The following is a 144179-nucleotide window of genomic DNA, read 5'->3' on the forward strand; positions in this document are numbered from 1 at the left end:
CACTTTGCTAGTATTTTATTAACAATTTTTGCATTTATCTTCCTAAGGGATATTGGTATACAGTTTTCTTTTCTTGTAGTGTCTTTGGCTTTGGATTAGGGTAATACTGAGTCATAGAATCCACTACTAGAGATTCTTCTTGTTTTGACTCTACATTTCTAGAAGCCAGTTTTAAATCTCCTTTGTTGATTCTACCTTCTGTGGCCCAACCCTAAATGACAGAGTCTTCCAGGGACAGTGACACATCAGGAATCCAGGATAAAGGAGGAGAAGAAAATTTGTAATCATTGAGGGTGAGAGGTCACTCAGAGAAGCCCTGGGAGTCATAGAATTTTTTTTTTTATACTTTTCTAGGAGTTTTTATATTCTTTCAAGTCAATAAATACTATAGATACTTCAGTAACTCCAAGTTAATATACCCAGTCAAGCATTTTAGATCAGCGTGAATCCATATTTCCACTTAGATATCTCATAGTATCTTAAAATAAACATACCTAAAATTGAACACTTAGTCTTTACTTTTGCAATCCCTTTTCTCCTTCAGTTCTTTCCATCTTACTAAACAACATTTCTATTCATCCAGTTGATTATTCTAGGAATTTTGGAATCATCTTTGACTCCCCACTCCTCTGGATCTCCAGATCCCATTACTTTTATATTTAATAAGTGGTATTTAATCCTATGCAAACTTTTTGAACATGGCCATTTCTTGCCCAGTCCACTCTTAGGCCCATGAAATGAGCTGCCCCGTTATATTTTGCTTGGATTACTTCAACAGCCTTCTACCTGTTTCTCAACTTCCAAGCTTGCTCGACTCAAACCATCCTGCAACTAGAGATAGTATTTAAAAATACCGCTGACTCAGAGTCACAATGGCTCACAGGGTCCTGCCCCACAGGGTCAGCCTTCCGCCCACCTATCTTCCCACTCTCTAGCCACGGTGGCCTTCCTGCAGTTACTTAATAAACTCTTTCCTGCCTTAGGGATTCTGTATGAAATAGTTTCCCCCGGTTGTTGTACTCTCCCTCCACCTCTGTCCTGGCCAGTCCCTTTAGCGTCCTTTTCCTTGGGGCAGGCTTCTCCAAGCTAGATTCTTTTTCCCGGCTCTCTCATAGCCTCTTAAACTTTTTGTTTATAGGTCTTATCACCTTTCTCATTGTTTCTGGGTTTCATATGATTATTTATTGTTGGTTCTCCTTTGGACCTCATGAGACCTTACCTTTTTACCTTTTTTGCTCATCATCTCTATCCATATTGCCTACAAAATGCCAAGCTAATAGTCATTGATCAACAAATATTTGTTGAATGGATAAATGAAGGACTCTGTGGACTAAGAACAATAGTAGTCCTTTTCTGGTTCTTCCCAAGGGATAATGAACACTAGGTATTTTCTGGTCATGTGCCCATATCCTAGCAATGAGAGTGAATCCCTATTTTTCTTGGTTCTTTTTTCTCTCATGTGTTGCTTTCCAAAGAGTATGCTCCAGGATGGAGGAACTGAATGCTGAGTTGAGCCAAGCACAAGAAAGAAGTCTGTTATGCTCAAGATGAATCAGGAATTACCAATAATGAAGGAGAGATGCTACATCCATTGGATTGTTTAAGAACTTTGAAAGGTCATAGACTCATATGAGGGATTCATCAGAAACGTTATGATGATATGAATGAAATAAATACAAGAGCAAAAACACCAAAGATAATATTAAATCTGACATTTGTGAAAATAACACAGCTGGATACCACTGGAAGAAGAATTTTTAAATTTACATTTAAAAAATATAAATTTATTTATTTTGCAGTACTGAGGATGGAGCCCAGGGGCATTCTACCTTCAAGCTACACCCCCAGCTCTATTTTTTTTATTCTTTATTTTGAAACAGGGTCTAACTGAGTTGCAAAGGGCCTCACTAAGTAGCTGAGGCTATCCACAAACCACAATCCTCCTGTCTCAGCTTCCTGAATGCTGGGATTACAAGCATGCACCACCATGCCCAGCCTAAAAAAAAGTGAATTTAAAAAATGTGGCACACGATTGCTTGAGAGGCTGAGACAGGAGGATTGCACGTTTGCAGCCAGCCTCAGCTACTTAGTGAGGCCCTCCCCAGCTTAGTGAGATCCTGTTTCAAAATAAAGAATAGAGTTGGGGATGTAGCTTGGAGGTAGAAAACCCCGGGTTCAATCCCCAGTACCGCAAAATAAATAAATAAATAAATAAATAAACAAACAAATAAAATGAGTTTGGTGGGAGTGTGAAGAAAAAAATAAAGTGCTTTCTTAGAGTTAGAAGAGATTTGGGGACTTAGAGATTCTGAAGGTGATGATTGAGAAGCATCATTGGAAATTATGAGGATGGATAGACAAATTTAGCATTGCTGTCAATTTTACTTTAGAATAAAAAGTTTAAATATAAATGTTTGGGACTTTAGGGTATAGAAAGAGATCCGAAGTGATATGAGGTTTATATATGAGGAAGGTTAGGTATTTTTTCATACATGGTCTTATTTTATTCAGATCAAGTTTTATCACATGTGGCTCAAGAACACTCAAATAATAAACTAAACATAACCAGATGTTAAGAATTGGCCTTTAAACCCAGTGAATGAGGCCATACTTATGATCTCACTGATACAAAGCCACGTCCATTCCTCGGTGAGCACCAAGGTGTTCAGCTCTGTTCCTTAATGGTGAGCTGTTTGAAGGTACCCATTTGATCTCTACTGATTATTTTCCCAGTTGCTGAGTAGCTGCAAGGATTGGAAGATCCACCTCCCCTTGGTGAGGGGCCAAACTGTAGTCAGCAGGTTTTGAGTAAGTAACAGCTCACTAGGACCAGAGCCTCCTCAGTGACGTTAGGGACACACTGGACCATAACTCTAGGGTGTTTTTTTTTACCATAACTGGCTGGTTGATATAGGAAAGGGATCCTGGAAGGAGAGGTGTGGAATAAAAATGCTTAAGGTTTTAACAATGGCTTGAATTGACAGTGACACATCAGGAATCCAGGATGAGGGAGGAGAGGGAAGTCCGAGTCATTGAGGCAAGGCGTCACTGAGAATCACTGGATAAAGATTTGAGCTGAGTCATTGAAGAGTCATTTAGTTGGACTGCTTCCTTCTTCTTTTTTTATTTTTATTTTTTATTTTGTGGTACTGGGGATGGAACCCAGGGGCATTCTACCTTCAAGCTACACCTCTGGCCCTATTTTTTTAGTCTTTATTTTTTGAAACAGGGTCTCACTAAGTTGTGGAGAGCCTCACTAAGTAGCCGGGGTTAACTAAGTACCTGTGATAGTCCTGTCTCAGCCTCCCAAGTACTGGGATTACAAGCATGCACTGACATACCCAGCTGAATTTTTGCCATTAAAATTGCATCTTTTCACTAGGAAGAACATATTTCCCAGAGGAGGTATTCTTATACTTCATTGCCCAGAACCAGGTCATATGTCTAACACATTGAAAGGAGAAGGGGACTTGAATAATCATGTCTGGTTTTAGATTTTGTAGCTGGGGCTGGACCTGAAGCTTGCCTTTTCGGAATGTCTGCCCTAAACCTACAGAAGCTTGGGTTTTGTTACTAAGGAAGGAAATACTAACACCAAATGGTGATTGCCAACAGGTGAGTTGAGGCTCTTGGTAAAGTTCTATAAGGAGCAACTTGGCCTTGTGAAGAGGAAATGAGTTTGGTGTGTAAAAGGCTTGTGCATAACCCCTACTTTCGTACGTGCATCTTTGGAAAAGAAAATTCTCTGGACCTCAAGGCTTTCATAATCTAGAGAGATGACTCATTACTTTGGCGGGATTAGATAAGTTAATATGAATGGAGTACCAGAGTAGGGTCTGGAAAACACACCTTACTTTTGTTGAGGTTATCACTATAGAATTTATCATTGGTAAGCACTGTGTGTTAAACACTGAGTGGTAAATAAGCAGAAGGATACCATTCTTTGAAGTTTGATTTGAAGGCAACTGGTACACTTAGAATATGATACATTGTGACCTTTGTTTCTGCTTGGCATATATGTATATATATGTATATGTATACGTCCATATTCATATTTTATGTTTATACATGCATATTTAGATATACTAAAAGTAAAATTATATATAATAATCAAGGAAAGAAAAAAGAACTAGTGACTACCATTAGCATGCACCCATAAGTAACATGCTAGGTACAGAAACAAGTTTCTGAGAAGGCAAGAAATCACCTTTCCAAGCTCAATAAAGAATCGTGTGAGGTGTGGGAAGTCAATCGGTGTGGTGGACTATAATCTAAAGATGAGGATGAAAGGCTCATCCTGGAATCCTAATGTGGGATCTGGTAAAACTTCTGGGCTAACCTGGGAGAGGGTCCTCAGTATTACAGCAGTCACCTCAACATTTCTATCAGGACCAGATGCAGATTGGACAAGGCTATGGGTCCTCTATTTTGCCTTACTTTAGTCTGAGGTTTGGAGTTCAAGGATAGGGTCTGCAGAGTTAATAACTATTGTTTAAAACCATGAGCTTCTCAAATGTTTGCCAAGATAAGGGTCAGCAAGAAGCAGTGAATTATGGAATCTGGTATAGGAAGCCCACTGGTGTAGAGCAGTTTCACAGTCCAAAATGCCTGGTTTCTAAAAAAGTCACTCAGAGTAAGGTAAACTAGAAAAGCTCTGAAGAGCCATTTGCAATTTAACAATAGAAATGTGTCTGACTTCATCTTTTTCTTTTTCCCAGTATTGCAAAAAAAAAAAAAAAAAAAGATTAGTAGAACTGGATCTTGATTTTAGGAGGCTATTGGATTACTGCCCAAAGACATGTTTGACTAATTTTGTCAGACTGGTATTAAGTATGAATTGCCTTGCTGTAAGCAAGGGAGTAGTAGACAACAAGCACCTTACTTCTTATAACCTCTTGGCATCGAGCGCTGTGACCTATGTCTGACTGTAAACAAGCGTCTACTTCTTACTATTTCCGCTTCCACCCCACAGGACTAGTTTCCAAGACTGACACATCGCTTTAAGAAGAGAAGTGTCCTGGATAAAGCCAAGATGTGACAACCCAGGCTGTCAAAGCCTCCGGCAGGCTTGCTTCTCTCCAGTGATCAAGGAATTCCTTCAACTGTTGTGATGACTACTGGACATCATAGGTCCAACTACTTACTGACTTTGTAGCAGATTCCCTCTGATTTCCCTTTTCTTTATTTTACCTATTCTGGTAATACTTAATTACATAATTACCAATGTACCCTCATAATATCTGTGTTAATGTGCAATAGTGAGTCATCTGGAAAGACAAGGACTACTCGAAAACAGAAGAAACAACAAGCCGGGCGTTGTGGTGCACGCTTGTAGTCCCAGCATTTGGGAGGCTGAGACAGGAGGATCGCAGTTCTTGGCCAGCCTCAGCTACTTAGTGAGGCCCTTTGCAACTCAGTGAGACCCTGTTTCAAAATAAAGAATAAAAATAGGACTGGGAGTGTAGCTCCAAAGGAGGTAGAAGGCCCCTGGATTCCAGCCTCAGTACCACAAGAAGAAATAGAAAAAACATTTTACTCATGAATGAAGCCTACGTTTTTGTGCTGATTTTCTTCATTAGCAGGAGAAACAACAACAACAAAAACCAGAACTTCTGACCAAGTTTCGAGTGTTGAAGATGATAAATAGCTGTGGAGATTCACGTAATTCATTTAGATAAATCGTAAATAACTTTCTCAGGTTTGTGATTAAACAGTCTTACTTGGTATTATTAATTCTACAAGGGGCACATAAAGCTTCTAAAAATGTGTTGAGGTTACTCAACTCACTATTTCCATCTTTCTCCCCAAGATTGTCTTAAAGTAAGCATGATTTGAAGATCGTAGCAAAGTGGTGTATACGTCCAGTGCTTTACTCTAAATGGCCAAGGAAGCTGGGTCTGGAGAAGTTCCTGCAGCCTCAGCCCAACACCAAGTCGGACAGACAGCTCACTGAGCCAAATGAGACCCCCCACCCAAGACTGCGTGTAGTGTAGAGAATCCCCTCCCCCTGACTTCCCCTCACTCCAGCCTAGTAGACTTTATATGAGGGAGAGATGAATAGTAAACATCATAAACTAAATTCTTAACTAAATTAACTCGACTAAAACCAATCTAACTAAAATTAATTTATCTAAAACCTTAACTAAGTGGTGGTGGTGCACACCTGGCATCCCAGTTCTTGGGAGGCTGATACAGGAGGATGTAAGGTTTGAGATCAGCCTCAGCAATTTACTAAGAATCTCAGCAATCTAGTAAGACTCTATTTCAAGACAAAAAATATAAGAGTCTGGGAGTGTAGCTTATAAGTACAATGCTTCTGGGTTCAATATCCAGTACCACAAAAGATAAAATAAAATAAAACCTTAACTCAATCACAGAGCAAGTTAGTGACAGAACCAGGCTCTGAGCCAGTTCTCTGTGACTCCACAAACCTGTGCCGTTTCACATGATCATCCCACTGCCCTCCACAGTGAATGAACTACAGCCATCATTTCCTTCCATGCAACTCACTTAAAAGCACAGAGCTAATTTCCAAGTCTTTGATTCATCTTGAATGGACTCTTGTGTAGGGTGAGAAAGTGGAATTAATTTCCAATTTTCTGCATATGATTAACCAGTTTTGTCAACACCATTCGTTGAAGAGGCTATCTTGGAAATTAGACCAAAGAGCTTAAGGCTCCTTGAAGAGGGCATAGGTCCAACACTGCAACACATAGGCACAGATAAAAACTTTCTCAACAAGACCCCAAAGGCACAATAAACCAAAAGGTGAATCAATGAGTGGGATTGCATAAAATTGAAGAGCTTCTGTTCAGCAAAGGAAACTGTCAAGAACCTCAATCAAGAGCCAACAGAATGGGAAAAGATTTTTGCCACCTACCCCTCTGATAGAGGACTAATATCTAGAATATATACAGAACTCAAGAAACTCAAGAAGAATGGGAACAAATCTGCCATTTGATCCAGCAATACCACTTCTGGGTATCTACCCAAAAGTAGATACCAAACTACCAAACTAATGCATGTGTATCTATGTTCATAGCTGCACAATTCACCATAGCCAAACTATGGAACCAGCCAAGATGTCCATCAACAGATGAATGGATTACAAAACTGTGGGATATGTACACAATGGAATTTTACTCAGCCATTAAAAATAACTCAATTACATCATTTTCAGTGAAATAGATGGAACTGGAAGACATTATGCTAAGTGAGATTAGTCAGTCACAAGAAATAAGAAATCAGATGCTTTCCCTAATATGTGAAAGCTAAGGAGAAATGGGTCATAGGAGGAACTCTAGATGAAAAAGGAAATCCTATAGAGCAGCAAACAAGACAACCTAAATGAGGGGATGGGAGGGGGGAAGAAGGAAATTCTGTAAAACACACAATGTACTTAAACATATCGAAATCAACCACTAAGCCAAGCAAGGGAAAGAGGGATGGGGAGGGAATGGGGTGGGAATTAGGTAGGGGTTAAATCGGTGATGTGTACATGTATGTACACACAAGTTTTTTTTACCCCAATATGATGTATGAATATAATGCACCAATTAAAAAATTAAAAAAAGAAACTCAACACTAAAAAAACAAAGCATCTAACCAAAAAATGGGCAAGTGAACTAAATAGATACTTCATGAAAGAAGAAATTCAAATGGCCAATAAATGCATGAAAAAATGCTCAACATCACTGGCAATCACAGAGATGCAAATCAAAACTACCCTGAGATTTCACCTAACTCCAACTAGAATGGCAATCATTCAAAACACAAACAACAACAGATGCTGGCGAGGATGTGGAGAAGTGGGAACTCTAAAACATTGTTCGTGGGATTGCAAATTAGTGCAACCACTTTGGAAAATAGTATGGAGAATCCTCAGAAGAATGAGAACAAATCTACCATTCAATCCAGCAATACCACTTCTGGGTATCTACCCAAAAGAAAGGAAACCAAACTATCAAACTAATGCATGTGTATCTATGTTCATAGCTGCACAATTCACCATAGCCAAACTGTGGAACCAACCAAGATGTCCATCAACAGATGAATGGATTACAAAACTGTGGGATATGTACACAATGGAATTTTACTCAGCCATAAAAAAATACAATTGCAGTATTTTCAGGGAAATGGATAGATCTTGAGGACATTATGCTAAGTGAGATTAGTCAGTCACAAAAAGTAAGGAATCGGATGCTTTCTCTAATATGTGAAAGCTAGGGTGAATGGGGTCATAGGAGGAACTCCAGGTGAAAATAGAGATCCTATAGAGGAGCAAATAAGGCAACCTAACTGTGGGGATGGGAGGTGGGGAGAGGGAAACGCTTTAAAGCGCATGATGTACTTATTCATATTGAAGTCAACTGCTAAACCAAGCATGGGAGGGACGGATGGGGAGGGAGCGATGTGTGCTTCTACGTCTACACAAGTTTTTTACCCCATTATGATGTATAAATACAATGCACCAATAAAAATAAATAAGTAAATAATAATAACACAGAGCTTTGCCAGGCGTGTTGGCACACATTTGCAATCCCAGGACTTGAGAAGCTGAGACAGGAGGATCGCAGGTTCGAGGACAGCCTCAGCAAATAGTGGGGCTCAAATCAAACTAGTGAGACCTTGTTTCCAAATTTAAAAAAAATAGGGCTGGGGGCATAGCTCAGAGGTAGAATGCTTCTGAGTTCAATCCCTAGTGTCTCCCCCACACACCCTACAACAAAAAGCAAAAACCAGAGCTACCCAAGGAAACTAATTTATACCTTTTTCTTTCTGCTGGTCTCCATGCTACAAAAACATAGCCATTTATATTGAGTTAGCTGACTCATGCTGATTTTTCACAATTTGTATTGATTTTTCAGGGTGGTAATCACCGAAGCAAAAGAATGACTGCTGGAGCCACCATACCCTGTTACACCTTATCTGGTGAACGTTGGCCCTACCGCCCTGGGCTAAAGTTCTAATCTTAGAGTGTCTGTAACTCCTGCTCTCACTGAAAGCCCTTCTTTGATTGTCTTCACCTACTCACACAACGTACAAGCCCTGTCTCTCACCAACCAGCCTCTTCTCTCAGCAGCCAGCTTCTTCTTTCCTGTGTTGCCGTGAGTGTTGGAGAACCAACATACTGTATTTACAGGCGTGTGCTCATGCTGTATATATGGCTAGGTTTTGCTCGTACTTGGCAGCATTGCTCAAATCCTTCCTCCTCTGAGAATTTTTCCCTGTTGATTCCTGTCCACACAGATGTGTCCCGTTTTGTGTGTGTGTGTGTGTGTGTGGTACTGGGGGTAGAACCCAGGGGCTTACTACCTCCAGGCTATACTCCCAGACCTATTTTCTATTTTATTTGGAAACAGGGTCTCACTAAGTTGCAGAAAGCCTCACTAAGTAGCTGAGGCTGGCTTCGAACCTGTATGATCCTCCTGTCTCAGCCTACCAAGCACAAGGATTACAGGCGTGCACCACCATGCCTGGCGACATTAATTCTTTAAGAGGTGGAACCGCATGAGTTCAATCAAAGTGGCTGTTGTGGTGCTTAGATTTGATTTGAGCTGTCCTCCGCAAACTGGGGGTCCTCCAAAGTTTCCTGGCTTGCAGACTATTCCCACCTGCTCACCAGATGGTTACTGTTACAGTGAACTTTTATATGATCATGCTCAGATCTTCATGTAGGCTAAGTATTGTACTTTTGGCCTCCCTTAGAAGAACTTTAATGGGCTTACTTGCTTCAGGTTTCCTAGGCAAGTCTTTGATTGGTTGAAAACTACCCAACAGGACAGATTTACTTTTTTTTACACTTTTTATTGGCGCATTGTAATCATGCATCTTAAGGGAGTACAAGATGGTGGAGGCATACATGCACGGATCACCTAATTAGCCCTTACCTGATTCCAGCCCCATTTCCTCACCCCTCTCTCCTTCTCATGTTTGGCTTAGTGATTGATATGTTTGTGAATGTACATCATGAACATTAGGGAATTTCCTTCTTCCCCCCCTCCCATTTTTGATGGAAAACCCTACTCAATTACTACTAGAAATATGACTTGTCTTCTTTGTAGCAGAATCAGTACTCTGGAAGAATTTCCAGTAGATTGAGGTTGTCACTTTCCTCTTCATCGGAAGACACTGGGCCCCTGGGTGCAAAGGGGCTCTCTGGTCTCCATGTTTAAGGAAGGCAGAAGGTGGCTGTGGATGGGAGAGTACAGAAGGAAGGTCTGGCCAAAGCTGGGACAAGTGATAGTTAGACTTTTCTTGTCGGCCCGAGTCAGGAGGTGACACAGATAAAGTAGAAAAGGAAGACATTCCCTCAAAGGAACTGGAAACCCAGTTGGTTGTGTCTTGATGTCTGCGTCCTGCATCACTGTTCACAGTGCTGGCCTGCTCTGGCTTCTCAAGGTCCTTGTTGATCAACATCTCCTTTGCTGGGTTAAGTGTTTTGATTGAGGGTCAGTTCTACAAAGGACTGGTTATAAAGGGCAGAAACTGATTTTGATATCCTCAAATTGAGGCTGATAAATTCTTCTTTACTTGATGACCACAATGCTGTTAAAGTTGTCAATGTTTCAAAACGTTTTGTGGTTTCCTGCTCCTCCTGAGGCTTTTGCAAAGGGTTTTCTGGCACAGTATTTGTAATGGTATTATTTGATCTCTTGTCCACACTCACATTTATCTGCAGAGATGGGCTTTTTTTCTGGGGGAATAGGTATAGCATCTGCATCCCAGAGGTTGCAGACTTTCCCTTCTTCTGACAAGCATGGAGTTGAAGAGGTGACCGGAAGGAAATACTGCTGGCAATAGTGGCCTTGGCTCTTCATTGTCAAATAGCATCGGGTCTCTGTTGACGTCCAAGCACTTACCTTGAGTGGAAGAATTCCTGGGACAACACAGTCCCAGCATGTGACTGAACATCGTGTTAACTGCTCTTGTTTCAAGCCTGCCTTGGAAGAGGGTTTTTTATTTATTTTTTATCACAAAGATTTGTAGCCTTAAGAAGCTTATGCTTCTTCTCTGAAGGAGGAATTTCTAGTGTTGGGGCAGATGCACATACTATTGGTAAATTACTTGTACCAGGTAGTCTTTTAGAAAATGTTATGGAAGAGATATGTCATCTAGTCCAGCATGCTATTTCCCTCTTTTTTTGTGTGTGTGGTACTGGGGATGGAACCCAGGGGCCTTCTACCTCTAAGCTACAGCTCCAGACCTATATTTTTATATTTTATTTGGAAACAGGGTCTCACTAAGTTGCTGCAAGCCTCATTAAGCTGCTGAAGCTGGCTTTGAACCTGCAACCCTCCTGTCTCAGCCTCCCAAGTACTAGGATTACAGGTGTGTGCCACCATGCCCAGATACTTCCCTCTCTTTATACAGCAACTGTTCCCCCATTAGCAGTGTTATGATGTGCTGAGACTATTCCCAGATATAACAACGGTTCAGTCCATGTGAGGCCAGGAGCTGCAGATCTCAGGACATGGTGGTGGGAGGCAGATAGAGGGAGAGGGAGAGCACATGGGCTGTGCTCCTCACTTCATGGAGGCCAGAACCAAGAGCTGTGTTGTATTTTTAGAATACTTATGATCTTGCCGGGCGTGGTGGCGCACGCTTGTAATCCCCGCGCTTGGGAGGCAGAGACAGGAGGATCGTGCAGGTTCAAAGCCAGCCATGCTGGCTTAAGAGACCCTGTTTCCAAATAAAAATATACATGTAAAAAAATAGGTCTGGGAGTGTAGCCCGGAGGTAGAAGGGCTTCCAGGAACGCTGGTAGCACTAAATAAGAATATTTATGATCTTCAGTGAGCGTTAGGACATTTAATGTTGTTCTATTTTGCTTGCTTTATATGTAGAATTTTACCTTCCCTTTAGGGGTTAAACTTTCTCAAGGACTCCAACTACAATGTATACTACTTAATATTCAGCATACCTGATACAGAGTCTTACAAGTAGAAGAGCCTTGATAACTGGATTCTGAGTACTTCAAGGAATGAAGTAATGGTGATTTCTTTTGTCTCTTCAATGGTGCCTAAAACAATACATTTTTTATGGTACTGGGCATTGAACCCAGGGGCATTCTACCTACAAGCTATATCACTAGCCCTTTTTGGGTTTTATTTTGAAACAGGGTCTCACTAAGTTGCTGAAGCCAACCTCAAATTTGTGATCCTCCTGTCTCAGCCTCCCAAATACTGGGATTACAGACATGTGCCACCATGCCTGGCTCAATATAGTTTTTAAAATGATTCCTGGCTGAATCCTGTGTTCATGGTTTGGAACCCTCCCTGATGCATTTTTGCTATGATTTCAAAATATGGTCCAAATGGGTCTGTGATGACTCCTAAGGTGCTACAGTGGTGGTTCTCAAGCTTTAGTTTGTTGGGCTCCACTCTGGTTCAGTCAGTCTGGAGTATGGCACAAGAATCTACATTTCTACTAGGCAGTAGTGATGCATCTGGTGTAGTTACCACACGGAGAAGAACTGCCCCACCAGATCACACCATGTCCCCATTCCACCACACCGACATCACCTACCACTCACCAGCTGCACTGGTTTTCCTGTTCCTTAAACATAGCAGGCAGCTCCTGCTCTGGGCCTTCGCGCTTGCTGTTTCTCCAGATGGCCGTGCACTGCTTGTCTCGTGTCCCTCAGGTCATCCCTAGACGTGGCCTTCTCAATGAGTCCTTCTTCTGTCACCCGACCTACAAAGGCAGCACCTTCCTCCCCACACACGCTCATGCCTGCCTTCCCTGGTACAGTAACCCTTTCCACAATGCTTGTCTCCTTGGCATGCAGCACTCTCTGATAATTTACTTGTCTAGTACCTATCTTCTCCTCCCTCCCCAACAAAATATAAGACGCTTGAGAGCAGAGATTCTCATTTGCTTTACTCATTTCTATAGCTTGGAGGTTAGATCAGTATCTGGCATATAATAAATAGCACACAGCCAGGCGTGGTGGTGCACGCTTGAATCCTAGCATTTGGGAGGCTGAGACAGGAGGATCAGCTACTTAGCGAGGCCTTTTGTAACTCAGTGAGACCCTGTTTCAAAAGAAAGAATAAAAAATAGGGCTGGGGTGTGGAGCTCAGAGGTAGAATGCCCCTGGGTTCCATCCAGAGTACCACAAAATAAATAAATAGAATAAATAAACAGCATACAAAAGGTAGGTGATGTTTTAATTGAATGCCGGCAGGAACTACACCGTACCTGTTTTAAGACCATAAATAATAAAGGAGACTAATTCACTGCTGAAGTGAGCTAGGGACGATGGACGGGGTGTTCACACTGCCCAGGTCTGCCTCGGCGGAGCAGAGGAGCAGAGAAGACGCTCTTGACCTGCCAGCTGTGTCTGAACAGTTGCCGCTCTGTCTCGCTGTTCTCTCCCACCAGACAAGGCAGTTGGAAATGCCATTCCCAGCTCTGGAACTCTAGGATTTATCATCCCCTAGGTCTTCGCACCATGTAAAGGGAGGTCCAGTGATACGAGGACCTGTGAGCAGCTCGCCTCTGCACCCAATTTGATGGTTTTCTCCTGAGCATTGTTTTGCTCTTTGGCTGTTGTCAATAACTTAAGTAGCAAAATGACAACTAGGGTCAACTCCCATCAAAGCCCACCCACGGCTGTGCTGTGTGAAGTCCTTTTTCCGAGTCCAAATTATTACTAAGCCAATATGATCATATTTGCGTTGTTTCAGAAGCCAACTGATTCCAGGGTTTCTTAAACCACTTCAGATAAGGGAACCTCTGGAAATTTTGCCCTTTTTTTTCTGATTTTCAAAAATTACAACTTTAATATGTAAATACAATAGCATACAAAATTTGGGGCTAGAACACTAACCATCTCATATATAGATTCTTGTAGAGAGAAACAGTAGTGGATACTGAGTTGTTTTATTTATTTTTTTTTTGTTGTTTTTGGTGCTAGGGATTGAACCCAGGGACATTCTACCTCCGAGCTACACCTCCAGTCTTATTTTATTCTTTATTTTGAAACAGTCTCACTAAGTTGCTGAGGGCCTCACTAAGTAGCTGTGGCTGATGGAGAACCTGTATTTTTCTGTCTCAGCCTCCCAAGTACTAGGATTACAGGCATGTGTCACTATGCCTGGCTCTGGATGCTGAGTTTTTTTTTAAATAACAGCAAAAAAACTCAAAATTGAGAAAATTTGATCTTACAGTTTAATTTATATTCTGCACACTGTGAAATGCTTGACTGCATTTCAGATCAGAGTGGAAGGAGACTAGCACAGAGTGGTCACTTGTCCTATACCTATGGCTGCCAGCCTTGGACAGGAGGTTTAACCTCTCTGTGCTTTGGTTGCCCTAGGTATAAGATGGGAACGATGAGGAGAGCGCCTAACTCCAAGGATTTTTGGGAAGCCCAAGCCGGGCACCGACAAGGGGATGACCAACACTGACTGCTGTTAGTTATCACTGAAAGCCATCACGTGGAGCACACAGAAAAGGTAGGGAGAGAAATTAAAAAAAAAAAAAAGCGTTTTGAGAAAAATGGAAAGATGAGTGATGAGAAGGGAAAAGAGAGGTGTGTGGGTGGCACAAGCAATTGGAAATGCTTTGTGTGTTTATTTGACTTGAGTTTGGGTTCATTTAAACTTTTTTTTAAAAAAATCACCAATTTAAATTTACATAGAGCTTCTGGTAGGCAGAGGCTGAGGTCACTGACTACTGTTCAGAACAGAGTGCAAGGGTCAGCTGTGCACTCAGTTTTGAGCAAAAGGCAGTCGCAGGTTATCATTCTCCACGAAACTTTGGAGCTGGGTCAGGAATATCAGGTGCCTGCAGCCTAAGGATTTCCCAAGGATCACCTTTTAAATTGAGGAGGAATGCTTAAAGGTATTTTTGTTTGTTCAATTTTTTGTTTAGAAAACTTCTGAAAAATATGAGCTTGTAAAAGGAAGAGTTGGGCATGGCCAGAATCACAGGGCTCTCGCCGGGTCCACTCTGCTCTTGCCCCAGCCTCTAAAGTGAACCTGCTCTCCCAAGCCTGCTGATTCCCTGGGGGGCTCCCAAGTTCGCTGTGGGTTAGGGTTGTTGCTTTGAGTATGTTCAACCTTTCCTCACATGTCACTGAACTGTGTTTTGTCTGGCCTTGGGGGCATTGACCTGTAAGCAAATCAATAATGTTTTCGGAAAAGTTCAAATTCTCTTCAATGCTTTATTGTGATGAAAATTGAAGTCAGAACAGGTTGTAAAACTCTGACTTTCCAAACTGGAGCTCACCCTTTCTTCTGGCTTTGCCTTCACATTTACAGGTGAGTGTTCTTGTCTATGGCATCTGGAGACTGTGCTCTTTCAATCCGTTCTCTTTACACTTATTTTATGGGCACTGTGTTTCTGATTTAACAAAGGCTGGCTTCTTATGGGAGAGACAAGCTAAAAGGTTTGGATAGAAGCTTGAAGAATTTATTGATGATTTCAGAATATTAAATACAGTGTAGATGACTTTTGGTTGCTGGCTCAGAGAGATACTATTTTGTGTATCAATCAATTCTCTTTAGAATGTGTGTGTGTGTGTGTGTGTGTGTGTGTGTGTGTGTGTGTGATGCTAATGGGTGATTAGATTAAATGTCTGTCCAAAGTAAAAATACCAGTGAGCTTTTTTTTATGGAGTAGTTTTTATAAAACCACAATATTGTCTGTAAAGATAATCATAGTTTCAAGCTTTATCAAAGTTTTTCTTTTTTTCTTTTTTTTTTTTTTGCGGGCATTCTACCTCCAAGCTATATCCCCAGTCCTATTTTTATTTTTATTTTGAAACAGGGTCTCACTAAGTTGCAGAGGGCCTCACTAAGTAGCTGAGGCTGTCTGCAAACCGTGATCCTCCAGGTCTCAGCCTCCCGAATGCTGGGATTACAAGCGTGTGCCACCAGGCCCGGCTTTTCATTTTTCCTTTTTATTTTATTTTTGCAGTACTAGGGATGGACCCCAGGAGTATTCTACCTCTGAGCTATGCCCCAAGCTCTATTTTTTATTCTTTTATTTTGAAACAGGGTCTCACTAAGTTGCGGAGTGCCTCACTAAGTAGCTGAGGTTGGCTGTAAACCTGCCATCTTCCTGTCTTGGCCTTCCCAATGCTGGGATTACAAGTATGCCCCACTACGCCCAGCTCTGGGAGACCTGTTCTCAATCCTGTCTTTCTCTTCCCTTCCCTCCAGTCTTCCCACTGAGCCATTGGTACTATTCAGCCCTTTCACCTGTGGTTCCAGGCTGATTTTTCCACCAAGTCACACAAGCAGCCTTGGCCATGATGAGGTGGATTTAGAACAGGGGGGGCACCAGCATTTTGCACTTCCAGGATCATTGCTTTGCACCTAGCATGGCTGGTAGGACCCTGTGTCTCCTCCAGCTTCAGTGACTCAAACCTAAGCTACTGTCATTTAGACACCCCCCCCCCCCCCGGAGGCTAATATCCCCAGTTCTCTCAGGTGATGTATCCAGATGCTGGTCTTGCCCTTTCTCTCTCCTATCTCGCTGTGGTCTTCTAGAACATTGTTGCTAATGTTCTAAGGTAGAGAAATCTTTGCCATGTCCTCCATAATCCAGGAGACTACTCTTCAAAATGTGTTTCTGTGCTGATAAGATTAATTCTTTTTTTTTGGGGGGGAGGTACTGGAAACCCTTCTACCTTCCGGGCTACACTCCCAGACCTATTTTATACTTTTTTATTTTAGAAACAGGGTCTCTTAAGCCAGCGCGGCTGGCTTCGAAACTGCGTGATCCTCCTGTCTCTGCCTCCCAAGCGTGGGGATTACAAGCTTGCACCACCATGTCCGGCTTAGATTAATTCCTTTAACAAGAGAAAAGTTCAACCCTGGATAGATAAACAGAAGCACATGTGGGCAGGTTACAGGCCATGTGTCATTTAGCAGAGAGGGACACTGGTGTTGGTATAGATAATTAAAAGAATGCTTGGGGGGTATTCCGTGATTAGGAGACCCAAGCCTACTAACTGGTACTTAGAAATCTATTTCCCACATTGAAATCTTAGATCTCCTGAAGCTGATTGGAAGACAGATTTTTCTGAAGGGCACTAAAAATTTCTAATCTGTTCCCAACAAGATTTGGGGAAGGTTAAAATGATTGGATGTAAAACTGCAGATGAAAAGGAAACACTATTAAATCTTATTTTCCAGCTCTGAGTTGTCTTGTTGGTTAGAGCAAAATGTTACTGCAAATTATGAAGAAATTCTGATTATATTTTCTTGCAATGGATGAGACTTAGATCAAATTGTTAGCTTAGATGCTGATAAAGTTATAAATATTAACTTAGAGAATCCAATTAGATGACATTACAACTGATTGTATTGATTAGGAAAAATACTGTGATAAAATATCATGGTATTCTTAAATCATAGAAAATACCAACCTGGGAGGGACACACTGCCAAGACTGTAAAACAAGTGTATATGACCAAAAAACTAGATTTCCACTATATTTACAGGGTTACAGATACTAACAGAGATATTCTCCAGTATCTGCTGTGTAAATTTCCCAGGATGTTGTCTAATGAGAAAGGAATTCACCAGTGTGTCAAAACCACTGGGTCAGGATTCAACTTTACATTCATAATGATATGAGGTAATTCATCTAACATCTAATCCTGAAAATAGTGCCTATTCTGGACAAAGATCACAAACAAGGCCTTCGTTTATTCTTTCTAGCAATTTTGGTTTTACATGTACTTTCCCAAACTTAGAGTGTCTTTGTGGCATGTAATTAACATTTTCTGCTCAGAAGTCTTCAAAAGTACTCAGTGTCATTACTGAGCTACCCAGAGGGAAGGGCACTAACTTTGATTTCTGACTGAACAAAGGGTGAACACCTTCAGCCCTGGATAACGATTTTTTTCCTTTCCTTTTTTTTTAACCTCTGTATACTCCAGCCATATTTTATCTTTTATTTTGAAGTGGGGTCTCTGTAAATTATTGCATGATAGCCTTGAACCTGCAATCCTCCTGCTTCAGCCTCCCAAGTACTGGGATAACAGGTGTGCCATCACGCCCAGCTAGAACACACAACTTTTGAAGTACAGCTTCTTTTTTTTTTTTTTTTTAATTGGTGCACTGTATTCATACATCATAGTGGGATACAAACTTTTGTAGACATACATGCACACATTGCCCAGTCAGCCCCCACTCGATCCCCACCCCATTCTATCCCCATCCCTCCCTCCCATGCTTGGTTTAGTGGTTGACATCTAGTATTATAGCAATTTATCCAAAATTAAAAATGATAATCTCACATAACAGTTTCATTTGTCTGATACCAAGCTTTTGATGACTTAAAGATAACATTTCAATATTTCTTTTTACTTTCTTTCTTACCACAGAATATTTTTTTTCTATTTTTTAGGTGAAACTATCATATATTTATATATTTATTTTTCAGAAAAAAAATCTATCCTAATATGGAATATGGACTCTAGATACCCAAAACGATCTTGAAAAAGAACAAAGCTAGAAGATATATATTTTCTGATTTCAAACCATATAAAGCTACAATAATTGAAACGGTGTAGTACTATTCTAAAGGCAGATATATAAACCATTGTAGTTAAAAAAAGCCTAGAGCTAAATTCTTCCCTATATTTTCAAGTTATTTTTGACAAGGTTTCCACGAACATTTGGTGGTGGAAATAATAATTTTTAACTAAATATTGTTGAAAAATAATAATTACATGGAAAAGAATAAAATTGGACCCTTACCTAATCCCATATACAAGTATTAACTCAAAATAGATAAAAGACCTACATATAAATCTTAAGACTATAAACTTTTAGAAGAAAATCTGGGTCATAAAACCTCACAACATTGAAATTGGCAGTGATTTCTTGGATATGATTTCAATGGCACAGGCAACAGAAGAGTATACAAACTCCCTAAAAAATAAAAAAAATATTGTATATCCAAAGACAATGTAAACAGAGTTAACAGTTACTAATAGAATGGGATAAAATATTTCCAAATGCTATATCTGTAGGTATATTAATATTCCAACTAGAAATCCTAAAAATTAACAACAATAAAGGCAAACAATACCATTTAGAGATAGGTAAAAGACTAACATAAATAATGAATCTCCTCAGATAACCAATCTTAGTTGTCTGTTGGATGGAAAATCTTGTTTCTCTGGTTCTGGTGTGTGTTACCTATTTCTTCTTTGTAGTTAATATTTTTGAGTATTTTCTCTAGTGCTGGTTTTGAAGACAAATTCCTTCAGTTTCTGTTTGTCATGGAAGCTTCTTATTTCTCCATCTAATTTGATAGACAGTTTTGCTGGGTAGGAAATTTTTGGCTGGAAGTTGTTTTCTTTCAGAGTTTGGAATATGTTACTCCAAGCCCTTCTGGCTCTCATGACTTGGTTTGGGAAGTCTGGAGTGATTCTAATTGGTTTGCCTCTGAATGTCACTTGGCCCTTTGTTTTTGTTGCCTTTAAGATTCTCTGCTTGGCTTCCACATTGGTCATTTTGACAATTATGTGGCGTGGGGATCCTCTTCTCCGATCCTGTCTAAAGGGAGTTCTATAAGTTTCCTGGACCTGTGTATCAACCTCTTGCTCTATGTTTGGAAAATTTTCTGCTATTACTTCCTTGAAGAAATTGTTGATCCCTTTGGTTTCACTTTCTTTTCCCTCCTCTATTCCAATTATTCTTAGGTTAGCTCTCTTAAAATGGGCCCATATTTCTTCAATATCAGATTCCTGCTGTCGGATATTTTTTTCTAGATTAGAAACTATGCGTTCATTTTTGGAATGATCATCTTCTAAGAGCGAGATTCTGTTCTCCATGTGGTCTAATCGGTTGTTTGTGCTTTGAATTGAGGCCTTTACTTCATTAATTGCATCCTTTATCTCTTTTTGGCTCTCTCTGAGTTCTTTTCGAAACACCTCTATTATTTCTACAGTTATTTTCCTGATTTGATCTTCTAGAAATCTCTGATTTTCTGTTTTATCGGGTTCTGATGTTGTGGGATTGTGGGCATTCATTGCTCCATTGTTATTCCTCTTTCCCATGATTTCAGGGGTTTGTGCCTTCTCTGGGTTCTTCCCTTGGGTCACTATGACTTCACTTAAGGTGTTCTGGATCTCGAGTCTGTAGTATCTCAGACCCCACTACTCCTTTACTGGTTTGTATCACAGAGTCTCCGACCCAGAGAGTCGATAGAGACTGCTTTAGACTGTGGGGGGTGCTAGGTTGCACGTTCTCCTATGGTGTGATATCTCTGCCACCACCCCTCCCCCACTGGGTCAAGTCCCAGGGAGTACCGTACTGGGATTTCTCCTCTGTGGCCCGCAATTTGACTCACTGTTCTTGAGTACGCAGATGTAGTTGTACTGGATTCGGTGAATTTGCTGCTGCTGCCGCCAGTGGCAATATGGTGCCGTTGCTACACCCTCGGCCGTGAGGCTGGCTTATTTCTTCTTGGTTTTGAGTTCCACTCTGAATCCCTGTAGCATGTGCTGAGCTCAGCCACTGGGAGCTTTAGATTTTACCTGCGGCGAGAAATCCCGCCTGGCTGTTCCTCAGCGGCTCACCTTGGCTTGCTGTAGCCGTCCGGTGAACTCGCCGCTGCCACCGGCAGTATGGTGCTGCTGCCACGTCCTCAGGCGTGAGGCCGGTGTATCTCCTCTGTGGCTCTGAGCTCTGTTCTCAGTCCGCTTTCTCTCTGGAGCCTAGTGATTTTTTTGTTTCTCTGGTGATGATGTTTTCTGGCTATGAAAGGTGCTGATTTTGTGGTAATGGAGATTGGTTGTTAGCAGGGCTCTTAAGCCCCGCTTTCCTCAGTCACCATCTTCCCCAAGTACAGCTTCTTGATATGTCAAAAGGGAATAGGTCTACAGAGTTCAGAGTGCTGCAAAAAAAGAAAGCAAACAAAAGACAGTCAGAGATATTTTGTAGGTTTTGTTTTGTTTTGTACTGGGGATTGAACTCAGGCATTCTACCTCTGAGCTACACCCCCAGTCCTATTTTTTTTTTTTTTTTGGTGGTACTGGGTTCCTGGAAGCCCTTCTACCTCCGGGCTACACTCCCAGGACCTATTTTTACATTTTTATTTTGGAAACAGGGTCTCCTAAGCCAGCGTGCTTGGCTGGCTTCGAACCTGCACGATCCTCTTGTCTCTGCCTCCCAAGCGTGGGGAATACAAGCGTGCGCCACCACGCCCGGCCCCAGTCCTATTTTTTATTCTTTAATTTGAAACAGGGTCTCACTAAGTAGTGGAGACTGGCGATGAACCTGAGATCCTCCTTTCTCAGCCTCCCAAGCACTGGGATTACAAGTGTGTGTCACCACGCTCAGCTCATTTTGTAGGTTTTTACAGCATCTAATCTAGAGCAAACTTCTACTTTCTTAGACTCTTTCTCAAATAGCCTAACTGAAGCTCAAGTCCTGTGAAAGGTTCTTTCTAACACCCTCCTACTGAGTCACCCCCTGCCACGCTGTATTCTTTCTCTTCACAATCAGCAATAAACCCAACCTTATTGCTGCACCTCTGTAATCCCAGTACTTAGAAGGCTGTGACAGGAAGACAGGAAAATTGCTGGTTCAAGGTCAGCCTCAGCAACTTTTAGAAAGACCCTATTTCAAAAAGAAAAAATGGAGGAGGGATGCTGGGTATGTAGCTGGGAGATAGGATGCCCCTGGGTTTAATCCTCAGTATGAGGGTATGGGGGAGTGGAGAATAAGTTCAACCTGTTGGGCTTCTTTGGCTGAAGAGTCTTGACCATACCATGTACATAGAAACCCATGCTTTGCCAGCTTTGCCATTTTTAAAAAAATATATATATATAAAATTTTTTTTTGTGGTGGTGGTATTGGGGTTCCTGGAAGCCCTTCTACCTCCGGGCTACACTCCCAGACCTATTCTATTTTTGGAAACAGGGTCTCTTAAGCCAGCGCGGCTGGCTTCGAACCTGAGCAATCCTCCTTGTCTCCGCCTCCCAAGTGCGGGAAATTACAAGCGTGTGTGCCACCACGCCCAGCTTTAAATGTTACTTTTAATACCCAAAGAGATTATCACAAAAATCATTTGTAAGGGTGCGGAAAGAAGCAAAATGTAAGCTGAGGGGTAGTGAGGGAGCGTGAGGGGTATGTGGGTGATCAGCGTTCCCCAGCCTTCCAGGAGGGTCCCAAAGGGTGGGGCAGGGGAGGGGCGAGGGACGCGGGTGTCCAAGAGCCAAGGGCAAGGAGCTCTGGCTGCCTTTCCTCCTGGGGCCGCTGCCGTGTAGGCAGTTTCATTTCATTTTCCCACTAGTCTAGGAAGAAGGAGTTTTACCACTCTCTCACTTGAGAGGTTTAGAAATCAGGATCTGGAGAAAAGTTTGAAAACACATCCAATAGTGTGGAATCAAGCAACAGGCAGCCTCAGAGTCTGTGAAACTCCAAAGTTCGTGGGCAGGCCACTACACATTGCAATACTGCAAAATATTTGCTCATCAGTGGAAAGAATCTTTTTTAAATACAGGGCTAAGCCAGGAAAAATGGGAGACTAATATATGTGTTTATCTATATCTATATGTATCTATCTATCTAATTTGCACTGAGGATTGAATCCAGTGGTATGCTACCTCTGAGCTACACCCCAGTCTCTTATTTATTTATTATTTATTTATTTATTGCGGTTCTAGGGATGGAACCCAGGGACATTCTACCTCAGAGCTACACCACCAGCCCTATTTTTTATTCTTTATTTTGAGACAGGATCTCACTGAGTTGCAAAGGGCCTCACTAAGTAGCTGAGGCTGTCCACAAACTGCGATCCTCCTGTCTCAGCTTCCCAAATGCGCCACCACGCCCAGCTTTATTTTATTTTATTTTATTTTATTTTATTTTATTTTATTTTATTTTATCTTGAAACAGGCTTGCCAAAAACTTGTGATCCTCCTGTCTCAGGCTTTCAAGTACTATAATTACAGGTGTGTGTCACTGTGCCCTCTGCTTTAAATATTTTATGAGCCATGCTGATAGTATGTTCCCTTGAAATGATATAATGAAGCTGGGTGTGGTGGCGCACACTTGTAATCCCAGTACTTGGGAGGCTGAGACAGGAAGTTCACAGGTTCACAGCGAGCCTCAGCTACTTAGTGAGGCCCTCTGCAATTTAGTAAGACCCTGTTTCAAAATAAAGAATAAAAAATAGGGCTGGGGGTGTAGCTCAGAGGTACAATGCCCCTGGGTTCCATCCCTGGTACCACAAACAAAACAAAATGATATAATGAGAAGGGTGTCTGCTTCTGGGGCCTTCTTCCCCCCAAAGCATAATCCTGTCTACTAGAGAGAGAGAAACATCAGGTAAATCCCAAGTAAGGGACATGAGGAAAATAAATGATCAGTATTTCTCAGAACTTCTAAGCCATCCAAAACAGGGCGATTGTCACAACCAAGGAGATAGGAAGACAATATAATGTGGACCTTTGTTATCCCAGATGAGATCTGCAAACTAAAAAAGGAAGTAGGGGGAAATTCAGGGAATTTGAATAAATAATGCACTTTAATTAATAACATACAAATATTGGTTTCATTAGTGGTAAAAAAAATATACCCTACTCATGTATGATGTTAAAGGTGCAACATATGTGCAAACTGTCTTCACCACTATATCTCAATTTTTTAATAACTCTAAAACTGCTCTAATATTTTAATTAAAAGATTACATCAGGGTTCTATAATACATCATTTTTTCTTGTGAAATATTTTTAAACCACTGAGAAAAATTTAATAAACTCTGTTAACTTCTCTCCAACTTCATCCTATCTTTTGTTTTGTTTTGGGTACTGGAGATTAAACCCAAGGACTTAGGAGCTATACTCCCAGCTCATTTTATTTTTAATTTTGGAATAAGCTTTCACTAAGTTGCCAACAGTCTAAGTTCCAGAGGCTTGCTTCAAACTGTGATATTTCTGTTTCAGCCTCTCAAGTATGGGGATGCAGGTGGAACTCCTTTTTTTGTGTGTGTGGTATTGGGAATGGAACCCAAGGGCATTCTACCTCTGAGCTACACTCCTATTCCCCCCCTTTTTAGTATTTTTATTTTTTTAATTTTTTTTCACTTTTTTATTTTTATTTTTTATTGGTGCACTGTATTCATACATCATAGTGGGATACAAAAAACTTTTGTAGACATACATGCACACATCGCCCAGTCAGCCCCCACCCGATCTCCACCCCATTTCCTCCCCATTACTCCTTCCCATGCTTGGCTTAGTGGTTGACATCTAGTATTATAGCAATTTATCCAAAATTAAAAATGATAATCTCACATAACAGTTTCATTTGTCTGATAACAAGCTTTTGATAACTTAAAGATAACATTTCAATATTTCTTTTTGCTTTCTTTCTTACCATAGAATATTTTTTTTTCTTTTTTTTAGGTGAAACTATCATATACTTATATATTTATTTTTCAGAAAAAAAAAATCTATCCTAATATGGAATATGGACTCTAGATACCCAAAACGATCTTGAAAAAGAACAAAGCTAAAAGATATATATTTTCTCATTTCAAACCATATAAAGCTACAATAATTGAAACAGTATAGTACTGTTCTAAAGGCAGATATATAAACCATTGGAATTAAATAAAAGCCTAGAGATATATTCTTCCCTATATTTTCAAGTTATTTTTGACAAGGTTTCCACAAACATTTGGTGGAGGAAATACTAATCTTTTAACTAAATATTGTTGAAAAATAATAATTACATGAAAAAGAATGAAATTAGACCCTTACCTAATCCCATATACAAATATTAACTCAAAATAGATAAAAGACCCAAATATAAATATTAATACTATAAACTTTTAGAAGAAAATCTGGGTCATAAAACCTCACAACATTGAAATTGGCAGTGATTTCTTGGATATGATTTCAATGGCACAGGCAACAAAAGGGTATACAAACTCCCTAAAAATAAAATATTGTATATCCAAAGACAATGTAAACAGAGTTAACAGTTACTGATAGAATGGGATAAAATATTTCCAAATGCTATATCTGAAGGTATATTAATATTCCAACTAGAAATCCTAAAAATTAACAATAAAAGCAAACAATACAATTTAGAGATAGGTAAAAGACTAACATAAATAATGAATCTCCACAGATAACTAATCTTAGTTGTCTGTTGGATGGAAACTCTTGTTTCTCTGGTTCTGGTGTGTGTTACCTATTTCTTCTTTGTAGTTAATCTCTTTGAGTATTTTCTCTAGTGCTGGTTTTGAAGACATAAATTCCTTTAGTTTCTGTTTGTCATGGAAGCTTCTTATTTCTCCATCTAATTTGATAGAAAGTTTTGCTGGGTAGTAAAATTTTGGCTGGAAGTTGTTTTCTTTCAGAGTTTGGAATATGTTACTCCAAGCCCTTCTGGCTCTCATGACTTGGTTTGGGAAGTCTGGAGTGATTCTAATTGGTTTGCCTCTGAATGTCACTTGGCCCTTTGTTTTTGTTGCCTTTAAGATTCTCTGCTTGGCTTCCACATTGGTCATTTTGATAATTATGTGGCGTGGGGATCCTCTTCTCCGATCCTGTCTAAAGGGAGTTCTATAAGTTTCCTGGACCTGTGTATCGACCTTTTGCTCTATGTTTGGAAAATTTTCTGCTATTACTTCCTTGAAGATATTGTTGATTCCTTTGGTTTCACCTTCTTTTCCTTCCTCTATTCCAATTATTCTTAGGTTAGCTCTCTTAAAATGGGCCCATATTTCTTCAATGTCAGATTCCTGCTGTCGGAATTTTTTTTTCTAGATTAGAAACTATGCGTTCATTTTTGGAATGATCATCTTCTAAGAGCGAGATTCTGTTCTCCATGTGGTCTAATTGGTTGTTTGTGCTTTGAATTGAGGTCTTTACTTCATTAATTGCATCCTTTATCTCTCTTTGGCTCTCTCTGAGTTCTTTTCAAAGCACCTCTATTATTTCTACAGTTATTTTCCTGATTTGATCTTCTAGAAATCTCTGATTTTCTGTTTTATCGGGTTCTGATGTTGTGGGATTGTGGGCATTCATTGCTCCATTGTTATTCCTCTTTCCCATGATTTCAGGGGTTTGTGCCTTCTCTGGGTTCTTCCCTTGGGTCACTACACTTCACTTAAGGTGCTCTGGATCTCGAGTCTGTGGTATCTCAGTCACCACTACTCCTTTACTGGGTTGTATCGCAAAGTCTCAGACCCTGGGAGTGAATAGAGGCTGCTTTAGACTATGGGCAGTGCCAGGTTGCGCGTTCTCCTATGGTGTGATATCTCTGCCACTGCCACTCCTCCACTGGGTCAAGTCCCTGGGAGTCAGTACTGGGATTTCTCCTCTGGGGCCCGCAGTTTGACTCACTGTTGTTGAATATGCAGATGGAGCTGTAGTGGACTCGGTGAATTCACTGCTGCTGCCGCTGGTGGCAATATGGTGCCGCTGCCACACCCTCGGCCGTGAGGCTGGCGTATTTTTTCTTCTCTGGTTTTGAGTTCCACTCTGAGTCCCTGCAGTGTGTGCTGAGCCCAGCCACTGGGAACTTTAGATTCTCCTTGCGCCGAAAAATCTGCCGAATCCCGACGGGCTCTTCTTCAGCGGTTCACCTCGGCTCGCTGTCCGCTGCTCCTCTCTGGAGCCTGGTGGGCTGTTGAGTGTGTTGGTCTGGAGCTGTCCGGTGAGCTCGCTGCTGCCGCTGGCAGTAAGGCGCTGCTGCTGCGTCCTCGGCCATGAGGCTGGCGTATCTCCTCTGTGGCTCTAAGCTCCGTTATGAGACCCCCTCCTCTCTGGGGCTGGTGATTTTTTTGTTTCTCTGGTGATGGTGTTTTCTGGCTATGAAAGGCGCTGATTTTGTGGTAATAGAGATTGGTTGTTAGCGGGGCTCTTAAGCCCCACTTTTCTTGGTCGCCATCTTCCTGGAAGTCAGTATTTTTATTTTTTGAAATAGGGTCTCACTGAGTTGTGAAGGGCTTCGCTAAGTAGCTGAGGCTGTCCTTCAACCATGATCCTCCAATCCTCCAGCTTCCTGAATGCTGGGATTACAAGCATGCACCTCCACACCTAGTCTTTTTTTTTTTTTTAAGAAATAAAAAATACAGAGGCTGCTCAAAGTCCTTTTGGAGTCTTCCTCAATCTCATTCCCTTTCTTTTCCTTGGAAGTGACCACTCTCATTAATTAAGTGATTATAATATTCAGGCAAGTCTTTATATTTTACTGCATATTCATAAATATTGTGAATATTGATTTGTAGGCAGAAAATACATGTAAATGAGATTATATATAATTATATATAATTCATGTAAATGAGGTTACTCTGTAACTTTCCTGTTTGCTTAAATTTGTGTCTGTTGAGATTTATTTATGCCAATTTGCTGACTTTTCCTAGCATAATTTTATTTTATTTTTATGTGGATCATATTGAAAATGGCATACATTCACCCAGTGCTTGATGCCATGCCCCACTTCCTCTTTCCTCCCCTTGCAATAATGAGTGTCCGGGTTGGCCATGATACAGCCACACTTATACACATATCTGGATGTAGCTAGCTCCTCCATTAATCAATCTCAGCCTTCTTCCTCTCCTACCCTTTCTAGCTTTGCTGAGGTTTCCTCTCCATTATTTGGAGACCCTCTGGTATCCTTGATACTCCCTAGTGTGGGCATATTAGAGAAAACATATATCCCTTCTCTTTCTGTGCTTGGCCAGTCTCACTTAACATGTTCTCCAGGTATTTCCATCTTCTTGCGAATGACATGATTTTCTTCTTTATTGCTGAGTAGAATTCCATTGTGTGTACTTCCCATAATTTTGCAATACATTCATCTGTTGATGGAGACCTAGGTTGGTTCCATGTTTGGCTATTATGATTTGTGCTGCTAGAGCTCAAAAGACTCTACACTAGCAAAACGAATAACCCAATCAAGAAATGGGCAACTGAAATGAATAGACACTTCACAAAAAACGAGATACAAATGGCCAATGGGTATGCATATGTTACTGTAGTTCTCTGTTTTCAACTCCTTTGGAAAGCTACCCAGGAGTGGTAGAGTTGGATCATATGGTGGATCCATTCCCAGTTTTCTAAGGGATCTCCACACTGTTCTCCATAGTGGCTGAACTAGTTTGCACTCCCACCAACAGTGTAAAAGAGTTCCTCTTTCCCCACATCCTCGCCAGCATTTGTTGTTGACTTCTTTATGCTTTCCACTCTGATTGGGATTAACAGAAACAAACCCACACACTTATAGTCAATTGATCTTTGACAAAGAGACGAAACTCATACACTGGAGATAAGACAACATTTTCAACAAACGGTGCTGAGAGAACTGGCTATCTATTTGTAGAAAGATGGAATTAAATCCTTACCTCTCACTGTGCATAGGGATCAACTCAAGATGGATCAAAGACTTAGAAATTAGACAAGAGACTGAGAAGTTATTAGAGGAAGGCATAGGCTCAATACTCCAACATATAGGCACAGGAAGCCATTAAGAACCTAAGGAGAAAGCCTACAGAATGGGAGATCTTTACTGGCCACCACTCTGATAAAGGGCTAATATCCAGAATATACAAAGAGCTCAAAAGACTCTACGGTAGCAAATCAAATAACCCAATCAAGAAATTGGCAACTGGAATGAATAGACCACAAAATAAGAGATACAAATGGCCAACAAATACATGAAAAATGTTCAACATCATTAGCCATCAGGAAGATGCAAATTAAAACCACACTGAGGCTGGGCGTGGTGGCTCCCGCTTGTAATCCCCGCACTTGGGAGGCAGAGACAGGAGGATCACGCAGGTTCGAAGCCAGCCGCGCGCGCTGGCTTAGGAGTGCTGTTTCCAAATTTTAAAAAATGTAAAAAGGTCTGGGAGTGTAGCCCGGAGGTAGAAGGGCTTCCAGGAACCCCAGTACCACCAAAACAAAAAAAAGCCACACCGAGATTCCATCTCACCCCAATTTGCTGACTTTAAGAGCCAGATAGTATTCCATTGGGTGTCTAGTCCTTAAGTTACTGTGTCATTCTCTTGTTCATTTAGATTTTCTACAGACATTTTGTTTCAAAGAAATGCTGCCATAAGGATGCACATATCTATCTCTTGGTGCATCCTAAGAGTTTAAATCCTATCTACCACTAACATGTACTCTTGAACACATGACCTAATTCTTCCATACCATAGTGCTTTTATCTGGAAAATGGGGATAGTAATAGTTCCCATTTCAGGAGGTTGTGAGGATTTAAAGGCAGAACACTTGTAAAGCATTTAGGACAGTTCCTGGTAAGTACTAAAGGCTGCTTCAGTGATAAATACTGTGTGTAGTGGTAGTGGTGGTGGGGCTACTGGGAATTAAACTCCAGAGGATCCCACCTCCAACCTACTTTTTGTTTTGAAACAGGGTCTGGATAGGTTGTTGAGAGTTTTGCTATATTGCTGAGGCTATCCTTGAACCTGTGATCGCCCTGTCTCAGTCTCCCAAGTCTTGGTACATCAGACATTTGCCACCACACTCAGCTCTAAGTTTTAAATTTAAAAACAAAAACAGAAGTCAGTTCCGGCAGAGAGGATGATAGAAAATGAATTGTGGTCTGCTCCTCCAAGCCGTCCCGGCGGGAAAGCTGGAGGGCTGGACCGCAGCAGCGTCTCCTCTGCAACCCGAGCCCTGCTGCGCTGCCCACAGGCCAGGCCAGCTAGAGAAGCGCTAGCGAGCCTCTCTCCCCCCACCTCCATGACTCGATGGCTGCGGCGACCTGTCGGAATCCCGACCCACCCTGCAGGCTGCTGGGTCCCATCCCAACCCTGTCGGGCCCAGGAGATCTCGCCTGGCCGTCCAGGACTTGGCCACCCTTGGGTGGCGGCGGGCATGGTGTGCAAGAAGAATTGGGATGCAGACATCGCGGAGGCCTGAGGGACTTGGAAAGCCCGAGGAGGCGAAAGCACTGCCATGGCCCTGGGGTGGCCAGTGCGCCAGTTGGAGGAAACCACCTGGTCTCTTAGACAACCACGGGAACAAAGGCCTTAGCCGTCCTGGAAAGTGGGCTCTACAAGGACACACGGAACGGTGAGCGGCCGGCAGGCGTTGGTCTTCGTTCTACCAAGAGAGAACCTGTAAAGTAACCAACCACAGCTGCCCATGGGGAATGGACATGGCCCTTGGGAAGATGACTGGGCTTTGTAGAAGGCCTGTGTACATAATATGAAGGAGCTGCTCTCAACTTCCCCCAAACCTTTTAAAAGAAAACTTCCACTACATCTGAACATTTTAGATGTAAAAACGTTGCTGATGTAAAGAAAAAAAAAAGCTAGAAAACAACATCTTGTAAATGCCCACTTAGTTTTTTAAAAAAAATCAGAAATGTTTTTTGGTAGTGACTTTTTAAAATGGAGCTGTTAGACCACCTCTAGGAGACACTTGTCCACGTTTATTCAGTGAGTCAGAGGCCATGGAGCAGAAGACCAGGAGAGGAAGAGAAGGTCTTATGCCAGACTGTTCAAGTGTAAAAAACGTTTATTGTAGTGTAACCATTGTTCTGTATGTGCATTTTATTCTTCAGTACTGTATAAATCCAACATCTATTTATGCTAAAAAGCACTACAGAGAATAAGAACAGAAGGAACAAACCTCAACATCATAAAGGCAATCTACAATAGGCCCACAGCCAACATCATATTAAATGGTGAAAACTTCTAGAGTTTCCCCTAAAACAAGAACAAGACAAGGATGTCCATTATCACCACTTCTTTTCAATATAGTACTTGAGACTCTAGCCAGAGCAATAAGGCAAAAAAAGGAAATCAAAGGAGTACAAATAGGAAAAGAAGAACTCAAACTTTCACTATTTGCAGATGAAATGATACTATACTTAGAAGACCCAACAAACTCAACCAAAAGGCTTATAGAACTTATCAACATATTTAGGATGGTGTCTGGATATAAAATCAATCTTAAATAATCAAAAGTTTCTGTATGATAACCATAAATCCACTGAAAAAGAAATCCAGAAAACACTTCAACTCAGGATTTTCCACAAAAAAAATAAAATACTTAGGAATAAACTTAACCAAGGAGGTAAAAGACCTCTACAAAGAAAATTATAAAACACTGAAAAAAGAAATCAAAGAAAACTTTAGAAGATGGAAAGATCTTTCACATTCATGGATAGGCAGAATAAATATCATCAAAATGGCCATACTTCCAAAAGTGATCTACAGATTCAACATAATGCCCATTAAACAAAAAATCCAGAATAGCCAAAGTAGTTCTCAGCAACAAAAACTATACAGGAACAATCAAAATACCTGACTTTAAACTATAATACAAAGCCATAGTAATAAAAACAGCATAGTACCGGAACAAAAACAGATACATAGACCAATGGAGCAGAATAGAATACTCAGAAACAAATCCGCATACTTAGCCAATTGATTTTTTACAAAGGGGCCAAAAATATAAACGGGGAAAATGCCTGTTCTACAAATGGTGTTGGCAAAACTGGTAAACCATATGCAGAAAAATGGAAATAAATCCTACTATTTCACCCTGCACAAGAGTCAATTCAAGATAGATCAAAGACTTAGAAATTAGACCAGAGACCTTGAGGCTCCTTGAAGAGGGCATAGGTCCAACACTGCAACAGATAGGCACAGATAAAAACTTTCTCAACAAAACCCTAAAGGCACAACAAACTAAAAGGCGAATCAATATGTGGGACTGCACTAGACTGAAGAGCTTCTATACAGCAAAGGAAACCGTCAAGAGCTTCAATTGAGAGCCAACTTAATGGGAGAAGATTTTTACCACCTACTCCTCAGAGGACTAATATCTAGAATATACAGAGAATTCAAGAAACTCAACACTAAGAAAACAAATAATGTAATCAAAAAAAATGGGCAAGGGTACTAAATAGACACTTCATGAAAGAAGAAATTCAAATGACCAATAAATGCATGAAAAAATGCTCAACATCATTAGCAATCAGAAAGATGCAAATCAAAACTACCCTGAGATTTCACCTAACTCCAACTAGAATGGCAATCATTCAAAACACAAATGCTGGTGAGGATGTGGAGAAGTGGGAAAGCTAACACATTATTGGTGGGATTGCAAATTAGTGCAATTACTTTGAAAACAGGATGGAGGATTCTCAGAAGAATAGGCATGAACTTACCATATGATCCAGCAATACCACTTCTGGGTATCTACCCAAACAAACTACCAAACTAATGCATGTGTATCTATGTTCATAACTGCATAATTCACCCTTGCCAAACTATGGAACCAGCCAAGATGTCCAACAACAGATGAATGGATTACAAAACTATGGGATATGTACACAATGGAATTTTACTTGGCCATAAATAAAAACACAATTACATCATTTATGGGGATATGGATGGAACTGGAGGACATTATGCTAAGTGAGATTAGTCAGGTACAAAAAATAAGAAATTGGATTCTCTCCCTAATATGTGGAAGCTAGGGAGAATATGGGTCATAGGAGGAACTCTAGACAAAGAAGGGGATACTATAAATGGGCAAATAAGGGACCTGAGTGGATGAGAGAGGGAAAGATGGAAATTCTCTAATACACATGATGTACTTTAACAAAAATATCTATATAAATCACTAAGCCAAACATGAGACAGAGGGAGGGAGTGGGAATGGGGTGGGAATTGGGTAAGGGCTAATTGGGTGATGTGTGCATGTGTGTTTCCATCATCTTGTATCCAGTTAAGTTGTATGACTACAATGCACCAATAAAAACAAACAAACTAACAAACAAAAACCCCTGGGAAGTCAGGCATTGGTGGCACAAGGCTGTAAGCCCAGTACTTGGGAGGCTGAGACAGGAGGATCACAGGTTCACGGCCAGCCTCAGTTACTTAGTGAGGCCTCTGTAACTTAGTGAGACCCTGTTTTAATATTAATATTAAATAAAAGCTGTTCAAAGCTTCTTTGCTTTCTAAATTTTTATTTGTTTGACATCAGTTTTCAATAAAAACATTTATTTATTTATTTATTTATTTATTTATTTATTTATTTATTTGTTTTTGTGGTACTGAAAGTGAAACCCAGGGGCTTTTCTACCTCCGGGCTATACTCCCAGATCTATTTTATACTTTATTTGAAAACAGGGTCTCACTAAGTTGCTAAGAGCCTCACTAAGTAGCTGAGGCTGGCTTTGAACCTGTGCAATTCTCCTGTCTCAGCCTCCCAAGTGCAGGGATTACAAGCGTGCGCCACCACGCCCAGCCTTAAAAACATGTTTAAATCTCCCACAGTAATTAAAAGCTAGGTTGTTGTATTAGGCAGTTAGGTATATATAATCAAAAGATAAGTTTCTCTTCTTGCTGGATTGTACCTTTAGTAGTATGCATCCCTCTTTCTATTATTGTTTTGAATATGGTTTCTATTTTCGGACATCAACAGTACAACTTTTAGAAATCCATATTTGCATGGTGTATCTTTTTATTTCTTAATAGTAACTATTCTTTATGATTTTATATTGTATGTTTTATAATCATAGATAGCTGATACTTAAACATTTGATAAAATAACCTGTCATTTTTTAACAGCCTATTTAGAAGTACAGTTTACATATCCTGAAGTTCACCTGTCTAAAGTGGACAGTGCAGTGATTTTATGTGCTGAAAGAGTTGTGCATCCATCCCCAGAATGCAATTTTAGAGCATGCCCATCATCCCCAAAAGAAGCCTTTGTCTGTCACCAGTGCCCCTGTGCCTCCACCTCTACCCCAGGCCTAGACACCCACTTACTTCCCATCTCTGTGAATCAGTCATCCTGGATATTTAATATGTGGAAATGGAATTATGGAATATGTGGCTTTTGCAACTATCTTCTTTCACTTAGCTTACTTCCAAGGTTCATCTGTGGAATCTGTGTCAGTACTTCCATTTATGTACTTTTACCATAATTACTGAGCCACTGGGGCCTTTAAAAAATACCTTCACTTATATTTTTCACTGATTAGTTGATTTTTCCTTTTGTTTCCTTAACTTTAATTGATCATATTGGTACTTTTTGATTGGTTTTTCTTAAGTTTTAAAATAATAGTTGAATTAAGTTTAATGTCACTTTTATAAGTAAAATTTGTTGACTATGAGAAATTTCACTTTATTTAATCTAAAATATATTTGGAGCTGGGTGTGGTGGCACATGCTTGTAATTCTAGTGCTTGAGAGGCTGAGACGGGATGATTGCAGGTTTGAGGACAGCCCCAGAAACTTAGTTTTAAAATGAAGATAAACCAAGCATGGGAAGGAGGGATTTGGAGGGAACAGGGTGGGAATTGGGTAGGGGCTAACTGGGCGATGTGTGCATGTATGTCTACAAAAGTATTTTCTTTATACCATTATGTTGTATGAATACATTGCACCAATAAAAAATAAATTAAAAAATAAAAAAAAATAAAAAGGGCTTGGGTGCAGATCACAGAATACCCCTGGGTTCAATTCAGTAACAACAACAAAAACCCAAAATATTGAGGTTTTTTCAATGTATTAAAATTATTCTTGGCTTATGTCCAAGTCAATCTTGGCCCTTCTTTGCCTCTGTTGTCCTCTTAGCCAACAGAACTACTGAAAATGTCCCTACTAGAGTTATACCCTGCAAAAAATAAAAATAAAAAAAATGAAATAAAATGAAGATTAAAATAGGGCTGGGGTACTGCCGGGCATGGTGGCGCACGCCTGTAATCCCCATGCTTGGGAGATGGAGACAGGTTTGAAGCCAGCCTTGCTGGCTTAAGAGACCTTGTTTTCAAATAAAAATATAAAATAGGTCTGGGAGTATAGCCCGGAGGTAGAAGGGTTCCATCCCCAGTACCACCAAAAACAATAAAAAATAAAAAAATTAATAAATATAAAATAAATAAGATAGGGCTGGAGTGTAGCTCAGAGGTAGAATGCCCTGGGGGGGCTTAGTCCCCAGTAACACACACACACACACACACACACACACACACACACACACACACACTATGTTTTATACATATACATATATAGTGTGTGTGTACATGCATGTGTATATATATGTTTGATTATAATTTTTAAACAACATTCATAGATTTCATGGCAGTGGCCTTAACATACTTTATCAACACACTGAACACTCAATCTCATTTATATTGCTCAGTTTTATTTTGACCATTTGAAATATAAAAGGGTAAGTTTAATGTTATTTGATTTGCTGTGAATTAACATATCTTGTTAATTCTTGTGTTTGCACATGTTTCTTTCTTGTCGGCTCTTTTCTTCTTGCTAAGGCACAGCCTCTCATAGCTGTTTTGTGCAGGTCTGTGAGTAGCACTCTTGGCTTTGCAGGTCTGAAAATTGTGCCAAATGATGTTTTGGTCCTCTATAAAGTTCTAGGTTGGAGGTTATTTTTTTCTCAGCATTTTGAAGATGTTATTCTCCTGGCATCTAGTGTCTATTGTTGGTGAGAAGACTATTTTCAGTATGATTTCCATTTAGATACTATGCTTGTTCCTTTCATAATTGTTGTTCTTGTTGCTATATTATTGTTGATTTTGGTACTAAGGATTGAACTCAGGGCATTCTAACTCCAAGCTATACTTCCAGTGCTCCCTTTTTAAAAATTTTTTTTGGGGGTGGTACTGGGGATGGAACCCTTCTACCTCTGGGCTATACTCCCAGACCTATTTTATATTTTTATTTGGAAACAGGGTCTCTTAAGCCAGAGAGGCTGGCTTCGAACCTGCACGATCCTCCTGTCTCTGCCTCCGAAGCGCGGGGATTACAAGCGTGTGCCACCATGCCCGGCCCTTTTTAAAGTTTTTGAAATAGGGTCTCGCTAGGCTGCTGAGTTCTTGCTAAGTTGGTGAGGCTGGCCTCAAACTTGCTATCCTAGCCGGGCGTGGTGGCGCATGTTTGTATTCCCCGCGCTTGGGAGGTGGAGACAGGAGGATCCCACAGGTTCGAAGCCAGCCTCTTTGGCTTAAGAGACCCTGTTTCCAATATATATATATATATATATATATATATATATATATATATATATATATATATATATATTAGGTCTGAGAGTGTATCCCGGAGGAAGAAGGGTTTCCAGGAACGCCAGTACCGCCAAAATAACAAAAACAAAAACACAAACAAACAAACAAACAAAAAACCCTGCTATCCTCCTGTCTCAGCCTCCCAAGTACTGGGATTACAGGTGTGCACCACCACACCCAGCTTCACAGTTCTGTATGTGTGTGAGTATATGTGTATTACTAGGGATTGAACCCATGGGCATTTTACCTTTGAGCTCTACCTCAGCCCCATTTTATTTTTATTTTGAAATAGGGTCCTGCTAAATTGCTTGTGCCCTTGCTAAATTGTTGAGGCTGGTCTGAAACCCGCGGTCCTCCTGTCTCAGCCTCTCAATTACTGGGGTTACAGGCATACACCATCACACCTGGCTTAATCCTGCATTCTTTACAAACTGAGTTTTCCACTGTGAATAAGACTAACTCTAATTCTGTAGATGTTTTCACTGAGGCAGGTGCCTAAGATGGTTTTGCTTTGCACCTACCATGTGGAGTCTTAGCCACATATCTGCCATGTGGGAGCAGTTAGAGGAAATCAGGCTCAGGAAAAGAAAGTGAGATTAGTCAGTCACAAAAAGCAAAAAATAAGCTGGGCGTGGTGGTGCACTCTTGTAATCCAGCATTTGGGAGGCTGAGATCGGAGGATTGTGGTTCACCGACAGCCTCAGCTACTTACAAGGCCCTTCGCAACTCAGTGACGCTCTGTTTCAAAAAAATTAAAAAAATAAAAAATAGGGCTGGAGGTATAGTTCAGAGGTACAATGCCCCTGAATTCCTACCCAGTACCGCAAAAAAAAAAAAAAAAAAAAGTAAAAAAACGTAGGATCCTCTTCCTAATATGCAGAAGCTAGGGAGAAAAATAGTCATAGGAAAAACTCTAGATGAAGGAGAAACCCTAGGTGAGCAAATAAGGTGACTTAACTGAGGGGAACGGGAGGGGGGACGAGGAAAGTTTTCTTTTTCTTTTTTTTTTTTTTGGTGGTTCTGGGGTTCCTGGAAGCCCTTCTACCTCTGGGCTACACTCCCAGACCTATTTTTATATATTTTTTATTTGGAAACAGGGTCTCTTAAGCCAGCACAGCTGGCTTCGAACCTGTGCGATCCTCCCGTCTCCGCTTCCCAAGCACGGGGATTACAAGCCTGCGCCACCATGCCTGGCCAAAGAGGAAAATTTTCTAATGCACATGATGTATATTCACAAACATCAAAGTTGATTACTAAACCAAACATGAGTGAGAAAGGGGGGGAATGGAGTGGGAATTGGGGAAGGGCTAAATGAGTGATGTGTGCATGTATGTCTTTACCAACTTGTACCCATTAAGATGTATGACTACAATGGGTGCACACACACACACTCACACACACACACACAAACAACAACAAGGAAGCAAAACTTAACCCAAGCTTCCGCAGCTGTCAAACCAAACAAGATCTGCCCTATTGCCCTGAGGCTATATGGCTGACACCATTTGGGGCTCAGATTTCAGACTTAATCCGTTGGATCCCACTGGTGGAAATAAAGGAATTCTTCCCAACCTGGTCTCTGAGTCAACATCTCTTCATAAGTATTCTACAACTGTTAGCTACTGAGGAAACTGCCCTGTCAGTGATGGTGGACCCATCCGCATATGCTAGACTCCTTTTACCTGCAGAAAATCTTAACTGGGACCCCAATGACCCACACGATATGGTAAGCCTCTAGGAGTATTGAGAAGCATCGTTCCAGGGCACACGGAGAGGGGTCAGTGGACCGCTAACATAGCAAAAGTCCATGAAGTGCTACAACAGTGCCTTTCACAAGCAGCCATGTGAAGCCCATTGCACTTTCACTCCCTTTGACCCAGAAGCATAGGAAAACCAGCAAGTGATAAACATGGCCTTCATAAGTCAGAGTGCAAGGAACACCTGCTGCAAGTTACAAAAGCTGGATAGCTTTTCTGGAATGAATGCCACTCAACTACTTGAGATCACCAATAAGGTCTTCACAAACTACAATGTAGACGAAAAAGAAAGCAGACAGGAGGATGAAGAAAAAAGTGGATCTAATCACAACAGTGCTGACCTGTGCCTCAGCCACGGGTGGAAGGCCCCCACTGGGAAAAGCTCCAGGAAGACCACCCCTATGCTAGGACCAGTGTGCCTCTACAAGGAAATCAGGCACTGGAAAAGTGAACACCCTAAGAGGAACAAGCAAGGCTAACCATGGCATGAACTACAAGGAGATGAACGTTTGCAGTTACTCACTGTTCGAGGAGCTGATATGTTTGAAGATTGAAGGGTACTAGACTTGGTTGCTCCCAGAGAGCCCATGGTCCAGAGGACAGCCGGGGACTAGGACATTGATTTTCTGGTCAGTATGGGATACGACTATTCTGTGTTACAAGCTCACCAGAGGCTGAATAAATATTATCAGGGCTATAGGAAAAGCCACCCAGCAGGTCTTCTGCAAGCCCAGGCGCTGCACCTTAGGATGAGAAATTATACATCAGTTCCTCTATACCCCAGAATATCCAGTGTCACTGCTAGGGAGAGACATTTGGAGAAAATTATGAGCTACCATAACCTTTTCTGAGGCAGGATGAGTGTGTCTTAAGGTACTTCCCCCAGGGGCTCATCATCAACCTGCAGGTTTCCCAAGAGGATGAATAGAGAGTTTGAGAGTCAAGAAGGAGGGTTTCCTAAACCCAAGATGGCCCAAAAGATGGCCTACCATATGTTGTACATTTTGCAGTCCGCACAATTCAAAGCAAGAATCAGGACTGCCCCCTGGAGTCCAAACATTTGGAACCTCCCGCTTGGAAGATAGAAATGGACGTTTCTGAACTTCCCTGATATGGAGCTATCAGTACCTACTAGTATTAGTATGCACCCTTAGCCAGTTAAAATAGTATGCACCTACATAGAAGGTTTCCATGTAGACTGAAAATTCTCAAGAAGTAGTCCAGGTAACAGACCCTGACAACCCCTGCCACCTGACCCTGTGAAAGACACCATGCCCTGCTCCAGTCACACCTGGGAAGCTGATCTATGGATGGGGGAAGCCTGAGAATATTCTTCATTGTCTGGACTTTGCTAGGGTTACCCCAAATTAGCCCAGCCACACCCTCCTCATCCCCTCTTACTGCTGGCAGGCTGGAACAGTTCCACACTGTACTCCCACCCCTCTTTCTCACCTGGTAATAAAGACTCAAAATATGAGTCAAACAGCCAACAATAGATGTTATGGTGGGGTTTCAAAGGAGAGAATGAGGCAGGAGCCCAAGATAACAACACCCTACGCTAACCATGTGAGAGCAGTTAGGACAAATCAAACTCAGGAAAAGTAACTGAAACCTAACGCATACTTTAGCACCTATCGAGCCAATCAAGCCTGCCCCATCCCCCTAAAGCTGTATAATCGGTCTTCTGATGCCATTCAGGGCTCAGATTTTGGACTTTAGTCCTCTGGACCCTGCCAGTGGAAATGAAAGAATTCTCCTTCCAAACCTGGTCTCTGGGTTGTCATCTCTCTGTGCCTGTCCTTCTGCAACAAAGCTTTATTCAGACTATCCTTTCTTTGCTTTCCCTTGGGGCTGTGTTTACAAAGGAACCCTACGGCTACCCAACAGTATTTGGGTGTCATTGGTCAATTACACTGACTTAAGAATGTCAGCAGAGCTGAGAATGGTTGTGCATCATGCCTGTAATCCCAGTACTTGGAGGCTGAGACTGGAGGATCACGAGTTTCAGGCCAGCCTTGGCAACTTAGTGAGACCCTGTGTTTTTTTTTTTTTTTTTTAAATAGCCTTGCGAGTGTAGCTCAGAGGTAGAAAAAATATCACCAGTTTGTTTGCCCTTCTTATAGTTTTTATGTTAACACATTTTGAAAATAAATGAGGGGATGGGAGGGGGGAAGAAGGAAATTCTCTAAAACACACAATGTACTTAAACATATTGAAGTCAACCACTAAGCCAAGCAAGGGAAGAAGGGATGGAGAGGGAATGGGTGGGAATTGGGTAGGAGTTAAATCCGTGATGTGTACATGTATGTACACACAAGGTTTTTACTCCAATATGATATATGAATATAATACACCAATAAAAAATTAAAAAATAAAAATAAATAAGGCATAAATAAACAGAAAGAACAAATAAAATTATCCATCTATCAATAAGAGAAAGCTATTACTAATGGTTTCAGTTTATCTTTCATATTAATTAGGATCTGTTGTTGAGTTATTAGCCAGTTAAAATCCTACTTTTGTTTGACATTGACTAGTGAAGCTCATTTCTCGAACCAAATTGTTGTTTTATTTGACTACTTTGGTTTAAAAAAAGACAGTAACTGCAATAATTGCTTTATTTTTAAATCAAATTATTTTATTTTTTATAGGTTGTTGACTGCAGATCGTAACTACCATGTCTGACTCAGTAGTTCTTCGCAGTGTGAAGAAGCATGGGGAGGAGAATCGTGTTTTTGAGTCAGATGGATTATGTAAGTGCTCTTTTTCTCTTGGGTTCACAGAGAGATGGATGCAGAAGTGGGACAAACTAGTGAAGTTTCAAGGAGCAGAGAAAACCCAGCAACATATGTAGGATGATGTGTATGAGTCTTACAAAACCAAGTGGGGCCCTCCAGAACCCATGTAAGGCGGCTCTGCTGGCTCTGGGTAAGGACCCAGAGTGTGGATGAATGGAAGCATCTCCCATCAACACTTCTCTCCCTGGGAGAGTCGGGGTTAGTTATTTGGGTGTCAATGGCTGTGCTGGTAACTAAATCCTGTGCTGTTGCCATCAATCGTGGCAGTGGCAGAGCAGTCGTTTAGTGAGTCCTGATCCTGACAGGAGCTGTACCAGGACTCTGCTGGCCATGATGAGGTCATGTGCTAGGGCACCTGTGGCACTACTACCTGGCATGTTGTCAGCATAGGCAATTCCAAGCCACTTTTTACTTTTAAATCCTATGATTTTACTGTTCACAGATAAAGAAACAAAGACTTGATTAACTTTTTTTTTAAAACCTGGCAAAGGTCACATGAGTGATAGTTAATAGAGCCATGATTCAGTTCTCTTTAATTCTCAAACCCAACCCTGAGTCTACACTATCATCTTTTTGTATTGTTACTTAAATTGATTTAAAATGTGAGGGGAACCAAGATATGCTGTCCCACAGCAGTGGATGGCAAAGCACCTTAGGGTTCCTTCCCCCTGGTTCCCTTCACTCATGACCCTGGGCCCCCAATTTCACTTCCCACCCTACGTGTGCTCTGACCTCTGCTGAGAAAGATATTCTGTGGCTCAACCCCATGGCGCCTACTGGTGGGGAAATGACAATGATATTTTATTATAACCAGTTTATATGTGACCTACTAAATTGATGAATTCTGTTGTTCCTAAAGAACCAAGTAATAAATATTCATTTTATTTTATAATTTAAAATATCACATTTTCTTCAGCTTCCAGGCCCAGGCCTCCCTGACCACCTCCCTGACCACCTCTAGAAATATTGGTCTCTATATGCTTTTAGAAAACACAAATATTTTATGTCTTGGAGAAAAGTCCAGAAATGTAGTCAAGGCAGCAGACTTGAGTCTTAAAATGTCTATTTTCGCTGGGCGTGGTGGTGCACGCTTGTAGTCCCTGCGCTTGGGAGGCGGAGATAGGAGGATCGCACAGGTTCGAAGCCAGCCATGCTAGCTTAAGAGACCCTGTTTCCAAAGAACAAAAAAAGGTAGAAAGGCCTCAGTACCACACACACACAAAAGTCTATTTTCTATAATACACATATATTATATAGTATGCTATATATAATATATACTTCTCTACTATATATTCAGAGAGAAAGTGCATGCAAAGAAAGATAATAATCATTTTATAATGTTCCATGAATAAAAGTATTTTATAGAATTTTTCCAGAGAAAATTATTAATGATTAATTTGCATTTTTCATTATTGTTAACTTCTTTATGCACTGTCTTTATCCTAACAGATGACAATGAAAAGAAATCAAAGTAAGTGACTATTTTAATAATGCATCTTCTTTTCTAATTCTATAATTTTCCCATAAAAGGCACAAAGCAGAGAATAATTTCGTGAACATTGTACTTACTATAAAATGGTACATACAACTCATTTTCCCCTTTAAAACATTACTCTGTTAGTGAGGCCATTTGCAACTCAGTGAGACCCTGTTTCAAAATAAAGAAAAAAAAATAAGGGCTGGGGATGTGGCTTGGAGGTTGAATGCCCCTGGGTTCCATCTGAAGTACCGCCAAAAAAAAAAAAAAAAAAAAAAAAATTACTATGATTCGACTTAAAGACCTTTTGGAATATCTTTTCTATATTAGGTCCAAACCTCCCCCATGTTTCCAGAAATATCACAGAATACCTGGCTTAAGTGGGCCAAAGAAAAGCTGGATAAGTATGAGTTCATGGGCCCAAGGAGGTCCACAAACTCCAAATTCTTCCCACAGGCAAATGGTAGAAACCAAAAATTAAATTACTTGATGTTTTTCCTTAGAGCTGGGTGTGGATGCACATGCTTGGAATCATAGTACTTGGGAGGCTGAGACAGGAGGATCACAGGTTCACAGCCAGCCTTAGCTACTTAGTGAGGCCCTTTGCAATTTAGTGAGACCCTGTTTCAAAATAAAGAATAAAAAATAGGGCTGGAGGTGTCACTCAGAGGGAAGTAGAATGCCCCTGGGTTCTGTGCCCACTGCTGAAAAAAAAAAAAAAGAAAAGATATTTCTCCTTAAATTAAGCATTTAAATTTTCATATAAAACAAATGTCAGAGTTGACAAAGTGGTCCACACCTGTAATCCCAGTACTTGGGAGGTCGAGACAACAGGATTGCAGGTTCAAAGACAGTCTGAGCAACATAGTGAGATTCTCAGCAACTTAGCGAGACCCCATTTCAAAAATAATAAAAGCTCAGAGGTAGAATGGCTCTGGGTTTAACACCAGGAACACACACACATCAAGCTGTTAGCTGATTACTGTTTGGTCTGAAGGCAGAATTAGGTGGGACCTACTTCAAAAGGCAAGAGAAGAGAGGTACCAGGTGATTCCTTACATGGAAGTGGTAGAGAGGGAGGGGTTTTAGATATTTAAAAAATCCTAAGGGTAGATATGGTGGTGCATGCCTGTAATCCCAGTACTTGGGAAGCTGAGATAGGAGGATTGCAGGTTTAAGGCCAGCTTTGGCAATTTAGTGAGGCCCTGTTTCAAAGTAAAAATTAAACAGGGCTAGGGGTGTAGCTTGGAGACAGAATGCCCCTAGGTTCAACCAGTAGTACTGAAGGAAAAATAAAAAAAGAAGGAAGGAAGGAAAGAAGGAAGTAACTTAAGTCCCTCATGGCAGTGAGAGGCAGTGGGGGCGGCAGGCTTAGCTTTGGGCTGGAGGTGGTCAGGGAGGCCTGGGCCTGGAAGAATCGCTCTCTCCTCCCCTAGATAATGGTGGGGAGGCAGATGGATAGCAACAAGAGGATGAGTAGGAAATCGAGTAAGTTCTTTTTTCTGCAGTTGGTATATGCAGAATGTGAAGGTCACAGTACCCATTTAACCAAGCTGCTGAGGGAACAGGAGTGGTCTGTAGAGGCCAGAGCACATGCCCACTCGTCTATTCACTCCAAGAGACATTACTGCCCTGTGGCCTAAAGCCAGCCGCAGGGCCCGGCCCCTGGCTGCTCTGACTGTCCTTCCCAGAATGGTGTCTTAAGTCCTCACTGAGACCTCATGCAAGGGCCCTACGGTCTGGCCTCATCAGCGCTCGGGCCTTGTCTCCTGCTGTATTCCAGTCCTCAACACTCCAGCCACACAGCCTTTGGCTGAATTTTGTCCATGCTGCCAGTGCTGTCCCCGCAACCCCGATGGAGGCAGAGACAGTTTCCAAGGAGAGACTTGAGGGAAAGGATTGAGGGTGATGGTGAGACTGTGGTCCCAATGCCTGGCAGTGGGATTTGAGATGCATGGGGAAGGAAGCAAGTTCTTGATGGGGCTGAGTGATTTTATGTAACTGGGGAATTTAAGAGACTGTCATTCTAACTGAGGTTGATAAATAGGTATGGTAGGAAGACGGAAGTGAGAAAACGAGATGCCTGGCAGCCACAGAGTGCCAGTGCAATTAAACACGTCAGAAGCCTAGCAGCTCCAACGTCCAGGGCGTGTCCATGGGATGGGCGACTCAGGTTAAGTGGAAATCCTTGATGCTGAGGAGGCCAAAGACAAGTCAAGCATGACCTTCTGAGAAATGACGTGAATACCAATACTGAGGAAATCTGATCTTAGAACAACTATGGGAGTGTGCCTCAATTTTTTCATCATATCAGCACTATTTAATGTTGTTGTCAAAAAATATATATATTCTTGGTGGTAGTGGGTTTCCTGGAAACCCTTCTACCTCTGGGCTACACCCCCAGACCTCTTTTTATATTTTTATTTGGAAACAAGGTCCCGTAAGCCAGTGTGGCTGGCTTCAAACCTGCGAGATCCTCCTGTCTCTGCCTCCCAAGCGTGGGGATTACAAGCATGCGCCACCAAGCCTGGCTTGTTGTCAAAATTTTAACTGCTAGACAGAAGCCATTCTAACCATTTCAGTTTTTTCCATAAAGAAGTGTAGGCATCAGTAAATAAATCAAAGGCCATGGCTGAGAGCAAATAGTTATTTGTTGGTATAAGGTGTGCCTATAACTTTTTGCTTTTTCTTAATATCTCTCAGAAAAACCTCACTGAGTCTCTTGGACCCAAGATAATTAGCTCTACTAAAATGTCTGGAAGAATTAAAGATTATTTTTAAGATACCAAGTTTAGAGCCGGGTGCAGTGGCACATGCCTGTAATCCCAGAAACTCAAGAGGTGGAGGCAGGGGAGGCCCAGGTTCAAAGTCACCCTGGGTAATTTAGTGAGGCTGTGTCTCAAAAAAATTTTAAAAAGCAATATAGCTCAGTAGAGAACCCTGACTTTGGTTCCCAGTACAAAAACAAACAACCAGGTAGGTTTGGCCAGAATTTCTCACCTATTGAGAACTTTCTTACTAAAGAATGACTCATGAAATAAGAAATTGGATGCTCTCCCTAATATGAAAAAGCTAGGGAGAAAATGAGTCATAGGAGGAACTCTAGACCAAAAAGGAGATACTATAGATGAACAAATAAGGCGACCTGAGGGGATGGGAGGGGGGAAGAGGGAGATTCTCTAATGTACATGATGTACATTAACAAACATCAAAGTCAATCACTAAGCCAAACATGAGAAGGAGGAAGGGGAGGGAATGGGGCAGAAATTGGGTAAGGGCTAATTGGGTGATGTGTGCATGTGTGCCTCCACCATCTTGTACTCCACTAAGATGTATGACTACAATGCACCAATAAAAAATTTTAAAAAATAAAAAATTTAACATTAAAAAATGAATGGCTCATGAAAACACTACCTAGGGAGAATTTCTCATTGTTTAAAAATGATCTTAAAATCTTTATTTTTATCCTTAGGTTAGAAAAGAAGAAGAAGAAAGATGATGGCATCAAAGTTGGCTTCTTTCAACTGGTAATAGAACCATGCTGATTTAAGGCATTGATTTTATAATTCTGAATTGTTCCGGCACAGAGGAAGCACTAACTCTTTAGTCATATTGGCAGGTTTTTAACTACAATGATAACTTATTCAGTCATAAGCTTTACCTGTGTTAAAACATGTTGAATGGCAATTAGAATTATGTTGCTGATTAAACACACAAATCCCGTCCAATAGATTAGCAGTCTCCTGGAAAATAGTCATAGAACTCGTAATTATGATTTCAGTAAGGGAAATCATCACAGTATGATTCTTAGGTATTCTGATGACAAGTCTTTACAAATTCTATAGCTTAGGTATGGTATTTAATACACATTTGTACAGGAGAGAGGCATTTCTGGGCATAGATAGGTACTTTTCATTGTCCTCCTCAGTTTGAGAGCCAACTCATACCACTGGGGAACTTCCATCCCTCGTGGTATGTGTACTTGGCAATGGTATCTGTGACAGTGACTATTCCCCCCTTAAGTTGCAGATGAGAAAGATGCTCAAGTCAGCTCCCAAGGTAAAGAGAGTGAATTCAGAGATTAACAAGAAAGAACATGACCTAACCATGTAAATCTCATGTTTTAGGTAACTGATGTACAATATATTTTAATATACTTAGTGTAAACTCAACTGCTCAATTAAGATGATTCCCATAACATTCTGTGTTGAGTGCTATTTATCACACTCTACTAACTAAAATTAAATAGTCCTCCTACCTTTCCTGCTTTTCACCCATAGATGATTTTTGAACCCTTTGTTTTTCAAGTTTCGATTTTCTTCATCGACTGACATTTGGCTGATGATTATTGGAAGTTTATGTGCATTTGTCCATGGACTAGCCCAGCCAGGCATGCTTATGATTTTTGGTACAATGACAGATGTTTTTATTGCATATGAGGCTGAAATACAAGAGCTCGAGACTCCAGGCAAAGCATGTGTGAATAACACCATAGTGTGGATCAACAGCTCCCTCAACCAGAATGTGACAAATGGAACATCTTGTGGGTAGGCTCTTTTTGTTTGTTACTCTTTTTCTCACTTATCTCTTAAATTTTAACTCAAAGTGTGTATCAAGGGCATTATTTTCTGAGCTGGAGTGGTTGGTATGAAACACAGAGAGAATAGAAACATAAACTTATCCATATTTCTAAAAATTATTCTGCCCTGAGGCTTTTTCCATCTTGCCAGCCTTTAAGATGCTAACAGAAACAGGATTGGAACTTGTTTATCAAATAGAGCACCAACGTGAAACCACTTTTTTGATTGTGAACTTGAGTAGGACACTACCAATTATTAGTGCCCCTGGGGAGGTGACCCATAAATTTTGTTTTGTTATGGGCAGCCAAGACAGGAAAGCTGCCCAGATCTCAACTGGTCAGATTCAGCCACCTGTCCTCATAAGAAGGGGGCAATGATGGAAAAAATGAATCTAATGCAATTTGATCAAACTAGGGAGAAGCAGCTAGATTGCCTCTCCACAGGTCTCACAGAAGGGGTTACAATTTATGGAAACAAAAGCCAGGTGATATACACATACAGAGTTAGCTAGGCTGTGCTAACCGGAGAACACGTCAGTCTTAATTTCCTTGGCCTATGTCCTTAACAGGAGGAAGTTTTCATTCTCAGCAGGAGAAAATTCAGGACGTGTGTGTGTGTGTGTGTGTGTGTGTGTGTGTGTGTGTGTATTATTGGGGATCAAACCCAGGGTGCCTCTGAGCCACACCCATCCCTTTTTTTATTTTATGTTTTGAAATGGCTTTGCCACGTTGCTACATCCTTGAACCTGCAATCCTACTGTCTTAGCGTCTTAAGTACTGGGATTACAGGCGTGGGCCACCATGGCCAGCTAGGAGCTCTGTTTCCATTTGAGTCTCATGTACAGTAATTCTCCATCCCCCAACTCCCTTTGTCCCTTAGCTTGGTGGCAGTGGCTAATGATTTGCTTCACCCCAAGCTTCCTCTCTGTATGAGAGTTTCATGTGCACCTGGTATCAGCTGGAGTAGGGTCACCGTCACAGTCATAGGGTCACAGTCACACTGCCATAGAAGGGTGGCACGGTGCCACTCATCAGAAGACAGGCGTGCAGCCCAAGCCGGAGCTCAGGCAGGGTCACCACCATGCTGCTGCTCTTTGTGATAATCCGGACAGGCCACCTTGTGCTCAGTGAGGGCCGGAGTGTACAGGGGTGGCTGGCTGTCACAGCTTGGGCTTTGCAGCTGGCCTCAGGCTGCCTCGGGTTCAGAGCACACTCATTTGCACGTATGCATTTATACAACAGGTTCAGATATCGAAGGCAGGGCACATTCTGCCTAGGGACACATTTGGAATGGCTCCCTCAAATGAATTCATACTTCTCAGTTTCATTTTTGAGATTTTCTACAAGCCTGATTCAGACTATAAGCAAGTCTTTCTAAATCATGGGCACTCCTCCACAACATGATCTGCTTTGAGAGTCTTCATTAATTCACTCATCCAACCCTAACCCTTTATTTAGCAGCAACTGTTACTGGGAAATTGTAGAAGCATCTGGGATGCTGTCATCTTAGGATCATAGTTTTTATCATTGCAGAGCATAGGTCCAGTCACCCAGACCATCGTTCGTTCAATCAATGAGCATTCATGAATATGTAGTTACAAACTTGTAAGGGCTTGGTGATAAAAAAATACAGATGACATGTTATATGCAGAATTACCCTTTAAAAATGACCAAGCCTATTCTTTACAAAGAGATTTGCGGCTGGCTGTGGTGCCGCCTGCTTGCGATCCCAGTTCTTGGGAGGCTGAGGCAGAAGGATTGCAGGTTCACAGCCAAGCCTCGGCTACTTAGTGAGGCCCTCCACCGCTTAGTGAGACCCTATTTCAAAATAAAGAATGGAAAATAGGCCTGGGGATTTAGCTCAGAGGTAGAATGCCCCTGGGTTCAATCTCTAGTAACACACACATACATGCGCGCGCGCGCGCACACACACACACACACACACACACACACACACATACATACATAGATTTGCTAGCACCTAAATATGTTTCTTTTCTTTCTTTTCTTTTTTTTTGTGGTGCTGGGGGTAGAACCCAGGGCCTTTTCTACCTCTGGGTTATACTCCCAGACCTATTTTATATTTTATTTGGAAACAGGGTCTCACTAAGTAGCGGAGAGCCTTACAAAGTAGCTGAGGCTGGCTTTGAACCTGAGCGATCCTCCTGTCTCAGCTTTCCAAGCGCTGGGATTACAAGCATGCGTCCCATGCCTGGCTTAAATATGTTTCTTTTCTTCGGGCATGGTGGCGCATGCTTGTAATCCCCGCGCTTGGGAGGCAGATACAGGAGGATTGCGCTGGTTTGGAGCCAGCCTCGTTGGTTTAAGAGACCCTGTTTTCAAATAAAAAAATATACAATAGGTCTGGGAGTGTAGCCTGGAGGTAGAGGGGCTTCCAGGAACCCCAGTACCACCAAAAAAAAAAAAGTTTCTTTTCTAAATTTACAAGTTTCTTTTCATCTGAAAGAGTCGGAGCAGTTTGTATCAACAAGAGATAGAATTCAATGACAGTCTTTTTAAGCCCTTTGTTTCTGTTGGAGGACAGAAATGAACCACTATTTCAAAACAAACCATTTTGTGGCTATGACCACAAAATATAAAGTTAATCTTTCTCCCTCTGTGTGATGTAAACTGATCCAAACCCTTACTAACAATAAATTATCATGAAAGTAATTTTAAAAATATCCCTGTGAGGATATTCTGTCATGCCTTAAACTTTGAAAATAAATGTTTGAGAGGTGAAAATCTGAGGCATTTCCATGATATTAGGTGCTCATAAATATGTGTCAGGTGGATTAAAAGGCGAACCTATGACTGATGTTTGTATCACACGTCTCCATTAGGAAGCAATTCTCTATGGCTCATTCTCATTCATTCTCATGAGCCACTGCTCATTCTCTTTGTTCTTACCGGGTCACATACCCAAGGTTGAGCAAATACAGCAAACTGGGTCTTTTGGCAGAACACTGGCCTTGGCTGAATTCACATGATACCAAGCATGTATGTGGACATTTATCCTTTTCTCTTAAAAAAAAATTCATACATATATCTGAAATTCTGCAGACCACATCTATGTTAAGCCACCCATTTATGAGGGACTCTGACAAGTTAAATAATTTGTGAGTTATTAAGGTCACTGATTTGAGTGCTATTTTTGTGCCTATGAGTAACATGTTTATTTAACTTTTATGTAGTAAGATCACTGTGAAAATGGAGTTGGGTGGGACAGAAGACAAGGAAGAGAATATTTTCCCACCTCTAAGTAGTTAATACGCCTCCAAAGTTACTTAATCTTTTCACAAGTTTCCTTCTTGGAAAAAGTACGTCATTAAAGATAAAATCCCCCCCCCATTATAGTAGATAAATACATACACTATATAGGTCTTAGATTATATAAGACAGCGAAATACTTTTAGCAACAGAAGCATGTGTAATGGTAGGAGCTGATTTTACTTTTGTTATATTGTTTTCCATATGTCTCTTGACATCTACTGAATGGAATTTTTAAGCTAAAACCTCATAAATGACTTTCAGTGAATAACACTGGTAAGGATTACAGAACCTCAGACCTTCTGAGGAGCTTATCAGAATTTCTGCTCAGAAGAATAAAGCAATAGAGCAAAAGAATTAAACCAGATGAAACAATGTGAAATTAAAAGACCATTATGCACTTTTTGATCCAGTTAAAATATAAACAACTGGAGGCCACAAAGCCTTTTAAGTTAATCTTCGAAGAGACATACTGTTATTTCTGTCATGCTCTATTGGTCGCATGGACCAACTCTGGTATAGTTTTGGAGGGGACTTTACAAAAGTGTGAGTACCTAGAGACAGGAACCTGAGATGTCCCGTGGAGGCTGATCACGGTAGCCATTGGAAGCTGGTCTTCAAATACACCTATGAATGCAACAAGGTGGAAATTCGAGGTTGTACTTTCACTTGGATTCCAGTCTATTTTTCTTTTAAGTAATGTGCACTCAGCTTATACATAAAAACACTATTTTGAAGTTAGATGCTTTAAGACACCACTTTTTAAAAACAGCTTTATTAGCCGGGCGTGGTGGCACACACTTGTAATCCCAGCATTCGGGAGGCTGAGACAGGTAGATCACGGTTCTCAGATAGCCTCAGCTACTTAGTGAGGTCCCTTGCAACTCAGTGAGACCCTGTTTCAAAACAAAGAATTAAAAAAATAGGGCTGGGGGTGTAGCTTGGAGGTAGAATGCCCCTGGGTTCCATCCCCAGTACCACACACACACACACACACACACACACACACACACACACACACACACAAACCCAGCTTGATTGAGATACAATTCATACATCACTAAATTTATCCAATGAAAGTATGCAGTGTGATAGTTTTAGGTTTATGTATAGTTGTGCGTCCTTTGCTACCTAAATCCACGGACTTGGGTATACATAGTATACCTAATACTAGTACATCACATGAGCTATACAAAGATTCTCAGCTTTTATAAGCACCTATGAGTATGGATGCTTATATAGAAACTTGTCATGGTCTAGGTCTCGCTCATTCTTTGGGTTGCCCTTAGTTATAAGGACTAGAAATGTGATAAACATTTTACCTGGTTTGGAGATTGTTAGAAGTGTTGACCATGGTAGTTATTTTTCTTCCTGATTAATATTCAAAAGTAAAATCAAAATCAAGAAGCATTTATTGACTGCCTACTTTGTATATGTACTACGCCATGCTTTCAGAAGTATGACCAAGCGGTGCAAACCCATCCTTTGGCCTCATCTAGCTTACAATCGATTAGCAAGACAAGTACAAATATACTCAATATAAACTTATTTAATAAGTAATCGACAGTGCCATACAGCAATAAAATGTGAAATAATAGTTTATTCTGTACTAAATGAATTTTATCGCAGAGAGAGAATAATTCAAGTTTCAGTCACAAAAGCAAGGCCTTATAGAAAACAGAAATGGTTCAGGATGGATGCTAAAGATGCTGCCTGGATCTTCTGCAGAAATGGACTCCATCGCCGGGCGTAGTGGCTCACGCTTGTAATCCCAGCACTTGGGAGGGTGAGACAAAAGGATTGCTCAGGTTCAAAGCCAGCCTCAGCTACTTTGTGAGGCTCTCAGCAACTTAGTGAGATCCTGTTTCCAAATAAAATATAAAATAGGTCTGAGAGTGTAGCCCGGGGGTAGAAAGCCCCTGGGTTCCACCCCCAGTACCACAAAAAAAAAAAAAAAAAAAAAAGAAAGAAAGAAAGAAATGGACTCTATCATTCAACTAGTCCTTAAGGGTCAACATGGTTATCAACGAATATGTTAGTTTTCTAATTCTAAAATTTCTTATATCCTGAAAGCAATTTCAGATCCCCCCCCCCCCTTCCTGGTCCTCCCATTCCCAAATCCTGTGCCACAGCATGGTAGTTCTGCTAAGGGAAAATGCAGAGAGCTTTCTCACTATTCCCAGCAAGCAGCGTTGGCTTCAATCTTAGAAATTGTCCTGGTAAGGGAAGCTTCATGGGGTGTAGTCAGTAGAAAGAGCTTATAAGATGCTTTTCTGCCCTTGGAAAGTTGACAGCCCTGTTTTTCAGTCACTCTGAGATAGAGAAATTGAAAAGGGGCCTAGATTCCTAGAGAAGGTAACAGGAAGCCTCTTGATTCACAGCACTCTTTTTTTTTCTAGAAGTGTCTTTTCAGGTAGCCTGTCTAACTTGTTAAAACCTTTCTCTAGCTATGATTTTTCTCTCTGTCTCTCTGTCTTTGTCTCTGCCCCCCCACCCCCCTCTGGATCTGTAAGAGCAGAAGGGGCAAGGTGGATTGAGCACACTGGGAAGCCATGTAAGGTTCCCTCTCTGCTAGTAACTTCTGGATAATTGTTTCACACTCCTAGCAACTCTTCCATGACAGGGATGAACATATCTGCTATGACTGGTACCAGGAGATCTATATAGAGTTTGGTTTCGATGGATTATAATTCCACATAGACAAAATGGCTTACTCATATTTAATAGAAATACATGCTAGTTATATTTTATTTTATTTATTTATTATTTTTATTTTTTTGGTGGAACTGGGGGTGGAACCCAAAGGCTTTCTACCTCTGGACTATACTTCCAGACCTTTTTTATATTTTATTTGGGAACAGGGTCTCACTATGTTGCTGAGAGCCTCACTAAGTAGCTGAGGCTGGCTTCGAACCTGTGTGATCCTCCTGTCTCAGCCTCCCAAGCGCGGGAATTACAAGAGTGCACCACCACACCCGGCTATATTTTATATATTATATTTTAAAACCCTCTGAACCTTCAAATACAATCCTTGGTAGCCTGATCCTATTTGCAAGTCTTATCAGTTCTTTTTCCTCTTTTGAAGGTTGCTGGACATTGAAAGTGAGATGATCATGTTTGCTGGTTACTATGCTGGAGTCGGTGCTGCAGTACTTCTCATAGGATATATTCAAGTTAGTGGCTTCTACATTTTATTTATAAATCAACACGGGGCTCATAGACATGACAATAAAATGCAAAGTGTTGTGTTTTGCCTTTACCTATTCAGAAGCTCTAAGAACTTCAGTTCTAGTTCCAGAGACAGCTGCCTGTAGAGAGAACTGGAGAGGAGACTTTCAGCTGCAAGGTCCTGTCCACCTTGCTTCTCTTCAGAGATCAGAAATGGACAGCTGTGGGTGTGTTTATAGGAGGCAGGTGGCTGAGCAGCCTGGAGAAAGCCAGGCACATGGAGGTGAAAGAAGGCAAGAATTACATACAGTAACATCTGCACACCCATGTTCATAGCAGCACAATCCGTAATAGCCCAAATAGGGTCTCCATCAACAGATGAATGGATTGGAAAAATATGGGAAATAAACACAATGGAACTCTACTCATCTATAAAGAAGAAGAAAATCATGTCATTCGCAAGAAGATGGAAAGACCTGGAGAATATTATGTTAAATGAGATCAGCCAAGCACAGAAAGAGAAGGGAAATATGTTTTCTCTAATATGCCCAAACTAGGGACTATTAGGAATACCAGAGGGACTCCAGATAATGGAGGGGAAACCTCAGCAAAGCTAGAATGGAAGGATAGGCGAGGAAGAAGGCTGAGGTCGATTAATGGAGGAGCTACATTCGAATATGTGTAAAAGTATGAATGTAGCATGATCAACCTGGACACTCATTGTTGGGGAGAAGGGGAAGTGGGGGGGCACCAAGCACTGTCTGAATGTGTGCCATTTTCAATATGATCCACATAAAAATAAAAAAAAATTAATAAAAGAAGGTAAAACGTACCTTCTTTTTCTCTTTCATTACCGAAATCTCACCAAACTCCACTCCAACCCAAATCTTGCCAAACTTAATTAGTGCATATTCTAGACTGAGGTAAGGGAGGGGCTGGGATTACTGACACAGACTTTTTTTTGGTTAGGGGAAATCTATCAGCAGATTGGATTCCCTGCTTATACCAGAATGTCTGTCCTCCATTTCCTGAAAATTATTGCCTAAAAATGATGCACAAATGTTAATCTCAGACCTCTCCGGGTTGGAAGCTTCACTCAGAAGTGATATGAAAAAGCATCGATTTTGGAGCAATAGCATCTTGGGTTTTATGCTGCGAGGCTTACTTTACTGGTAGAAAAAGTGAATCTTTTCTTAGGGGACGTACTGGATATTGAACCCAGGAGCATTCTACCTCCAACCTATACCCCAGACCTCTTTATTTTTGTTTTTGAAACAGGCTTTTGCTGGGTTGTTGAGAGTCTAACTAAATTGCCGAGGCTGTCCTCAAACCTGAGATCCTCCTTTCTCAGTCTCCTGAGTACTAGGATTACCATGCCCATCTGGGAAAGTGAATCTTGACTGGGCAAAATTCAAGAGGCAAGGGCCTGCTTATATGTCAGAGTTGTATTCAAACCATATCCCTCCCCTGCCCCCAGTTCTGTTGGATTCCACCATTAGCAGCAGATGCTGGAGCTCACACACCTTTGGTGCGAAGAGGAGGAGTTTTGTGAATGATGTTTCTCATGTTTTCAACCATTGCATAAAGCATTATCTTCTGAAAAGAGAAAAAATTAATAAATATTTTTTAACATTTCAAAGCTAAGCATTCTTCCGTCTGTTTTCAGATAAGCTGTTGGGTAATTGCTGCAGCCCGTCAGATACAGAAAATGAGAAAAATTTACTTCAGAAGAATAATGAGAATGGAGATTGGATGGTTTGACTGCAATTCTGTGGGGGAGCTGAATACAAGATTCTCAGAGTAAGTAGTTGGTAGAACAATTATTTTTCTCAATAAAATAACAATTCGAGAACATTTTCAGTTATGACATGTTTGGTCTTTTAGGTTGGGCTTTCATAGATAGCATGGCAGTGCCTTATAAAAGTGGTTATTGACCATTGAAAAGTCGGGTACTACAGTTTGGCTTGTGAGCCCTTGATTAAAACATTAGAAATTAAATATTATAAAAGAGTTTAAAGAAGTAGGTTTTTTGGCCTCAGAGGAGAAATAAAGATTTCACAATTTACCTATATAGACAAAAATAATACAATTGAAAATAACTATCTTGCTCCACTGGTAGAGACAATTTCTACACACACACACACACACACACACACACACACACACACACACAGACACACACACACGCTACTTTGAAAAAGATTCAAACTAAAAAAAAAAAACAGATTTGAATTTAGTTCATGGGCTGAGGATGTACTATGCATGATGCCCTAGGTTCTATCCCCAGCACTGCAAATAACAAAATAATACATATATTCATTTTTTTATTCAAATATCATCTTGATGATTAAGGGCAATCGTGGTACAGAGATGAGAGTGTCCAGAGGGAAGAATGAACTGTCTCAGCGGGACACTCGAGTTGCCCAGATTCGGTGTTAGTGATCATGACTGCTCTTGTTTCTAGTGATATTAACAAAATCAACGATGCCATAGCCGATCAATTTGCCATCTTCATCCAGCGCATAACCTCGGCCATCTTTGGGTTCCTGCTGGGCTTTTTTAGGGGTTGGAAACTGACCTTGACTATTATTTCTGTCAGCCCTCTCATTGGGATTGGAGCCGCCGTCATTGGTTTGGTAAGAATGTCTTTTTGCTTCTCTCCCAGGACAGATAATTGTGCTCATAAACCACCAAAATATGAGTCGTGATTTTCTCCTCCTGAGTTTGTTTAGTCAATATAATCATCACCATTTTGATGTACTCTCTTTGATTATCTCCTAATATCAAATAATATTCTGTAAACCATGAGTCAATGAGTTTTTGATGAGGTAAATATTATTTTACTAACAACAGTTACATTTATTGAACACCTGCTATTTTGTTGGGTATTATTAGGAGCTTCGTGTACATTATCTTAACCCCTATTACAATATTATAAAGTACTAACACCATTTTGAATGTAAGAAGCGGAAGTTCCGAGAGATTAAAGAACGTACCTGGAATTGCATACTGGCAGAGTAGGACCCAAGTCCACGGGTGCCCAGCTCCAAGTGCTCACTCCTCAGTTTTTATGCCTGTCACTCCCTGGATTCTTCCAGGATCACATGGTTCCCTCAAAAAGGCATAACTAATATGCCCAGCTCAGTATGAGCTCCTGAGAAAATTTCTGTAATCACAATGGTGTTTTCCATTCTATCTGATCAGTTTTAGAGAGAGGTTTTCTGACCCATCCAGAGTGTTATCTCTGTTAAGGTTTCTGTTCCTCAACTATTCAAACTAAGACAAAGAAGTATAGAAGTAGGAGGTTAGGGCCACCACAGTGTAAAAGACTCTCAAGGCCTGATAAATGATTATTTCTTACTTGTAGAGTGGCCACAATAGATAGCAGGTCACAGATTCAGCCATTACCAGCAATCTGCTATCAGAGCGAATAGAATTTGAGTGAAAAGCTATATGGCACTTACACATCATTGAGCCACAGGTGCCAGCCTCCATGATAGTCTCTTCTAGCAGAGTGTTCTCACCAGGCAGTGGCCATATTACTTAAGCATTTCTAGATAATACAGAAAATAGGTTGAACGTTAAGTAGCAAAGAGTCATTTCACTAGACACTAACAAGTGTGTGTGTCTAGAAAAAAAATCTTTAACTCATCAAAAACCCATCTTTAAAAGAGGGCTAAAGCCGGGCGTGGTGGCGCACGCTTGTAATCCCTGAGCTTGGGAGGCAGAGACAGGAGGATCGCGCAGGTTCGAAGCCAGCCGCGCACGCTGGCTTAGGAGACCCTGTTTCCAAATAAAAATATAAAATAGGTCTGGGAGTGTAGCTCAGAGGTAGAAGGGCTCCCAGGAACCCCAGTACCACCAAAAAAAAAAAAAAAAGGGGCTAAAGCCTCCCTAAATAATTGTAACGATTCACTGGACATGGTGATACATGCCTATAATTTCAATACTTGGGAGGCTGAGAAAGGAGGATCGTAGGCCAGCCCCAGGAATTTAACAAGACCATTTCAAAAGAAAAATAAAAAGGGCTGGGCTGTAGCTCAAAGGTAGAATGCCCCTGGGTTCGATCTTCAGTACAAAATAATAATAATGATGGTAATAATAATTGTGATGATTTGGGGCACTGTCCGTGTTATATACTTAAGCAGTGTCTGGCACAGAATCAATTGCTAAAGAGATATCTTATTATTTTTATTACATAGCCACTACATCATGTAAGCTTTCTAACAGTTTTTCCTACCAAACACTTTCCAGCCATGTTCTAGGGAACACTCAACTTCCAGAACAGTGTCAGGATTTCTGCAAACACTTGAAGCAGCTTGTTTTTTAAAAAAATTCATTTAAACTCTTTTTTCAAATCTGTGATAAATTAATGTACATATTCCAATGGAGCACAGACCATGTTGTAACATATTGAAGACTGAAAGCATTGCCTGGCTAACTTGGTTATAAATAGACTCAAGAGTATACTTTCTTATTGCCCATATTCTAACTTCTGTGTGTCATTGATTTGGAATGTGGTAACCGGGCACTTGTCTCTTCTTGCATTCATGTCTGTGCATGTTTGTTTCTGTAAAATGATACAGAAAACTTTACTAGGCTCAAAGCAAAGGCAGTGTCTCTTTTCACACAAAAAAATGGCAGAAGTGGGCAACAAACAATTGATGTATTTGAAGTTACTGTGGGTTTTAGATGCCTTAATTAGACCTTTATATTTGGAATAACAAACATGAACAATTGTCAGATATTTCCAAAAATATACTTAAGCTGCTGGACCAGTTTATTTATGTATTATTTATATATGTATAACAATATATATTCATATAATTATTTATTATATGGTGTTGGGGATGAAACCTAGGGCCTTATGCATGCTAGGCAAGCACTCTGACACTGAGCTACAGTAAACCCTTCCTGAATTGGTTTAATTGAAGTATACTGAAATTAATTAGTATCCCATTACTATAAAACAAATATCATTCACAACTACTTAATTTTCTTATTATGGTGCTGGAAACACTTATTTCAAGAAAAATTTGGTGTGATAAAACTGCAGTGTCATCCATAATGCCCAAATGCAACTTTTAATGTTGTTGAAAATAGCTTCACTATCCCTATGTTTGCCTTTTCTTTTGTTTTCTTTCTTTTTTTGTGGTCCTGGGAATTGAACCCAAGGGACATTCCACCTCCAAGATATACCCCCTGCCCTTTATATTTTTTGTTTTGAAATAGAGTCTCAGTCGGTTGCTTAGAGTCTCACTGTGTTGTTGAGGCTAGTTTCAAACCTATGATCCTCCTGTCTTAGCCCCCAAGTACTTATAAGCATGTACCACTATGCCTGGCTGAGACTGGCTTTTGATGGAGTCATTCTGATACATCAAAAACCAAATACCCATCCCAGGCATGGTGGTGCACATTCATAATCCCAGTACTTGGGAGCCTGAGACAGGAGGATAGCAGGTTCAAGGCCAGCCTCAGAAATTTAGTGAGAACCTGCTTCAAAATAAAAAATAAAAAGGGCTGAAGAGTGTACCTCAGAGATAGAATGGCCTGGATTCTGTTCCCAGAACCATGAACACAAAAACAAACCCACCTATGGATGAGGCTTAACTTGGATCCAAGGCTAGTCTTTCCTGCAGTGTTGCAGTGAGAATCCGGTGTGTACTGAAACAGCGCGTATTTATCTCTGTTAAATGAATCAGTGAATGACAAGCCAACTTACCTAGCAACCTAGTCTTTTCATTTTCTTTTCTCCTTTTGGGTTTTAGAGTGTGGCCAAGTTCACAGACCTGGAGTTGAAGGCTTATGCCAAAGCAGGGTCTGTAGCGGATGAAGTAATTTCATCTGTGCGAACAGTGGCTGCTTTTGGTGGTGAGCAAAAAGAGATCAAAAGGTTAGTTAATTGGAATGTCTGTTATTCTCTTGAATCTCATCAGTCAGCATGATACTCTGACTTCTCATTTTGTACAAAGTGGCAGATCTACCACGGTCTATAACAACCAAGAAAAGCATTTGTTTAGAGGCAACTATGCAGAATAATTTAGATTAGTCAAAGCATTATAGAAATCCCCTAACTTGACAATGTGTCTTCAAAGGTATTGCAGATGGCAAATCTTAGAAAGCCAACCTGGGAGCCAGCCTCAGCTACTTAGTAAGGCCTTCCACAACTTAGTGAGACTCTCGTTTTGTTTTGTTTTGTTTTGTTTTTGGTGGTACTGAGGTTCCTGGAAACCCTTCTACCTCTGGGCTATACTCCCACACCTATTTTTATAGTTTTTTATTTGGAAACAGGGTCTCTTAAGCCAATGCGGCTGGCTTTGAACCTGCGCAATCCTCCTGTTTCCGCCTCCCAAGCGCGTGGATTACAAGCGTGCACCACCACGCCCAGCGTGAGACCTTCTTTTAAAAAAAGAATAAGCCGGGCGTGGTGGTGCACGCTTGTAATCCCTGCGCCTGGGAGGTGGAGACAGGAGGTTCGTGCAGGTTCGAAGCCCGCCGCGCTGGCTTAGGAGACCCTGTTTCCAAATAAAAATAAAATAGGTCTGGGAGTGTAACCTGGAGGTAGATGGGCTTCCAGGAACCCCAGTACCACCAATAAATAAATAAATAAATAAATAAATAAATAAATAAATAAATTCATTTTATAATGCCAACATTACCCTGATACCAAAGCCAGACAAACACAATCCAGGGAGAAAAAAATCATAGGCCAATCCTTGCTTTTAATGATTCTCTGTGGGCTGCTCAGGGCCCTGATTGCCTGGCGCCCATCAGTCTCTTGCTTCCCTGCTCACCTCCCCAACCTCACAGAAAGGGAGATGTAGATGGAGGCTTTAATTCTTCCTGTTCCCAGGGCCTCTGCCCTGCCTCGATTTTATAATCATTGAGAAAAACCATGTCCTGGGGGCCTGTTTTAAATATTATAACTAGAGTTCCTCCTGTTGATGTTAACTGAAATGTTTTCTCTTCACAGGTATGAGAACAATCTGGTGTTTGCCCAGCGCTGGGGAATTAGAAAAGGGATAGTGATAGGATTCTTTACTGGATACATGTGGTGTCTCATCTTTCTTTGCTATGCACTAGCCTTCTGGTATGGTTCCAAACTTGTTTTGGATGATGGAGAATACACACCAGGAACCCTTATCCAGGTACTATGATCTTTTTGACCTACATCTCCTGCTAGAATTTCAGAAAAGCCCTCAGATGAGATGTGTGGATTAGACATTCCTTTGGTGTCTGAGGAAGGAAGGAGTTCATGATTTGATGAAGTCCACCTGCAGAAATAACAATTCTTAAGTATTTTCTAATGAAGAGATCTGAGCATTTGGACTGATGAAACCAGCAATTTAATGCTTTCCAATGAAAGACTCTGTAGCTATAAAATAATGGCTTTCTGGTTGAATTCAAAAGATAATAGGCCATGAAAATGGAAAGTCAGTGATCTCTCAGCTAAAAATTAACAAATCACATGATTTAGCTTAGTAAAAGTACAAGATATATGCTTAATGGACATATTTGTGAAACATAATGAGTTACTGAAATATGAATAGTGTCTCAACTGAACAGAGAGCACAGCACATTGTACTACTCACGTGTGCCATGGATGTTATCACTAATGCCACAGCCACTCTCATCACCAGTGTCTTCAGTGACTCACGCAAGAAGTCATTATTGAACATTTAGTAGGTGCCAGACGCCACTGAAGTGCAGGGAATTCAATAGTGGGCAAAAAAAGTGTTTTTTTTTTCCACCCTGCCAGTATTTAGGATTTAGTAGGCAAGGCAAGCAGTGATGAAATCCTCTTGGAGATGTACAGTGGCAAATGGTGATATGTGCCTTAGAGCACAGGGAACTTCGACAGCGAGGAGTGGGGCAGCCAGCAGGGCTGGGCCAGCGAGCTTCTCATCTGCTCCTTCTCCCAGGGCCGCTCTTCCTTAGCTGATAGCCACCAGCCCCCACCTTGGTCATTGTTTGAATTATTGGTTGAAAGAAGCACTTCTCCTACTGGGCATTCTCTATGCACCCAGTTTTTCATTCATTCTCTCTCTCTCTCTCTCTCTCTCTCTCTCTCTCTCTCTCTTCTCTCTCTCTCTCTCTCTCTCTTTTATTGGGGGGGAGTGTTACTGAGGATTGAAACCAGGGGCATTCTACCTCCAAGATACACCCTTGTTCTTTTTATTTTTTTAATTTGTAATAAGGAAAATATGGTGCTGGGTGGGGTGGCCCATGCCTGTAACTGGAGTACTTGGGAGGCTGAGATAGGAGAATTGCAGGTTCCCAGCCAGTCTTAGCAACTTAGTGATACCCTCCACAAGTTAGTGAGACTCTGTTTTAAAAAAAAAAATAGTACTGGGGGTATAGTTAAGAGGTAGGATGACTGGGTTCAATCCCCAGTATCACAAAAAAAAGAAAGAAAGATATACACAATGGAATATTATTCATCCATAAAGAGGAATGGAATCATAACATTTATAGGTAAATGAATGGATGAAACTGGAGATCGTCATGTTAAGTGAAATAAACCAGTCTCAGAAAGAGAAATAGGGCATGTTTCCTCTCATATGTGGAACCTAGAAGAAAAAGAAAGATGGTATGAAAGTAATAGGGGGATTATCAGGGTAGGGGAAGAAGACCAGGGGAAGGGGACGGGCTAAGAGAGGTTGTAGTAGGGCAAATGGGTTCAATTAAAAGACATTATATGCTTGTGTGGACATTTCACAACAAAACTCATTTTTTACAATTAATATATAATAATAATTAAAATAAAGATTAAAAATTAAAATCAATGCTATTTGGTAGTGGCATCTGGTCACGATCAGGTAGCCTTCCCCTAAATGAATGATATGGCTGTGTTGGTGAGTGGAGGACGGCCTCCCCTGCTCTGCATGGAATCTGGGGCCTTTCTACTTGAAATGCAGCTGGCAGCAGGGGTTCTTGAGATGGCAATAGCTCAAGCGCCCGGCCTCAGACTGCTCTACTAATTACATGTTGTAACCTAGGGCACGGGAGAGAACCTCCAGATATGTCTGTCTCCTCTTCTGTTGCAATGTTTAAATGAAATGACAGAGATAAAACACGTAAAGCACATCCTGTTGTTAACTATTGTCAGTAGCCCTAGCAGCAATAGTAGTGACTAGTTATCCTAGTGCCTGGTTTGTGGAGAAGCCATAGAGCAGATTGGCTTGGCATGTACCCCCTGCAGGACAGCCAAGGTGACCTTAGTGTCTTTATTGTCTAGGTTACTCTGTAGCTAGAAAACCATCATGAGGCTGACTATATGCAAAATCAAGTGATCCTATCACTGTTCTGTTTGTGTGTATATGCTGCCTTCTCTCCATCTCTTACTCATTTCTTCTACTTCGTAAAGAGTGATGTTAAATAAAAAAATAATGTAGTCTTTTAAATCCTGACAAGGGAGGATTAGAAATGCTTTTCAGAGCAAAAGCTATTCCACAGGTTTCTGGGAGCTATTGCGCTTTCAAACTCCTGGGGAAGAATAGTTCCAAGATGTCTCTGCATTCACAAGGATGGCCCAGATAGTAAGGAGCGCTACTTACACATTGATAAGTATGCAGGAAACAATCTCTCTTTTCATTTCAGATTTTCTTCACTGTCATAGTAGGAGCTTTAAATCTTGGCAATGCATCTTCTTGTTTGGAAGCCTTTGCCTCTGGGCGTGCAGCAGCTGCCAGCATTTTTGAGACAATAGACCGGGTATGTAAAAGCCAAAAGTAACAACTATTAGTAGGTTGATGGGGGTTGGAGTTGGGAATGAACTTTGAAGAACTTACCCTCAATGTTGAAAAACTATGAGAAGCTATCAAAATACCTTTAAGTATTTTATTAAGTATTTATTAATTGCCATCATGAGCCAGACCAGATTCTGAAAGCTGAGAATGCAACAGTGAGCCCGAATAAATAACATCCCTGCACTCAAGCTACTGCAGGGAGACTGGAGTAAAACAGTAAGCACCTGCAAAGATAAGAAGATATCAGCGCTGAGCACAGAGACCAGAGGAAAGAAACATGATAGCACCTTGAGAATAAGAGGTGCTTCGTGGGTTCAATAGACCATGAGGTTTCTTTTGGTTTTGGTTTTGGTTTTGCCAAAAAGGTTGTAATCTACCTGAAAAAGCTGCTCCTCATCACTTTATGTCCATTATACTGTGAGGTTTCATATCCTGGGATATAGCAAGATTGTTGGAAAAACATAAAAATATTGATCTATTCAAATTTAACCTCATCTTAGGGTTCTTAGGTGCTCAAATGAAATAATGACTTTAAAGGGCCCTGAAACTTTGGCTAAAAATTAAGGCACTTAAGAGTTATCTTATTATTTTTATTAGAGAACCAGGAAGAAGAAGGAAGATTATACTATATCCTCAAATAGAGCTATGGTAGCCAGGCATGGTGGTAAACACCTATAATCCCTTTTCTTGGGAAGTTGAGACAGGAAAATCTCAAGTTCGACACCAGCCTCAGCACTTAGCAATGTCTTCAGCAACTTAATGACACCCCGTTTCAAACTAAAAAATAAAATTGGGTTGGGGCTGTAGCTCAGAGATAGGACACCCCTGGTTTCACACACACATACAAAAATAGAGCTATGAGTTTCTGTTACTAGTTGTGGGAGAGGAAATAAGTTGAATGTGGAGGATTCTGTTGGAAGGAGGTGGTGCTCACTCTTGTCTGATTAAACAGAATGGTTACATTCAAGCTTAGGCTCACTAGACTAGGCTTGCTACTAACAACAGAGGTGGAATTCAGTACGGCAATTGAAAGTTAGTAGTCTTTGAAGACACCATCTACAATGGGTACTGTAATGTAGAGCACCACTGATCCCCGGCTTAGTTACTAGTTAAATGATCCTAAGCAAGAAATAATCTCTCTGATATTCCTTTACTTTTTTACATGAATGGGCATTACATTACCTGTCTAGTAGGTTATGAAAACAATGTAAATGAAAAAAGCACATTAAAATACCTTTTATATTACCTCCATAACAATATTACAGCAATATGATTGATGTATGACACATTATAAACAATAATATGTAAAATAGTATAATTATGCCACATATAGCTTATATAATACAGTAAAACTCAATAATAGTCATTAAATAAGTTAGTAAATAAAATATAGTATATATCATATTAATATATCACATTAATAACAGTAATATAGTATCTCAATACATAGTGCTGATTATTATCACTATACTTAATGAGGTAGCAATTTCTCATTAGCATATCTCTTCACTGTTTTACTCAGTAATTGTTTCATAAGTTAACTCAAACTAAGATGGTCAGTAAATGCATGTAATGTATCTTTGCCATATGAATTCTATGTTCTACTCTAGAAACCCATCATTGACTGCTTGTCAGAAGATGGGTACAAGCTGGATCGAATCAAGGGTGAAATTGAATTCCATAATGTGACCTTCCACTATCCTTCTAGACCAGAGGTGAAGGTGAGTGCCAGCCTTTACCCGGCAGACAATGAACAAAAATGTTCATGTCATGATAAAATGATGATTAATTTTTAGGGCCACTGCTTGCTTCTTCTCTTCCTTTTTCTCCCTCTCTCCATATCTCTCTCTCCATATCTCTCTTTCTCGCTCTCTCTCTCTCTCTCTCTCTCTCTCTCTCCCTTTCATTTTTTGTGGTACTGAAGATTCAATCCAGGGATGTTCTACCACTGAGACACACCTCCAGGCTTTTCATTTTATTTCTATGCTGCCCTATGTTGCCCTGGAAGTTGCAATCTTCCTGCCTCAGTCTCCTGAGTGGGCAGAATTATAGACATGGACCAACACACCCAGCTGATTGCTTGTTCTCTAAAGCCTGACTCAGTTCCCGGGAACAAGGGATAGATCCATGTTTCTCTGGAAGTGTCCTTAGGTGTTGTTTCGTGTTAGATGACACACTACATTTCTTTGTGATAATTGCATTGTGCAAATCCCTCTGGTTGAAACACAGTCCAGCAGCACATTCAAGTTAAGTCAACTATATGATATTATAGGGAAATGAGTGGCAGATCCTGCTATTCTGAGAACATAGTAGATAGACTAGAAAGAAGGCAATCAAAACAGTCAAGAAGCAGGGCTTGCTTCATCGCTGCCTTCTTAGAGGCTACGGAAGGTACAGCGCACTGAGTGGGTAGAGAACAGTGGCAAAGGGAAGCCACTGACTATTGCTTTTTTTTTTTTTTTTGGTGGTACTAGGGATGGAACCCAGGGGCATTCTACCTCTGAGCTACAACCCCAGCCCTATTTTTTATTCTTTATTTTGAAACAGGGTCTCACTGAGTTGCAAAGGGCCTCACTAAGTAGCGGAGGCTATTCACAAACTGTGATCCTCCTGTCTCAGCTCCCCAAATGTTGGGATTACAAGCATGTGCCACCACATCCAGCTGACTGTTGCTTTTTACTTCCCATCTGTCTGTTCAAAAGGGTCATGCATTAGTTCTTATAGGAAAAGAACGTCCTGATATTGTGCTGTGTATCTTGTTCTACATGATTGGCCAGGGCATGTGATAAAGAAAATTTCCAGTTCTCTCTCTCTTCTCTCTTCTCTCTTTTCTCTTTTCTCTTTTCTCTTTTCTCTTTTCTCTCTCTCTCTCTCTCTCTCTCTCTCTCTCTCTCTCTCTCTCTCCCCCCCTCTCTCTCTCCTCCCCTCCCCTCCCCTCCCCTCCTTCTCCCCCTCTCCTCTCTCCTCTCTCTCCTCTCTCCTCTCTCCTCTCTCTCTCTCTCTTTCTTTTTGTGGTACTGGTATGGAATCCAGGAGCATTCTACCTCTGAGTGACACCCCCAGCCCTACTTTTAAATTTTGAAACAGGGTCTCACTGAGTTGCAAAGAACCTCACTAAGTAGCTGAGGCTGGCTGTGAAAAGCAATCCTCCTGTCTCAGCCTCCCAAATGCTGGGATTACAAATACAGTTTTCCTGAATCTACAAAGCAAAATCTTTAAAAGTAATCTACTCCACAGGAAAATTAAGATCTACTCCCTTTGAATGAATTGACTTTGAAATAAGACTTATTCTTCATTTTTAAGAGTATCTCTGAGGCTAAGACAGAAGGATCATTGGTTCAAAGCCGGTTTCAGCGCTTAAGGAGGGCCCCAGCAACTTAGTGGCACTTGTTGCAAAGTAAAAAATAAAAAAAGGCTGAGGGTACAGCTAAGAGGCAGAATGTCCCTGGGTTCAATTCCCAGTACCACACATACACACACAAAAAGGACTGTCTCAGGTTTCTTTTTGTTAATACTTCTGTTATCCTTGCAGAACTAAAACCCATTTCATTAGCCTAACTTTATTGATACTATGTACCTATAATGTAGTTGTGTGTGTATGTATGTAGGTATGTATATATATGACATACATATGATATTTAGATAGGCATTAACTATATGTATAATGTATATAAATGCACAGTAATTTATATTATTGTCATATTATTATAAACTATAATATTTACCTATTGTTTATATCTATGTTATATAAATATATATTAAAATATATACTTACCTACATTATCTATGGATATATGAAACTTAAGTAAATATATATTCATATTATATACTTAAAGTAATTTTATTATTATCATCTATTGCCCTTGTTCCTAAACATCTAATGTCATAATATATGCAAAATTACTTCATAAGGCATAAATCATAAGGAAGTACTCAATAAATATTTATGAGTGAATGGCTAATACTTTCTTTATAACTATTTAGAATCAGCTCATCCCAACTACTCAACACCTACTGGTTGGCTTGAGGCATTGATTTCATTTCTGTTTTATCTTTTATTCCCAATAGTAAAGGTTTGCTTTAATAAAATTGCCTGACTTAACCCATAAATATGCTTCATTCACACCATGTGTAAATCCTTCACCCTTCTGAGCACCATGCCATACAGGGTCTGTACTGATAAACACACTCGATGCCTGCCCCCTTCCTGGGAGCTTGCAGTCTAATACAGGTCAGAAAGTGGAAATATATTTGAAAGCTTGACTCTCTAGTGTGAAGTGAAAGACAAGTGATATCCCATCACACAGAGGACCCCAAGCCACTCTCACACAGTCAACACAAAATTCACCTCTCATTGGTGGAAAAATCCTACAGGTTGTGAATGAACTGTTCACTCTTGTTCTGAGTACCTGCCAACATTTGGTCTCTTCCACAGTGCTTTTTAAAAACACATCACATTTTTAGGTAAATTTATTCAGATAACATGTTCATATACCATATAAGTGTTTGACAGCGTAAAGTCTGCAAATTAATTTATTGTTCATTCTTGGTCAGTTAATTTGCATCATATTTCTAACTAATTGGGTGTTTTTCCTTTAACTAATTGGGATGGTCTCCTTGAGGTAGCCTAGTATGTCAAAAGTGTTTTAAATTTTACAAATTGGTCTTGCTTATTTACCAGTGTTAGCCCACATCATGAATTTCTTGACCATAGTTTTAAGTAATTGCTCATCTTAGGTAGTGTTTCCTCTTGCCAGTGAAACAAGGGAATTGGTGGATATTACTGAAGGAACGTAAACACGTGGCACACAGTGTCCTCACAAAGCGTTCTAATTTGTAGTCTGATTGCTTGATTAGGAACTCAGTAATAATTTTAACTTTTTTCTTTTCTTTTCTCTCTAGATATTAAATAACCTCAACTTGGTCATTAAACCAGGGGAAATGACGGCTCTAGTAGGGTCCAGTGGATCTGGGAAAAGCACAACACTTCAGCTCATTCAGAGATTCTACGACCCCTCCGAAGGCATGGTGTGTGTCTTCCAAAAAGTTCTTAACCCATGAGGATAGAGGAGTGCAGATGGTGGCTAATTGTCAAACTGAGACTGTCCTGGCCCACACATAGATTTATGAATGAATAATTTTTTTTTACCAAATAGACAAGATAAAGTTCACCCATAGACTTGATGACTTAGTGATTTTGTTACTGAATTGACAAGACAAACTCCCTGCATGTCATTGCTTCTTGAGTGAACAATTTATCCCACTTCTCTCCTTGTCTTGTAATAACGTCATCATTGATTCTTTACATGTTCCAGACACTAAGGATAGAAAAGCTGACTCAGCTAGAAATTAACAAAGAACAGCCCTCGACTGCCTTTTTGAAAAGTTGACTTTAAAAGAACTTCTTTTAATTTTTAAACTTTTATTGGGACATTGTAATGATACATCATAGTGAGATTCAAAGTAACTTATTCATATATTCACACATCGCTTGGTGTAAAAGAACTTTTTACATACAATTTTGTGAATGATTTAGTTTATTACCTTGTATTTATTTGAGTAAACATACACTTAAGCTAAGAAAATAAATATTAATATTTGCTACTTAATTATTATACACCCATAAAATGAAGAAGCCGAGAGTGAAAGAAATTGAGACCCGCCTCAGATCATTCAGCTACATTTGAACCCTGGTGTGTAGATGCCGAAGCCCATACTCCGTACACTCTGTCTCAGAGTTACTCTTGTCAGCACCTCCTTCATACCTTGAGATAGACTTGTCTGAACTGCATATTAAACAGCTCCAATGCAGTGAATTCTCTATCATGCATTTAATATTGCACTGATGAGGCAAATATAATAGAATTGTTCTCTTCCGTAGACATTCCCTTCTCATACCACCATCATGACACTATGAGTATAGAGAAATGATTTTTTGATGTTACTCCAACTTATAGTTTCAGTTGTTTTTGAACAACAAAGTTTTAATTGATTAATCTGACCAGAAAACAAGATCTACTATAAAGCATATATACAAGACAGGAATTACTGCTTTTTCTTCTCTTTTGTACTGGGAATTGAACCCAGGAGGATTCTACTTTTGAGCTCCACCCTCAGCTTTTAAAATTTTTTTAAATTTTTTAGTGGCACTAGAGATTGAGCCTGGGGAATTCTTTCTTCAAGATAATACTCTAGCCCTTTTACATTTTTTATTTATTTATTTATTTATTTATTTATTTATTTATTTATTTATTTTTGTGGTGCTGCGGATTGAACGCAGGGCCATTCTACCTACAAGATACACCCCCAGCACTATTTTATTTTTTATTTTGAAACAAGATCTCTATAAGTTGCTAAGGTTGGATTTGAATTTGCTATCCTCCTGTCTCAGCTTCCTAAGTCCTAGGACTATAGGCATGCACCACCATACTTGGCCTATTTTTTGTTGTTGTTGTTGTTTTTGAAAGTTTCACTAGGTTGCTAAGAGTCTCACTACATTAGGGAGGCTGTCCTTGAACCTGTGATCCTTCTGTTTCAGCCTCCCAAGCACTGGAATTAAAGGTGTATACCACCACACCCAGACCTTTTTTATTTCTGAAAGAGTCTCTCTACATTGTTGAGCCTGATCTGAAACCTGAAATCCTCCAGTTTTGGCCTCCCAAATATCAGAATTATAGGCATACACCACCAAGACTGGCACTTATTTCTTACTGTACTTTTGAAATCTCTTTTTATTCAGAAACTTAAAGATTATAAAAACATTTAAAGTATGACTACTCTTTACTGAGGAAGTAGAAACTTGTCCATTCCTGGGCCAATAGTGTTAATCAAGTGACCTTTGCATCATCTGTGTTTCTACAATGAATTTCCCTACAGTGAAACTTGATTTCAAGTACCTATAGTCATACATCCTTAAATGACTGCATCCCAGAATTGCTGCAGTGACAGCCTTGTCAGCCTCTGTGTTTCCTCCCTAGTGGTCAAGGACCATCTATGATTCAGAACCCCAAGAGGGTGCAAGTGGGTGCAAGCGACATGACACCATTCTCCTGCTCTCTAGGTGACCCTGGATGGCCACGACATTCGCTCTCTGAACATCCAGTGGCTGAGAGATCAGATCGGGATAGTGGAGCAAGAGCCAGTTCTCTTCTCCACTACCATTGCAGAAAATATTCGCTACGGCAGAAAAGAGGCGACCATGGAAGACATAGTCCGAGCTGCCAAGGCGGCAAATGCTTACAGCTTCATCATGGACTTGCCGCAGGTACCCCAGCCTTATGTTCCAGGGGAAGCCCAAAAGTGACAAAGGAAAACAGTCACACAGTAATGCACATTTTTCAATGGAAACCCAAATCATTAAATTCTTTATGTACCTATTTTATTTTAAACTTATTACTTAAATTTTGAGAAAGGGTTTCACTATGTTGCTCAGGCTGGCCTTGAACTCATGATCCTCCTGCCTCAGCCTCCTGAGGGGATTGGGTTTTGGCATTCACATTGCATCCAGTGAATTAATTAATTAATTAATTATTATGGTAATTGGGATGGAATCCAGGAGTGTTCTACCTTTGAGCTATATATGACTCTTTTTTTTTTTTGGTAGTGCTGGGGATGCAACCCTTCTAACTTTGGGCTACACTCCCAGACCTATTTTTTATTTTTATTTGGAAACAGGATCTCTTAAGCCAGCGAGGCTGGCTTTGATCCTGTGCAATCCTCCTGTATCTGCCTCTCAAGTGGGGGGATTACAAGTATACAACACCACGCCTGGCTTTTTTTATTCTTTATTTGGTAAAAAAGGGTCTTTCTAAGTTGTTGAGTCTGTCCTCAAACCTGCAATCCTTCTGTCTCAGCTTCCCAAGAATGCCTGGCCATGAGTTATTAAATTTGTTTTTGTTAAGGGAGGACACTGGAGATTGAACTCCAGGGGCATTCTACTTCCAAGCTAAAACCCCAGCCATATTTTATTTTGAAACAGGATCTTGGTAGGTTTCTGAGGCTAGTCTTGAACCTGCGATCCTACTGTCTCAGCCTGCCAAATTCTGAGATTACAGACATGTATCATCATGACCAATTTAAAATTTAATGTCATTTTTTGGTTTCATGCCTGGATATGTACCATGAGTTTTCCCTGTCATCTTAAAACACATTGTTTATATATTTAAAATGTCCCAATCTAGGGAGTTTTCTTTTGGAAAAGATATAGATACCCTTTTCTTTATTCTATCTATTAGCATGTGTCTAAAACAAGGCTAAATCTGCCATATGGCAATATGTGTACAATGCTTTTTTATTTATTTACAGTACTGAGGATAGGATCCAGGGACATTCTACCTTTGAGATACACCCCCAGCCCTATTTTTTATTCTTTTATTTTTGAAACAGGGTTTCACTAAGTTGTGGAGGCTTCAGTAAATAGCTGATGTGGTCCACGAACTACAATCCTCCTGTCTTAGCCTCCCAAGTACTGGGATTACAAGCATACATCACCACGCCGGGCTCATACAATGCTGTATTGATGTCTACTATTGTTGTTCTTTAGTTTTCTTGTGCTTAGACAGTGTCAATATTGTGTCCTCAGAACTGCACCTCACATATTCAAAACAACTCCTCCTACAGCTCCATTCTACACAGCTCCAGCTCCTCCTACAGAACACTATATATATATATATATATATATATATATATATATATATATATATATATCTCCCCTGTTTGGGGAAGGAGTATGACTTTCAGTAAAAGTTGGACTTTGAAAATCCATACTTGATGAGGAAATTAGAAGAGGCTTCATACTCCATTGCTGTCAGGAGCCATCAAATTCTTCTCCCTAAAATCGGTATCACCTTCTTCCTAGCAATTTGACACCCTTGTTGGAGAAGGAGGAGGCCAGATGAGTGGCGGACAGAAACAAAGGGTAGCCATTGCTCGAGCCCTTGTTCGAAACCCCAAGATCCTCCTCTTGGACATGGCCACCTCAGCCCTGGACAATGAGAGTGAAGCTATGGTACAAGCATCACTGAATAAGGTCTGCGGAAAGTCTGAATTTATTTTATAGGTGCATGTGAAAATGCTTGTGTTGCTGCTCAATTGGAGGGGGTGGGAGAAAGTGATACTCTACATGTCTGTGTATCCAGACCCATCATTTAGAAAATATTGGTTGACTATAATCGTCCTCATGTTAAACAGAAAGAAGACAGTTATGATATATTTTCAAAAGCTGCACCTGAAAAATTTAAACCCGTATATGACATCACATGATTTAAACAATTTTTATCTCTCTTTTTTTTTGTGTGTGTGTGGGTTTGGGGATGGAACCCAGGGGCATTTGACCTCCGAGCTACACCCCTGCCCTGTTTTTTATTCTTTATTTAAAAACAGGGTCTCAGTAAGTCGCATAAGGCTTCACTAAGTAGCTAAGGCTATCCCTGAACTGTGATCCTCCAGTCTCACTCAGCCTCCCAAATGCTGGGATTACAAGCATGCACCCCCACGCCTGGCTTTCTCTCTCTTTCTTTTTTAAGCTGTTGATTAATAGCAGCAACCAGACGAATGTGGGATGGGATTTAAGGCTACAACAAAACAAAACAAAACAAAACTGTGTTGGCCTTTTTTGGGGGTAATTGAACCCAGAGAGACATTCTACCTCTGAGCTATATGCCTCAGCCATTTTGTGTTTTGTTCTGAAACAAGGTCTCCCTCCCTAGGTTGATGAGAGTCTCCCTACTTGCTGAGGCTGGTCTTGAATCTGCGACTCTCTTGTCTTAGCCTCCCAAGTACTGGGATTACAGGCGTGTGCCACCATGCCTGAGTCTGTGTTGGCCTTTTCTAATGCCTACACAGCCTATTTAAGGATATTTCAGGAACCAAGGCTGCTGCGGATTCTGGGAAAAGGCGAAGGTCAGAGTCAGCCTTGTCTTGCAGTCTTGTTCAGCGATGCACCGTACTTTCTTCCAGATTCAGCACGGGCATACCATCGTGTCAGTCGCCCACCGCCTGTCCACAGTCAGAGCCGCGGATGTTATCATTGGCTTTGAACATGGCACTGCCGTGGAAAGAGGCACCCATGAAGAACTGTTGGAAAGGAAAGGCGTCTACTTCACTCTTGTCACTTTACAAAGTCAAGGAGATGAAGCCACTAAGAAAGAGGATGTAAAAGGCAAGTGCCGTTTTCTTTTGGTTTGTGTGTCACATTAAGTGGTATTTATGGTGCTTTATGGCAATCTGTTCATATTAATGTACACTATCTGATTCATTCGCCCAACAGCCCTGGCAGGCATTATATAGATAAAGGAAACCACTCAAGCTCCGGAGGTTATTTGATCAAGCAGTAGAGCTAAAGACAAGTCTTCTAATTTTTAATTCTACTCCTTTACCATTGCAAGTACCTTTACCATGGTACTCCATACCATCTTGGGTTAGTCCTGCATACCGCAGGAGTCTCCTTCTTATTAGCTGGGTGAATTAATGACTAAAAGGCTCTATTTTTATCTTCAGGTGTGGATAGATACTTTAGGCCCTAGCACATCTTCTCTTTATCAACCTGAATTTTCAGACTTGGTGGTTACCCCAAGCTAAATTAACCAACCGCTCTAAAGTCCTCCAACCATTTCACATCTGAACCACATTAGGCATAGCTGTTATATGCACTCAACACATACAAGTTGTTCCCGATAAACTTTTTAAAAGTTTGGTGGTTGTATCACTTTTTTTCCATTCTAATGAACTACTTTACATTTTTATAATTCATGCTAAAGATACCTATTTCTACTGAAGTAACAGGCTAGCATGCATTCAAATAACCTTACTGAGTGTTTTGAAAGGTTTTGTGAGAATGTACTAGACAGTTTCCAAGTTTTATTTTTTACAATAAAGTTAACAGAATTACATTCTAGGCAAGCAAAGTAAATGATTCTGTTCACATACAGTTCTGTTTATTATACACACTAAGGAGTGGCTCCTGTTGTGTTGAATAGGAAAAGAAGGAACTGAAGATGAGGTGTACGAGAACACCTTTAGCAGAGGAAGCTATCAAGACAGCTTAAGGTAAGCTTAAGCTGTGCACCCGACTTACAAGTTTTCAAATAGTTTTAGGAGTGCAGGTAATAGCGTGAGTTGAACAAAGAAAGCCCTAGGCAGACACCCAGGCCTTGTGTAGCAAGGATTGCAAATGAAAGCTTTGCTGCCACATTGACATTTATATTTCTAATTCATGGACTTCTGTTTCACTTGGGCTTCTCTGCCTCTAACATATACCACTAGCACTTTTTATTTTTTGTTTTGAAACAAGGTTGGCCTTGAACCTGTGATCCTCCCATCTCAGTATTGATCCTAAAAAGGAGGCTTAAAAAAACAACAACTATGTTTAGTATTTCTCTCACCAAAGCTAGCTGTATTACAAAACACTGTCTTATATGAAGGTCACATTCATGCCTTTAGCTCTATTTCTTAATCTACTGACAAGTAATTGAATTATAAACACTTCTGCTCCCAGAGTAATACATCTGAAGTCAAATCATTCCTGAACTAGATGAAATAAAATGTATTTTAGGTGTGTGTGTGTGTGTGTGTGTGTGTGTGTGTGTGTGTATGTGTGTGGGTGTTAGTTACTGGGGAAAAGAAAATTTCCCTAAATGAGCTATGTAATTTTCTCTGTCTCACTATGTAGGTATTTACTTTGAGAATACATTTTTTGGAATATATTGAATATATTTTTTGTGCTGTTAGTGAGCACTCTTAATCTCTTAAGAGTTTCAGTAAAAATGTTTTCCTAATGTATAATATAAATATATATAATATATATTATATATATAATATATAAATAAATATAAATATGATATAAAAGTGTGTGTATTAAGCAGTCTTCCCAGGAGTATTTGCCCATATTTGAGAAAATATTGGTGAAGATTTTTTTCTCCTTCAGTTAGGAGACAGTTGGGCAGTGGTTGATGGCATCTCTCCTCTGCGGCTCCCTCTATTCCCAGCATAGTTAGTTTAGGACGCTGCTCTGAGCAGACTCAGTCATAGGATTCACTTGGTCAAGACGTGACATTGTTTACTGAAAAGGAGTTAAAGAGACTTCAAACAAAGCAACCAGATAACAACTCAAAGTGGTCAAAACTGATCTTTTCATTTTAATATTCAAAGAATAGTTCACCAAAAGAGAATGTGCTTATTTTTATTTTTATTATTTATTTATTTATGCAGTACTAGGGATGAAACCCAGGGACATTCTACTTCCAAGCTACACCCAGAGCCCTGTTTTTTATTCTTTATTTTGAAATAGGTATCACTGAGTTGCAAAGGGCCTAAGTAGCGGAGGCTGGCTGCAAACCCAGATCCTCCTGTCTTAGTCTCCCAAATGCTGGGATTACAAGAGTGTTCCACCATGCCCGGCTTTATTTGTAAACATAGATAGATACTTCAGGCCCTGGTGTATCTTCTCTTTTTAATATAAATTCTTGCCGGGCATGGTGGTGTACACCGGTAATCCCAGTACTTGGGAGGCTGAGACAGGGGGATGGCAGGTTTAAGACCAGCCTCAGAAACTTTGCAAGACCCTGTTATAAATTAAGAAATAAAAAAGGTCTGGAGGTATAGCTCAGGGGTAGAATGTCCCTACCTAGGTTCAATTCCCATTAAAGTGCTCACTTTCTTGGATTTATTGGGTTTGGAAAATAACAAAGAACAGCTTCAAATTATTGTATAAAGTAAAACCTATAAAAACACCAAAATTATTGGGTTTAATAGACATCTGTCAGTATATTTAATCAAGAATGAAATATTAAAATCAGTCAAGCATGGTGGTACATGCTTGTAATCCAGTACTTGGGAGACTGAGACAGGAGGATTGCAGATAGAAGGACAAGCTCCGCAACTTAGTGAGACCCTGCTTCAAACTAAAAATTAAAATAATACTGAGAATGTAGCTCAGAGGTAGAATGCCCCTTGGTTCAGTTCCCAGTAAAACACATATGCACTAAAATCATTAGAATCACAACCTGAAGATACCAACTAACTTCTTGGAATGACCAGGTACCTCTTTTGGTTATCAGGCTAAAGTAGAGGTGTACCCTATGGTCATATCAACACTTACAATAAATATTTTATTAACTTCTTAAGGTGAACAAAATTCTATCCCATCTAAGTAACTTATTTGCAACTTATTATTTAAAACAGATAACTTTTTTTTGGTGGTGGTGGTACTGGGGTTCCTGGAAGCCCTTCTACCTCCGGGCTCCACTCCCAGACCTGATAACCACTTTAATATAATTTTTAGTTGGCTACAGTTTCCCAGAAATTCTGTATTTTGGTGACTAGGATAAGATCCAGAAATCCTATCTACACACAAAGTAGTTATTAACCTCCTGCAGAGAAAACTTTAGAAGTTTAATCAAAGTGGTCTGTTAAAAATATCTTATTATAAATGCTGACAAGTCTCTTTTTGCTAAAAGATGACTAAATGAAATGTTAATTTGTAGCTTGCATTTTGGATTTAGTCTAATAGCTGAATCCCTCTTCAGATATATATATTTAGGCTCAAGAACAATCTAATGGATAATAGCAAATAATCTTCCAAATAATAAGAGTATTTATTCCCCAAATTAGCATTTTTCTTTGCAGTGGAAAGTGGTATACAGCTTCTGAGAAGGGAGGGAGTGGATGTAAGTTTCTGGAAGGGGTGTGGCAGGGTGCACCCTGGTATTTCGGGCGACTGGTGGCAGCCAGCTGGCAGGTGGAGCGTCTGTCTAGCAGTACATCTACTACTCTTGGTCATGTGACAGCCGGTGCTAGATAGATGGAATGGCTTGGGAAAATGAGAGAGACTTAAGAAATGTAAGGTTAAAGTAATAGAAACCCAAAGGGACAGGGATCTAGCTCATCTCATGCTCAGAACTGGGAAGTAGTCAGTTATATCTTGACATTCTCTCCTTCTCCACCCATTTCTACCTTGGTGTCCATTTCTTCTGGTTTGCTTTTTAGATCTATGACCATGCATCTCACCCTTATCACACATCCTATCTTCTGGAGAAGATATCCCAGCATTAGTTACCTAACCCAAAGAAATAACTCTGTAAACTTTCAGGCCATGTGGAAAGAAATGGGGGTGTCCCAGAGGCCAGTCTGAGGACAGGAGTGGGGCTGGGGGTGGGGGGGTTCATGCCGTATCATAATGAGACTTGGCAAGGGTTTGAATGCGCCAGAACAAGGAAGAGCGAGGACTTCAGGTAGATGCACAGGTGACTGAGAGGATGGCAGTGCCACTTATAGAACGTGGGGACAAACTAGAGTAAACATGTCAATGCGTTACAGCTTTCCTAAGAAGCCTGGATGAGCAAATAATTGCAGGCACACCTCAATAATTTATTTTAGTGTAATTTTCCCTCGATATAAAATGGCAGGGGAACACCTGCCCAATGATGCTTCGGGACAGGACACACCTAAGGTGCGTCCCTCCTTGTCCCTCCCTTCCCTGCTCAGCTCTGCGTCAGGGTTGGCTGCATTTTTTAAGAAGCCTCTTTCCTAGCTACTCCCAATGTGGTGTGCTTTCAGGTAACCTAGAAGAGAATGGGAGTCTCCTTCCCAGGATCTCCGGAGGTGGGCGGAGGGAGGGGGAATCCAGAGCCCATCGCAGCCTGTGCTTGTTGTGCACTGAGTATATTAACAAGTAACCCTGTTCTGGCTCTCTCCATGTTTCTCTTTATACTGTCTTCTCCATCAGAAACTTTCTTCCCTCTGGTCTACAAATACTCAACGCCTACCTTGGCTACTTCTTCCACGCGGCTCTCTTGTAACACCTGCCCTGTGTTTCTTTTCCCCTTGAATTTCTAAAATCTCTTTTCAGACCTGCTTTAGAGCACTTATCACGTTCTTCCTACATCAGGCTCAGGAATTTCTGTAAAACTTAAATTCCTTCAGGAAGAAGCCTGTGATGGACTCGCCATTTTGTCCCCAGGACCTAGCCTTGGTTTGCATGCCATAGGTCCGTGGAAGCTTCTGTTGACTTGTGGGCTGGTGGGCTCTAACCTCTTCGTACCACTTGTTGCTCCAGTCCCTCCTCACCCATCCTTGTTTACACAGGTTGTCCCACAGAAGGGACTGAAGATTTGTTTTGAGTTCCACACTCCTTGCTTGGTCATTGCTACCTTTATATCTGTTGAATGAATGAATGAATGAATGAATGAATGAACACATTTAGCTAAATTACATTTCAGTAAGATCTGTGTTGATGCATCTCTGTGGGTGGTGTGTAGTCTGGAAACAATCTCACTAGAGCCCCTATTATTTCCTTCTACTAGTTCATTCATATCCAGGTGGCAGCCTACTAAAGTAAACATTAGGAGTATACATTAGGAGTATATATCAAGAATATCAGAGAGGGAGGGAGGGAGGGAGGGAGAGAGAGAGAGAGAGAGAGAGAGAGAGAGAGAGAGAGAGAGAGAGAGAGAGAAAGAGAGAGAGAGAAGAGAGAGAGTGAAAAGAGAGAGAGAGAGAGAGAGAGAGAGAGAGAGAGAGAGAGAGAGAGAGAGAGAGAGAGAATATAAATAAGCATGAATCAAAACTACTACCTAATCGGGCATGATGGTACATGCCTATAATCTAGTACTTGGGAGGAACAGACAGGAGGATCATAGGTTTGAGGCCAGCCTCAGAAAATTAGTGAGACCCTGTTTCAGAAATAAAGTAAGGCTGGAGGTCTTACTCAGAGGTAGAATATCCCTAGGCTAAATCTCCAGTAAACACACACACACACACACACACACACACACACACACACACACATCCACACACATGCACGTGCACACATACACACACACATACATACACACATACACATACATACACCCCTAAGTGAGAGGGAAGTAAACATGGGGGGGTCATGGCTTCTGTCATGGTGGCAGCTAGCAGAAGCATGTGAGTGTGGGGCATCCTGGAGCCTTGTGCCTTCTAGTGGATGGGTGGGTCAAGGATGCTTCTCTTCCCTTTCTCCCTCCCCAGATGCATCTGAGTCTGGGTACAGCAGGTACAGAGCTCAGGGCCTAGGGCAATCAACCTGATTAGCTCTTACCTAAGAACAGTTCTGTCAAACCTAACTGGGAAGCTCCTTCCCTGGTTGCCATACAAACATTTCTATTTATTAGTGTATGATGTCAACTCGGACAGGCTTGAGTCCTGTTCCAGCCTGCCCATCATCTACAGACTCTCCCATCTTTCTATTTATTTACAGAGCTTCCATCCGGCAGCGCTCCAAGTCTCAGCTTTCTCAGCTGGCACACGAACCTCCGATAACTGTCATTGATCATAAATCGACTTATGAAGACAGAAAGGTCAGGCACCAATTGCTCAAGGGGGGGATGGAAGAAGTCCCTCCTGAGGATCACTCTGAGACCTTTAAACCTGAGCATATGTTTTCTAGATGTATATCTAGTAATGGCTCACTAAGTCAGAATGTATAGTAGAACATGAAGACCTGGTGAACACTCTAAATTTTACATTTTTTTTAAAAAAGAAATACAAATTAGTTGATTCACTGCTTTAAAGAATACATGTTAGTGAGGCATGGTGGTACATGCCTGTAATTCCAGTACTTGGGAAGCTGTGACAGGAGGATTACAGGTTGGAAGACAGTCTCAGTAATCAGTAAGACACTCATCAACCTAGTAAGACCCTGTTTCCAAATAAGAAATAAAATTGGGCTGGGGGTATAACTCAAAGGTAGTTTGCCTCTGGGTTGAATCCCCAGTGCCACAAAAAAATAAAAAATTAAAAAATATATGTCAACTAAAACTAGACTATTAAGGGTTAAGTTAAAAGTTTTTAGATGAACCATCCTAATAAACACAGAAAATGTGCTCAGAATATGTATTTATCAAATTATTTGCTTATATGAAGGTATCCTTTTAACGTTTAAAAAAATACCCCTAAATTTTTTTCTCAAAAATTTTCATCTTCCTTTTAAATTAGAATAAAATTGGTAAAAGCTGGGCATGGTGGTACACACTTGTAATCCCAGTACTTGGGAGGCTGAGACATGAGGATTGCAGGTTCAAAGCCAGCCCCAGCAACTTAGTGAGGCTGTCGGTAACTTAGTGAGATCTTGTTTCCAAATAATAAAATAAAAAGGGTTGGGAGTATAGCTTGGAGGTAGAATGCCCCTGAGTTCAATCCCCAGTACCACACACACAAACACAAAGAATAAAACTGGTAAAAGTATTTGGTCAACAAAGGTACTTGATAAGGCTAGACCTTATATAAAACATCGCACTTTTTGAATTACAGAGGTCTGTTAGGTCTTTGTTCATGGGCACTTGTTTACTCCACACAATTTTAAAATAATTGTTTTATGATGTATTTTAAATATCACTATTAATTTTAATATAAGTTCAAAATAGCATAAAAGTTTAAGAGATGAAAGGGGACTCAGCATAGATAGCAATCTGAAGGCTTCATCCTGAGGATGCACGCGGCCCTGCTGGCTCCTTGAAGCCTTTCCTGGCCCAAGAGACTCTCACCTTCCAACGCTATAAGCCCTTCATTAGAAACTTCTCATGGAAAATTTCTTATTGAGCTTTGTGTAAAGTCAGGTTGTCTCCTCTCGTTACTAAATCATAAACTTCTTAAATTTAGCAACTTTATCTTAATTGTCTTTGAATCACTTTGGGCACTTAGCCCAGAGCTGCACCAACTAGGACATCCGGAGATTTTTCAATTAGAATGAAATGTAATGCCTACAATAAAATAAAACCCTAATATTTATCCAAGCAAATAAGTCAGAGAATATTTTAATTACAAACACATGCATTATGCATGATGTAATTTTTAAATTCTCTTCAGTAACATTCCAACATGTAAGAGATAATTATAGACACTGGTTCATGAAGGAAATATTTGGGATAAAGCACAGTACTATTTATGATCTTCTGACTATGAAAGATGGATTATTAAGACTTTCTTTGTTTCCATGTGTTAATATTGAATAAATTGAGGTCTCGGTAACTAATGGAGTCGGTTTAAATAATTCCAAAGAACACTCTTCAGAGCAGTGGGCTGAATCACAGTGAGAGAAAATACATTTTGCAATGTATTTGGTTTCTTACTGCACTGTGACATTAAAGACTCTTCTCCCTTCCTAGGTCTGGAAATAGCCATTTCATTTATATCCACAATGGTGTCACAGATAAGAGGTTATGAAACATTATATGAGGAATTTAATAGAGAAAAATTTGAAATTTAAATGTAAATATAAAAGCACTGAGCATATTATATTTTTCTCACTTTTTTTGCCTAGTTTCTGGGTAAATGTTTGGTAAGAGTCAGAGAAGAAGGGAGGAAGGGGAAGCAGAGTGAGCTTTTTTCTTTAGTTTAAGTTAATGAGCGGCCTAGAAACAAGAACCATCAGAGGCTAGAGATCTGGAGAAGAGACGTCCAGAGTTTTAATGCAGCAAAAGCTCTGAAGGAAGTCATCAAATGAAATGAAATCTGAATTAATATAGGAATTAGTTTTAGAGACATTAAAATGTTCCATATTAAGCCAGGTGTGGTGGTGCACGCTTGTAATCCCAGCACTCAGGAGGCAAAGATCAGAAAATCGCAGTTTGCAGAGAGATTCAGCTATTTGGCAAGGCCCTTTGCAACTCAGTGAGACCCTGTTTCAAAAATAAAAAAGACTAAAAACTAGTGCTGGAGGTGGAGCTCAGAGGTACAGTGCCCCAGGGTTCCATCCCTGGTACTGCAAAAAAAAAAAAAAAAAAAAAAGAAAAGAAAAAAAAAGTTCCATATTATACTTTACTTGTCAGCATTATAAATTAAGAATAAAACCATAAAATCAGCTACATGTCAACCAGTATAATTTTTAAAAAGATGCTACTTTATATTCTCTCTAGATAAGAAAGATAGGAAGAGAAAAATTATAAGAAAATTGATTTTATTTTGCTAATACTCCAAGAGGAAAAGATTTCATCTTAATACTGTTTGTAGGATAATTGTATCAGAGCTAGTCATCTTTTTAAAAAAAATGGAAACTACAGATTTAGTGTTAATAAAACCTGTCTAATGAAATTTGGAATCTCAAGTGACATCGTATGGGTAAAAGTTGCTCAGTTTTAGTATCTTAAAGTATTTTAATCCTTCGTTAAATTCTGCAAGCACCACTATTGGCAAACTCCTTTCTTTTTTCCATTTTGATAGAGAAGACCTAATCTCTTCTGTTGATGAGTAAACATTCTATCTTACATTGCTGAAGATCTACTCACACAAAGTGCTATCTCCACCTTGTGGTGTCTTAGAGCATTGTCTAGGAATGCCCAGAAGGGACCAGGTTAGAAGCGTGTGCTTCCCAACTCCACCTGGGGTTACTCACCTAAAGACTCAGTTAACCAGTGATACAACTAGGTCCATTTCTCCTCACCCTCCAAACTGTACCCTTCATTCTCAGAAACGGAGTCATATCTTAGATATAATATCCATAAGGTTAAGTTTAGGCTAAGAGAAACATGTAGGCTAGTGGTGTCAGTCTCTACTACTTATCCAGCTTTCTCAGGAAAACTAAAAATAAAAGGGCAGACTCTATATGAGGTCAAGACATTAGTAATCTATAATTTCATCACAACCAACCTTTGAGATAGGATTCAAGCCTTGGTGAAGACAAGGAAAGAGAGAGTACCCGTATAAATGACTATCGGTATTTGTTCATTTGGAAAAATCTTGGCTCCTTTGTCTTCCATTATTTTTGCCATCAAATCTTCAATTTTTTATTAAATCAGGAGATTCCTGTCAATAGAAATACAAAAACTAGTGTAACAAAGTATAGAAATCAAGACACAAGATTCAAGTAGAGAGTTATATTTTCCCCTGACCCACACATGAAACCTAAAAGGGGACATGGGGGAAAGCCCATCATCAGCACTGAACCATCTTGCATGGCCCGTGAGCAGTCAGGAATCTTAAACGTTCTGTTGCATGTGCGCACCATGGGCATAAAAGCTTCATTCACTCTTTCATCTACTACACATCCACTGCGCTCATCAGGTGCTTGGTACTGTGTCGGGGATACAAAGATGAACAAGCACTATGGTCACTCTGCCTGCCATGGAGTTGCTAACTCGTGCTTCTTTACATAGCATAGGAAAAAACCAAAGAAACAAAAAACACCCTGCACAAATTGCTACAGTAGAGTCTGTACTCTGCAGTGAGGGTGCGAATAGAAACTTGATAATGTTGCCTCTCTATAGGAGTTACCTATTGGCTGTTCATTTATTCAGCTCCCTTTATATTTAGTTTTTCAAAGTCCAAGGTAAAATGTTTCTTTACTGAATGGCTTTAATTATATTTTAAAGTTTTGTTTAATCCTCTACTGCTCATTCATCGATATCAAATGTAATACACTCAAAAGTCTGTTTTTTAGGAACTGATTTTCTAGTTTTTACATCATTCAGGTCTTCCAGTTGCATTTGGTGGGGAGGTTAGGGTATGGTTTCCTTTAAAGTCAGTTTATTTTTAGCATAAGGAGACAATTATTTAAATTGGTACTTTTCATTTCTTGTTTATCTTGAAATAAAAACTACTGGGCAAACTGAGTGTGATGCCTGTAATCCCAGTACTTGGAAGGCTGAAGCAGTGTGGTCACAGATTCAAGAACAGCTCCAGCCAATTAGCAAGACCCTGAGCATTTTAGCAAGACCTGTTTCAAAATATAAAATATAAAGCCAGGCATGGTGGCACACACTTGTAATCCCTGTGTTTGGAAGCTGAAACAAGAGGCTCCAGGTTCACAGCCAGCCTCAGCTACTTAGTGAGGCCCTCTGAAACTTAGTGAGACCCAGTTTCAAAGTAAAGAATACAAAATTGTTCTGGAGGTGTAGTTCAGAGGTAGAATGCCCCTGGGTTCAATCTCCAGTACCGATATAGATATGGATATAGATGTAGATATAGATATAGATATAAATGGTTGGTACTCACAAAATAAAATTAAATAGATAGGGCTGGGGATGTAGCTCTGAGGTAAAACACCCCTGAGTTCAAATAAAACAAAACAATCTAATAGAAAAAAAGTTTCATACTGCTTTAAGTTATCTTAGGTATTATTGCTTTGGATTAGGGATAACTCTGTGTGTCAGAAAGTCAGGAAAGTTTCCATCCCGTCACACTATGGGTGGGCTATCCTGTTGGGCAGTGTTTCTTGGAAGTATTGGAGTTTAATGTCACTGGGGAGCAAGTAGAACCCACTGCGTGTTAATGTGTCTTCACAAGCCTGGAAGCAAACCCTTAGGTGGTGCAGCACAGCTGACATATCCCAAAGTCCAACTATAGAATCGTAGACACTCTAGACATTTAGTGGTAGGAGGAATGTTGGAGATCACATACCACTGAGGCTTCTACAAACTGAGCCTTGGTCACCAGAATTACCTGAAGGATATATTTTAAAGTTCAGATTCATGCTGGACCACTGTGGTACATGCCTGTAATCCCAGGCTGACACAGGAAGGTGGCAGGTTCCAGGCCTCTCTTAGCAACTTAGTGAGACCCTGTTTAAAAATAAAAAAATAAAAAGAGCTGGGAGTGTAGCTTGGAGGTAGAATGCCACTGGGCTCAATCTCTAGTATATAAAAAAAAGTACAAATTCACACTGAAGACCTGCTGAGTTGGGAGTTCTGATGATGACAGCCAGAACTCAGTGTTTTAATAATCAGCCCTCATAACTCTGAACTTCCGAATCTGGACACCAGCCTCCGTCTGGAATGGAAAGGCTCTGCTATTATGCTCTGCGATAAGCTACCTAATGAGCCTGCTGAAACTTCATGGATGCTGGCAGAACACGTGAGAGCTTGGAGTCAGAGATAAAGGTCTCGGTTACCCAGATCCACAGCAGTAGGTGCAGCTTAGCATTTTGCACTTGTTCCTCAGTTCAAGCCCCAGTTCCCACAAGGTGATGCAAAGAGGGCCAGAGGATGTCAGCAAGTGGGGTGGAGATGCGCAAGAGAAGCCCTGGGCTTGAGCAGCCTGGATCTTTAGATGGATCAGAAGGGCTCACAGCTTGGAGTGAAGGCTCCACCCCTTTCTTCTAGTGTTGTTTGCTATACAAACAGCCTTGTTACAAGAGTCTGAACAAAGGTACTCCATGCCTCTGCTTACAAAATATGCAGAAATATGAAAGCCCAGAAAGACTGTGTCCTGGTCCAACTCGCTTTAGAGAAGAGTACCTGGGGCTCAGAGAACTGCAGCGCTTGGTGACCTGTTCCACTGGCAGCCACGAGGCGCTGCCCGAGCACCTTGTTCATCCTCTGCGTGCTCCACATGTGCTTTCCCAGGCATCTTTCTTCTCTCTGGCCTTGGTGGCCTGAAATTAGTGAGCTGTCAGAGATGAAATAATGGAGCAGAAGGATTTTCTGCGCAAGTGAGTAGTAATGACAAGGTGCAAATGATGAAGCAGCCTGGAGAGAGCCTCAAACGGAGGCGATGGTGAATCTGTCCCCAGCCGAGCTGCCGTCCCCCAGCCTATCTGGCTTGCAGCTATAATGAATGGACAAGACACCCGGCTTTTATTTAAATTGAATGGGTAATGGCGACTTTGACTTTGTAAGCCAAGGGGAAGTTTTTTGAAGAGCTTTGCTGTTATCTAGTCCTACTATTCAGCCACCTAAAAAACATAAATTACTATGTGTTAGTGAAAGAACATTCATGAATGGTTTATAGTCAATTAACTGTAGATACTTTTAGTATATTTTAATAACATTTAAAAAAATCAGTACTAATCTATATAAGCCACCCAGAACTCTTTCTCAAACAGAGTGAGTAGTGATTTTAACAAAGTATCGGATCAATAGGGCTAAAGACCAGGCATTGAGTAATACTGATAGCAAGGGAAAATGATGGGTAAAACAGTAGGGTTCTAAATGTGATATTTACTTTCAAGAAGAGAAAAGTTGCTAATCATGACTCTCTATGACAACTAAAAAGGTCAGAACAGGAAAATACTAATTCTCATTCCTCATGAGAAAAATGTGCAGTTTGGAAATCCAGATGGAGTTTTGGTTACTTTGGGGCACTAATTAAGAAAACCTTACTGAAAGCAAGTCAGTGATAACTGTTGACACCACTTTAAAAACTGTCAATTATTTTGTTTCAGATATACTGCCCTGCCTCAGAGGGCTAGCCAGTTACTGAGGTACAGAACCTTGACATTTTTTGTGTGTTACTGGGGATGGAACTCAGGGGCATTCTACTTTGGAACTACACCCTCAGCCCCCTTTTTTTATTCTTTATTTTAAAACAGGGGCTCACTAAGTAGCTGAGGCTCTCTGTGAACTGAGATCCTCTTGTCTCAGCCTCCCAAATGCTGGGATTACAAGTGTGTGCCACCGCGCCCAGCCAAATCTTAACATATATAAAAAATACATCTTGAAAATTTCTCAGGTCTCTCATGTTTAAATACACAATAGTAGCCGGGCGTGGTGGCGTACGCTTGTAATCCCCGCGCTTGGGAAGCTGAGACAGGAGGAGCGCGCAGGTTCGAAGCCAGCCTCAGCTACTTAGTGAGGCTTTCAGCAACTTAGTGAGACCCTGTTTCAAAATAAAATATAAAACAGGGCTGCGAGTATAGCCTGGAGGTAGAAAGCCTCTGGGTTCCACCCCCAGTACCACACACACAAAAAAATAAAAATAAAAAAATAACTACACAATAGTAAAAGATTTTATAATTAGAATTTGTTACTTTCAGAGATCTAATGTATTTATTACTCTCTGAGAGTTGGTACTTATGTAATTGTGAAATGAGAACTATAGACTCTCATCGGCTGAGCAGTCCTGGAGGTCCTGTTCCATCCAAGTCATGATCCAGCCCCTTGCAACTCCAAACCCTTCCTCAAAAAGTAACTCACACTCAGAGATCTTTGAAGTCACCTGTGACCAATCAAGCAGCGACTCAACCCTATGAGTGCCAAAGGGTCTTCTGTAGAGTAAGAGAATAAGCAGAATGTCTATGTGCAAATCTGGATGATTAATGTAAACCTGTTTCCCCTCAAGGATGAGGAGATTCTTACAGAAGAACAAGTTGAGCCTGCCCCGGTGAGAAGGATTATGAAACTCAATGCTCCAGAGTGGCCCTACATGCTGGTAGGGTCTGTGGGTGCAGCTGTTAACGGGGCAGTCACACCCCTTTATGCCTTTCTGTTCAGCCAGATTATTGGGGTAAGCAAACAGCTGGAATAGCTTTCTCTTCCTTATACCTTCTGTTTTTGTATCTATGGCTCTTAATAATATTTGATAGGTTAACTCTTTGCTTTAACATCCTTAGCCTTTTTTCCCCTAGACCTCTCCCCCCATCTCTAGAGGATGAAGAGTTTGTTGGGTCTCCATCTCACAGAGGGTAAGAAGGTGGCATTGAAGCCGGGCGTGGTGGCGCACACTTGTAATCCCAGTACTTGGGAGGCTGAGGCAGGAGGATCACAGGTTATGGGCCAGCCTCACCTACTTAGTGAGGCCCTCTGCAACGTAGTGAGACTCTGTTTTAAAATAAAAGATAAAAATTAGGGCTGGGGGTATAGCTAAGAGGTAGAACTCCCTTGGGTTCAATCCCCAGTATTGCAGTGCCAGCTGTGTTGGCACATGCTTGTAATCCCAGTTCTTGGGAGGCTGAGACAGGAGGCTCACAGGTTCAAAGCCAGCCTGGGCAACCTGGAGAGGGTTTCAGCAACCTAGTGAGACACTGTTTCCAAATAAGAAATAAAATTGTTCTGGGGGTGTAGCTCGGAGCTAGAATGCTCCTGGGTTCAATTCCCAGTACCACAAAAAGAAGAAGAAGAAGAAGAAGAAGAAGAAGAAGAAGAAGAAGAAGAAGAAGAAGAAGAAGAAGAAGAAGAAGAAGAAGAAGAAGAAGAGGAGGAAGAGGAAGAGGAGGAGGAGGAGGAGGAGGAGGAGGAGGAGGAGGAGGAGGAGGTTGTGGCACTGAGTACTTTTTTGGGGGCTGACAGGGCACTAGAAGAGTCATGTTGCCTGTAAAAGAAATTGTACTATTACTGTGGATTTAGAGCTAGAAGGGGGTGATTTGCCTGTATGCAAACCAAATCAGAATGCAAAGCTGGTCTGCTAAATAATACAGAGGAATTTTAGGCAACTTTCAGTCTCGCTGAGCAGCTGAGGCACAAAATATAACTTTAATAGGTGTTCATGAGTCGTGTATAATTCTCTGTGCTCATACTGATTGTGTTGAAGGGGAAAGTGGGGAGAAAACAAGAAAGACATAAAAGTAAGACAGGGAGGAAGAAGAAGCTTATTTCATTATTTCACTTCCTAGAAATGTTTATATTCTCCATCAGACTTTACTGCTAAATAAACTGCAAAATTGTATTAGGCACTCTCTCAGGACTTTATGTACAACAGCTTATTTATGTTTCCTAATAATCATCTGCAATAGAGATTCTTATTATTCCATTTTATAAAGGAGCAAACCAAGGCCCAGGGAACTTAGGATAGCAAATGACAGGGCTGGGGTTCAAATCCAGCCAATGAGACTATGAACTGGATCCTGATAAACCTTATTATTGCAAAATTAGTTACCAAGATGCTACCATACTCTCTTAGTTGGTACACCCCCCCACACACACACACACAGGTCAACAAAGAAGGAAGTCTAGAAACTAAAGAATATTAACTTATGCATGGTGACATAAACAAGGAATTTTACTGGTTCACCATACCAGAGTTTAGTTACATGATAAAAGCTTGAGTTTTAGTTTCTTCTCTACAACTCTCTCTAGTTACTCTCAATAGACATCCTAGTCATAAAAAAAAATGTCCCCATAAACATGGGTTATATAGAAAGACCTGGAAAATTCACAAACAAAAGTCCGTGGGTGGACCTAAACACCTCAAAGGGTAGGCTCCAACAGCCCTCACTTTAATGTTCATGTTGTCCCCTTGTGGTAGGTGAGAAAAGCACCTTATTTTGATAGAGGTAGGAAATTGGAAAAAAAAAAAAAAGAGAGAGACCTTCAATTCTAGTTAATTGAATTTCTAATATGTGGTACCAACCACATCCTTTTATGATGAAAGAATTTTAAACAATTAATTAAATCCCTCAATTTCCTCACGAGTATAGTATCCAAAGTAATGTTCATGTGGCCACTCAACAGACATTGGTTGTCTACCTGAGACACCACACTCAGGACTCTGGAATGCCATGTCAGTTGTATTTCTTTCCCCAATGGAGTCTCCAGTCTATGAAGAAGACACAGTCAACCAAAAAATCCACTCATCATTCAACACATATTTGTTGGTGACTTCCAGTTTGCTAAGCCCTGTTGCTGAGGTTAGGGATAGATAGAAGACAAGAAGATGAGGACTTCTCCCTGAAAAACTGCCATTCTAGCAGGGAGAGGCTCTTGGCATGAATCTTGCTGAGCAGTGAGGCAGGTTTAGAATGTGTAGGAAATAGGGGTAAATCTGAAAGGACTAAAGCTTACTTATGCTCCAGATGTTTACTTTTTTGTTTTGTTTTTGTGTTTTGAGACAGAGTCTTCCTGGGTTGCGCAGGCTGCCCATGAACTCCTGGGCTCAAGAGATCCTTTGTCTTAGCCTTCCCAGCAGCTGAGACTGCAGAGATGTTCCATCATGTCCAGCTTCTGATGTTTGCTTTTTAAAAGAAACCCAGAATATCAGCTTTGCTGATTATCTTCTCCTTTACTAAAGCAGAGTAGAGAAGAATATATTCACCCAAACACTGTATATGAGCTGCCTTGGGAAGAGTCCTGCACTCCCTGACAGGAGGCCTATCCAGCCGCTGTACTGGCTTCTTACCACGTTCCCTATGCCCTGGGTCACATCATGGGCCCACTGCTCTGGGCCTCGGCTTCCTCAACTATAAAATGAAGAGTGGACAAAGATGATTGAAAAGCTATCTTACAGCTCTACTAGCCTATGAAATGGCCAAGTCATTTTTTTTTTTTTTTGGTGGTACTGGGGTTCCTGGAAGCCCTTCTACCTCTGGGCTACACTCCCAGACCTATTTTTACATCTTTTTATTTGGAAACAGGGTCTCCTAAGCCAGCGCGGCTGGCTTTGAACCTGCACGATCCTCCTGTCTCTGCCTCCCAAGCGCGGGGATTACAAGCGTGCGCCACCACGCCCGGCAGGCCAAGTCATTTTTAAAACTGACAATTCAGCTAAAGCTCTTGCCGTTCTTCAACTCCCACTTGGTCAATGGTGGAGAGAATGTCCTCTGTGACTATTCCGGTTGCAACCAGAAATCCTAGGCTGGGCTTAGATGGAGCGATCTGTTTTTTCAAAGACTGCAGGGCCAGAGGAGCAGGATATAGTTGGTGAAATCGTGGCTTATCATTAATGTGCTCACAGAGTTATATTTGCTAAAAGAAATATGCTAAGCAAGTTACTTTCTCCTTCTTTGTAAAGAAGAACATTTTTTTTTTTTTTTTTTTTTTGGTGGTACTGAGGTTCCTGGAAGCCCTTCTACCTCCGGGCTACACTCCCAGACCCATTTTTACATCTTTTTTTATTTGGAAACAGGGTCTCTTGAGCCCGCGCTGCTGGTTTCAAACCTGTGTGATCCTCCTGTCTCCACCTCCCAAGCGTGGGGATTACAAGCGTGTGCCACCATGCCCGGCAAAGAAGAACATTTCTATTTGTCTTTTAACATAAGGATCACATTTTACCAGTAAACTCAGGATGCTGTGTTTTTAGTTTATTTTTAATTGTTCTATTTTCATTCTGACATACCCGAAAGGTACAATATTCACATGTGGCCTGTTGAGGCCACACTGCAGGACATGGGTCCAGCATGTGACTGGGCTCTACTAGGAAACTGATTGATCATCCAGCCAAGCTTCAATATACACACCAGGCGTAATTTATCTTCCTCAATCTCTCTGTATCTACTTGATTTGGAAAATGTACCAAGTGCTCTGACAGTAGAAATTTGCACTTAGCGTGCTGGGAAAAAGAATGATCTAGGAGTCAGCTGGCCCTGAACCCCTGCGGGTCTGGAGCACTTACTATCTGTGTGCACTCTGCCAAGTGACTTATCTCTGCGGAGACTTACGGTCTCTTTCTTTGTAACTTGAGGCAAGAAACCTACCTCAGTGGGTTGTTTTGAGAATCCTAATTTAAGGAAATCTTAAGGATCACAGTTTCCTGTGATTTAGTGGCAACAATCTTAGTCTCAGATGTATATGATTTTTTTCTTTTCTAAGTCAATTCTAATCAATCTCTTAATAACCAATTGCTTTTGTTTCTGGTTTTTTGGGGGTTTGTTGTTTTGGTACTAGGGGCCCAAACTTGGGGGCATTCTAACTCTGAGCTAGACCTTTAGCCATATTTAATTTTAAAATTTGAAACAGGGTCTCACTAAGTTACCAAGGTTCTTGCTAAGTTGCTAAGACTGGCCTCGAACCTTTGATCCCCAGGTCTCTGCCTCCCAAGTACTGGAATTATAGGTATGTACCACCTGGCCTGACCACTAGTTGTTTTAATGATATAAAATATTTAAGTTTCATTTAAACATGAAATATATTTATATACATATAACAGTTATATACAGATACAATACTTTGTATCTGTAAGTCAGTTTATATGTGTAAAACTAACAATAGGCAAGATATCCCAGTGTGAAAATCAACTTTCTTGCAGCTATTATTTAAGCAAGATACAAGTTAAAATGATGCTTTGATTTTGCCCTAGATCAATCTTCTCAGATTCTCAGGCATTTCCCTTCCTCCTGCTTCTTTCTCTCCTTCCTTTCCTCCAGCCCTTTCTTCTTTCTTTGCCTTATTACTTAAAGAATTTGCATTTGCATCATCTTTTTTTATCAGAGAAAAGTCAACAAAATATCTTAAAAAGAAAGAAGAAAAAGCAAAGAAACAATACAAAAATTTTATAATTCTCACCATTGGCTTTCATTTGCCAGGCACCCTGCTCCACAAGGGATTAAAATATATCATAGTAATGTTCACAGCTGACATTGGTTTAATTGCTAGTATGTTTAAAATGAAACAATTTTAAAGATTTGCTATTTCTTAAAGTAGTTTTAAGTTCACAGCAAAATTAAAAGGGAGGTATAATGATTTCCCACATAACCCCACTCTGCGCTTCTATATTATCAATATTCCTTACTAGGGTAAGACATTTATTACAACGAATGAACCTGCATTGATAGCCCAAAGTTCACATTATATGTTAATGTTCTCTTAGTGTACATTAGTGTAATGTTCTCTTAGTGTACATTCTATGGGTTTAGACAAATATATAATGATGTATAAAGAGAAATTTTATTTAAGCATATTTGAATTTATTGGTTATAATTTATAACAATGTTTCTTTCCTGCTTACTATCTCCCAAAGAATTTTTCACTTCCTGATAAAGAGGAACAGAGATCAAACATTAATAATGTGTGCCTACTTTTTGTAGCACTGGGCTTGGCATCCCTTATCACCCAATTTTTGCAGGTAAGGAATTTTATTTCCCATTAAGTGACTTAACAATTTCCCTTCTTTTCATGTTAAAGTACCACTTAAGACTCTTTTTTATGTTTTAGGGATATTTCTTTGCAAAATCTGGAGAACTCCTCACAAAAAGGCTACGAAAATTGGGATTCAAGGCAATGTTAGGGCAAGACATTGGCTGGTTTGATGATCTCAGAAACAGCCCTGGAGCTTTGGCAACAAGGCTTGCTACGGATGCCTCCCAGGTTCAAGGAGTAAGTTAGTCCTTAGTCTGTTTGGGCTGCTATAACAAAGTACCCTAATCTGGGTAACTTATAATAGAAATTTATGTCTCATAGTTCTGTAGATTGGGAAGGTCCAGATCAAGGTACAAGCAGTTTCAGTATCTGGTGAGGGCTAGGATGCTCCTGACAGCTTCTTTTATAATGGCATAAATTCTACTCATGAAGGCTGAACCACCTTCCAAAGGCCCCACCTCTTTGTACTTCCACAGTGGGGATTAGGTTTCAACATGAATTTTGGAAAAACACATTCAGACCATAAAAAGAAGGAAACAAGGAGTATTAACTGGCACAGATGTTCTTGCCATAGAGCACTCTGATCGCTGCTGAAGTATTTCTTTTGGATTAGAAACTAGACCACCGTTTCTACTGCTGATACGCAATAGTCAAAGCACAGTGTCCCCTAGACAATGCCTAGAATCAGTGTTATAGCATGCATCACAATCCATAAGGGCTTGGGATTTCCTGTGAGCCTAGCATCTGAGATCTGAAATTCCTACCTCACACTATTTTCAGGCCCAGAAGCCGAGACTTCAGGAGACTCAATAGTGCCCCCAGAGAGAAGAAGCAAAGGGTGCATGGATGCTCTTTACTAAGGTGCCCAGAGTGTGATTAACCTTGGAAAGTGAGAAGCTACTCTGAGCAGCTCTGAAAGATCCCACTTAGAAAATAGGAAAAGAAAGAAATCGTTGTTGTCTGGAATCTTGAAGCTTTCAAATAGCTGCCTTTCTAACAAAATGAGACAAAGCTGAGGTTTCTAAACCCCAGCACCTGCATGCAGCCTTCTTCAAGAGACTCAACATACCTGTGCAAGATAAGGCTATTCCATTATCAAACCAGACATTGAATTAAAATGATAAAAGCCAAATTTACCTCCCAACTTCTCTTCCTGCTTTCTATGAAAGTGGAAAGAAAATGAAAGGGTGTGTGTGTTGTTGTTGTTGTTTTTAACTAAACCATGGTTTGTGAAGCTCTTGGAAGAAAAAAAAATGAATTGATAGCTCTCTACTGTACTTTTACATCCATTCTGTAAGCTCTCTATCTGCTCTGATTATTGATTCCTTTGTTATGTAGAAGCTTTTGGTTTGATGTAATCCATTCATCAGATTTTGCTTTTGTTTCCTGTGCTTTTGGAATCCTATTCAGAAATCATTGCCTGTACCAACATCTCAAGTGTTTCCCATATTTTTCTCTCATAGTTTCAAAGTTTCAGGTCTTATATTAAGGTGTTTGATCTGTTTTATGTTTATTATTGTACAGGGTGAGAGACAGGGGTCTAGATTCAGTCTTCTGTGTGTGGATCCAGTTGTCTCAGCACCATTTGTGTTAAAGACACTGTCTTTTCTCCAACATATGACTTTGATACCTTTGTCAGGAATCAGTTGGCTGTAGAGCTGTGGGATTATCTCTCGGTTCTCTATTCTGCTTCATTGGTCTGTGTGCCTATTTATGCCAATACCATGCTGTTTCTATTACTATGGTTCTATAATATGTCTCAAAACTAGATATAGAAGTATTTCACTTCCTCAGTTTATTCCTAAGTGTTTTTACTGTGTGTGTGTGTGTGTGTGTGTGTGTGTGTGTGTGTGTTTGTCTATGTCTATTGTGAAAGAGATTGCTTTCATGCTTTCTCTCTCAGCAAATTCATTATTGGTGTAGGAAAGCTACTAGGTTCCTTATGTCAATTTTGTATTCTGCTACTTTACTCCATTTATCTGTTCTAAGAGTCTCTAGGTTTAGCGTTCAGGTTTTTCTATGTAGAGAATCACATAATCTTCAAAGAGAGATAATTTGGCTTTCTACTCTCCTATTTGTATGCCTTTAATCTTTTAATCTGGCCTAATTGCTTCAGCTAAAGTTTCTAGTACTATATTGAATGAATGGTGAGAGTAGACATCCCTGTCTTGTTCCTGATCTCAGAGAAAATGCTTTCATTTTTTCCCCATTTAGTATATTGGCTATGAGTTTTTCATATATAGTATTTATTAAATTGAGGTATCATCCTAATATATCTAATGTTTTCAGGGCTTTTTTATCATAAAGTGTTGTTGAATTTTATCTAACACCTTTTCTGCATCTACTGAAATAATTATGTAATCTTTCTCTTTCTTTTTCTCTGTCTAGCCAAATATCACTTTCGTTTATATTTTCAAAGAACTAATTGTTTCATTGATCCTTTGTATTGTTCTGTTAGACTCTCATTTATATCTACTCTGATGTTTATTGTTTCTTTTCTTCTACTAACTTGAGATATGGTTACTTGCCTTTCTTCTTTCTTTCTTTCTTTCTTTCTTTCTTTCTTTCTTTCTTTCTTTCTTGTAGTAGTAGGGGTGGAATCCAAGGGCTTTTCTACCTCCGGGCTATACTCCCAGACCTATTTTATACTTTACTTGGAAACAGGGTCTCACTAAGTTGCTGAGAGCCTCACTAAGTAGCTGAGGCTGGCTTTGAACCTGTGTGATCCTTCTGTCTCAGCTCCCCAAGTGCTGGAATTACAAGCGTGCACCACCACACCCGCCCAGCTTACTTCTTGCTTTTCTAACTTGAGATGCATCATTGTGTTACTTGGGCTCTTCCTATTTTTTCCCCGTTGATACTGGGGTTCCTGGATGCCCTTCTACCTCCAGGCTACACTCCCAGACCTATTTTATATTTTGGAAACAGGGTCTCTTAAGCCAGCACCGCTGGCTTCAAACCTGTGTGATCCTCCTGTCTCTGCCTCCCAAGTGTGGGGATTACAAGTGTGCACCACCATGCCCGGCAGGCTCTTCCTATTTTTTGATGTAGGCATTCGTTGCTCTAAACTCCCTTTTTAGCACTGCTTTTTCTATATCCCACAGGTTCTAGTGTGTTATGCTTCCATTTTTATTTGTAATTCCAGTACTTGAGAAGCTGAGGCAGGGAGATCGCAGGTTTGAAACCACCCCCAGAAACTCAGTGAGATTCTCAGCAAGCTAATGAGACCTTGTTACAAAATAAAAATTGAAAAGGGTTGGGGGTGTAGCTTGGAGGTAGAATGCCCCTGGATTCAATCCCCAGAACCAAAAAACTCCAACCAACCAATCAACCAAACAAACCAATAAACATCATGTAACTTTGTACCTATGAATAGGTTGCTCTCAGTGAGAATCAAAGTCATATATTTTAAGTCTTTCTTCAACTTCAAAATTATAACCACAGAGTAAGTGTTAATCTTCACTGAACAGTAAGCAATAAATAATAGTGTCATTAGCCTAAAGCCTGTTTTTTTTCAAACAAGTCAAATGCATTGGCTACTGAGACATGTAGCCCATGTTTAGGGTTGCATGAATTTCAGACAGGCCAATGGATGAATAAATAGAACATAATGAATAGATATATAAGAAAAGTCAGAAGGACATAAAATCATTCCTATTCAGCCTTCAAAAGGAATGATATTTTGATGTGTATGATAACATAGATGAATCTTAAAAACATTATTCTTAGTAAAACAAGCCAAACACAGAAAAATAAATATTTTATTATTCTACTCATGTGATTTATCTAGACTAAAGCAAATTTATAGCGACATAAAATAGAAGTTACCAGTGACTTGGAGGAAAGAAGGAGGGAGGTTATTGTTTAATGACTACAGAGTTTTTGTTGGAGATGACATAAATGTTTGAAGTAGGAATGTGATGATGATCTCACAACACTGAGTGGTTTGAATGCCCCTGAGTTGTATACTTAGGAATCAATAAAATTATTAATATTATATCATGTATATTTTGTCACAACAATAAACTTATATTTTTAGTAAAACATAATATTTTCACATAATGGCATTTGTTAAAAAAGACAGCGTCTGAGATGGGTTGACTTTTGATTTGCAGGCGACTGGCTCTCAGATTGGGATGATGGTCAACTCCTTCACAAACGTCACTGTGGCCATGGTCATTGCCTTCTTATTTAGTTGGAAGCTCAGCCTGGTCATTGTGTGCTTCTTCCCCTTCTTGGCCTTATCAGGAGCCCTACAGACCAAGATGTTGACGGGATTTGCCTCTCAAGACAAGCAGGCTCTGGAGAAGGCAGGACAGGTAATCTTACAGACCTAAGTTTCTGCGTATGGGCAAGTGGCTCTTAGGAAAACCATTAAAATGGGAACTCTGAAGAGATTTAAGGAAGCTGTTAGCCTATAGACATGCACAGTCAGAGACACCCCTCCACTAGCCCTTTTATGTGTTCTCCCAAAAGGCTGTGGCAATAAGGCTCTGATGCTCTGTGTTTGAGCTGGCAAGAAGAAACAGTGGAGTAAACACAGATGTTCACATGTTTGATTTCCTCTCAAATCATGATTTACTTCACATCTCAGGCATATTCTCACTTACAGGAGTAGATAGTTCAGTTTTCTATCTCATAGAGTTTTTTCAGTACAATGTTTTCCCTGAATCCTGCCTGTCCGCACAGGCAGACATTTTTAATTTTTCCACTTTAGTATCTACTAGACTAGTGGTAACTGTCTTTCCCAAATAGTATCATGAGCTGCAGTTTAGGTCCCAAACACACTTAAGTATATATATATATACTTTTAAAAATCTATTCTAAATAATATTTGAACCGGGTGTGGTGGCACACCCATTTGGGAGGCTGAGACAGGAGGATTACCATTCAAGGACAGCCTTAGCCACTTAGTGAGGCCAATTGCAACTCAGTGAGACCCTGTTTCAAAACAAAGAATAAATAAAAAAGGACTGTGGTGTAGCTTGGAGATAAAATGCCCCTGGGTTCCATTCCCAGTGCCACTAAATAAATAAATTAAATAATTAATTAATAATAAAATTTTATCCTCACAGGTAAATGAGGTGATGGTGGTCTAAACACTAATACATAAAAGAAATAATACACACACACACACACACACACACACACACACACTCTTAACAAACTCACTATAACCTAAGTGTTGTTTCTTTTGAGAGAGCAATTGTGCCACAGCCCAAGTAGGCAGAAACCAAAGTATTTCATATTTGATTGAGAAAGTAGCCTACCTTTGTACTTTTGTTAAGGGTAAGACCCCAATTTAGAAACAGTAATTATTTACCTTACATATTTGTAGTATAGACTAAAAGATTATATTTATTTTTATCTTTTAAAATTGTTATTGGTATATTGTAATCATACATCATAATGAAATCCAGAGTGATAGAGACATACATGTCCACAGCACTTGGTAAGTTCACCCCATATCCCTCTTTGCTCCCTCCCCTTCCCTGTAGTACACAGTATTGAGGTTGGTATTGATAATTTTATATAAATACATAGGGTCAATGGAAGCATTTCCTTCATCAAGTCCCCCCATCATCCCCTTCCCTAAACCGTCTCCATTACTCAACTCACTCAACTGGGGCTTCTCCTCCTTTTTCTGAAGTCTCTTTTTATATTTAATGTTAAGTTAATTCTTCCAATAGAGGACTAATATCTAGAATATAGAGAGAACTCAAGAAACTCAACACTAAGAAAACAAATAACCCAATCAAAAAATGGACAAGTGAATTAGACAATTTATGAAGGAAGAAATTCAAATGGCCAATAAATGCATGAAAAAAATGCTCAACATCATTAGCAATCAGAGAGATGCAAATCAAAACTACCCTGAAATTTCACCTAACTCCAAATAGAATGGCAATTATTCAAAACACAAACAACAACAAATGCTGGCAAGGATGTGCAGAAGTGGGAACTCTAATACATTGTTGGTGGGATTGCAAATTAATGCAACCACTTTGAAAAACAGTATGGAGAATTCTCAGAAAAAATGGGAACAAACTTACCATTTGATCCAGCAATACCATTTCTGGGTATCTATCCAAAAGAAAGGAAATCAAACGACCAAACTAATGCATGTTTATCTATGTTCATAGCTGCACAATTCACCATTACCAAACTATGGAACCAGCCAAAATGTCCATCAACAGATGAATGGATTACAAAACTGTGGAATATGTACACAGTGGAATTTTACTCAGCCATAAAGAAAAACACAATTACATTATTTACAGGGAAATGAATGGAACTAGAGGACATTATACTAAGTAAAATTAGTCTGTCACAAAAAATAAGAAATTGGGATGCTTTCCCTAATATGTGAAAGCTAGGGAGAAATGGGTAATGGGAGAATTCTAGAAGAAGAAGTAGAATCTATAGATGAACAAATAAGGCAACCTAACTGATTAGATAGGAGGGGGAAGAGGGAATCTCTCTAAAGCACATGATGTACTTAAACATATCAAAGCCAATCACTAACCCAAGCATGGGAAGGAGGGAGGGGGAGGGAATGGGGTGAGAATCAAGTAAAGGCTAATTGGGTGACATGTGCATGTATGTCTCCACCATTGTTTATCCCATTAAGATATATGACTGCAATGCACCAATAAAAATTTTAAAAAATAAAATAAAATTAAAGGATCATAAAAATAATAATTTTAAGTTAAATAATATTTGGTCAGGTTTTTAGGAAAATAGTGTTTGATGGTTTATGTTTATATTATTAAATGATATTTTCTTCATAAAACATCTAATGGTCCTATTTAAAATATTTCAAATGGAGGCCGGGCGTGGTGGCACACGCTTGTAATCCCCGCGCTTGGGAGGCAGAGACAGGAGGATCGCGCAGGTTCGAAGCCAGCTGTGCGCGCTGGCTTAGGAGACCCTGTTTCCAAGTAAAAATGTAAAAATAGGTCTGGGAGTGTAGCCCGGAGGTAGAAGGGCTTCCAGGAACCTCAGTACCACCAATAAATAAATAAATAAATAAATAAATTAATTAAATAAAATATTTCAAATGAATTAGGAATATTTAAAAGCTCTCAAGGACATCTTTGTGCACCAATTTCTTCTCCCTTCTTTCCTTCCCTCAGAAATAGAGGTGACAAAACCATGTTAGAACTAAGTATAAGTTGTATTTAATGGGTAAATTATCTCATAGTCCAGCTGGGCTGATCTGTGGATGCTCCTCTGTGTTCTCAGGTATTGCCCCATATCTAATTTGTACCACACTCTGCTATTTGTACCAGATCTAATCTATGTATCAATTGAAATGCCATGGAATTATTTCTGTTCTTTTATTCCTAAGCCTCTTTTGTTCTTCAGATTACCAGTGAAGCCCTCAGTAACATTCGCACTATTGCTGGAGTTGGAATGGAGAAGCAGTTTATCGAAGCATTTGAGGCTGAGCTGGAGAAGCCATACAAGACAGCCATTAAAAAAGCAAATGTCTATGGGTTCTGCTATGCCTTTTCCCAAAGCATAGCATTTATTGCAAATTCTGCTTCCTATAGATACGGAGGTTACTTAATCCTCAATGAGGGGCTCCATTTCAGCTATGTGTTCAGGTGAGGAGTAGCCCAGTGTTTCAGTCAACATTCACACTACTATAATCCAAAAGGACTGACCACATAACTTAGAGAAAAGAAGATTTATCTGCTCACAGGTTTTGGGGATTTGGGGGGTTTAGCCCATGTGAGGATGGGATTTGCAGAGCTCGAGTCATGATTGTGGGAAGCAGAGAGACAGAGAGTATGCATAGCTCCACTCTCACATCATGGAGACCAGAAGCGGAGAGTCAGCAGGGGGAGGAGGAAGGATACATATAATCTCTAAGGCTACACCCCAGGAACACCTCCTCAGCAACCAAGCCCCACTTCCAACACTGCTACCTTGTTTCTGTGAGGGCTAAGGGGACATCCTAAATCCAAACCATTACACTCTACCCCTATCCTCCTAGGCCTATGGCCACATCACAGTGAAAAATGTATTTAGTCCATCTCCAAGAGTTTCGCCGTCTTAACAGTTCTGGCACACTCAAAAGGCTAAAGTCTCCTCTGAGACTCAAAGCAAACTCTTGGCTGTGAGCACCTGTAAAAACAAAAATTATGTTACATAAATCTAAAGCACAATGGCACAGAGTAAACATTTGCATTCCAAAAGGGAGAGATAGAAAGAAGAAAGAAGAAATGGGTCCAAAACAGTATTGAAATACTGTTTGGCAATTGTGGATTGTGCAGCTATGAACATAGATATACAAGCATTAGTTTGGTAGTTTGGTTTCCTTTCTTTTGGGTAGATACCCAGAAGTGGTATTGCTGGATCATATGGTAAATTTATTCCCATTCTTAGGATCCTCCATATAGTTTTCCAAAGTGGTTGCACTAATTTACCACCAACAACGGGTAGAGCTCCCACTTCTCCACATCCTCACCAGCTATATCCTTAGACCCTTTTATTATTTGTTTTAAAACAAGGTCACAATAAGTTACCCCATATTAGCCTCAAACCTGCTATCCTTCTGTCTCAGACTCCCAAGTACTGAGATTCCAAGCATATGCCTCCATGCCCAGTCCCAGACTATATAAGTTTTTTAAATAATTATATTTGCTGATGTGTAAAAATTGAGAGACTACAGAAAAATCCCAATTGTAGGCTTTGCTTTAAAAACAGGAGTCATTTTCCATCATTTCCTATTTTATTCCAAATGCTTTCACTCCTTGTAAGCTTTGGACCAGGCTCCTGAAGGTGTTTGCTTTTGTAATTCTCACCTAAAACAATTTCTACTCATAAATGGAGCTGTAAGACACCCAAAGACATGCCTACTCCCGATCCCACTTCAGGCAGGCCCTCTGTGAGCCACAGTACAGGCTGAAGTCTTTGAGGACTGCTCCTCACATCGTAGTCCAGACATCAGCAAAGCTCTTAACATACTTTTAATTTATTTATTCATGCACAACTTGCTCATTTTTAAACACATGTTGAATATAGTTAGAGGCTGAGACAAGTAGAAGGACACAGCAAATTGTATCTTTCTTATCTGAAGCTTGAATTATACACAGGCTTGACACAGAATTGATACTTACCTTAACCATCATTATCTTTCACCTGCCTAGAATTGATTCAAAGATGTTTCAAGCCACCCTTCTTTGAAAAATACGTTCAGAAGCTTTTTTTTCTTAAACAAATATTTTTAATAAGTCGGTATTGAGGTGGAATCAAAGTTTTGAGGTCAGAACCCTACCTTGTTCAGTCCACCTCTCACCACTGTTTTCATAGAACACAACTTGAAAACTGCCAATATCTTCAACTCCTATGTTTCCAGACAAGAATGGGGGAAATTGTTCAAATCTAACTGGTCCTTTCCTAGCAGAACCAGGGCTAGACCCCCTGATTCCTGCCTCTTAGTCTATCACACCAGTAATACTCACCCCTCTCTACCTGGGTGTTTGACTGCAGGGTGATCTCTTCAGTGGTACTGAGTGCAACAGCTCTTGGAAGAGCCTTCTCCTACACCCCAAGTTATGCCAAAGCTAAAATATCAGCTTCACGCTTGTTTCAGTTGCTGGACCGACAACCCCCAATCAGTGTATACAGTAATGCAGGTGAAAAATGGGTAAGTATTGGGCCAGGGGAGAGGTGTGTGTGTGTGTGTGTGTGTGTGTGTGTGTGTGTGTGTGTACAACAACTGTCAGTGCTGGTCAGACAATATCACTTAATTTCTAAATGTCTACAGAGTTTGTTCCTATATATGTACTCAGAATGGACAAACAGTAGATTTACAAATGTAATGAATGAAATAATCAGCATGAATAATGAGTGAAATATTCAGCATAAAAGTCATTCACAAATCTGACATTTGAAAAAGGCAACAATATCTAATTGTATCATCTTCCGTTACTGTAATAAAATATCTGAGAATGTGTGATGTGTAAAGAAAAGAGATTTATTTAATATATAGGTTTGGAGACTATCACATCATGGCAGTTGGGAGTGCAGGCATGAGGGAAAGACCACATGGTGAGACAGGAAGCTAGAATATAGCAGGGACCAGTCTTAATGCTTTTCTTTGTTAGAATAGTCTTCTCTAAAGAACAAATCCAGGTCTCATGAGAACCACATGAATTTGTTCTGAGGATAATGTTCCAGTGGCCCAATTACCCTGCACTCATCCCCATATCTTAAATGCTCTATAACACTATTCAACATTGCTACACTAGAGGTCAGGCCTCTAACACACAAACCCTTGTGAGGCACAAGACACCAACCATAGCATCAACAAAGGCTAAGTCTGTGCAATAGAAAACATGTTCAGCTCTCGAGTGTATTAAATCATATGTCTTTTGAGACCTACTCGATTACCAGCTCTTCTATTGATGCCCTGGTACACCATGTAGAAACAAACAAACAAACAAAAATTCTTCCTATTCATCCAACAATATTGATCTGATTTATACTCATTTATGTGGGAGTTTTAGCCCATTTGATACCCAGAAAATGAATTCAATGTCAACAAAATATTGATTCTTCTAATTGATCACTCCCAGAGGTGTTTTTAATCTTTTCTGTTTTTAAAAATCTCTGTATATTTAAGAAATGAAAACCAACTTAAACATTAATAAAGCCAAACAAAATTTCAAAATCTTTTTAAATTGGTCAGATGACCCACTTCTCCTTTGGTTCAATAAAAGTTTGTGTGGTTTATAAAATGTCTATCCATATCCAGAGATCATAATTCAGATAGTTTTAAACACACCTTTGTAGTACAGACCTCAAATCAATCTCTCAAGTCATATTAAGCGTAATCTTATTATTTTAAATCTTTGGGGGCAGAGTTGTATGGTTCAAGACTGGCTTCTGTGATGTATTATCTTTTAGCTATTCTATTCCACTCAGAGTGTCAAGGACTGGGTAACAAGGATAGCCCCTTACTTCAAGATGAGAATAAGAGGTCAAATGTGTTTAGTTTTACCTCCCAGGTCGTTCTTTATGCTACACCTGCCAGAATGGGAAATAGAATGTTCTTTCTTTAAGTTTCTGTCTCTACACTTTGCACTTTGGAAGCATGATGCTGTTGAGGTACATTTTCAATATTCTAGGTTCCGGTGGGAACATAGGTAATTCCAATTCTCTCGTCCACAGAACAACTTCCAGGGGAAGATCGACTTTGTCAATTGTAAGTTTACATATCCTACTCGACCTGATATACAAGTTCTGAATGATCTCTCGATTTCGGTCAATCCGGGACAGACACTGGCATTCGTTGGAAGCAGTGGGTGTGGCAAAAGCACCAGCATCCAGCTGTTGGAACGTTTCTATGATCCTGATGAAGGGAAGGTGGTAAGCAAGGCAAAATGCTTTTGAGAGTTTGGATTTCTGCAGACTCTCTCTCTAAAAGTGATCTCCAAGAATGGGACTTGCCAGACTCACACTAAAATGCTTGACTCGAACACTTAGCCCTCTGGATATTTCCATTTCCAGTCATTTGCTGGCTGACCTGATTTTACCCCACAATCACGAACATCGTACTCTTCCAAGCTCCAGATGGCCTGCTGACCAGTTAGGCAAAGAAAACTGGGCACACTGCAAAGCTGGAGATGAGTGTGCTTGACAAAAGCACACACTTACTTGTAAATGAAGCAGAAAGGGCAGATTAATCAGAAAACTAATGGGAAATGGAAAAAGTGGGGATAACAAAGGACACAGTGACAAATGAGCAAGAAGGGAGATAGAGCATGAAAAAGCTGAGATAGTCCTGGTTCAAGAAACTTAAGTTTAAATAGTGTAAGGAGTCTCAGCTGATACCCATGTATCATAAAACTTTGGCAAGAATATTTGAAAAATTAGCATGACTGCATCTCAAAAAAATAAATAAAAAGGGGCTGGGGGAGTAGCTCAAATGTAGACAGTCCCTGGGTTCAATCCCCAGTGCCACAGAGAGGGAGGGAGGCAGGGAGGGGAAAGAAAAAGAAATGGGTGGATTTTTTTATTTTTCATATATTTCTGTTTTTATCTCTTCCTTTAGTTTTCTTTTTTCAGTAATATGTGCAGAGAATGACAAAGTCAACTAATAAAAAGTAACATTCTTCTTTCTTTGCTCAAAAGTAGCTATGTTAGCCACTAATGTTTTTAGATTTCCCACTGATTATTTCTGTCTCTAAATGAGATGTTTATGCTGCTTTTTTCATGATTTAACAAATTTCTGCTGGCTTATTTTAAGGAAATCAAAAGTTATCATCACCCCTCCCTCCTTTTACCCACTTCTTTGCAGAAATAGCTATACAACTTTTGTGTGTGTGTGTGTGTGTGTGGGTCTTACTGGGGATTGAACCCAGTGGTGTCCCATGACTAAGCTATATCCCCAGCCTTAATTTATTTGTTATTTTGAAACAAGGTCTTGTGAAGTTACCATGCACTGGCCTAGATCATGGTTTGTGGATAGCCTCAGCTACTTAGTGAGACCCTTTGCAATTTAGTGAAACCCTGTTTCAAAATAAAGAATAAACCGGGCGTGGTGGCGCACGCTTGTAATCCCCGGGCTTGGGAGGCAGAGACAGGAGGATCGTGCAGGTTTGAAGCCAGCCTCTCTGGCTTAAGAGACCGTTTCCCAAAAAAAAAAAAAAAAAAAGTATAAAATAGGTCTGGGAATGTAGTCCAGAGGTAGAAGGGTCTCCAGGAACCCCAGTACCACCAAAAAAAAAAATTAGAAAGAAAGGAAGAAAGAAAGAAAAAGAAAGAAAGAAAGAAAGAAAGAAAGAAAGAAAGAAAGAAAGAAAGAATACAAAATAGGGCAGGGAGTAGCTCTGAGGTCGAACGGCCCTGGGTTCCATCCCCAGACCCGCAAAAAAAAAATAATAATAATAATAATAATAAATGAAAACTCTTTATACCTTCTAGTTGTCTTTGTCTTGCCATCTATTCTGAGAAACCTGCTTCTTTCCCTTATTTTTGTCAAGGTCTAAACTAACTTCAACCTCTGCCTGTTGGACATTTATCATCTTGCAAGTTCACTGCATTTTTCTCTCTCTCTCTCTGTTTTTTTTTTTTTTTTTTTTGGTGGTACTGGGGTTCCTGGAAATCCTTCTACCTCCGGGCTACACTGCCAGACCTATTTTTATATTTTTGTTTGGAAACAGGATCTCTTAAGCCAGTGCAGCTGGCTTCGAACCTTTGCAATCCTCCTGTCTCCGCCTCCCAAGTGCAGGGATTACAAGCATGCGCCACCACGCCTGGCTGCATTGTTCTCTTGAGTTAAGTCCATTATTTCCTCCTGTCTCATCTGTATCTTTCTTTTGTTGAAGCACATCCTCAAGTAGTTTTCCAAGAAATGCTTCAGAGGTATGAGCCTGAAAATGTTCTATTTTGCTCTATACTTGGTCACTTGTTTAGCCCTAATATTTTGAAAAGTGGCCTTTCTGTTTTTCCTGAATAATATCACATTTATTACAATGAAGATGGTTGACATAAAGAAGGGAAATACTGGAAGAAACTTGAAGGGGGCAATTAAAGATTCCATTGCATAAAGCAAAGCAAGAAAACAAGCAAACAGATACTGGTAGAATCCAGGAAGTTATAATAATAAGGAACAAGAGTTGATCGCCTATAATTTATAATCACTTCTGTTATTAACTTTAGGTGTAAAGATTCTAATTTTTTTCTGGGCATGGTGGCGCATGCTTGTAATCCCAGCATTTGTGAGGTTGAGACAAGGAGGAGGATCACAGTTTGCAGACAGCCTTAGATACTTAGTGAGGCCCTCTGCAACTCAGTGAGATGCTGTTTCAAAATAAAGAATTAAAAATAGGCTGGGGTGCAGCTCAAAGGTAGATTGCCTCTGGGTTCCATCTCCAGTACCACACACAAAAAAAGATTTAATTTTTATTTTTTATAAGTGGAACATATTGAGAGTGGTGTACATTTACATTGTGCTTCATGCCACATGTAATCCCAGTACTTGGGAGGCTGAGACGGGAGGATTACAGGTTCAAAGCCAGCCTCGACAATTTAGGCCCTCCACAACTTAGTGAGACCCTGATTCCAAATAATAAATAAAATCGGGCTGGGGTTTTAGCTCAGAGGTAGAATGCCTCTGGTTTCAATCTCCAGTGTTATAAACAACAACAACAACAACAACAACAACAACTATAGTCCAAACAGTGTTAATTTTCATGCTACTGCTGACAGACACCTGTACCAGAGGTCAAAGGTAACATAGTTTATTCCCTAGAGTTTGGGGAATGTTCTTTCTTAAGAAAAAAAAAAAAACCTGTCCTGTATTACACTTAACTCCAGAATATGAACTTTCCTTGCTACTAGAATTCTAAAACTCAGCACCCTCTGTTGTGACCTTTATTGGCAGATAATAGATGGGCATGACAGCAAAAAAGTCAATGTCCCATTCCTTCGCTCGAACATTGGGATTGTTTCCCAGGAGCCAGTGTTGTTTGCCTGTAGCATAATGGACAACATCAGGTATGGGGACAACACCAAAGAAATCCCCATGGAAAGAGTCATCGCAGCTGCAAAGCAGGCTCAGCTGCATGACTTCGTCATGTCCCTCCCAGAGGTACGTACCAAATCTGGCATTTCTGTGGTAAATGAGCGGTGGGGAGAGTTAGAATGCCCCAGAAGTCTTAAAACTGTGGCTCAGAAGTTCAAAGGCAATACAATTGTTTTTCCAAATGCCTTAGCATTTTAAGCAAAATAAATGAAAATTAACATATTCTCCTCCAACATGGATGCTATAAATAAAACACCATCACCTGGAGCATTAGCGTAGCCTGGTGGGAAAGCCTGACAGGGAAGACATGGGTTTAAAACCAAGCTTTGCCCCTCTCTGGCTGTATGTGTGTAACTTTGGAACAATTACAGATCCATTCTAAGATGCTCTATGCCATCTGCAGTACACACACACACACACACACACACACACACACACACAATAAAAAGTTAAAATGAAAGAATGCACTTATGGTGGGGTAGGTGGCATCTGCCTTGGTCTCTTACTTATCCAGAGCCAAGTCTGAACTTAGCACAGTATCAACTCAACATCTTTCCATTCACTGACACTCTTGGTAGTAAATCACAAGGAAAATTAAGACATGAAAAACAAGTAGTAAGAACCAAATGTTGCCTTTACCCTTCTTTGCTTCGTTATTAAAAATATTACTTTGAAAGCCAGGTATGGTGGCCCACACCTGTAACCCCAATACTTTGGAGGCTGAGACAGGAGGATAGCAAGTTCCCAGCCAGCCTCAGCAACTAGTGCCCTTCACTGACCACTTCACCTCCATAAGGACAAGGAGGCCACTATGGTCTCACCTGGCTTCCTTAGGCTTTGTCAGGGCACAAGGGGGCAGGGAGGAAGCAGTTCTTGGTGAAGAAGGGAGGCTAGAGCACTGGTCAACGGTGAGGATTCAGAAGCCAGATACAACTGGATTTAGATTTCACTTTTACTGTTTATTATTTGTTTTTGTGCAATTTCCTTGCCTCTCTTTGACCAAGTTTTATAATCTGTAAGTATAAAGAGCGTGGTTTCTGTGAATATGAAATGATATCCCAGCTAGAATGTTAGCCCAACTCCTGACATGCAAATGCTCTGTGAATGTTAACCATGTTTAAGGTGGCCATACCAGGCATTTAGGTAGATATTTTCCCTCCAAATTTCATTAAGAATTTATCACAAATATGTGAACTGCATACTGATACTGCATTTTCAAGATGAGTTTGCAGCTCAAAGAAATTTAGATAAGTTGTTCCGGATTGAAGAGCTAGTAAGCAGCAGAGTATAAATTCAAACCAAGACATGTATACTATAATGTTGTCTACCTAGTAAAGAAGAGAGGCCAGAAGTACTTCCATTCCTGGGATTATTGCATCTTGGAATTATCTTCTCCAAATAATCTGGAAATAGGGAAGTCTCAAATCAAGGAGAATCTCTTATTGGGGTCATTCCTTAACACATGGAGGAAGAGACTGAACATATAAATCTAAAAGAAATTCAGAGATGGAGAATAAAATACAATCATTTTACAACATAAGCTTCCTATTTTTCTTATATTTCTGACTGGATTTGATAATGTTTATAGGACTCATTTGTTATTTCCAAGTTCATAAGACAACAAATAAAATAAGCATGGTGCCATAGGCCTGTAATATCAGTACTTGAGAAGCTGAGAAAGGAGGATTGCAGGTTCAAGGCCAACTTCAGCAATTCAGCGGGGCCTTGAATTCAGTATCCCAGTGAGATCCTGTTTCAAAACAAAACATAAATAGGGCCAAGGGTGTAGCTCAGAAACAGGATACCCAAGGACTCAATCCCAGTACCACCCAAAAATTATAATTTAAATTCATAGAGACGTCATTGATGTGGGTTCCATATATTACAGGAGCAATTATTATTTCTAGTTCTCAAGCTTACCATTTTCCCCCCAGCAATATAAAACTAATGTTGGGACCCAGGGGTCTCAACTCTCTCGAGGAGAGAAACAACGCATTGCAATTGCTCGGGCCATTGTGCGAGATCCTAAAATTTTGCTCCTAGATGAAGCCACTTCTGCCCTAGACACAGAGAGTGAAAAGGTATGTATTGATTTTCTAAAGTCTTACTTTATAATAGATGAGTCTTTTGCTGTAAGATTTGTCCTTATAAAATGGCACTATTTTCTATTTTCGGATTCATTAACAGTGGAAATTGGCAATACTTGTTGAAAGCAAAAGATAATGATGCAGATTACTACCACTATAGGATTGTTTTAAAAAACTTAACTTTAAAATAATAAGTATTTTTAAGATTCTTTAGGCCAAGTTTCTTTTTTGTGTGTGTGTGTGGTATCAGGGATTAAACCCAGGAGTATTCTACCTCTGAGCTATACCCGCAGCCCTATTTTCTGCCCTTTACTTTGAAACAGGGTCTCACTAAGTTGCAGGGGGCCTCACTAAATAGCTGAGGCTGACCAAAAACCTGCCATCTTCCTGTCTCAGCCTCCCAAGTACTGGGATTACAAGCATGTACCACCACACCCGAACTAAAATTAACTTCCTTAAATAAAGTAAAATAATTTAGGCTATCTGTTAGAACATATTTTATATCTCTTAAGTTACATGTAGTAGTTCACATACAGCACAGAGAAGGAGATGGGATCCGATGTAGAGTTTGTATAAAAAAACATGCAAGTGAGAAAAACAATTTTGAACACCAAAATTTATAATTAACACTTTAAAACTGAGGATTGTATTTTGGAGAGAGCTCAAATTGTCCTCAGTGAAGAAAAGTATCAGAAATGACCACTTAATTTCTGCCCTACATCACTTTTTGGGTTTCGTTTTAATAAACTAGACCATCACATATTATAAAGTTACAGTGACTTTGTAGTTTGGTTCATTGTTGCTTCACTCTAATTTTCTACCCCGTGAGCTATAATTTAACTTGCTGATGTATTGCATCAGAAAATACCTGCTTCATCCAATCTTATGTTGAACCTTTGGGTTTACCCCTGAGCATGGACTTGTTATTCAGGTGGCACTGAACTGACTTCTCATGATGGCGGGCTGGGGACAATCATGTGTCTTTCCACCAGCTTTCTGTCTTTTCTTGCAGACAGTGCAGGTTGCTCTGGACAAAGCCAGAGAGGGCCGGACCTGCATCGTCATTGCCCATCGCTTGTCCACCATCCAGAACTCTGACATCATTGCCGTCATGTCACGAGGGGTGGTTATTGAAAAGGGGACCCACGAAGAACTGATGGCCCAGAAGGGAGCCTACTACAAGCTGGTCACTACTGGGGCCCCCATCAGTTGAGCCAGCTCAAGAATGTCATGCACAGTGGTGGCCATGCAGCTCAGTGGTACAGCATTTGCCCAGCATGCAAGAGGCTCTGGGTTTGATCCCCAGCGCCCCCAAAATGGAAGGGGCAGGGAAGATGTTAAGATGTCATTTTCATAGATATAGCTATGCACTGGGATCCAAGCTACTTTCTAATGCTTTTCAATGATAATTCAGCTTTAGATGTCTGTATAGAAAATGAAAAAATCTGGAGTCATTATGAGTAAAAACCCAAGGTCAAGCAGCTGCCTAGCCAGCATCCAGTGCTTCTCTACCAGGAGCTAGTTTTCATCACTGTGCTGCAGGTCATGGACTGAATGAGACTCTGAGCCCCTCAGGGCAGAGGACTGTCTTCCAAACTTGTGAACCCTTGCTATACACAGAGCCTGGTCTGTCCTCGACACGCGACAGATGTTTGTTAGCTGCACCATAGCCAAATGTGAAAAGAGCAAAAGGAATAAAGCTGATTGTATTTCTTAACCAATAATTTTTTTACACAGGGAAGTAGATCCAGTCACCTCTGAGGCTGAGGATTGGGAACTGAGGACTCTTCATGCACCAGAAGCTCTCAGGCTGAAGAATACAGTGGGGCAAAGATTATCAGGGTTTACCAGTGAGGTGCGCTCGTTTTGGCTGCAGACTCTGAGTGTATCACAGGGGAGGTGAAGTCACCATGTACTGAACTGGAGCCTGCTGGTGTTGCTGTAGCAGGGACTTCAACCCAAGCCTTGTACTTCTCACCAACCCTCCATATTGGTTGCTATCCTTTATTCTTTAAAATCCTATTCATGAAATGCAAAGAGCACCGCTTACCTTGCTTTATCTTCCCAAGGAGTGATATGTAAAAAGCCAGTTACACATAGCAGGAAAACCCTCATGCTTTTCCCTGCTCCCTGGAATACCACTCACTGACATCAAAGGGATTTTAACAGGCACAATGCCACAAGAATACAGGAAGCACAATGATGCCAGCTACAAATTTGTGGAGCCAGAATGCAAATACATAATAGATTTAGAAGATGAGATAAAACATAAGTGCAATTAGTGAGGGGAAGTGTATAAACATTCCATTTTGTACTACACTGCCCTAGAAATGCTCAGTATGTAAATCCACAGGGTCCTTCTGGAGGAGAGAGGAGTGGGCCACAGGGGACTGAAGACAAGAACGGGGGCTGAAACCTGCATGGAAGCAGAGGCGCAGAGTCCCCTCCTGTCCTTCCCAGGTCCCAGCAGAACACTGGCCATGCTCACAGGGAGGCTGACACGTAGGGTCATGGGTTGGAGGGGTGATTAACATACAAGAGGCAGGAGGTAAAAGGAGTAGTTAAATGAAATAGACGCTTTACAAAAGAATAATAAAAATGGCCATAAATATCTGAAAAAATGTTCAGCATTATTAGCATTTAGGGAGATACAAATCAAAATGACTCTGAGATTCCATCTAACCTCAATCAGAATGGCAATCATCAAGAAGTCAAATAAGAATACATGCTGGGGACCATGTGTGGAAATAGGAACTCTTCTACACTATTAGTAGGATCGCAAATTAGCGCACCTGCCATAGAGATCAGTGTGGAGATTCCTCAGAAAGTTGGGAACGGATTCGCCATATGATTCAGCTATACTACTGCTGGGTATCTTTCCAAAAGGGACTAAAATCAGAGAACTACAGTAATATATGCATACCCGTGTTCATAACAGCACAATTCACAAATAGCCAAACTATGCAACCTAGGTGTCCCTTAACAGATGAACGAATCACAAAACAATAGGATATACATACAACGGAATTCTATTCACCAATAAAAAGAAAAAAATTATGTCAAAATGGGTGGACCTGGAGAACATTATGTTAAGTGAGATTAGCCAATCGCAGAGAGAGACACATGTTTTCTCTAATATGCAGAAACTAGGGATAATGGTGATGCAACAGGGGATTTAGATAATGGAGGAGAAGACCAGTAGAGTGAAGGAGATGGTCTAGGGTGGGTTGGAGAATTAACAAAGGAGGCACTTCCACTGATGTCACATATGTGAGAATATCAGTGCCAATCTCAATACCGTGTGGGGAAGGGAAGGAGTGGGGAGAGAGTCAGGGGGGAAGCTCACCAAGTTCTGTGTGTACATGATGATGTGAGACTATAATGCACAATAAAAGTATTTTTAAAAACTCCCAGGCACCCTGCTGTTGGGCAAGAGACCAGAAACTAAATCTGTGCATAAGTGAGTCAATCTAAGAGAACTACAAGTGCAGGAGGCCAGACATGGAGAGACAGCGACCCACCCAGAGACCATATTGGAAAGAAAGATTTATTTCTTTCGGCAGGGCCTAGAGGACCACAGTCCCGAGTCTGATCCCCAGTGGCATCAGCAAACAGATTATACAGCCTCAGAGCAACAGAGCAGGTCTTGATGGGCTCAACAGGTGCAGAAGCTTGGGTTAGATTTTAGTTTCTTTTCCTGAGCCTGATTTCCCTCTTACTGCTCCCATGTGGGTAGAGAGCCCAGTTAAAGGAAACGAGTTCTAGTTGGAGAAAATTTTCACACCATCCTAGGTTCCTGCCTCATTCCCCCCTTGGAGACCCCACCATTACACCTGTTATTGGGCTTTCATATTTTGAACACCTGCTTGAGGAAAGGGGGCCACCCACAATAGTCGGGCAGTGGTGGCCTGTGAGGTACTGTTCAAGCCTGCCAGCAGTGAAAAGGGATCGAAAGGGTGTGGCTGGCTCCTTTTGGATACCCCAGCAAAGTCAAGACCAGGAAGAAGATCCTCAAGCTTAAGCCATGTGTAGACCAGTCAACTTCCTGGGTATGACTGGAGCAGGGCATGGTGTCTTTTACAGGGTCAAGTGGCTGGGGTTGCCAGGGTCAGTTGGCAATGTATCCAGAACAATTTTTCATCAATGCCATGGCTGCAGAGCCCTGGGAGAGAGGTAGGAAGCAGAGCAGAAACCGGGGATCACCCTCTGAACCCCCACCATTAAGTCATGGTGGTGGGGAAGCAACCAGAAATTCCCATGATCCAAGCTTCTGTGGTAGCTCAAATGCTACCTGTTCTTTTCCCAAATCAGGGGCTACTTTCTCTCCCCTTTGTAGCTTTATATAGAGCCTTAGCAATTACAGAGAAGTTGTGATCCAGAGCCCAAAGAACACCACGGCTCCCAAGGAATTCTCTTAAGAATCCCCTGGAGGTTGGCACCAAAAAGGCTCAGACCACTTTTCTCCTGGTTTCTAAAAGTCACTCTTCTCATTTTAAGAGGCCTGGCCAAATGCTGTAGAGGTCTAGGCTGCTGAACCAGGTGGCAGTGGCCGGGAGAAGGCTGAAGAGGGTCCTGGTAGGAGTGGCGGGTTCCAGGCAGACCGGCAAGGGATGGTGATGCCATGTTTTTGTGGTCTCTCCAGGTGTAAGTGAATACACTTCAATGCTTGGTTGGTCTGGACAAATGGCCTGGCCCCAGGTATGAGTTCTATTAGTTCTTGTCATTCCCAGTGCAGGGATGATCTTCCACCTGGAGGTTTTCTTGGTGGAAGACTTCGACCTGTCAACAAGAAACATGTAGTGCAGCTGCACTCAGATGAGCTTTCTTCCTCATTCATCTGTCCATTTCTCTTTCTTCCTCCACGTCATGGTTCATATAGACCTTGTTGGCTTCCTCCAGAAGTTGAATGGCATTCATTCCCACAAAGCTTTCCAGCTTCTATAACTTGTATGGAATGTCTCCTGTACTCTGACTAATGGAAGCAAACACTGGTTCTCTTGTGCCTCTGGATGGGAAGGGGTGAAGGTAAGATATGCTTCACCTAGTCGCTTGTAAAAAGTGCTAGGACTCTTGTCTCACCCTTGTAGTACTTTGCTGCCTTTTGCTATGTTAGTGGTCCATTGACCCACTCTGTATGCCCTGTAACAATGGATCACAATATACCTGGTGGCTCACCATACTTTGTGGGTCATTGGAGGACTCAATGTGGGTAAGACTGACTCAAAGACTGGAACCCTCAAAGACTGGAACCCAACCCCACTAAAAGTGTGGTGGAAGGGATCCTTTACTATTATCTTAATTATCCCCACAGCTACAAAAGTAGACAGCATAGCTGCCTGGATCCATCACAGCTGCCTCAAAAGGGCTGCCCCAGAACAGCTGTAGGAAGCTGCAATTGACCCTGACACCTCCTACCATCTAACCTGTGAAAGATGTACCCTTTCTACTCTTTCTCACCACTGATAGGCTCGAACAGTACTTCTGTGGATGACCTCTGTTACTCAAGCGGGTGTTCAAAATGTGAGACCCTAACAGCAGGTGTTATGGTGGGGTCTGAGGGATCCAAGGGGGAATGAGGCAGGAGCCTAAGATGGCTCTGAAACTTTCTCCTTCTAGAACTCATTTTCTTTAACCAGGCTCCCAACCCACATGGGAGGAGTTAGAGAAAAATCAGGCTTGAGAAAAGAAACTAAAACCTAACCCAAGTTTCTGCAACTATTGAGTCAATCAAAACCTGCTCCATCACCCTAAGGCTATATCATCTGTATGCTAATACCACTGGGGCTCAGACTTAGTACTATGGTCCTCTGAGACCTGCTGGCAGAAATAAAGAAGCTCTCCACCCTTGGCCTCCTGCAACAGCTTAATATTGATCTGAATAAAAACTGTAGGCAGGTTGTGGAAGTGAAAAGAAAATGCATGGGGAAGGTTGGGGATAGCATAGGACATGGATATAGGGCAACTGGTTCCTCATTTTTCTCATATTTAATAGTGGTAATTAAATAGCTAAAATATGAATAGAAGAAAATGTATTATTCATTTATTTTGGGGGCTGCCAAAATATGAAAGTTTATTTTAAGTCAAGGAAAGATACGAGACAAAACAACTTCCTCCACAGGGGGCAGAAACCCTCGAAAGAGAATAGCCCCAAGACATACTATTTAAAATGTATTTTATGTATATATTTTACATTCAAATTTTACTTAACCTAATATATCCAGGATATTATCATCACAACACATAGTCAATATAAAATTATTATTGAAATATTTCACATTATTTTACCATATGAAGTATTCAAAATCTGATGAGTATTTAGACTTAGAGCACATCTTAGTCATATTCTGTTCTCAAGATTCACCTGTTTAAACAAATAAAAGGGAAAGAAGTAAGATCTCTTGGTGTAAAAAATATTATAACTTAAATATTACCATAGAATTTAAGATCCCTGAGCATCTCTTCCCAAAACAAGTTTTGTTCCAACTAATTTATAAGGATTGTTCATTATTTCTTTCTATGAATGATTCTTAGGAAAAGCCTGGAGTAGCCCATTTCCAAAGTGCTCTTTGGAAAAAGCACTCAGTTACTTGATCCATCTTAAAATTGTATAGAAGCAGATGTCCAGAAACTAGAAATGCTAGTACTTGGGTAAAAAAAGAAAATGGGACTTTAGACCTTTTTTTTTTTTTGAGACTCTTTTTCATATAGTTACTCTAAGTCTACTCTATTGTTCTCTGAGGACATTATTTCAATGAAAGGACACTTTAAATTTAGTGCTGCACTCATGCATGTAATATTTGACAATTACATACTGATTTAAAAGGTTAGAGCCTGAAATATTTTCATATTATATCTTAATAGAGAAAATATATAGGACTCTAACACACAGGTATATTTTGTCATACATTTATTCAAGAATTAAATGTGCCACGTGTGGTAGCACATATCTGTAATCCCAGTACTTGGGGGGCTGAGAAAGGAGGGTTGTAGATTTGGGATCAGCCTCAGCAATTTAGCAAGACTCTTAGCAATCTAGTGAGGCCCAGTTTCAAAACGAAAAAATAAAAAGGGCTGAGGGTTATAGCTCAGAGGTAGAATGTCCCTGGGCTCAACCCCCAGGACCACACACATACACAAAAGAATTAAATGTAGGTTTCCTATCCTAAGAAATTATCAAAATAGTCTCATCAGGTTGGGTTAGGATCCCACCTCATATTTACAACTAAGTTTGTTTTATTAAAGATCTCACCTATGGCCATACCACTCTAAATGTACCTGATCTCATCTGATTTATTAAATATCTTAGGCATGTAAAGTCTCTCTGTGATCAGGTCACATAAGGATGTTAGTAGAGATTAAAATAATTGTTGAAAAGTTGGTTGCTATTTCCAAACACATTTTGAGATAAATTTAAACATGTGTATAGACCTCTATAAAATAAGCATTATGTGCATTTGAATTTTTTCCAAATTTCCAGCTCAAGGGCATAATCTCACCTGCATGAGAGATAGCAGGTGAAAGTAACTGCGACAAGCCTCTACTTCCAATTCCAACTTCTTTCACACTGTGTTCAATTAAGTGTCCAATTAATCTAAATGGATAGACTGTAAATAAAGCGATACACATGATTATCATCCAATTAGCACTGGCCAGCATTATAATGTGCTCATTAGCGAGCTGTATGGTGTCCGAAGGCTGGTAATGAGTAAGCAGCGTGCACGTGACTGGCATGTAGCTACCTCGATGCAACTATTCAACCCAATAAATCAGAGTGAGGACAAACTGTGCCGTATAAAAGGAAAGAACAATATATAGCCAGCTGGTGAATTGACAATTTCCTCCCTTCTACAATGCAGGTAATATGCCTGCTCTCACACAGAGAAATAAATTCAAGAACAACAGAATAGCTGGAGATGGAAAGGGAAATGTCTTCCCAAGGTGATATAGAATAAGGGCTTACAATTTTCTTGAAAGAGTACAAAAAAGAAAAAAAAAATCTTTATGCCATCTTACTGAAGAGTATGGATTTCCAATACATCAAGTGAAGTAGAGATGAACAGTGCTTGGGAGGCTAAAACAGGAGGGTCACAGGTTCAAGGTCGGCCTCAACAACTTAGTGAGGTCCTCCTTCCAAATAAATTGAACTCAGGGGCATTTTACCACTGAGCTATACCCCCAGCACTTTTTTATTTTTTATTTTGAAACTGGGTCTTGCTAATTTGCTAAGGGTCTTACTAAATTTCTGAGACTGACTTCTGTGATTCTTCTATCTCAGCCTCCCAACTACTGGAATTACAGGCACATGCCACCATTCCTTAAACAACCTTAGTAGATACAGTCAGATCTTTATTAGTAAAATACTGAGACATAAGTATGCAGGAAATAATGCAATGCTGAATTACTGATGTGTACTTAAATGGCCACCTGATATGACCTTTATATCTAGAGATATTCCAAAAATATGTAAAGAAGAAATTAATCCATCTCTTTTTTCAAATATTACTACAATGGAAAGGAGGATGGACATCCTTGTAGCTCATTCTAGTGGTTTTCCAGGAACATTTCACACACTATGCTTTAAATAAAGGAAGCTGCTACTTAGGCGCTTGGTGTGGATTATTGTGATGCTGCTTTCGCACAGTTGCATGTGATGCTTTGGAGATAGACCAGGAGCAATCTGGATTCCATTGGCAGAATATAGACAGAGTTAAAAAGAAAGTGATTCAGCAAAAGGGTAAATTTGAAAAGGGATGGGTCAGAAAAGATGGGGAATCATGTTACCAGTTAACTTATAGGCATGTATGATCTCAATCCAATTCTTCCCAGCCCCTTGGCCAGATGTAGCCCTGGAGCCCACCAAGAGCTACGGCCAAGTGAGTCAGGAAGCAAAGGGGACCTCCCAGGGCAGAGCCTGTAAACTCATCCATGCACCTCTAGCACCTCAAGGCGCTTGTTAAAGGTGGGAATTAGAAAATAAAAGCCCTATTTGAGCCTGATTTTAGAAGTGGATTTTGGAAACGGATTTCTGTTTCATTTATCATGGTTGTCCTCAAGAATTTTAGCATCAATATAATGTGTTAGTAGAGCTGTGTTACATTCAAGTAGCATACTTCAACAGCCATAAAAAAATTGAAAAGTTAATCTTATGTCTTTGAGAGATTCATAATTAGTCCACAACAATCTTACTGAAAAATAATTTCAAACTTGCGGTCATTTTCCTCACACAGCAGAGTTGCTTAAACATTTCCAACCTACCTCCCCCAAAGCAAAGTTCCCTTCTCCTTACTCAGCCTGTTATTATCTGTATCTGCTCAATATCTCTTCCAGCAAAAATTTCCACCTTAGGATGCTGAGGAAGAGGAAATGGAATTAGCAATGTAATTATAGAATCACTTTGTTCACACAATGGGTGAGCAGGAAGTCTATGAATATTCTCCTGTTAATAATTGTGTCCCATTATATCAGCTTAATTATTTCACATCTCCATGCATCCCTTTCTATAGTTATAAAATTTTAATTAACTGAAATAGAATATTTGAAGACTAAAACATATTATATAGATCCAAATTGTTTGGGTAGTAGATTTCAAAGTGGAGTATAGTCCTTTTAAGAACTTAGAGCCTTGTTCATCTCCTATAAGTAAAATGAAAACAATATATATGAAATGCACCTGTAGTTCCAGTACTTGGAAGGCTGAGACAGGAGGATCAAGGTTCGAGGACGGCCTCAGCTACTACTTAGTGAGGCCCTTTGCAACTCAGTGAGACCGTTCAAAATAAAGGATGAAAAATAGGGCTGGGGATGTAACTCAGAGGTAGAATGCCCCTGTGTTCCATCCCTAGTACCACAAAAAAAAAGTTGTTGAAAGGAAGAGTTTAGAGTGGTTATGAAGAGAAAGAGATCTGGAGGATCAATTGTTTTTGATGCAGAATTATAAAACTGGACAGCTTGTATAGTGTCTGTGAAAGCCAGTAATGGATAGGTGGCACACACCTGTGAGTCCAGTATTTGGGAAGCTGAGACTGGAGGATCACAAGTTCAAGGCCATCCTCAACAACTCAGCAAGATTCTCATCAATTTAGTGAGACTGTTTCAAAAATACACTTGGAGCCAGGTGTGTAATCCTAGCATTTGGGAGGCTGAAGCAGGAGGACCGCGGTTCAAGGCCAGCCTCAGTTACTTAGTGAGACCCTTTGCAGCTTAGTGAGACCCTGTTTCAAAATAAAGAATAAAAACAGGGCTGGGAGTGTAGCTTGGAGGTAGAATGCCCCTGGGTCCCACCCCCAGTTCTGAAAAAAAACAAAACAAAACACAAAACCTTGGATTTCAATCCCCAGCACCACAAACAAACAAACAAACAAACAATCAAACAAAGAAATTATGATGGGCACCTTTAGGAAATTCCTTCCATCTGACCAATACTGACAAAGTCTGAATCTTGAAAAAAAGTCTGTGTGTGTGTGTGTGTGTGTGTGTGTGTGTGTGTGTGTATGGTGTACACATTCTATCTCCAAACTATCCTCCAACCCTTTTTATTGTTTTGTTTTGAAACAGGGTCTCACTAGGTTGCCGGGAGTTTTGCTATATTGCTGAGGCTGGCCTTGAAGCTGTGATCCTCTTGTTTCAGCCTCCCAAGTATTAGGATTACAGGCCATGCCAATATGCCTGGTCAACTCTTTGAACGGGAGTTAGAGTGTGATTGGCCCAATGAAGCTCAGGGATAGATGAGAACCAGAGAAGGGAAGCTCCTCTTTATTCTGGGCTGGGTTCTTTCCAGGCACACACAGGGCTTGCTTTCCTTGCATGCACTGGATCATCCCAGGGAAGGAGCTTAGCCCTCAGCTGGGCCAGCGCTGGAAATGAGCTGGTGTGTGACCAGCGCTCTTCTTGACCTGTGCCATGAACCCCACTCAGCAGCGCCACAGCTGCTGCCATTAAGTCCTCCCCCACCCACCTCTGTTCCGGCAGCTCCTGCAGACAGTACTGTCCTTTGGGGAGACATCACAAAAAAAGACTCTCTTCAGAAATCACATGGCAAATTGTTAGAGGAAAAGATTCTAAGAAAAGTTTAAAAATTAAGACAGAAGACAATTAATTGGTTTTATGCTAACCTTTATAACCTCAATCTTTGAAGAAGTTTCCCTCCTTTAGAGCAAAAACTGCTGTGCTGATTCTTCAAATGAGCTATGGTTTCTTCTAAGTCATTACTATGCTCTCCATCAAAGGATGGTAATTAGTAGCCCACACTAAACCAGCCTCAGATTTGACATAAACCATGTTTGTTCTTTGCAGAGCTGAAAATGAAGCCCTTCTGATTCTTAGAATTTTCTCGTGTGTTATTGTGACTGGGCAGAAATTTCTGGTGTTGTTGCTTCTCACAGAACTTTTCTTCTGTTAACTTTCTTTTAAAGAAAAACAAAATGATTAGAAGAGTTAACAGGTAGCACCACTTTACCTTCCAAGTGGAACCATCCTCAGAAGCACCGAAGGTAAGGAAAGGGGAAGGCCAGGAACCTTTGTTTCTTGGCAGTATTGGGGTCCAGATATTCATGCAAGAAGCTGTTTGTACCAACACTGCAACACATAGGCACATATAAACACTTTCTCAACAAGACCCCAAAGGCACAACAAATTAAAAGGAGAATCAATACGTGGGATTGCATGAAACTGAAGAGCTTCTGTTCAGCAAAGGAAACTGTCAAGAACCTCAGTCGAGAGCCAACAGAATGGGAGAAGATTTTTCCCACCTACACTTCTGATAGAGGAATAATATCTAGAATATACAGAGAACTCAAGAAACTCAACACTAAGAAAACAACCCAATCAAAAAATGGGCAAGTGAACTAAATAGACACTTCACAAAAGGAGAAATTCAAATGGCCAATAAATGCATGAAAAAATGATCAACATCACTGGCAATCAGAGAGATGCAAATCAAGACTACCCTGAGATTTCACCTAATTCCAACTAGAATGGCAACCATTCAAAACACAAACAACAGATGCTGGCGAGGATGTGGAGAAGTGGGAATTCTAAAAGATTGTTGGTGGGACTGCAAATTAGTGCAACCACTTTGGAAAACAGTATGGAGAATCCTCAGAAAAATGGGAACAAATCTACCATTTGATCCAGCAATACCACTTCTGGGTATCTACCCAAAAGATAGGAAGCCAAACTACCAAACTAATGCATGTGTATCTATGTTCATAGCTGCACAATTCACCATAGCCAAACTATGGAACCAGCCAAGATGTCCATCAACAGATGAATGGATTACAAAACTGTGGGATATGTACAAAATGGAATTTTACTCAGCCATTAAGAAAAACTCAATTACATCATTTTCAGGGAAATGGGTGGAACTGGAGGACATTATGCTAAGTGAGATTAGTCAGTCACAAAAAATAAGAAATCAGATGCTTTCCCTAATATGTGAGAGTTAGGGAGAAATGGGTCATAGGAGGAACTCTAGATGAAAAAGGAAATCCTATAGAGAAACAAACAAAACAACCTAAAGGAGGAGAAAGGAGGGGGGAAGAGGAAAATCTCTAAAACACACAATGTACTTAAACATATCGAAGTCAACCACTAAGCCAAGCAAGGGAAGGAGGGATGGGGAGAGAATGGGGTGGGAATTGGGTAGGGGTTAAATCAGTGATGTGTATAAGTGTGTACACACAAGTTCTTTACCGCAACATGATGTATGAATATAAAGCACCAATAAAAAGAATAAAAAATAGTGGGAGGGGAGAGAGGAAGGGGGAAGGAGGAAAGGAGGCCCAAGGAGGGGAAGAGTTCAAATAATGCTATGTTCATATATGAAGCCATCGCTACAAATGTCACTAAATGTATGCGGAGGAAGGAGGAGGAGCGAGGTAAAATATGGAGGAAAATAGTCGAAGTGATGTGTGCATGGAAGTTTGTATCACTATGATGTATTATTATAATGCACCAATAAAAGCATTAAATAAATAAAAAAAGAAGCTGTTTGCAGTTTCCAAAATGGCTAGACAGATGGTCAATGAGAATCCTCAAGGGCAACTGTATCGCGTCCCTAAGGCTCCGTCCTGCAGAGCCCCAGGAAAGAAGACACAAATGCCGAGTCTGCTGATGATGCTTCCTCTTTAATGCTTCCCTCTCAATGCGCACAGCAGACAAATATATATATCAGTCTCATAACCCCTCACTCATCACTCCATCAACCCCAAGCTTCCCACAGCTAGGGCATGCGCATTTCTAACCCTCTCATAGGCGGGCTGGTGATAGCACGAGGCGCTGCGTCACTGATCATTCGTAGGGCACCTGATAGGGCTCACTGCGCAGGCTCAGGGCACCGCCAGCCTCGTGAGCCTCGTGACTTGGCTGCAAGCCTAGGCGCCATCTTGAGTCCACGCTGGCAACAAGCCTGGGTGCCATCTCGGTCCAGCCGAGTGGGCCCCGACATCTCCCCCTTTTTGTTTTATTAAAAATAAGGCTCGGGATCGTGCCTGTCTTAGGTTGTCGACCCTCAAGGATCATTCTTACCCGTCTTTGGGAGAACAATAGCATGATTGTTTCCCTGTCTTAGGTTGATATGATCCCGGGGACGATCTTACCCGTCTTTGACTACCGATCCAGCATATTGCGCCAACCCTGAGGAGATGAGCCAACATCAAGGGCTGCCAGAGCTTGCACCAATATGCGCTGTTGTTGCAGTGTGCGTTGTCGAGTTCACCTGATATATCCAACCAGGAAACAGCATGCTACCACCAGCAAAAATGCCCAGAATGCCATGCCACCCCAATCTTTTAAGAAACGCAATGTTCCATGTATCAAGTCCATCCATTGTTGTACTGTGGCGACTTCTACGTGGGTAGAATTAATTGCAACGATAGATGCTCGAAGCTCAATCATGGTGTGTTCAAATTCACGGCTCCAAGTTCCTAGAAGCATCTTGCTTAATTGACGAGACAAATTGCCAACAGAGTTAGCAATATCCATTTGTTGCTTGGCATCTTCCATTGGCTCCTGTACATGGCACACTAATCTTTCAGGAACCCAAATTGGCGAGTCTTTGTCCTGTGGGAAAACACACACTGACCCTTGACCCCACGTTAGCACTGGATCCGGACCATTCCATGCTCCTGTAAGAATATCTTTCCACATTGCTTGCCCTGCATAGCGCTCATGAGGGCTGTAATGTCTTTCCGCTGCCGTTCGTCCATTGGCATCCAACGTTAAAAAATTTAGAATAAATAATATAAGATTTAGTTTATCTTTTGGTGTGCTCCATTGAGCCCCTATTCCCCCTTTTTGTTTTATTAAAGCAGACTTAATAGTGGCATGGGCTTGTTCTACTATGCCTTGGCCCTGTGGATTATATGGTAATCCATGATTTAAGTGTATAGCCATTTGGGCACAAAAATGAGAAAATCTCTGAGAAACATAAGCAGGTCCATTATCAGTTTTAATTTGGTGAGGGATGCCCCAGGCAGCAAAAGCCTGCAAACAATGGGAAATTACATGTTGGGCCTTTTCTCCAGTATGAGCAGAGGCAAAGATGACTCTGGAACATGTATCCACGGAAACATGTACATATTTAAGAGAGCCAAATTCAAGAACATGCGTGACATCCATTTGCCATAGGTGAAGAGGTCACAGACCTCGAGGATTTACTCCTGTAGTAGGCTGTGGCAATAATGTCAAACAATTTTTGCATTGCAATACAATGCATTGAGCTTGTTCTTTAGTGATTTTAAATTTTAGTCTCAGCGTTTGGGAATTTACATGAAATTTATTGTGAAATTCTTGAGTCTGTAACACTTTGTCCTCATTTGAAAAAATAAGTACAGTTCGAGTATGAAAATCTGCAATAGCATTGCCTTCAGCAAGCAGTCCAGGAAGTCCTGAGTGAGCTCGTATGTGGGTTGCATAGAAGGAACATTTTCGGTTCCAAATATATTGTTGTAACTTAGCCAATAATAAAAGAATAGTAGATTGTCCCTTAATATGTCCTACACATTCAAGGCTATTAAGTGCCTGTACTACATATAAGCTATCTGAAATTAAATTGAATGGAGTGGAATCATAGAGCATAAATACTTGAATCACTGTCAAAATCTCTACTGCCTGTGCTGATGAATGGGGAAAAAGAAAAGTTTGTGGATCTGAGCCCTCTTTGAATATCACTCCCATACCTCCTTTGGATCCATCTGTAAAAATATTTGGCGCTCCAGCAATCGGTGCAGATCGAGTGATTTTAGGAAAAATAATAGGATGAGCCAAAACAAACCTGAGCCATGGATGTTGTGGATAATGATTATCGAATTGTCCTGTGGCCATTACATGGACAATGGCCCAGTCAGAATTGGTGGCAGCTAGAGTGGCAAGCTGTTCTTTAGTATATGGAGTGATGATAAGATCAGGATGCATCCCAAATGCAGTCAGAGTTGCCTTTAGTGCCTTAATAATTATTTGTGCAACACAGGCTGGATACCATGGCAACACTTTTTTGGGAGAATGAGGGAGGTGTACCCACATTATGGGACCCTCTTGCCACCACACTCCAGTGGGTGTGTGATCTGTGGTAAGAATACATAAGAGCAGTTTTTTCTGATAATCTATACGATCCACTTGTGCTTCAGATAATCTTTCCTCTACAAGTTGAATACATGTTCGCGCGCCTCAGGTGTTAAAGATCGCGAAGAAAGTAAATCTGAATCCCCTTTTAGCAAATCAAACAAAGGTTTTAGGTCAGCATTACTAAGTCTGCAATATGGTCGAATCCAATTTATATCCCCTAAAAGATTTTGAAAATCATTTAAAGTTTGTAAATTGTCCACCCTCAAGCTAACCTTAAGAGGATAAATAATAGTATCTTCTAATTTGGTGCCAAGGTATTGTTTAACATTTCCCTGTTGTATTTTTTTCTGGAGCTATAATTAAGTTCCATTGTTTAAGACATAGTATAGTTTTTATAAGCATTTCGTCCAAAATTTCTGGGGTTTTAGCACATAATAAAATATCATCCATATAATGACAAATCATGGAAGAGGCAAATTCTTTCCTAATAGATTGTAGGGCTTTATCTACATATATTTGGCACAACGTGGGACTATTAGCCATACCCTGTGGTAGCACTGTCCATTCATATCTTTGACCCACCTGCTGATGGTTAATGGACGGTATTGTAAAAGCAAATCGAGGGGTATCTGCAGGATGCAGTGGGATAGAGAAGAAACAGTCTTTGATGTCCAACACAACAGTGGGCCAATTGGCAGGGAGGGCTGATATGACTGGTAGCCCCAATTGCACTGGTCCCATGATCTCCATACTATTATTTACTGCTCGGAGATCATGTAACAATCTCCATTTACCTGATTTCTTTTTGATAACAAAAATAGGGGTATTCCATGGAGATGTGGAGGACTGTAAATGTCCTGCCGATAACTGCTCCTGTACCAGCTCGTGGGCTGCTGTAACTTTTTCTTTAGGAAGGGGCCACTGAGAGACCCACACTGGCACATCTGTTTTCCATTTAATCTTTAATTGTTCAGTGGCCCCATAGAAAAACCCAGTCCTCTTTTATCTTTAAGATTGTTTCTTCCCATCATGGGAACAGGGGACTTTCGACCTTGTTCAAATCGGCCAAGCCCACCTGTCCCTGAATAGCCTGCATCATGCATAAGTTGTTGACTTGGAGGGCTATATACAGATTCAGTAGTCAATTTTACTCCCATTTGTTGTAACACATCCCAACCCCACAAGGATACAGGAAGCTCCAGAACAAAAGGTTGGAATGTCCCTGAATGACCTTCTTGACCTGTCCAATTAAGGTGAACAGCACTGCAGCTTGGACTATTTGCATATCCTAACCCCTTAAGTAATTGATCTGTCTGTTGTAATCCCCAATCTTTTGGCCATTCAGATAATCTAATGATACTACGGTCTGCACCTGAGTCCAAGAGACCCCCAAAAGAGACTCCCTGTATAGTGAGTTGACACATGGGACGTGACCCCATATCCATAGTGAGCCATGCTCCAGGAGGACCTGTAGAACCAAAGCCCTTATCTTTTCTTGCCTGTCTTTGACTAGGAAAAAGAGAATGTTTACTAGGCAACAGAATTATCTGAGCAATGCAGTCCCCATCATTTATAACAGAAATCCCACGAGGGGAAGAAACTAATATTTTCACATTGCCTGTATAGTCCTGGTCAATAACTCCTGGATGCATCACTAGACCCGATAAGGTAGTGGAACTTCGGCCTAGAAGCAGTCCTACAGTATTAGAAGGAAGGGGTCCATGAAAATCTGAATCTACTTTTAGAACTCCCATTTCAGGGGTTAATATGAGTCGGGCGGTGGCACAGACGTCTAATCCTGCACTCCCTGGGGTTGCTCTCCGTATGGTGGGAGAGGCTGCTGAAATCGAGGCTCCTGCCTCATCTGTGGTCCTGCATTCCCTGTCTCCTGTTGAATTGCCCCATACATTTGAGGGCCCTGAGGCACAGGGCCCCTCTGCCCGTTTTTTGGCCTAGCACTTGATTGCGGTGGGGGAAGAGGCTTTCCATCTACATCCCATCGAGATCTGCACTCTACAGCCCAATGATTGCCTTTTCTACACCGAGGACACAGATTGGGAATCCTCTGGGCTGGTCTAGAAGATGCTCCAGAATTAGTCTGTATACAATCTCTTTTAAAGTGTCCTGGTTGACCACATCGGAAACGATTCCCTGAACTGCCTCTCTGCTTTTGATTGTAAGGCTTGCCCTGCAACCTAGCAACAATGGCAGCAGCTATGGCTTGTCCTTGTATGACAGAGTCAGTTATGTCTCTGCATACCTTGAGCCATATTTCTAGGCCCTTATTTTTATAGGGACGTATTGCATCTCGACAAGGCTTATTGGCTTGCTCATAAGCTAGCTGTTTAATCAATGGCATGGCAGCGTCCACATCAGGGAAAACCCGAGAAGCTGTTTCCACAAGCCGTGATAAAAAATCAGCAAAAGGCTCATTGGGTCCTTGAGTAACTTTTGACAAACTGGCTCCTAAATTACCTGTCCCTGATAACATCTTCCATGCCCTTAATGCTGCTTGATTAATTTGCCCATACACCTGCTGTGGGTACCCATTTTGATTATTAGCAAATGGTCCCTGTCCCATTAACATATCCAAATTCCAAGCAGGTTGCCCTGTCTGAGCATTAACACGAGCTTGATCAGAGCAATATTCTATATAGGCTGACTTCCAATTAAGATAGGCTCCACCAGACAGTACAGCCCTGCACAAATTCATCCAATCATTTGGAGTCATGGAGTATCTTTCAAAGGATTCTACCAGTGAAAAGGTAAATGAGGCCTGCACTCCATATGTAGACACAGCTTCTTTTAATCTTTGAACAATCTTCCAATCTAATGGCTCATGATACCTTTGCTGATTCTGGTCAAGAAACACAGGAAATGCTCCTGGTGTAGGCAAAATCTCCACCCACGGACTAACCTCAGGTCTCTTCCGCCTATCAGACTTTCCTTTCTCAGTAAGATATGGCGGTGGACTAGGAGAGGGAGGGGGAGGAGCGGAAAGTTCAGGATGTTTCTTTTTTCTGTTATAAGACATTTGGAATCTGCACCAAGATTCTAACAAAGCTTCTTCCTCCTTATCTCTTTCTGGTGGAATAGGCCATATCTCTTGTTCCTCCTCGGAGGAATCGGAGGAGTCGCTTTCAGAGAACTCCTCATCCCTCTGAGAGTCTGTCTGTTGACCTTGCCCTGAAATCTCTTCTTTTGCTTCCTCTAAAACATTAGAGCCTTCAGCCAGAACTTGATGATACCTCCCTGTTTTGTCTGTCAGGCATGATTTAATTAAGCTCCAGATAGCCAATGTCCCAGGTGGGAGAGTCCCTTCGGCATTGGCCTTAAGAAGATCCTGACCAAGACATTTCCACTGAGGAGTGTTAACATATCCTTCCTATAAAAACCACGGAGCTACAGTTTTAACTGTGCTAAGAAAATTTTCTAAAGTGGCTGCTTTCACTTTCATTCCCCCCTTAGACAGAATGTTACGAGGAGCCTCTTTGACCTTCATGGTAGCAACCTTAGACCCCATGATAAGTTTTACTTCATCGCAAATTCCTGCAAACCTATCGTCGCAAATCCCTGCGAACCTACCGTCGCAAATTCCTGCAAACCTATCATCGCAAATTCCTGCGAACCTATCGTCGCAAATTTCTGCGAACCTACACAGCGCTGTCCCTCGCTTATCCGCGAGCCTTATCTTATTTTATCGCTTAACTGCGAATTTTTTGCTACGTTGTTTTTTTGTTTTTATTTTTCCCCTCTCTCCCGGGTCTCGGCGCCACTTATCGCGTCCCTAAGGCTCCGTCCTGCAGAGCCCCAGGAAAGAAGACACAAACGCCGAGTCTGCTAATGATGCTTCCTCTTTAATGCTTCCCTCTCAATGCGCACAGCAGGCAATATATATATATATATATATATATATATATATATATATATATATATCGGTCTCATAACCCCTCCCTCATCACTCCACCAACCCCAAGGTTCCCACAGCTAGGGCATGCGCATTTCTAACCCTCTCATAGGCGGGCTGGTGGTAGCACGAGGCGCTGCGTCACTGATCATTCGTAGGGCGACTGATAGGGCTCACTGTGCAGGCTCAGGGCACCGCCAGCCTCGTGAGCCTCGTGACTTGGCTGCAAGCCTAGGTGCCATCTTGAGTCCATGCTGGCAACAAGCCTGGGTGCCATCTCGGTCCAGCCGAGTGGGCCCCGACACAACTGTACTAGTGGTCCTTTGTTGAACAGATTCAGAATCTCCATAGAAGTAGAGTTTTCAGGCATACATAAATGCTAACCCCAGAAATGCAGAAAAACGTGGTCAGAAAAAGTCATCCAGCCATCCAGGATGTGGTCATGAATATTGGGTAAAACTCCCCCTGGTTTTGTGGTCCTTAGGTTTCCAGCATATGGTGATGGGAGTGCCAACCCTGATGCCTCAGAACTGATGCAACAGAGCTGACCTCCAGGGAGAAGAAGGTGGCTAGAACTCACCGGAAAGAGGCAGAGAGGACCCCAGATCTGCAGAGGGTCCCTCTGAAAAATGTAGCCGAACCTATTGCTAATGTTTAGCACCAATTCATGTTGTCTTGCAAGAATAGAAGACAATATAAAAAATACTTTGTTTTCAAGAAAAAAATTACTGTGGGTCTTGATTTGTCGTGTCCAACTTAGTAGCCACTAAGCACATATGACTATTTAAATGTAAATTAATTAAAATAAATAAAGTTTAATAATGCAGAGCTTCAGTTACATTAGCTGCATTTCGAGTGCTCAATCGCCACTGACTAAAATGATAGACAGGGGCTAGTGGCGACCATGTTCAAAAGTAAATTTACAGAACATCTCCATCACTGTGCACAGCTCCAAAAGAAGAGCCCTGAGAAACACTGCTTAAGAAAGTAATAATAATATTTCAACCCAAATATAATTTTAACTTTTTCTACTACCAAAAGTTTCTTATATGTGTATGTATCCATTTGATTTCAAATTTATTTACAAATTTTGAATATATAATATTTGGATGGATAGTTTGGGCTTCAAAAGCTTTTTTTTTCATACTGAGGATTGAACTTAGGGGCATTCTACCTCTGAGCTGTACCCCAGCCCTTTTGTATTTTTGTTTTATAACACACAAGCCCTTTTTTATTTTTTATACCATATGTTGCTAAGAGTCTCACTACATTGCTGGCCTTGAACCTGTGATCAGGCCTGGCTCAGGTTCAGGCTGGCCTTGAACCTGTGATCAGCCTCCTGTCTCAGCCTCCCAAATACTAAGATTATAGGTATGTGTCAATGTGCCCTGCTTGTAACATTTTTTTAAATTGCTCTTATATTATACTGAAATAGATATAGAGAAGGCATTCACCTGAATTTTTTTTTGTGTGTGTGTGTTACTGGGGATGGAACCCAGGGGCTTTCTACTTCCGGGCTACACTCCCAGATCTATTTTATATTTTTATTTGGAAACAGGGTCTCACAAAGTTGCTGAGAGCCTCACTAAGTAGCTGAGGCTGACTTCAAACCTGTGCGATCCTCCTGTGTCAGCCTCCCAAGCATGGGGATTACAAACGTGCGCCACCACGCCTGGCTCACCTGGCCTTCTAAGGTGGATGTCCCATCAATAGGCTGTCAGAAAAAAAGGGCTCAATATTCCTTTTGATAGCTAGTTTCAGCAACAATAAATTCCTCTGCATTTCTTTTCAAATGTATATTTGATTGAACAGTTTCCCACGTCAATTGTCTAGGTTATCTCATCCTGAAAACTGATGATATAGACATTTTTCTCCTGAATATGTAGATGTGTAAATCTTTTGAATATACGGATATGCTAACAGTAAGTCAAAGGAGCTCAGGTCGGCTAACGGCTGACAAATCAGAAACAGAAAGGTCTTTCCCATTATTATTAAAGGCAGGCATTTTCTTCTAGGTTGTCAAAAATTGCTCCTCTTGCTGCCTATGCAGATTCAATTGCAGAAGCAATGTGTGGCCATAGGGATCCCTCCAGCAGAATGCAACTAGAGTAGAAAGAAAAGGAACTTCCCCATCAGGGGACTCTGAGGCTTTGTGGTAGAGAGGGGTAGAGTTGAAGGTTGTTAGTGGAAAATCACACCCGCTCAGAGGATCACACATCACCCAACAGACAGCTATGTGGGGCAGTGGGAGAGAGCTTCTCCATGGGCACTAAGAAGGGCTTCATGGTGGGGTTGAGCATTTTGGCAGGCTCTTTGGCTGCTAACACCCCCATCTCCTCACGCTGTAGTGAGAGAGGCTGAGACTGTGCTGGGTTAGAGGAGGCTTCCAGGTGACCGTCACTAACCTCATAAGAAACTTTGAAAGGGGCTCGTAGAGGGGAACCAGATGTCTGATACTCACAGTAGGAGACGCCATGGAGTAAATGCATCAGAAATGTTAAAGAAAGACTGAAATGATCTTACAATGGCGCGAGGGCATTGATAGAATGAATGGGAACCATACCTGCAACCTTCACTGCAATTGTCCTGTCCATGTGAGACAAATTTAATCCTAAAATAACCTTTCTTCATTACTTAGCTTTTTGCTTAGGAAACAATTATCTTTTGAAAAGGAAGCTATTGGACATGCTCTGTAAAAGCCATAGCACATGCTCTACACATGCACCTGGAAAGAGGCCACTAAACACTTCAGTTGCTAGTGGGTTTGTCTTTTTTAAATAGCGCTAAAATCTTATTAGATAGCATTCCCTTGAACTATTATGTTTTCATAAATATTTATGGGTGACAATATATCATCATCTAAAATAATTAATATGCTGATATTCTTGAGAAGGGTTACATAAACATTGTGGTGGCTCATAGGTCATTAATGCTTGTGAGGTTAAATCACACTCAAAATCTGTGTTTTCTGAGCCGGGCGTGGTGGCACACACTTGTAATTTCAGCATTTGGGAGGCTGAGAGAGGAGGATAGCGGTTCGTGGACAGCTTTAGCTACTTAGTGAGATCCTTTGCAACTCAGTGAGACCCTGTTTCAAAATAAAGAATAAAAAAGAGGGCTGGGGTGTAGCTCAGAGGTAGAATGCCCCTGGGTTCCATCCCCAGCACTGCAAAAAAAAAAAAATATCTTTGTGTTTTCTGAACCCAGTGGTGCACACCTATAATCCCAGCAACATGGGGGGCTGAGGCAGGAATTTCAAAAATTGGAGACCAGCCTGGGAACCATGGTAGATTCTGTCTAAAAAAGGGGGAAGGGAGGTTGTTGTTTGGTAGTAAAATGCTCCTCAATTCAATCACAAAAAGAAAAAAATTCTTGTTTGTGATTGAAATGATACAATTATCAACTTAAAGTCCATAATTACTGGATCCAATGAGGAAAAAACCCTTTAATGAGAAATTGTTAGTATAATATTCATATTCTATAATTAGTAATTTTCTAAAGTAAAGATGTAGATGTTCATCATACATCAACACACATAAAGATAAACACAAACATTTCATTGTTTTTCTGGGTTGGAGCATAACTTCACAGAAAGCACTTGATTTTCCCAGTTTTGAAAGATTGGCTCCCAAAAATAAAATAGGGGGATGTCAAAGTGAACAGATAAGGGTTTGGGGGATAAATAATGTTCTTGCAGAGCATCTTCAGCAGGATTTATTGAAATATTGACAAGCAGTACTATGAAAGAGGAGTTAAGAGGAAGGTCAAGTCCAGCCAGGAGCCTGGTGGGATCATTTCTGCTGGATATGCTTGTGTATCCGTAGCAACCGCCAGTGGTATCCTGTCAAGACCCTGTACACAGGGCATACATCAAACTGAATATGGCATCTCAATAGCATTCCTGGAAAAATAGCTATCTTACATGACAATCATTATAGAATCAAAATAGAAGTATTCACTCTTACTGATCTTTACTTCTTAAAAATGAAGAAACAAAGCAGAGTGTAATGGAAATGTGTGATCAGTAGACCTTGGTGCTAATTCCTGTTTTAACACAGCATGATTATAGGCAAAATTTTTTTACCTGAATGGATCTCCATTTCCCTGTCTAAAAAGTGAGGGAACTGGATCTGACGGGTCACCACTACAATGCCCACAGGGACCAGAAGCAGCCAGGCCTTAAGATGAGAAAAGCATATGACACTGGGGTTTCTGTAGCGGTGCCAAAGACTGTGATGAAATGAAGAGTCCTCTCTGCTCCTGGAAACCATCTGTGTTCAGCTCAGGTCACCTGTCTTTATATGGAAAAATACAAGCCCTGTGTTGCCATAGTGTCCGGTTTTTCAAGAAAATATAGACATTTTGATTGGGAGGTGTCAAATATTCTAGTTTTTAAATGCTAGCAACTAATTTTAAAATAGAAAAAGAAAAAGAAAAAAGACCACTGCGAAGGCCAAATGAAACCTCTGGGTGGGGTGGGACAGAGGTTTCATCTATCATGAAATGTTCTTTCCGGTCTCTACCTGCCCCATAGTCCCACGGGTAGGTGGAGAAGAGCGATCCTGGGACTGCTGAGCACTAACTGTGCAGCTCTATCTGGTCTTCTTTTCACTGGGTTTCATTAACATGTGTATACAGTATGGAATCAGAGCCACCACAGTGGGCGGGATGGACGCGTTCTTACAGAAGGACAGCAGGTAAAACAAGTGCTCTGTGTGAGTAGGGACCTGGATGAAGTGGTAGAGCTGCAGTGTGGTCAGCGAGGTGACCACGCAGAGCAGCCGGAAGCTCAGCTTGTAGCCGTTTTCTCCTCGACAGCTCAGAAGGAACATCTCTGAGTTGATCGCAAAACCCAAGCCAAAGAGGACCCCGAGGTTTCTCACAAGTCCGGCAAAAGGTGTGGTGTCGATGTGGATCCAGTCCGGGTTTGCACACCATTTTTTGGCTATGGGCACAGACCACAGCAGGTCGATGTCCAGCAGTCTGAGAAGCAGGTAAAAGCCCAGTGCAAACAGGAAGAGGAAGAGGTTGGTCTTCAGGTACATGGCTAGGCTGGCCGTCTGGATGCCTGGAGTGTGCTCAAAGGCCTCTGCCACCAGCATCCCTGGGATTGGAAAGAGACTGGTGATGACTGTGTGCCCTCAGCCTCCTCGTGAATCAGTGGTCTCCGCATTAGGGAGCTTAGCCATTATTTTCAGTGACACAGGGCTTTACACACCTAAGTTCTATTAATTTTCTCAAGCCATATTAGGCATTAATGAAAACACATGCTTGCACCATCATCTTTTAACTAGCCCTATTCACCCAGAATTGGTTGATCAAGAGTCAGCACTGAGTGACAGTCTATTTTATAGGCAGACCATTAATTTCATCACTTACAATTAATATTTCAATTGTTATAGCCAGTTAGTATAGCAAAGGTATGAGGGGCTGAATATCAGAATGTCAGTAGTGAACACAGCTTCAGAGATACAAAACAGCTGCTAATGAACTCCAGACAAGTGATAATTGCTTCAGATGTTTTAGACAGGTTGGGTTGTAGATTACAGGGTCAATGGTAAGTATGTCCAAACCAAGCCACAAGCGCAGTGTCTGAAATGATGGTTTGAGTGTTGGACTTAACTCTCATCACCCTTCAGAAAAGCCCACTATCAGCCAGACGTGGTGGCGCACACTTGTAATCCTAGTACTTGTAAACCTAGTACTTAGGAGACAACTCAGTGAGACCCTGTTTCAAAATAAAGAATAAAAAACCAGGCTGGGGGTGTAGTTCAGAGGTAGAATGCTCTTGGGTTCAGTCCCCAGTACCGCACACACACACAAAAGAAAAGCCCACTATACAGTTATGCGTTTACAGCATTGGGTGAGACTGCCACTGTGTGTGTGCACAGTGCTGCAACACCCAAGCTCCCCAGGTAGCATTTACTCTCTAAAGCTTCACAGGGAGGATCTGACACCACAAGACAAATGAAACAAACGCTTTCAAGTGACACAGCTGGAGGTAAGGAATCATACTTACCACCAATGACTCCAAGAATAACTTGATGAGGAAAATGTGTCGCTATGAATACTCTGGAGATGCAGACACTGACTTGAATCAGCCAAAAAAGACTCCAAAGAAAGGACCAGGTCAGTCTACAGAGGAAGAACAGATACAAGTGTAGAAAACAAAGAAACTATGTCATTCATGAAAACTGGGTGGGGAGTGCAGGGGTGAAACAGATGATCCTTCTTAGAGGCATTTTCTAGCTGTGACAGAGCATGAATTTAGAGTCTTTTCTTCAAAATGTTTTCATGCGCTTTATTGGATTCAAATAGCTTTAATGGAGGCTTCTACATTTCTCAATGCATTAAATTTAACTGATGCTATTAATTAAATTAACAAATTTAATTATTTATTGTAATAAATGCTGAAAAGGAAATCAATTTGATATCATTGAAATAAGATATAGTGCTATAATGGAGAAGCATTCAGGAAACTTCAAGTTTGGGAAAATTATTAATACCTAATGATGGAGAATAAACCATACATATACATGTATATATACATATACTTATATATATTTTTTTTTTCAGTACTAGGGATACTTCCACTTCCAGTCGTCTGTGCTTTCTTTTTACTCTTTCTTTGAAGAACATATGCTGAAGAGGGAGTTTCATAGATTCTCAGGAGCCTTGGTTTCTTGTGTTTGTTTGTTTGTTGTGTGTGTGTGTGGTACTGGGGATTGAACCAGGGGCATTCTACCTCCAAATTACTCCCCCAGCCCTATTTTATTATTTTATTTTATTTTGAAACAGGGTCTCACTAGGTTGATGATAGTCTCACTACTTGCTGAAGCTGTTCTCAAACATGCAATCTTCCTATCTCAGCCTCCCAAGTGCTAGGATGACAGGTGTGCACCACCATGCCCAGATGGTTCCTTTCTTTTTTTACATATAGAAAACAAACAGCCAGCTGTGGTGTCACACACTTGTAATTCCAGTACTTAGGAGGCTGAGACAGGAGGATTGTGGGGTTCGGGCCAACCTCAGCTACTTGTATCTTGGAGGTAGAATACCACTGGGTTTCATCCCTAGTACTATAAAGAAGAAAAGAAAAAAAAAACACAAGAAAATAGGCCATATACTTTCAATTTGAAGCTGCAATGTGCAAAAAAGAAAAAAACTCATAAAAATGTTAAAATCTAAGAAATTCTTGTCAATTTAAAAAGTTAACTTTTTAGGGGAGTGGTGAGTTGGCCTGGGCCACCCTCCTCCCTCATGCCATTTTGGCATGGGGCTGTAACTATTTTCTGTATTTCTATTTTCTGTATTTCTATCTTTTTAATAAACTTCTTTAAATCTTCAAAAAAGTTAACTTTTTAAAATTAACTGAATTCTTGAATGGTTTGTTTCTGATAACCAGACCAGAATTTGGTTATAGAAAAGCAGGAATAAAGAGAAATGAGACCTTCAAAGGGGAGGTAAGTAGGGACTATTTGTAGTGGAGAAAAATGGTCAAGGACTTGTTTCTTATTCAGCAGAATGCATGATGGGTCTTAAAATTGTCTTATTTTTGGAAAAATTTTGTATAATGCTATATGTTATAGTATTTTTTACAAAAGTTAATTGACACATTTCAGATAGCCTAGCAATTTATGACAAAAATAATACCAGGATTCTTTTAAAGACAGTTAAAAGATTTCAGGAAAGAAGAGAAGGAAAGAATGTAATTCCTACAAATTGTCAATAATTTTTAAGAGCTATGGTTTTCTAAACATCAAGAAACCTATTAATATTAACTATTAGTACTCAAATTTAAGTTTCTCTCTAAAATGTTTTCAATTTAAAAGATTACATAATCTTTAAAGATAAAACACATATTATTGGTTTCAAAAATATTGGCTATTCAAAGTAGGAAGCATAGTATTACTGAATAAATGGATGCATTCCCAGGGAGTAATGATTCTTAAAATTTCCAGAACCTTAGAGCAAGGAAATGCACACACAGAAATATTTCTTATATAATATTAAATGACTTATTTATGAGCTACCAGAATAATAATTGAATTTCAGAAACCCAAAGGCACATTTAGCAAGTCATTAATCAGTTAAACATTTTCAATATAGCAATAGTTGTAAGCTAATTAAAACATTATCTTGAAGCAAAACATTAATTTTCTATTCATTCAGATCCTTTGGTTATGATAGAATAAGCACTTTTCATTCAACAACTTTTAATATTTTTATACTCTCAGGTGAATTTTCAGAAAAAAGAACTGTGTGTATTTCAAGCCATCTTATGCCAATGCTACAGAAACTATTGGCAAGCTGACCTGTGCATGGTGATAGAGAGTTTATCCATCCGCCTGACACTGTAGCTCAGGGCAGCTGTTACCATGACATACCAGACACATGACGAACCCATTGCATGGCCAGAGGGACTTCCTGCAACAAGCATCATCCATTCAAAAGGTGGTTAATTAAGTATCAAGATCAAAAGTGGACACTAAAACAGTACATTTGCTATGAAAATTACAAATAACTCAGGAGAAAGACCACAGGGCACAGGGCGTTTGTAATGTTTAGAAGAGAAAACTGGCTGGGCATGGTGGTGCACGCTTGTAATCCCCGCGCTTGGGAGGTGGAGACAGGATCACGCAGGTTCGAAGCCAGCCGCGCTGGCTTAACAGACCCTGTTTCCAAATTTTAAAAAAGTATAAAAATAGGTCTTAGAGTGTAGCCTGGAGATAGAAGGGTTTCCAGGAACCCCAGTACCACCAGAAGAAGAAGAAGAAGGAGAAGGAGGAGGAGGAGGAGGAGGAGGAGGAGGAGGAGGAGGAGATAATATAGAGAAAACTAAGGCAAATCGAGTCAAACTAAGACTCAAAAATAGTGCTTAAAAAATTCATAGGTTTTCAAGCTCAAGAAATTCTAGAACTCAATATATTCCGGGTAATTAAGAACTATACAGAAAAATAAAAATAAAAACATTCATTTTAAAGGAGAGAGAGAGAGAAAAAAAGAACTATACAGTTGGGTGTGGTAATCCCAGTACTTGGGAGGCTGAGACAGGAGAATCATAGATTCGTGGCCATCCACCCTCAGCTACTTAGTGAGGCCCTACACAACTTAGTGAGACTCTGTTTCAAAATAAAGAATACAAAATAGGGCTGGGGGTGTAACTCTGAGGTAGAATGCCCCTGGGTTCAAATCCTGGTACTGCAAAATAAATAAATAAAAAAACTCTATGTGCTCTGCCACTGAGCTATAAATCATTAGTACCCCCATCCATTTTATAGTCTTCTTCAGTAAAGATTACACTCATACATAATCTTACTTATAATAAAAAAGGAGTTGCCCAAGAGGCTTACTTGTACACTACACATATAAGAGAAAAGATGTAAAAAAAATTATCCTAAAGTTAGTCTTTACTGGCATTAGTAATATTGGGAAGCCCTTACTTTTCATATAGACAATTTGTCTATTCCAAGGATTCTCAGAAGACCTGCAGTAACTTAAAATTTTCTCAGCAGCAGATAAATCAACACTTCTAAGATTTTAGTATAGTTCTTTGGGAATGTACTCTACCTGTTTTCGTTTGTTTTAGTATCAAACCATTACATTGTTCCAAACAGTAAATGCCTAAATATAAAATCATCTTGAGTATTTTTTCTTTCTATCCTTTCACAAATAACAAAGTGGAATTTGATTATTCATAAAATATCTTTCATTTCTCATAAGCAATTTTGCTGCTTATGAACATTTAACATCCTCACATAACATTTTCTTTAACACCTGAGATGATCTATGCATTAGTAGGTGTTAGTAATCATACGTAATCACTGGCTGCTGTAATAACATCAGTTACTTGAAGCTACTTAATTCCTTACCTGGACCTGTTTCACATGTAGTAGGGAACTGTTCAAGGCATGGGCTTGAGTGATTTGGGTAAATCTGAGTTTCTTGGACCCACCAGTAAGGCCGGTGACCAAATAATATCCTGTATTTAAAGAAATATCAATAGACATATATTTTAAATGCAAAAATATTACACATTTTGAAAAGAGCTACCTATTTTTTTCTATAAAAATAACTTAAGCAGAGGATTGATAGGAAAAGTTCATGATGAGAGACTCTCAAAGAACTTGGGTTCTCATTATAGAGGACAGTAGTCATCTGGGGTTTGGCACCTTAGTCTCCCATGACACAAGGACTTTTTTCCTTATAGAAAAGTCCTGTGGGTGCTTTGGGTAAGTCGACTTATAATATCAAAGTTGCCCTTAGAATCATCAATCCATTCATAAGGGTGATTGTCTTTTAAACAAGTTCTTGGTTAATCTCAGAATACGTGTCCTAGGGTTTTGAAATTTATTTTAAGTCAAAGTATACATTTCTATACTTTTTGTAAGCCATACTGATGACTGTGCTGTTTTAAGTTAACTGGTATGTTTGAAAGCTTTTTTCAAGTAAAACTATACACATCTAAAATTTGATTAAGCCAAAGGTACATATTTAAGAATACATTTTAGGAAAAATAAAACAAAACAGCAGTCTTACCATTTAAATATAAGATTGAACCAGTCCCCAATAACTGCTACCCATATTATCTTGGTCCCAACTGTCTGATTAAGTTGAAACCATAGTGGAAAATAAATAAAAAAGATATTCCGGGGGTCTCCAACATTGGACATAAAGTTTAAAAAGTCATAGTAAGCTCGGTAGTCCTTCTGCAAATGCTGAATAATGAGCACACCATTTCTATGAAGGAAATCCATCTTGAAAAGAATACAGTTGTAAATACAGAGCAATTGGAGCTGATGTGCTCTGAACCCCACTGTCTTTATACAGGGAGCCTTGCAGATTGCTGAGCCGTTACTGTGACATGTGATGCTGACCATCTGTGGAGAAAGCACGTTGGTCTTCCCCTGTTGAAAGTACATCTATTATTTTAATTGGTGGAAAAGAGGTGAAGTGCATGCTGATCTGTAGCAGTTTAAAGGGAGATCTGGATAGAAGCACAATGAATTTCTTATGCAACCTCCTGTTTGCGTGAACAGTTGGATCATGTTTGTTTGAAAATTTTCACACAGTTCATTTCCTTCAAGGGCGGGCATTAGCAATTTCTGTGCTTGGCTAGAAAACCATGCAAATAATTATTGCTTGTCAAATAGCCTTGAAAGTCATACATTTTAATTTAAGACAGACTGTGGCTGTCTGACTATTGGGTCTTGGAGGAAAATGGTAGAGTAATATCTGGGCATGAAAAATTTATATTATAGGACAAGATTATTTTCTGATCACAAACTATTAAATAAAAAGTTTGGTATTTATGTATTATAAAGAGGAAAATAGACTATATGGAACATGAATGGAAATAGGTAGGATGTATTAAATTTGGAAAAACGCATTGCTTTTTGACTATGAAGTGTTTTTTAAAAAAAAAAGCAGAATTAGAGGTCATTGAGGTGGCAGAAATGTGATAGGACTGAGTTGTTATATGGTTGACTGGAGAATACAGTTGAGAGGATTAGAAATTGCTCCTGTGACAGAGATAAGAATAGACTTCAAAGGACTTTTAACCAATCAGGAAGATAGTTGGTTGAAAACAGTGTCCAGTAGAAGTGGGAGGCATCCAAACAAAATGGAAGCTGGGAATGAACAGAGGTCAGCTCCGAGACCTAGGATGCCGCTCAGAGTGAGAGGCTGGCGATCAAGAGTTAAGTTCTGTCCCAGAGGGATTAGCAGGCAAGCAATTAGGCCCCAACATGTGGCGGAAGGTGGAACTAGGTGAGGTATTTTTATCTCACTGTTTAGGTTGTAGTTTTAGCTACAAAAGTACAAAAGCAAAGCCTCCCTCATGAGAAAGCCTCTTCCCAGGCTCTGAAAATCACCCTAAACTTCTCCTGGAGTTGTGTCAGTTCATGGCAGCAAAGTTATGGGCATCCTATTGGTACCTTCCATGCCTCTTTTTTTTTTATTGGTGCACTGTATTCATACATCATAGTGGGATACAAACTTTTGTAGACATACATGCACACATCACCCAGTCAGCCCCCACCCCATTCTCTCCCCATCCCTCCTTCCCATGCTTGGCTTAGTGGTTGACATCTAGTATTATAGCAATTTATCCAAAATTAAAAATGATAATCTCACATAACAGTTTCATTTGTCTGATACCAAGCTTTTGATGACTTAAAGATAACATTTCAATATTTGTTTTTGCTTTCTTTCTTACCAGAGAATATTTTTTTCTATTTTTTAGGTGAAACTATCATATATTTATATATTTATTTTTCAGAAAAAAATCTATCCTAATATGGAATATGGATTCTAGATACCCAAAACGATCTTGAAAAGGAACAAAGCTAGAAGATATATATTTTCTCATTTCAAACCATATAAAGCTACAATAATTAAAACAGTGTAGTACTGTTCTAAAGGCAGATATATAAACCATTGGAGTTAAATACAAGCCTAGAGCTAAATTCTTCCCTATATTGTCAAGTTATTTTTGACAAGGTTTCCATGAACATTTGGTGGTGGAAATAATAATCTTTTAACTAAATATTGTTGAAAAATAATAATTACATGGAAAAGAATAAAATTGGACCCTTACCTAATCCCATATACAAGTATTAACTCAAAATAAATAAAAGACCTAAATATAAATCTTAAGACTATAAACTTTTAGAAGAAAATCTGGGTCATAAAACCTCACAACATTGAAATTGGCAGTGATTTCTTGGATATGATTTCAATGGCACAGGCAACAGAAGAGTATACAAACTCCCTAAAAAATAAAAAAATTGCATATCCAAAGACAGTGTAAACAGAGTTAAAAGTTACTAATAGAATTGGATAAAATATTTCCAAATGCTATATCTGAAGGTATATTAATATTCCAACTAGAAATCCTAAAAATTAACAACAATAAAGGCAAACAATACCATTTAGAGATAGGTAAAAGACTAACATAAATAATGAATCTCCACAGATAACCAATCTTAGTTGTCTGTTGGATGGAAACTCTTGTTTCTCTGGTTCTGGTGTGTGTTACCTATTTCTTCTTTGTAGTTAATCTCTTTGAGTATTTTCTCTAGCGCTGGTTTTGAAGACATAAATTCCTTCAGTTTCTGTTTGTCATGGAAGCTTCTTATTTCTCCATCTAATTTGATAGAAAGTTTTGCTGGGTAGAAAATTTTTGGCTGGAAGTTGTTTTCTTTCAGAGTTTGGAATATGTTACTCCAAGCCCTTCTGGCTCTCATGACTTGGTTTGGGAAGTCTGGAGTGATTCTAATTGGTTTGCCTCTGAATGTCACTTGGCCCTTTGTTTTTGTTGCCTTTAAGATTCTTTGCTTGGCTTCCACATTGGTCATTTTGACAATTATGTGGTGTGGGGATCCTCTTCTCCAATCCTGTCTAAAGGGAGTTCTATAAGTTTCCTGGATCTGTGTATCAACCTCTTGCTCTATGTTTGGAAAATTTTCTGCTATTACTTCCTTGAAGAGATTTTTGATCCCTTTGGTTTCACTTTCTTTTCCCTCCTCTATTCCAATTATTCTTAGGTTAGCTCTCTTAAAATGGGCCCATATTTCTTCAATGTCAGATTCCTGCTGTTGGATATTTTTTTCTAGATTAGAAACTATGCGTTCATTTCTGGAATGATCATCTTCTAAGAGCAAGATTCTGTTCTCCATGTGGTCTAATCGGTTGTTCATGCTTTGAATTGAGGCCTTTACTTCATTAATTGCATCCTTTATCTCTTTTTGGCTCTCTCTGAGTTCTTTTCGAAGCACCTCTATTATTTCTACAGTTATTTTCCTGATTTGATCTTCTAGAAATCTCTGATTTTCTGTTTTATCGGGTTCTGATGTTGTGGGGTTGTGGGCATTCATTGCTCCAGTGTTATTCCTCTTTCCCATGATTTCGGAAGTTTGTGCCTTCTCTGGCTTCTTCCCTGGGTCACTACGGCTTCACTTAAGGTGCTCTGGATCTCGAGTCTGTAGTATCTCAGACCCCACTACTCCTTTACTGGGTTGTATCACAGAGTCTCCGACCCAGGGAGTCGATAGAGGCTGCTTTAAACTATGGGGGGTGCCAGGTTGCATGTTCTCCTATGGTGTGATATCTCTGCCACCGCCACTCCCCCACTGGGTCAAGTCCCAAGGAGTACAGTACTGGGATTTCTCCTCTGGGGCCCACAATTTGACTCACTGTTCTTGAGTTCGCAGATGTAGCTGTACTGGACTCGGTGAATTCGCTGCTGCTGCGGCCAGTGGCAATATGGTGCCACTGCTACACCCTTGGCCATGAGGCTGGCTTATTTCTTCTTGGTTTTGAGTTCCACTCTGAGTCCCTGAAGCGTGTGCTGAGCTCAGCTACTGGGAGCTTTAGATGTTCCCTGCCCTGCGCTGAAAAATCCCGCCTGGCTGGTCCACAGCGGCTCACCTTGGCTTGCTGTAGCCGTCCGGTGAACTCGCCGATTCCACCGGCAGTATGGCGCTGCTGCCGCGTCCTCAGGCATGAGGCCGGTGTATCTCCTCTGTGGCTCTGAGCTCTGTTCTCAGTCCACTTTCTCTCTGGAGCCTGGTGATTTTTTTGTTTCTCTGGTGATGGTGTTTTCTGGCTATGAAAGGCACTGATTTTGTGGTAATGGAGATTGGTTGTTAGTGGGGCTCTTAAGCCCCGCTTTTCTTGGTCGCCGTCTTCCCGGAAGTCCCCTTCCATGCCTCTGTTTCCCCCTACTGGAAAAAATGTGTCGACTATTAAAATATTTCGGGTGCCTTTAAAAAATTGCCACACCTTTGTCTCATTCCAGATCAATTCAATGTCTGATTATGGGCCCTGAGCATTGGAATGACTAAAGGACTTCCCAAGTGATTCCTATGTGGCATAGGGGTATAGAATCTCTGTGCTGGGGAAGTTTGTAGGAGGCATTAGCCTTGCCAACCAGAGTCTATGCTTCTGCCCTTTTAGCTTTGCATATTCAGGTTCTGTAACTTCCATAATCTCTTTAATGAGCCATGAGGAAGGACAGGACTTCCCTTTATTCTTTTCCAAGAAGGGTTTGAGCTACATAATTCATGATATTCATTTTTTTCAGAAGTGTCTTGTCCTTTAATCTTGGTGGGAATGATATTAAATACATTTTGTCTTATAATTAAAAATTAAACGCCATGTTCTTTCATTTCTCCAGTCTGTGGACTGTGATGAAGTTGGCAACACATTAGCTTCTCTGAGGGCTATCTGGTTCCGCCGTCTGTAGGGTAATTAACAGAAGCAAAAGCCCCTTGATTTCATTTGCCTTTTAACAGGACATGCTAAGTCTTTCTATCCCTCATAACTTTTAATCGTTTCATATCTTACCTCTGTGCACTTCCTCAGAACTGCCTTCTCCAAACAGATCTCCTTACGCCTCTGACAAACATCTTTTCTCTCAGGGGGTTATGCTCACTCACGAGGGCTGTCCTTACACAGAATCAGGCTGGGTGGCCAAAACAACAAAACTTACGGCAGCCCTGAGTTTTTACAGGGTCTTTCTTGCTCTCCCTCTCCTCTCCCTTCCCTCTACCCTCCCCCTCCCTATCCCAGCGATGTCTTCTCAAAAGGATACCAGTCATACTGGATTAAGGCCCACCCTAATGGCCTCATTTTAACTTCATTGCCTCTTTAAGGGCCCTGTCTCCACATACAGTCACATATATTCTGACATGCTGGGGTTTAGGACTTTGACATACAAATTTAAGCACAGCTTATAATTGTATACTTATTTTGAGCTTATTTAGTTCATATCTCTTGTTTGCAGTACAGTATAAGCTCCATA

At 40.5% G+C, this 144179-nt stretch overlaps 2 protein-coding genes across 2 annotated transcripts; one reads left to right on the top strand and one right to left on the bottom strand.

Moving 5' to 3' along the window:
• Positions 1-45558: 45558 nt before the first annotated feature.
• Positions 45559-110119, top strand: ABCB11 (ATP binding cassette subfamily B member 11; the record flags this gene model as incomplete). Its single annotated transcript, XM_080689781.1, has 25 exons — positions 45559-45570; positions 46352-46590; positions 52978-53065; positions 54727-54860; positions 55525-55696; positions 58829-58953; positions 60034-60208; positions 62661-62774; positions 64420-64530; positions 67712-67837; positions 69870-70073; positions 71667-71837; positions 72767-72977; positions 73795-73855; positions 79038-79137; positions 86831-86995; positions 92159-92263; positions 92353-92514; positions 96393-96596; positions 99646-99887; positions 101779-101935; positions 103462-103659; positions 106679-106885; positions 108754-108900; positions 109919-110119. The coding sequence occupies exons 2-25, from the start codon at positions 46385-46387 to the stop codon at positions 110117-110119; spliced, it is 3786 nt and encodes a 1261-aa protein (XP_080545907.1). The 5' UTR covers positions 45559-45570; positions 46352-46384.
• A 22847-nt stretch (positions 110120-132966) lies between these two features.
• G6PC2 (glucose-6-phosphatase catalytic subunit 2) lies at positions 132967-139254 on the bottom strand (the record flags this gene model as incomplete). Its single annotated transcript, XM_080689382.1, has 5 exons — positions 132967-133478; positions 134394-134509; positions 136690-136801; positions 138247-138356; positions 138914-139254. 5 exons carry the CDS (start codon positions 139252-139254, stop codon positions 132967-132969), a joined length of 1191 nt encoding a protein of 396 aa, XP_080545508.1.
• Positions 139255-144179: the final 4925 nt, after the last annotated feature.

This window comes from Muscardinus avellanarius (assembly GCF_963383645.1).
Source record: "Muscardinus avellanarius genome assembly, chromosome: 2".
NCBI classification, from domain to species: domain Eukaryota; kingdom Metazoa; phylum Chordata; class Mammalia; order Rodentia; family Gliridae; genus Muscardinus; species Muscardinus avellanarius.